This window comes from Salmo salar, chromosome 25 (genome assembly GCF_965601325.2).
Source record: "Salmo salar chromosome 25, fSalSal1, whole genome shotgun sequence".
Lineage (NCBI taxonomy): Eukaryota > Metazoa > Chordata > Actinopteri > Salmoniformes > Salmonidae > Salmo > Salmo salar.
The window spans coordinates 33,014,698-33,158,876 of record NC_138315.1 but is presented as its reverse complement, the minus strand read 5'-3'; the positions used below and the strand labels follow the sequence as shown (position 1 = coordinate 33,158,876).

Sequence of the window (144,179 nt, the reverse complement as noted above, 5' to 3'; positions counted from 1 at the left end):
CTATCAAGTTCATATTTATATCTAAAAACAGCATTTTACATCGGCGCGTGACGTTCAGAAAATGTATTTCCCCCAAAACTCCCGGTGAATCATCACTACAATTTACAAAAATACTCGCCATAAACGTTGATAAAATATTAAACTGTTATTCAAAGAATTATAGATTAACATCTCCTGAATGCAACCGCATTGACAGATTTCAAAATAACTTTGCAATAATCTGAGTACTGTGCTCAGAAAAATACACTACGCAATACAGATAGCCGCCATTTTGGAGTCATCTAAATGCATAAATAGCATTAGAAATATTTAGTTACCTTTAATAATCTTCATCAGAAGGCACTTCCAGGAATCCCAGGTCCACAACAAATGTTGTTTTGTTCGATAAAGTTCATAATTTATGTCCAAATAACTCCTTGTTGTTCGCGCGTTCAGTTCAGCTACTCCGAATGTAGGAAGCGCGCAGAAAATGTGACGACAAAACGTTTTTAAAAATCTATTTACGTTCGTTCAAACATGTCAAACGTTGTATAGCATCAATCTTTAGGGCCTTTAGAACGTGAAGATTCAGTAATATTTCAACCAGACGGTTCCTGTGTCTTGAAAAACGTTTTGGAACAGAGGTTCCTAATCGTGAATGCGCAACAATGAAGTGATGTCCTTCCATGGGTGACCAACTGCCCAGCCTTCTCATTCAGTCACTGTTTATCGTAAACGCCTCAAACAACTTTCTAAAGACTGTTGACATCTAGTGGAAGCCTTAGGAAGTGCAAAATGAATCCTTAGTCACTGTGTGTTCCATTGGCAATGACTTGAAAAAAGTACAGGCACAAGATTTTCATTTCCTGCTTGTATTTTTCCTCAGGTTTTTGCCTTATAATATCCAGTGGAACAACCACTTTACAATAGTGCATCTAAATCTTTTAAAGGGGGGTTAGAAGGATTACTTTATCCTATCCCAGGTATTCCTTAAAGAGGTGGGGTTTCAGGTGTCTCCGGAAGGTGGTGATTGACTCCGCTGTCCTGGCGTCGTGAGGGAGCTTGTTCAACCATTGGGGTGCCAGAGCAGCGAACAGTTTTGACTGGGCTGAGCGGGAACTGTGCTTCCTCAGAGGTAGGGAGGCGAGCAGGCCAGAGGTGGATGAACGCAGTGCCCTTGTTTGGGTGTAGGGCCTGATCAGAGCCTGAAGGTACGGCGGTGCCGTTCCCCTCACAGCTCCGTAGGCAAGCACCATGGTCTTGTAGCGGATGCGAGCTTCGACTGGAAGCCAGTGGAGAGAGCGGAGGAGCGGGGTGACGTGAGAGAACTTGGGAAGGTTGAACACCAGACGGGCTGCGGCGTTCTGGATGAGTTGTAGGGGTTTAATGGCACAGGCAGGGAGCCCAGCCAACAACGAGTTGCAGTAATCCAGACGGGAGATGACAAGTGCCTGGATTAGGACCTGCGCCGCTTCCTGTGTGAGGCAGGGTCGTACTCTGCGAATGTTGTAGAGCATGAACCTACAGGATCGGGTCACCGCCTTGATGTTAGTGGAGAACGACAGGGTGTTGTCCAGGGTCATGCCGAGGCTCTTAGCACTCTGGGAGGAGGACACAAGGGAGTTGTCAACCGTGATAGCGAGATCATGGAACGGGCAGTCCTTCCCCGGGAGGAAGAGCAGCTCCGTCTTGCCGAGGTTCAGCTTGAGGTGGTGATCCGTCATCCACACTGATATGTCTGCCAGACATGCAGAGATGCGATTCGCCACCTGGTTGTCAGAAGGGGGAAAGGAGAAGATTAATTGTGTGTCATCTGCATAGCAATGATATGAGAGACCATGTGAGGATATGACAGAGCCAAGTGACTTGGTGTATAGCGAGAATAGGAGTGGGCCTAGAACAGAGCCCTGGGGGACACCAGTGGTGAGAGCACGTGGTGCGGAGACCACCATTCAAACAGTTTTAGAAACTTCAGAGTGTTATCTATCCTAATCTACTAATAATATGAAGATTTTAGTTTCTGGGCCAGAGTAGTAACCTGTTCAAATTGGGTACGTTTTTCATCCGGCCGTGAAAATACTGCCCCCTAGCCCAGACAGGTTTTAAAGATATAATCATAGTTTGACTATTGACGATTGTTTCTGCCCAATTCACTTCACATTAGAATATAATCAGTTAGGTATGAAAACTGTACTAATTCCCCTCAGGTGACAAATCAAATAAGTACAGTCATAAAACATTTTCTGATTAAATATGTTTTTTTCTCCCTCACAGGTGCTCTGTGTCAGCAACTTGAGGCTCTCAGCCACATTTTTATTTCATCTTGATATAAGCAGGTAGGCTAGTTGAGAACAAGTTCTCATTTACAACTGCAACCTGGACAAGAATAAAGCAAAGCAGTTCGACACATACAATAACACAGAGTTACACATGGAATAAACAAAAATACAGTCAATAATACAGGGGAAAAAATATATATACAGTGTGTGCAAATGAGGTAAGAGAAGGGAGGTAAGGCAATAAATAGGCCATGGTGGCGAAGTAATTACAATATACCATTTTAACACTGGAGTCATTGATGTGCAGAAGATGAATGTGCAAGTAGAGATACTGGGGTGCAAAGGAGCAAGATAAATAAATACTGTATGGTGATGAGGTAGTTGGATGGGCTACATTACAGATGGGCTATGTACAGGTGCAGTGATCTGTGAGCTGCTCTGACAGCTGGTGCATAAAGCTAGGGAGGGAGATAAGAGTCTCCAGCATCAGTGATTTTTGCAGTTCGTTCCAGTCATTGGCAGCAGAGAACTGGAAGGAAAGGCGGCCAATAGAGGAATTGGCTTTGGGGGTGACTAGTGAGATATACCTGCTGGAGCGCGTGCTACGGGTAGGTGCTGCTATGGTGAGCTGAGCTGAGCTGAGATAAGGCGGGGCTTTACCTAGCAGAGACCTGTAGATGACCTGGAGCAAGTGGGTTTGGCGACGAGTATGAAGCGAGGGCCAGCCAACGAGAGCGTACAGGTCGCAATGGTAGGTAGTATATGGGGTGAAGGATGCTTTGTTGCGAAATAGGAAGCCGACTCTAGATTTAATTTTGGATTGGAGATGCTTAATGTGAGTCTGGAAGGAGAGTTTACAGTCTAACCAGACGCCTAGGTATTTGTAGTTGTCCACATATTCTAAGTCAGAACCGTCCAGAGTAGTGATGCTGGATGGGCGGGCAGGTGCGGGCAGCGATCGGTTGAAGAGCATGCATTTAGTTTTATTTGCATTTAAGAGCAGTTGGAGGCAACGGAAGGAGAGTTGTATAGCATTGAAGCTCGTCTGGAGGTTAGTTAACACAGTGTCCAAAGAAGGGCCAGAAGTATACAGAATGGTGTCGTCTGCGTAGAGGAGGATCAAAGAATCACCAAAAGCAAGAGCGACATCATTGATGTGTACAGAGAAGAGAGTCGGCCCGAGAATTGAACCCTGTGGCACCCCCATAGAGACTGCTAGATGTCCAGACAACAGGCCCTCCGATTTGACACACTGAACTCTATCAGAGAAGTAGTTGGTGAACCAGGCGAGGCAGTCATTTTAAAAACCAAGGCTGTTTAGTCTGCCGATAAGAATGTGGTGATTGACAGAGTCGAAAGCCTTGGCCAGGTCGATGAATACGGCTGCACAGCAATGTCTCTTATCGATGGCGGTTATGATATCATTTAGGACCTTGAGCATGGCTGAGGTTCACCTATGACTAGCTCTGAAACCAGATTGCATAGCGCAGAAGGCACGGTGGGATTCGAAATGGTCGGTAATCTGTTTGTTAACTTGGCTTTCGAAGACCTTAGAAAGGCAGGGTAGAATAGATTTAGGTCTGTAGCAGTTTGGGTGTCTCCTCCTTTGAAGAGGGGGATGATCACGGCAGCTTTCCAATCTTTGGGAATCTCAGACGATACGAATGAGTGGTTGAACAGGCTAGTAATAGGGGTTGCAACAATTTCAGCAGATCATTTTCAAAAGAGAGGGTCCAGATTGTCTAGCCCGGCTGATTTGTAGGGGTCCAGATTTTGCAGCTCTTTCAGAACATCAGCTATCTGGATTTGGATGAGGGAGAAGTGGGGGAGGATTGGGTGAGTTGCTGTGGGGGGTGTGGCCAGCCGTAGAAAAATGCTTATTGAAATTCTCAATTATTGTGGATTTGTCGGTGGTGACAGTGTTTCCTAGCCTCAGTGCAGTGGGCAGCTGGGAGGAGGTGCTCTTATTCTCCATGGACTTTACAGTGTCCCAGAACTTTTTTGAGTTTGTGCTACAGGATGAAAAGTTCTGTTTGAAAAAGCTAGCCTTAGCTTTCCTAGCTGCTTGTGTATTATTGGTTCCTAACTTCCCTGAAAAGTTGCATATCACAGGGGCTATTCGATGCTAATGCAGTATGCCACAGGAAGTTTTTGTGCTGGTCAAGGGCAGTCAGGTCTGGAGTGAACCAAGGGCTATATCTGTTCCTGGTTCTACATTTTTTGAATGGAGCATGCTTATTTAAGATGGTGACGAAGGCACTTTTAAAGAATAACCAGGCATCCTATACTGACGGGATGAGGTCAATATCATTCTAGGATACCCAGGTTGATTAGAAAGGCCGGCTCGCTGAAGTGTTTTAGGGAGTGTTTGAAAGTGATGAGGTGTGGTCGTTTGACCGCAGACCCATTACGGATGCAGGCAATGAGGCAGTGATCGCTGAGATCTTGGTTGAAAACAGCAGAGGTGTATTTGGAGCGCAGGTTGGTTAGGATGATATCTATGAGGGTGCCCATGTTTACGGATTTGGGGTTGTACCTGGGAGGTTCATTGATAATTTGTGTGAGATTGAGGGCATCAAGCTTAGATTGTAGGATGGCCGGGGTGTTAAGCATGTCCCAGTTTAGGTCACCTAGCAGCACGAGCTCTGAAGATAGATGGGAAATCAATTCACATATGGTGTCCAGGTTACAGCTGGGGGCAAAGGGTGGTCTATAGCAAGCGGCAACGGTAAGAGACTTGTTTCTGGAAAGGTCGAATTGTTTGGGTACAGACCTGGATAGTAAGACAGAACTCTGCAGGCTATCTCTGCAGTAGATTGCAACTCCGCCCCCTTTGGTTGTTCTATCTTGGCGGCAAATGTTATAGTTAGGGATGGAAATTTTTCTAAGCCAGGATTCAGACACGGCTAAGACATCTGGGTTGGCAGAGTGTTTTAAAGCAGTTAATAAAACAAACTTAGGGAGGAGGCTTCTAATGTTAACCTGCATGAAACCAAGGCTTTTACGGTTACACAAGTCAACAAATGAGAGCACCTAAGGAATAGGAATGGAACTAGGAGCTGCAGGTCCTGGATTAACTTCTACATCACCAGAGGAACAGAGGAGGAGTAGGTTAAGGGTACAGTTAAAGGCTATAAGAACTGGTTGTCTTGTACTTTTGGAACAGAGAGTAAAAGGAGCAGGTTTCTGGACGCGATAGAATAGATTCAAGGCATAATGTACTGACAAGTGGGCCGCGGCTAGCAGACTAGCAGATGGGCATTCAGGGGACGTTGCGACGGTTGCGACGGAGGGGCATGTTGGAGAAAAACCCTTGGGCAGATTACGTCGGTAATCCAGTCGTGATGGATAAGCAGGGCTTTGTGTAGTAAAAGGGGCCCACGCCGATTGGCAAAATAGGAATAGCGGCACGAGAAATTGGCCGATGGACCTATTAGCTAACAGTCCGATATGACAATTGCACTCCCCCACAAAACTTGAGACATCTGTGGCATTGTTTTGTGTGACAAAACCGCACATTTTAATGTGGCCTTTTATTGTTCCCGACACAAGGTGCACCGGTGTAATGATCATGATTTTTAATCAGCTTCTTGATATGCTACACCTCTCAGGTGGATGAATTAACTTGTAAAGGAGAAATGTTCACTAACAGGGATGTAAACAAATTTGTTTAATATCTGATCAATTAGTCTTCTATTAATTAATTATTCTTTACCGTACGTAAGTCTCATTTCAAACGTCGTAGAATTCTATGAATCATCCATACACCAATTGGCTTAATCATCAAATTCAAATCAAATTTATTTTTATATAGCCCTTCGTACATCAGCTGATATTCTCAAAGTGCTGTACAGAAACCCAGCCTAAAACCCCAAACAGCAAGCAAAGCATGTGAAAGAAGCACGGTGGCTAGGAAAAACTCCCTAGGAAAAACTCCCTAGAAAGGCCAAAAACCTAGGAAGAAACCTAGAGAGGAACCAGGCTATGAGGGGTGGCCAGTCCTCTTCTGGCTGTGCAGGGTGGATATTATAACAGAACATGGTCAAAATGTTAAAATGTTAAAATGTTCATAAATGACCAGCATGGTCAAATAATAATAATCATAGTAGTTGTCGAGGGTGCAACAAGCACGTCCGGTGAACAGGTCAGGGTTCCATAGCCGCAGGCAGAACAGTTGAAACTGGAGCAGCAGCACGGCCAGGTGGACTGGGGACAGCAAGGAGTCATCATACCAGGTAGTCCTGAGGCATGGTCCTAGGGCTCAGGTCCTCCGAGAGAAAGACAGAAAGAGAGAAAGAGAGAATTAGAGAGAGCATATTTAAATACACACAGGACACCGGATAAGACAAGAGAAATACTCCAGATGTAACAGACTGACCCTAGCCCCCCGACACATAAACTACTGCAGCATAAATACTGGAGGCTGAGACAGGAGGGATCAGAAGACACTGTGGCCCCATCCGATGATACCCCCGGACAGGGCCAAACAGGCAGGATATAACCCCACCCACTTTGCCAAAGCACAGCCCCCACACCACTAGAGGGATGTCTCCAACCACCAACTTACCGTCCTAAGACAAGGCCGAGTATAGCCCACAACGATCTCCGCCATGGCACAACCCAAGGAGGGGGGGGGGGCGCCAACCCAGACAGGAAGACCACGTCAGTGACTCAACCCACTCAAGTGACGCACCCCTCCCATGGACGGCATGGAAGAACACCAGTAGGCCAGTGACTCATCCTCTGTAAAAGGGTTAGAGGCAGAGAATCCCAGTGGAAAGAGGGGAACCGGCAAGGCAGAGACAGCAAGGGCGGTTCGTTGCTCCAGCCTTTCCGTTCACCTTCACACTCCTGGGCCAGACTATACTTAATCATAGGACCTACTGAAGAGATAAGTCTTCAGTAAAGACTTAAAGGTTGAGACTGAGTCTGCGTCTCTCACATTGGTAGGCAGACCATTCCATAAAAATGGAGCTCTATAGGAGAAAGCCCTACCTTCAGCCGTTTGCTTAGAAATTCTAGGGACAATTAGGAGGCCTGCGTCTTGTGACCGTAGCGTACGTGTAGGTATGTACGGCAGGACCAAATCGGAAAGATAGGTAGGAGCAAGCCCATGTAATGCTTTGTAGGTTAGCAGTAAAACCTTGAAATCAGCCCTTGCCTTAACAGGAAGCCAGTGTAGGGAGGCTAACACTGGAGTAATATGATCACATTTTTTGGTTCTAGTCAGGATTCTAGCAGCCGTATTTAGCACTAACTGAAGTTTATTTAGTGCTTTATCCGGGTAGCCGGAAAGTAGAGCATTGCAGTAGTCCAGCCTAGAAGTAACAAAAGCATGGATTAATTTTTCTGCGTCATTTTTGGACAGAAAATTTCTGATTTTTGCAATGTTACGTAGATGGAAAAAAGCTGTCCTTGAAACAGTCTTGATATGTTCTTCAAAAGAGAGATCAGGGTCCAGAGTAACGCCGAGGTCCTTCACAGTTTTATTTGAGACGACTGTACAACCATCCAGATTAATTGTCAGATTCAACAGAAGATCTCTTTGTTTCTTGGGACCTAGAACAAGCATCTCTGTTTTGTCCGAGTTTAAAAGTAGAAAGTTTGCAGCCATCCACTTCTTTATGTCTGAAACACAGGCTTCTAGCGAGGGCAATTTTGGGGCTTCACCATGTTTCATTGAAATGTACAGCTGTGTGTCGTCCGCATAGCAGTGAAATTTAACATTATGTTTTCGAATGACATCCCCAAGAGGTAAAATATATAGTGAAAACAATAGCGGTCCTAAAACGGAACCTTGAGGAACACCGAAATTTACAATTGACTTGTCAGAGGACAAACCATTCACAGAGACAAACTGATATCTTTCCGACAGATAAGATCTAAACCAGGCCAGAACTTGTCCATGTAGACCAATTTGGGTTTCCAATCTCTCCAAAAGAATGTGGTGATCGATGGTATCAAAAGCGGCACTAAGATCTAGGAGCACGAGGACAGATGCAGAGCCTCGGTCTGACGTCATTAAAAGGTCATTTACCACCTTCACAAGTGCAGTCTCAGTGCTATGATGGGGTCTAAAACCAGACTGAAGCGTTTCGTATACATTGTTTGTCTTCAGGAAGGCAGTCAGTTGCTGTGCAACAGCTTTTTCTAAAATTTTGGAGAGGAATGGAAGATTCGATATAGGCCGATAGTTTTTTATAATTTCTGGATCAAGATTCGGCTTTTTCAAGAGAGGCTTTATTACTGCCACTTTTAGTGAGCTTGGTACACATCCGGTGGATAGAGAGCCGTTTATTATGTTCAACATAGGAGGGCCAAGCACAGGAAGCAGCTCTTTCAGTAGTTTAGTTGGAATAGGGTCCAGTATGCAGCTTGAGGGTTTGGAGGCCATGATTATTTTCATCATTGCGTCAAGAGATATAGTACTAAAACACTTTAGTATCTCCCTTGATCCTAGGTCCTGGCAGAGTTGTGCAGACTCAGGACAATGGAGCTTTGGAGGAATACCCAGATTTAAAGAGGAGTCTGTAATTTGCTTTCTAATGATCATGATCTTTTCCTCAAAGAAGTTCATAAATTTATTACTGCTGAAGTGAAAGCCATCCTCCATTTGCGAAGGCTGCTTTTTAGTTAGCTTTGCGACAGTATCAAAAAGAAATTTCTGATTGTTCTTATTTTCCTCAATTAAGTTGGAAAAATAGGATGATCGAGCAGCAGTAAGGGCTCTTCGATACTGCACGGTACTGTCTTTCCAAGCTAGTCGGAAGACTTCCAGTTTGGTGTGGCGCCATTTCCGTTCCAATTTTCTGGAAGCTTGCTTCAGAGCTCGTGTATTTTCTGTATACCAGGGAGCTAGTTTCTTATGACAGATGTTTTTAGTTTTTAGGGGTGCAACTGCATCTAGGGTATTTCGCAAGGTTAAATTGAGTTCCTCGGTTAGGTGGTTAACTGATTTTTGTCCTCTGACGTCCTTGGGTAGGCAGAGGCAGTCTGGAAGGGCATCAAGGAATCTTTGGGTTGTCTGAGAATTTATAGCACGACTTTTAATGCTCCTTGGTTGGGGTCTGAGCAGATTATTTGTTGCAATTGCAAACGTAATAAAATGGTGGTCTGATAGTCCAGGATTATGAGGAAAAACATTTAGATCCACAACATTTATTCCATGGGACAAAACTAGGTCCAGAGTATGACTGTGGCAGTGAGTAGGTCCAGAGACATGTTGGACAAAACCCACTGAGTCGATGATGGCTCCGAAAGCCTTTTGGAGTGGGTCTGTGGACTTTTCCATGTGAATGTTAAAGTCACCAAAAATTAGAATATTATCTGCTATGACTACAAGATCCGATAGGAATTCAGGGAACTCAGTGAGGAACACTGCATATGGCCCAGGAGGCCTATAAACAGTAGCTATAAAAAGTGAGTGAGTAGGCTGCATAGATTTCATGACTAGAAGCTCAAAAGACGAAAACGTCATTGTTGTTTTTTTTTTTGTAAATTGAAATTTGCTATCGTAAATGTTAGCAACACCTCCGCCTTTGCCGGATGCACGGGGGGTATGGTCACTAATGTAACCTGGGGGTGAGGCCTCATTTAACACAGTAAATTCATCAGGCTTAAGCCATGTTTCAGTCAGGCCAATCACATCAAGATTATTATCAGTGATTAGTTCATTGACTATAACTGCCTTGGAAGTGAGGGATCTAACATTAAGTAACCCAATTTTGAGATGTGAGGTATCACAATCTCTTTCAATAATGGCAGGAATGGAGGAGGTCTTTATACTAGTGAGATTGCTAAAGCGAACACCGCCATTTTTAATTTTGCCCAACCTAGATCGAGGCACAGACACGGTCTCAATGGGGAAAGCTGAGCTGACTACGCTGACTGTGCTAGTGGCAGACTCCACTAAGCTGGCAGGCTGGCTAACAGCCTGCTGCCTGGCCTGCACCCTATTTCATTGTGGAGCTAGAGGAGTTAGAGCCCTGTCTATGTTCGTAGATAAGATGAGAGCACCCCTCCAGCTAGGATGGAGTCCGTCACTCCTCAACAGGCCAGGCTTGGTCCTGTTTGTGGGTGAGTCCCAGAAAGAGGGCCAATTATCTACAAATTCTATCTTTTGGGAGGGGCAGAAAACAGTTTTCAACCAGCGATTGAGTTGTGAGACTCTGCTGTAGAGCTCATCACTCCCCCTAACTGGGAGGGGGCCAGAGACAATTAATCGATGCCGACACATCTTTCTAGCTGATTTACACGCTGAAGCTATGTTGCGCTTGGTGACCTCTGACTGTTTCATCCTAACATCGTTGGTGCCGACGTGGATAACAATATCTCTATACTCTCTACACTCGCCAGTTTTAGCTTTAGCCAGCACCGTCTTTAGATTAGCCTTAACGTCGGTAGCCCTGCCCCCTGGTAAACAGTGTATGATCGCTGGATGATTAGTTTTAAGTCTAATACTGCGGGTAATGGAGTCGCCAATGACTAGGGTTTTCAATTTGTCAGAGCTAATGGTGGGAGCCGTCGGCGTCTCAGACCCCACAACGGGAGGAGTAGAGACCAGAGAAGTCTCGGCCTCCGACTCCGACTCGCTTAATGGGGAGAACCGGTTGAAAGTTTCTGTCGGCTGAATAAGCGACACCGGTTGAGCATTCCTACAGCGTTTCCCTCCAGAAGCCATGAGAAAGATGTCCGGCTGCGGGGACCGTGCGAGGGGGTTTATACTAACGTTACTATCTGTACTTACTGGTGGCACAGACGCTGTTTCATCCTTTCCTACACTGAAATTACCCTTGCCTAACGATCGCGTCTGAAGCTGGGCTTGCAGCACAGCTATCCTTGCCGTAAGGCGATCGTTCTCCTGTATATTATAAGTACAACGACTGCAATTAGAAGGCATCATGTTAATGTTACTTAGCTTCGGCTGTTTGAAGTCCTGACGAACCATGTCCAGATAAAACTCCAATAAAACAGATAAAAATCATGTATTTACTAACTAACTAAATAATCACAGAAATGCACAAACAAACAGTAGATATTAGTTACTAACAATGATAGGGAAGATCGCCTAGTGGACTAAATCGATATGACGGCTTGGTATACAAAGAAAAGGGGGTGTGGACTGATAAGGAGCGGGAAAGACAAAATGGATCACTACACACAGTGGATAATTATATTCATTGAAATGCTAATCCTTTGCACATGAACGCTCGCTCATTCAGGAATAATTGTAATCAATATATTTACGCTATATGTCATTGTTGTATTCTCTGTTGGAGTCGTAGGTCCGTCTGCGGGAGAGTCAGTTCATCAGAGAGTGGTTGTAGGTCTATCGGCAGCTATCGGTATTCGCATACCAGGTATACATACAGTTGAAGTCGGAAGTTTACATACACCTTAGCCAAATACATTTAAACTCAGTTTTCCACAATTCCTGACATTTAATCCTAGTAAAAAATCTCTGTTTTAGGTCAGTTAGGATCACCACTTTATTCTAAGAATGTGAAATGTCAGAATAATAGTAGAGAGAATTATTTATTTCAGCTTTTATTTCTTTCATCACATTCCCAGTTGGTCAGAAGTTTACATACACTCAATTAGTATTTGGTAGCATTGCTTTAAATTGTTTAACTTGGTCAAACATTTTGGGTAGCCTTCCACAAGCTTCCCATAATAAGTTGGGTGAATTTTGGCCCATTCCTCCTGACAGAGCTGGTGTAACCGAGTCAGGTTTGTAGGCCTCCTTGCTCGCACACACGTTTTCAGTTCTGCCCACAAATCTTCTATGGGATTGAGGCTTTGTGATGGCCACTCCAATACCTTGACTTTGTTGTCCTTAAGCCATTTTGCGACAACTTTGGAAGTATGCTTGGGGTCATTGTCCATTTGGAAGACCCATTTGCGACCAAGCTTTAACTTCATGACTGATGTCTTGAGATGTTGCTTCAATATATCCACATCATTTTCCTCCCTCATGATGCCAACTATATTGTGAAGTACACCAGTCCCTCCTGCAGCAAAGCACCCCTACACCATGATGCTGCCAAGTGCTTCAAGGTTGGGGTGGTGTTCTTCGGCTTGCAAGCCTCCCCCTTTTTCCTCCAAACATAACGATGGTCATTATGGCCAAACAGTTCTATTATTGTTTCATCAGACCAGAGGACATTTTTCCAAAAAGTACGATCTTTGTCCCCATATGCAGTTGCAAACCATAGTCTGTCTTTTTTATGGTGGTTTTGAAGCAATGGCTTCTTCCTTGCTGAATGGCCTTTCAGGTTATGTCGATATAGGACTCGTTTTACTGTGGATATAGATACTTTTGTGCCTGTTTCCTCCAGCATCTTCACAAAGTCTTTTGCTGTTGTTCTGGGATTGATTTGCACTTTTCGCACCAAAGTACGTTCATCTCTAGGAGACAGAACGCGTTTCCTTCCTGAGCGGTATGATGGCTGCGTGGTCCCATGGTGTTTATACTTGCGTACTGTTGTTTGTACAGATGAATGTGGTACCTTCAGGCATTTGGAAATTGCTCCCAAGGATGAACCAGACTTGTGGAGGTCTACAATTGTTTTGCTGAGGTCTTGGCTGATTTCTTTTGATTTCCCCATGATGTCAAACAAAGAGGCACTGAGTTTGAAGGTAGGTCTTGAAATACATCCACAGGTACACCTCCAGTTGTCAATTAGCCTATCAGAAGCTTCTAAAGCCATGACATAATTTTCTGGAATTTTCCAAGCTGTTTAAAGGCACAGTCAACTTAGTGTATGTAAACTTCTGACCAACTGGAATTGTGATACGATGAATTATAAGTTAAATAATCTGTCTGTCAACAATTTTGGGAAAAATTACTTCTGTCATGCACAAAGTAGATGTCCTTACCGACTTGCCAAAACTATAGTTTGTTAACAAGAAATTTGTGGAGTGGTTAAAAAACTAGTTTTAATGACTCCAACCTAAGTGTATGTAAACTTCTGACTTCAACTGTAATTTCTAGCTGCAGTCTAGTAATTAGTATCTAAGTCTAGTAATTCGTATCGATAGTCTCAGAGTTGAACCCTTTCCATTCATGTAGCCAATGCTCCACGTGCTATGGTTTTCTAGTCTTGGTACTCAAACCTGTGCCACCTCAGCTTACACCGAGATATGCGTGGTCTGAAAAGGATTTCCTCAGGGGGGGGGTTTTATTCATAACAATAGAAAAGGGCGGTTGTCACGATCGTCATATAAATAATTGGACCAAGGCGCAGCGTGAGTAGAGTTCCACATTTTAATAATAGTGAAACTTCTCAAAAACAACAAAGATATAACAATGTATATACGTAGGGCACATAAGCACACATACAAAACAATATCCCACATAGCAGGTGGGAAAAAGGACACACTAAGTATGATCCCCAATTAGAGGTAACGATTATCAGCTGCCTCTAATTGGGAACCATACACACACACCAACATAGAAATATAGTACCTAGAAACCCGCCTAGTCACGCCCTGACCTAAAACACCATAGAGAACCCCAAGGGCTCTCTATGGTCAGGGCGTGACAGTACCCCCCTCCCTCCCCCAAAAGGTCCGCAAAACCTGAAACTAGATGGGGAGGGTTAGGGTGGGCAACTAGTGTCGGTGGCGGCTCTGGTGCGGGACGTAGCACCCCCTCAGACCTCAGATCCGGCCATGGAGCCGGGCTGAACACCGTGCCCGGACTGGGCACCGGCACAGAGGAAGGCTCCGGTCATGGAGTGGGACTGGACGCCGTGCCTGGACTGGGCACCGGCGCAGAGGAAGGCTCCAGCCATGTCACCGGCGCAGGAAGCTCCGGACCGTGGACGGGTCACTGGAAGCTCCGGGCCGTGGACCGTCACTGGAGGCTCTGGACTGTGGACCATCGCTGGAGGCTCTGGACTGTGAACTGTTGCTGGAAGCTCTGGACCGTGAACCGTCACTGGAAGCTCTGGACAGTGAACTGCCGCTGGAGGTTCCGGGCTGTAAACCGTCGCTGGAGGTTCCGGGCTGTAGACCGTCGCTGGAGGTTCCGGGCTGTAGACCGTCGCTGGAGGTTCCGGGCTGTAGAACATCGCTGGAGGTTCCGGGCTGTAGACCGTCGCTGGAGGTTCAGGGCTGTAGACCGTCGCTAGAGACTCCGGGCTGTAGACCGTCGCTGGTGACTCCGGGCTGTAGACTGTTGCTGGAGACTCCGGACTGTACACACGCACTGGTGTGCGAGTGCGGGGTGTAGACGTGGCCCTTTCTGGGTGTAGATCGTAACTTCCCCCTCTCTCACTCTCTCTTACACCCAGGTTCTGTTATCTCAGGTCGTAAATTCCTGGCTGAGACTCTCTTGCCATTTTCATGCAGAGAGTGAGACCACAGAGTGAACAAAGGATTTCACGTGGCTGAACTCCTAAATCCCCAAAATGGGAAAATGAAACTCTATGCCCACTTGTGAGAATGTGGGAATGGTCCATGGACACTTAAGGGACAGTTATGTTGAGTGTGTTTCATTTGGTGACCTCACGAAGGACAGGAAACACACATATCTATATCTCTAAATGTGTACATTTCTCAATTATGGTATAAGCATCTAATTATTGTATAAAATGAATGAGTAAAGATTACATTTTTTGTGAAATGACGTAATGTGATGTTAACCTTTAATTTTGAGAGAAATGTATTCCTTGTAAAGTTTAACTAGTCAGCGGCCACGCCCCCGTGAGCACAGACATGATCTGGCGTCATGGAAAAGCTGTCACGCCCTGACCATAGAGAGCCCTCCAGGTTACTAGGGGGGATTCTAGGTATTATATTTCTATGTTGTGTGTGTGTATGGTTCCCAATTAGAGGCAGCTGATAATTGTTAACTCTAATTGGGATCATACTTAGTGTGTCCTTTTTCCCACCTGCTATGTGGGATATTGTTTTGTTTTGTATGTGTGCTTATGTGCGCTACGTATTTCACATCGTTATATCTTTGTTGTTTTGAGAAATGTGGAACTCTACTCACGCTGCGCCTTGGTCCAATTATTTATATGACAATCGCAACAGAATATCCCACCCAGTCAGGACCAAGCAGCGTGCCCAGGTGGTGAAGGAGAGTTGGTCATGGGAAGAGACACTAGGTGGATGTGCGAGCCTTCCTTGGCGGGAGTCACCGAGGAGTAAAGGAGGACAGCGACATCGCCGAGGTCCATGGCCACAAACAACCCAAGGGCAACCCCAAGTTTTTTTTTTGGGGGGGGGCACAAGGGGCGGTCGGCCGAGCCGAGGAGAGAGCCAGAGACCGTCTGGGAGTCGATGGAGCAGTTTGAGGAGGGATATTGGAGCGAGATGTCGGCTAGGAGTATGCTGCAGCGCAGGCGTTTTGAGGAGCGTGTCATCAGTCCGGTGCAACCTGTGCCGGCTCCACGCACCAGGCCTTCAGTGCGCCTTTCCAGCCTGGTACGTCCTGTGCCGGCTCCCCACACTCGCCCTGAGGAGCGTGTCATCAGTCCGGTGCAACCTGTGCTGGCTCCACGCACCAGGCCTCCAGTGCGCCTTTCCAGCCCGGTACGTCCTGTGCCGGCTCCCCACACTTAAAAATCCTTCTTTAACCTGTCGACCCCCTCTTCATCTACACTGATTGAATTGGATTTAATAAGTGACATCAATAAGGGATCAAAGCTTTCACCTGGTCAGTATATGTCATGTAAAGAGCAAGTGTTCTTAATGTTTAATACACTCAGTGACTCAGTGAAAGAACTAAAACATTACTTAGCACCAATCCTATGTAATTCATGTAAAATACTGCAAAACACAAACCCCACCTCCCCTCAATGAACGTAATTCAATCATTAATTCATCCATTTCATCTTTACAATATAATTGCAGTAGCATTGACTTTTTTACAGTATAATACAATACATTTTTACAGAAATGTACTGTGTGTCATTGGTCTGATGTACAGTAACTTACTAGCAGCCAGTTATTTACAGGAAGAGTATTATTCACCGTAAAATTACTACAGTAGCATTATTGGTATCGTAAATAAATTACAGTAACCATATTGGACACCAGGAATTATGCTATGGGAACATACTGTAACTCTTTCTAAGGTACCTTACAGGCAACTAGCTGCCAGTAAGTTACTGTAAAAACAACAGGACATTCTTACAGTGTACAGGAAATAGCTAGTAACATACAGTAAATAGCCAGTAAGTGAATGTCAAGTTTCCACCTAATTAAAAACAAAGACTTTAATTGTTAGTTGAATACATTGTTGGACAACTGACTAGGTATCCCCCTTTCCCCTTTCCCTTTGAAATGATCAAATAAAACAGTTTTCCAAATTATTAACATCACTGCATCCACTCTGTATTTTGTCTCCTACTGTCATTTTACCTTGTGTCATCCACGTTCAGGTAGGCCTAAACCATGATACAAATTTGACAAAACGTGTTTAGCCTCGGGAAGTAGGGGTGCTGAAGTTGCCGTCTATAGCACGGGCAGATCTCCCTCCCCCCACCTAACAAGATTCTCAGCACGCCCACTCCCGTGGCTTTGAAAATGTATCAAACTTTTCAGATTTATAATCTCTTGAAAACATTCTGGGCATTCTTCCTCTGTTCAGCATCTTTACACTGTTGCATTTTTCATTTGACAGACATCTTTCCCCCCTGAGAAATGTGTGTTATGTTGCCTCCACTTTCCCCTCAGTTCTAATTGAGACATAACTCACTGATGGATTGTGTGGAATCTGTTGAGGCGTGATTAGTGAGAGCAGGGGAAGAGAGGTGGCTTTTACACGCTCAGTCACTCATCTGAGACGTCTCACAGTGATGACATCTTTGTTCTGAGAGAGAGAGTTGCTGACAAACACCTCAATCAATCTTCACTCTGAAAGAGGGAGTGGAAAGAGGGGAGAAATGGGTGAGATGAGCAAAGGTATAGAAAATGAGGTTATGTGGAGAAGTTAAAAAGAGACGTGTGAGAGAGGGTTGACGAAAATAGAAACATGGAGAGGAAGAGAGAGGAGAGAGGTTAGGTAAAGAGGTGGTGAGGTCAAGGTAGGGGTGAGATGAGGGCTCACGGATAGGTACAAGTAGAAGGAGATATGGGTTTATTGTGAGAGTAAGAATAGAAGAGGGAAGATTGATTTATATATAGAAGATTGATTTGATGCTAAGGAGGGAAAGACGAGTTGTAGAAGAGACTTGTAAAGTACATCATTTTTTAATTTTTTATTTAACCTTTTTTAACTCGGCAAGTCAGTTAAGAACAAATTCTTATTTACAATGACGGCCTAGGAACAGTGGGTTAACTGCCTTGTTCAGGGGCAGAATGACAGATTTTTACCTTGTCAGCTCGGGGATTTGGTTACTGGCCCAACGCTCTAACCACTAGGCTAATAAAGAAATTTGGTTGCCAATCCGAGAACAGAATACTCCTTTACATCATTGATTGGTCTGTACAATGTAACAAACGACTCTGTTTAGTCACAACACTGTACTGTAGATCCCTGTACATCCCTCACCATCCTGAACTGAGGAATCCTGAGTGCAGATTCTTCTCTCAGTCAAAAGTAAAGGGTTATTAGAGGCAGAACTGTTATAATGATATTGCACTGTAGCTAAGTGGAGGCCTTGACACAGATGTACAGTTAGCACAGAACCTTGTGTAACTGAAGAGTTCCATCTGAGTTATGTGTCAAAGGTTATTATAATTATAGCCACCCACCGTCAGGTAATTAGAGGGTGCACACACTCCTGTGGAGTCTAGACACACTCTCACCTCCATCACATGTCTCACACACACACACACACACACACACACACACACACACACACACACACACACACACACACACACACACACACACACACACACACACACACACACACACACACACACACACACACACACACCACACACCACACACACACCCCTCTGTTCCTTCTCCACCCATCTCTCCCCATCCCTCCCTCGCACAACCCATTACCTGCATTTAGCGGTCACAGGGTTCACAGTTCTTGAAGTTGCATAAGTGTGCACATGTGCATGCGCACAAGTTTAGGTCGCAAGGGGGTCAGTGAGTAATTTGAATAACTGTCGATTCTGAGTTGTAAATCACACACACAGGCGATCACAGGATGAGGGTGGAGACAGTGTCAGGAGTTAGGGTCATCTTCTGCTTTTGGAACAGCTAACCGTAAATACAGTGTTACATCAGGAGTTAAACAGCACCTAAACCTTGGGGTCAGTGCAGGGGCTTTTTAGTGGAGAAACATGTGTTGGACAGTATCTCTATTAGAGACTTCTAATCTAGGAAGAAATGGGGTTTAGTCTTCACCAGCATAGATATAAGCGCACATGTATGGAAGCACGCCAGCACAGACACACACACACACACTATTGAGTGTGCTATAGGGACAGAGAGGAACATTTTGTTTTCCAAACATTTATAAGAATGACATTTGTAGCGCTGACTCATACTCATACGTGTCGTGTAAAAACAGAGGTATTTCTAGATGAAACGTCCAAAGCCCGGGGGATGTTGGGGGGTCAGATTACAACATGTGAGGTATGCTATGTGGCAGAGAAGTGGTGGTGGTGGTGGGTGGGAATATGCCATTGGATGAAGGTTAGCCTAATCCTTTTATTTTAATGCCAGCGAAGGTCAGTCCCCTGCCCTCCTCACCCCCTCTGACATGCACATGAAAGGGAGTAGGGACCCATGCACATGGGCCAGGAAAAAGGGCAGCTTTAAAGCCGGGGAATGCATCCGGAGGTTTCCGCACACTGATCCTCAAAGCATCCAGAGAATTCTTGATAAAAGAGAGACTGGTGGCTGATAAGGCAGAGTTGTGTGTGTGTGTGTGTGTGTGTTAGGACAGTCGGACAGGGACCAGAGGGGCAGGGGTATGCTGGGGGCGTTCGTTCATGTGAGGACACACGTCTTTGAAGATCAGACAGGGGTTTCCGGGGATCTGTTTAGATCACAGCGGAGGCCAGGTGCTTGGAATACACCACATTGAGTACAGAGACATCACTGTCATTGAGCATTCAAGCAACGTTGGATCAACATGAATTTCCATCACTGCTTGGCTGCTCTTCTGAGACCCTGTCTTCCTCTATCGCATTTTCTTTTCTTTCCCTTCCTATCCCTATCCCTCTACCTCTCTCTGACAGGTGTCTTCCACTCTCATCAGCCTGCATCCATCTTTCCCTCTCGAAGCCTAGTGTCCACCTCAGAATCAACTCCTCAACTCGACCAGTCTGATGTTATGTCTTACGCAAACTGGGCTGGGGATTTGGTGTCCAGACACATTTTTCCAAGGCCTGTAATTTTGCAGTATTTGGACTATTTGGAAATAAAGATCTCAAAACACCTTCAGTAAATTACATGTTTATCTCTTAAAGGAATAGTCCAATCAACATTGTTGAGGGGGTATTTCTTCATTAGTCCAGTGTTGATGGAGTCCCAAAATGTTTTTCATGTCAGTAATCAAGTTTTCAAGATATGACTTTCAAAAGGCAAATTGTCACTTGCCACATCGTCATTGTGATGCATTTTGCAACATATTAGCATCTTCATGATTATGTGCAAGTGACAATTAGCTTTTTGAAAGATAGCTTTTGAGTGGATATTTTTAATAATATAGTCCTTGAAAGGGTGTTAAACTGGCGGCAGAGAAGTCAGACGCAGGAGAGAAATAACTGTGTTTCCAATGGCACAGTTTGTTTACAAAAAAAACACTGGAAAACATAATAATAAAAATCAATGGGTAACATAACCCGACGCACACCAGTACAGACGTACACAAACACTTACAATAAACAATCACCGACAAGGACATGAGGGGAACAGAGGGTTAAATACACAACATGTAATTGATGGGATTGGAACCAGGTGTGAAGGAAGACAAGACAAAACCAATGGTAAATAAAAAATGGATCAGTGATGGCTAGAAGGTCGGTGACGTCGACCGCCGAACACCGCCCGAACAAGGAGAGGGACCGACTTCGGCGGAAGTCGTGACAGTCCTAAACTTTCATTTTAGGACCTGAAGTGTCCAGGCTTGTAAGAATTGCCTCTGTTGCTTTGAACTTTTCTGAAAACTATGAGAAATATTAGTTGTATCTCCTTATTTTGACAAAGGTATGATTGCCAGAGAGATAACTAATCCAGATTGTAATCAACATTTGCAATAATAAATATCATTAGTCTAACATATTTGTAATGACATAATATGACACATATTGTGATATTATTATCTCTGCCCTAAAGTAACATCATATGCTGGGTCCCACAGCACATTAGGTAGGGGGGGACTCACTCCTGCTTCTCATTGTAACAGTGTAACAACACCAGTATGTGTGTCAGACAAGCGATAGCTGGGAGATATATCAGGATTTCTATGTAGGGAGGTAACATGTTATATCACCCAGGTCAAGAGTGCAAAACCAGAAAAAAAATACAGTTAATGGCTGTTTTGACTGGGATTGGTAAGAGAGCCAGATATTATCAACTGTGACCTCATCAGAGAGGGCCTGCCAAACTATCTCACCCAGTACCCCCACCCCCCACCCTCTCAACTGGACCCAATCAAAACAAAAGCAAACGCACCATCGCCAAGGAAACCAGAGAGGACCCGGGCATGTTGGCTGCACCTGTGCTATGGGCAACGTGCCCCATTAGAAATAACAACCCCAGAGTGGAAAGAGTGTAGACAGGCAAGAGTGGCTGTCAAAATACAAGCGGACAGATGCTCAGTGTCTCAGTCTATCACTACACGGTCATGAGTTCTATAGGTGATTCTACTGCCTTGGAATTCAACAATGCTGCCAATCAGAGGATGTTCTAAATAAGTGTGTATGTTTGGATAGGGTAACCAATCTCGAATGACGAGAAACATTTCATTAGCTCCCCAGTCCCCAAGCTAATGCCTAGGCTTTAGCTTAGCTGGCAAATACAGTCTTATGACCTGCAAGAGACTGGGGTTGGGCCCAGGCGGTCACAAAAACCTGCACTGGGACCTTGTCAGAAGTCCTGTCATCTCTTGTACATTCTGTCCTCTCAAAGGGCTCAAAGTGTCAGGGACAGTAGATCAGTCATGTGTATTGCAGGTTGTTAGAGCCTAGGAATGCGCGCCTCTTCAAAAATGTGACTTCTGAGGCCAGTTTAACTTCACCGACTCCAAGGCATCCACAACATAGCAATTTCAAGAGTCGAACTTTAGAGTTTGCGTTTCAAAAAGAACACGCTGTTTTACAAGCAGTTCTAATACCCTGTTAAACCATATGTTTTACTACAGCCTCTGCTGTTTAGCCTATGTTGTTTTGCATTGCATAAATTAATTGTGTTGCTTTAATGCGCAAACTTCAGAGAAACAACATGTCAATCATTTAAGAGGCACAGTTGGTTTGAATTATTTAATGTGCTGTCCACTTAATTATTTGGACCTTTTGAATTGATGTAAACTAGAATGGCCTGATTTGGTTTAGTCAAATAGAAGTTTTTGGGCCAATCACGTCTACTCAGTGGTTTTGCGGTTGCACAGGACTTTTGTGAACAAAGACGGACACTACTTTATTGAAGTAAAAAATGTGACAGATGAAGAGATTACAAATTGCATTTAGCAAAGAGACTGTTGCTTCATTTTACTTACCTATTACAAGTCTAGAGAAAGTCTGGTTAAAGTGGCAGTGCTTCTACACCTGCATTGCTTGCTGTTTGGGGTTTTAGGCTGGGTTTCTGTACAGCACTTTGAGATATCAGCTGATGTAAGAAGGGCTATATAAATACATTTGATTTGATTTGATTTGATTTTCTAGTTTTCCAGCAGAAGAGAACCTCCTCCGACAGTTTTTTCTTCTTCTCGTCAAGACCAGTATGTAGGGGTTGTAGTTTCAGGCATTTATTTTACGCCTGCTACGTTAGGTTATGTGGGATGGAACAATTGTCCCACATAATTACGTCACAATTTGATCTGATTATAATAGACCAATGACTGTTCATCTGGGTAAGGGGGTGGGCTCTAGACCATCCTACAATCAGACTAAGCATTTCAAGGGTCAAAAGATTGTCATGTCCTGACCAGTAAAAGGGGTTATTTGTCATTGTAGTTTGGTCAGGGCGTGGCAGGGGGTGTTTGTTTTGTGTGGTTCGGTGTTTTTGGTTTATGTTCTATATTTTCTATTTCTATGTGTATATCGAGTTTTCTGTTTCTATGTTGGGTTTTTGGCAATGACCTCCAATTAGAGGCAGCTGGTTGTCGTTGTCTCTAATTGGAGGCCATATTTAGTTGGGTTTGTTTTCACTTGTGTTTTGTGGGTGGTTATTTTCCTGTATAGCCTGTGTTGCCTTACGGAACTGTTTTTGTCATTTGTTTATTTTGTTTAAGTGTTTTCTTTAAATAAATTAAGAAGATGAGTACTTTATCCGCTACGCCTTGGTCCAATCCTTACTACGTCTATGACAGAACAACCCACCAAACAAGGACCAAGCAGCGGGGATTGGAGCACCGAGGAGAAGGATGGACGTGGGAGGCAGAATAACGTTTCTGGGAGAGGAAACTAAGGGAGCTACATGAGGCCGAGAGGCATCCCCCCCCCAAAAAAATTGGGGGGGGGGCACACGGGGAGTTGGGCAGAGTCAGGATGGAGACCTGAGCCAACTCCCCGTGCTTCTTATGGGGAGCGACGGATCAAGCAAGTACCTTGTTATGGGGAGATACGCACTGTGTCGCACATCCGCGTGCACAGTCCGGTGCGGTCAATAAGGGCTCCGCAGCGTTGCCAGGCGAGAGTTGACTGGCAGCCAGGGAGAAGTGCGCTGGCACAGCGCATCTGGCCACCAGTGCATCTCCTTGGTCCAGTTTACCCTGTTCCTGCTCCTCGCACTAGCCCTGAGGTGCGTGTTACTAGACTGGCGCCTCCAAAGCCAGCCCCACCAATCAGGCCTCTAGTGCGCCTGCCCAGTCCAGTACGTCCTGTTCCTGCTCTCCGCACTAGCCCTGAGGTGCGTGTTACTAGTCTGGCACCTCCAAAGCCAGCCCCACGCATCAGGCCTCTAGTGCACCTGCCCAGTCCAGTACGTCCTGTTCCTGCTCCCCGCACTAACCCTGAGGTGCGTGTTACTAGTCTGGCGCCTCCAAAGCCAGCCCCACGCATCAGGCTTCCAGTGCGCCTGCCCAGTCCAGTACGTCCTGTTCCTGCTCCGCTCACTCACCCTCCAGTGCGCCTCCATAACCCAGTACAGCCAGTGCCTGATGTGAGCACTCTGCCATTAGTACGTCCTGTTCCTGTTCCCTACACTCATCCTCCAGTGCACCTCCATAACCCGGTACTGCCAGTGCCTGCTGTGAGCACTCGGCCTCCAGCGACGCTCTCCAGTCTGCAGCCTTCAGTGACGCTCTCTAGTCTGCAGCCTCCAGCGACGCTCTCCAGTCTGCAGCCTCCGGCGAGGCTCTCCAGTCTGCAGCCTCCAGTGACGCTCTCCAATCTGCAGCCTCCGGCGACGCTCTCCAGTCCGCAGCCTCCGGCGACGCTCTCCAGTCCGCAGCCTCCGGCGACGCTCCTCAGTCCGCAGCCTCCGGCGACGCTCCTCAGCCCGGAGTCTCCGACGACGCTCCTCAGCCCGGAGTCTCCGACGACGCTCCTCAGCCCGGAGTCTCCGGCGACGCTCCTCAGCCCGGAGTCTCCGGCGACGCTCCTCAGCCCGGAGTCTCCGGCGACGCTCCTCAGCCCGGAGCCTCCGGTGACTCTCCTCAGCCCGGAGCCTCCGGCAATGCTTCCCAGCCTAGGGTCTTCTGAACGGGAGCTATGCCCAGAGCCAGAGCCACCTCCGTAGTGGGAGGATTGGGAAGGGGGGGGGGGGGGGTGTAGCACAGGGACCGTTGTTGATGGTGGCCACCTTCCCTTCCCTCCCTTTAAGTTGTTTTTGTGGAGTTTTTTGTTTTTGAGGTGCCTTCGGGGTCTGCACCTTTGGGGGGGGGTACTGTCACGTCCTGACCAGTAAAAGGGGTTATTTCTCATTGTTGTTTGGTCAGGGCGTGGCAGGGGGTGTTTGTTTTGTGTGGTTCGGTGTTTTTGGTTTATGTTCTACATTTTCTATTTCTATGTTGGGTTTTTGGCAATGACCTCCAATTAGAGGCAGCTGGTTGTTGTTGTCTCTAATTGGAGGCCATATTTAGTTGGGTTTGTTTTCACTTGTGTTTTGTGGGTGGTTATTTTCCTGTATAGCCTGTGTTGCCTTACGGAACTCTTTTCATTGTTTGTTTATTTTGTTTAAGCTTAAACTGAGCAATTGGGGGAGGAAGGCCTTGGTCCAGGAGGTGATCAAGAACCCGATGGTCACTCTGACAGAGTTCCTCTGTGGAGATGGGAGAACCTTCCAGAAGGACAACCATCTCTGCAGCACTCCACCAATCAGGCCTGGACGGAGGCCACTCCTCAGTAAAAAGCACATGACAGCCCACTTGGAGTTTGCCAAAAGGCCCCTAAAGGACTCTGACCACGAGAAACAAGATTCTCTGGTCTGATGAAACCAAGATTGAACTCTTTGGCCTGAATTCCAAGCATCACGTCTGGAGAAAACCTGGCACCATCCCTATGGTGAAGCATGGTTGTGGCAGCAGGACTGAGGGAAAGATGAATGGAGAAAAGTAAAGATATCCTTGATGAAAACCTGCTCCAGAGCGCTCAGGACCTCAGACTGGGGCGATGGTTCACCTTCCAACTGGACAACAACCCTAAGCACACAGCCAAGACAACGCAGGAGTGGCTTCGGAAAAGTCTCTGAATGTCCTTGAGTGGCCCAGCCAGAACCCCTGACTTGAATCCGATCAAACATCTCTTGAGAGACCTGAAAATAGCTGTGCAGCGACGCTCCCCATCCAACCTGATAGAGCTTGAGAGGATCTACAGAGAAGAATTGTAGAAACTCCCCAAGCACAGGTGTGCCAAGCTTGTAGCATCATACCCAAGAAGACTCAAGACTGTAATCGCTGCCTAAGGTGCTTCAATAAAGTACTGAGTAAAGGATCTGAATACTTATGTAAATATGATATATCCGTTTTTTTTTAAATACTTTTGAAAAAAATTCTAAAAAACAGTTTTTGCTTTGTCATTATGGGGTATTGTGTGTACATTGATGTGGGGGGGGGGGGACCATTAAATTCATTTGAGAATAAGGCTGTAATGTAACAAAATGTGGAAAAAGTCAAGGGGTCTGTATTTGTGCTATTTGCTCCATGACTCCGTGCGCATTGTTGACTTTGAACTTGCTCGTTTACACGACCTTGGGACAGACAATGTTTGTTCCTACACTAGCGACTCTGACTCTCTATTGGTTACACTGTGTATAAAATATCACTTTTTCCAGAATGTTCTCCAATGAAATAAGAATAAATGCAGTATGACTCAATGAAATAACCACTCTTGGCCTCCCATCCTATTCTAACCCGCTCTCGTCGGCTTTGTATTAATGTTACCTGATGAAAATGCGGTACAATATGATCTTGTTGCCATCTGATGCACATTCAAATGTCATAACAAAACACACTGCAAAGCTCTCCCTGTCCTCTGCAGTGCCCTGATTGTATTACTGGCGATGATACTGTATCTGGAAATGTGAATGTACACCCTGGTCCGTCTATTGTTGCTAGCCCATATTCTGACTTGTGCTCTGATTTCTGCTTCACTGATTTCTGCTCTCGTGAATACCTGGGTTTTCTGAACATTAACCACAGAAGTTTATTACCTAAAGTTGATCAATTGAAAGTGTGGGTTCACAGATCCATTCCAGATTTGTTGGTCTTTACTGAGATATGGTTAAGAAAGAATGTTCTAAACACTGATGTTAACCTGTCTGGTTTAACCTTTTTCGGCAAGACATGTCTTTCAATTGTGGTGGGGTGGCAATCTTTACCAAGGAACACTTTTTGTCTACACCAACTCTGTCCCAAACAATTTGATTTGCTGGTTTTAAGCATTAAACTTTCAAATAGCTCTTTGTTGACTGTTGCTGGGTGTTATCGTCCATCATCAGCACCAGCCTGTATCCTACCTGCCCTAAACTCTCTCTTGGCCCCTTAGGTTACTTACATTGTGTAAGTAACCTAATTTATGTCTCTCTAACTGCCCTGAATGCTTCTGCTGATCCCACAGCTATTGTATCCAGTAACCATGTGCCTATGAACCAGAGTTATCTCTGAAACTCACTGAGATAATACCTTTGATGATACAGTGGTAGCAATGCATAGTTATAACATCTACAGAAAATACAGAAATGCCAATGGGGGCGGTGTTGCGGTCTATATTAAGAACTACATTCCTGTAAAGCTTAGAGAGGATCTCATGTTAAACATTGTTGAAGTATTATGGCTGCAGGTTCATCTGCCTCACCAAAAGCCCATTCTTGTGGGAAGCTGCTATAGACCACCACGTGCTAACAGTCAGTATCTGGATAATATGCGTGAAATGCTTGATAATGTATGTGATATCAACAGAGAGGTACATTTTCTGGGTGATTTCAATATTAACTGGCTTTCCTCAAGCTGCCCACTCAAGAAAAAGCGTCAAACTGTAGCCAGTGCCTGCAACTGGTTTCAGGTTATCAGTCAACCTAAAAGGGTAGTTATAAACAACACATGAATGAAATCATCAACATGTATTGATCACTTCTTTACTAATGCTGCAGATATTTACTTTAAAGCAATATCCAAATCCATTGGATGTGGTGATCGCAATATAGTAGCCATATCTACAAAAAACAAAGTTCCAAAGGCTGGGCCTAATGTAGTGTATAAGAGGTCATACAATAACTTTTGTAGTGATTCTTATGTTGAAGAGGTAAAGAATATTTGCTGGTCTGTGATGTGTAATGAGGAGCAACTAGACGCTGCACATTTATGAAATTGCTTATTTCAGTTACCAATAAGCATTCACCCATTAAGAAAATGACTGTAGAAACTGTTAAATCCCCTTGGATTGATGAGGAATTGAAAAATGGTATGGTTGAGAGGGATGAGGCAAAAGGTATGGCAAATCAGTCTGGCAGCACAACCGATTGGAAAATGTACTGCAAATTGAGAAATCATGTAACTAAACTGAATAAAAAGAAGAAGAAACTATACTATGAAACAAAGATAAATGATATAAAGAATGATAGTAAAAAGCTTTGAAGCACCTTAAATGAAATTTTGGGCAAAAAGGCCAACTCAGCTCCATCATTCATTGAATCGGATGGCTTTTTTGGTGGTACTTTCACCCCTTTTTCATGATATCCAATTGGTAGTTACAGTCTTGTCCCATCGCTGCAACTACTTTAAAGATTTTTTCATTGGCAAGATTAGCAAACTTAGGTATGACATGCCAGCAACAAACATTGACACTACACATCCAAGTATATCTGACCTAATTATGAAAGACAAGCATTGTAATTTTGAAATCAGTAAAGTGAGTGTGAAAGTTATCATTGTCTATCAACAATGACAAGTCTGACAACTTGGATGGAAAATTGCTGAGGAGAATAGCGGACGATATTGCCACTCCTATTTGCCGTATCTTTAATTTAAGCCTACTAGAAAGTGTGTGCCCTCAAGCCTGGAGGGAAGTAAAAGTAATTCCGCTACCTAAGAATAGCGTAGCTCAGTTGGTAGAGCATGGTGGCATGGCGCTTGCAATGCCAGCGTTGTGGGTTCGCTCTGTATAAGAGCATCTGATAAATGATTCAAATGTACTGGCTCAAATAGCCGACCAATCAGCCTATTACCAACTCTTAGTAACCTTTTGAAGAAAAAAAATTGTGTTTGACCAGATACAATGCTATTTTACAGTAAACAAATTGACAACAGACTTTCAACACGCTTATAGAGAAGGACGTTCAACAAGTACAGCACTTACAAAGATTTCTGATGATTGGCTGAGAGAAATGTATGATAAAACAATTGTAGGGACTGTTTTGTAAGACTTCGGTGTGGCTTTTGACATTATCGATCATAGTTTGCTGCTGGAAAAACATATGTGTTATGGCTTTACACCCCCTGCTATATTGTGGATAAAGAGTTACCTGTCTAACAGAACACAGAGGGTGTTCCTTAATGGAAGCCTCTCCAACATAATCCAGGTAGAATCAGGAATTCCCCAGGGTAGCTCTCTAGGGCCCTTACTTTTTTTCAATCTTTACTAACGACATGCCACTGAGTAAAGCCAGTGTGTCTATGTATGCGGATGACTCAACACTATACACGTCAGCTACTACAGCGACTGAAATGACTGTAACACTTAACAAAGAGCTGCAGTTAGTTTCAGAATGGGTGGCAAGGAAGAAGATATTACTAAATATTAAAAAAACTAAAAGCATTGTATTTGGGGCAAATCATTCAGTAAACCTCAACTAAATATTGTAATGAGTAATGTTGAAATTTATCAAGTTGAGGTGACTAAACTGCTTGGAGTAACCCTGTACTGTAAACTGTCATGGTCAAACATATTGATACAACAGTAGCTCAGATGGGGAGAAGTCTGTCCATAATAAAGCATTGCTCTGCCTTCTTACCAACACCATCAACAAGGCAGGTCCTACAGGCCCTATTTTTGTCGCACCTGGACTACTGTTCAGTCATGTGGTCAGATGCCACAAAGAGGGACTTAGGAAAATTACTATTGGCTAAGAACAGGGCAGCACGGCTGGCCCTTAAATGTACACAGGGAGCTAACATTAATTTGTGTTGACAAGCTGAATGCACCGAGCTGTTTGTTTAAACTGCTATCACACAGCTCGGACAACCATGCATACCTCACAAGACATGCCACCAGAGGTCTCTTCACGATCCCCAAGTCCAGAACAGACTATGGGAGGTGTACAGTACCAGATAGAGCCATGACATTACATTACATTACATTTAAGTCATTTAGCAGACGCTCTTATCCAGAGCGACTTACAAATTGGTGCATTCACCTTATGATATCCAGTGGAACAACCACTTTACAATAGTGCATCTAAATCTTTTAAGGGGGGGGGGTTAGAAGGATTACTTTATCCTATCCTAGGTATTCCTTAAAGAGGTGGGGTTTCAGGTGTCTCCGGAAGGTGGTGATTGACTCCGCTGTCCTGGCGTCGTGAGGGAGCTTGTTCCACCATTGGGGTGCCAGAGCAGCGAACAGTTTTGACTGGACTGAGCGGGAACTGTGCTTCCTCAGAGGTAGGGGGGCCAGCAGGCCAGAGGTGGATGAACGCAGTGCCCTTGTTTGGGTGTAGGGCCTGATCAGAGCCTGAAGGTATGGAGGTGCCGTTCCCTTCACAGCTCCGTAGGTAATCACCATGGTCTTGTAGCGGATGCGAGCTTCAACTGGAAGCCAGTGGAGAGAGCGGAGGAGCGGGGTGACGTGAGAGAACTTGGGAAGGTTGAACACCAGACGGGCTGCGGCGTTCTGGATGAGTTGTAGGGGTTTAATGGCACAGGCAGGGAGCCCAGCCAACAGCGAGTTGCAGTAATCTAGACGGGAGATGACAAGTGCCTGGATTAGGACCTGCGCCGCTTCCTGTGTGAGGCAGGGTCGTACTCTGCGAATGTTGTAGAGCATGAACCTACAGGATCGGGTCACCGCCTTGATGTTAGTGGAGAACGACAGGGTGTTGTCCAGGATCATGCCAAGGTTCTTAGCACTCTGGGAGGAGGACACAAGGGAGTTGTCAACCGTGATGGCGAGATCATGGAACGGGCAGTCCTTCCCCGGGAGGAAGAGCAGCTCCGTCTTGCCGAGGTTCAGCTTGAGGTGGTGATCCGTCATCCACACTGATATGTCTGACAGACATGCAGAGCTGCGATTCGCCGCCTGGTTATCAGAAGGGGGAAAGGAGAAGATTAATTGTGTGTCGTCTGCATAGCAATGATAGGAGAGACCATGTGAGGATATGACAGAGCCAAGTGACTTGGTGTATAGCGAGAATAGGAGAGGGCCTAGAACAGAGCCCCGGGGGACACCAGTGGTGAGAGCGCATGGTGCGGAGACAGATTCTCGCCACGCCACCTGACTTGACACCTGACACCTGATCATGACTACATGGAACTCTATTCCACATCAGGTAACTGTAAAATCAGCTAAAAAAACAGCTAAAAAAAACATCTTATGGAACAGCGCGGACTGTGAAGAGACACACAGGTACAGACACATACGCAAACGCACACACACACGATAGCACTCACACTCTAAACACACGTACAATGTAATATTGTTGTATAGTGGTATTATACATTTTGAATTGTAGATATGTAGTGGTGTAATAATGTCATATGTACTGTTTTATATTTTGTTTTATGTGTAATGTAAATGCCTTATTGTGTTTGGACACCAGGAAGAATAGCTGATGCCTTATTTGTATTTTATTTAACCTTTATTTAACTAGGCAAGCTAATGCAGCTAATGGGGATCCCTAATACATATAAATACAAATACACTAAGTCTGAATTTATCCTGCTAGGTGAACTAAACTCGGACATGCTTAAACCACCTGAACAAGTCTTAAAACAACGGGACTTCGTAAATCTCTCTCAGATTTTTACCAATCCCACAATGTATCACTCCAAACACACAGAAAAGGCTACTCTCCTTGATGAAATCTTCACAAATAATTCTGATAGGTATCAGTCTGGTGTTTTCTGTAATGCCCTTAGTGATCACTGTTTTACGGCCGTGTTCGTAATGGCTGCTCAAATTAAATGACCTGACAGCAAGCCTTCCTTCATGACCTGGCCTCTGTAAATTGGTAAAGAATCAACTTGATCCCCTTTGTCGAAGATGCTTGGACCCTCTTTTTGTATCGTTTCAGTGATATTGTTAACCTCACTAGGGTAGGGGCCACTATTTTCACCTCCGGATGAAAAGTGTGCCCAAAGTAAACTGCCTGTTACTCAGGCCCAGAAGCTAGGATATGCATATAATTGGTAGATTCGGATAGAAAACACTGTAACATTTCTAAAACTGTAAAAATAATGTCTGTGAGTATAACAGAACTGATATGGCAGGCGAAACCCCAAGGACAAACCATCCCCCCCCCCCAAAAAAAAAATTCAGCTTCCCACTATTTTCAATGGCTAGTATTTTAATAATAAGGCCGAGTCCTCCCAGATTGCAGTTCCTAGGGCGTGTGGAGGAAAGTGCGTTCTTTCTTATTTATCTCCGGTAATGAACATACTATTCTCCGTCTTAAATTGTATAGTTTATTTGCGTATTAGGATACGTAAGGTTTGATTATAAACGTTGTTTGACTTGTTTGGAAAAGTTTATTAGTAACGTTTGGGATTCATTTTGTATGCATTTTGATGGAGGGAAACTGAGTGGATTATTGACTGAAGCGCACCAGCTAAACTGAGTTTTTATGATATAAAGGACATTATCGAAAAAGGAACATTTGTGATGTAACTGAGACCTTTTGGAGTGCCAACAGAAGAAGATCATCAAAGGTAAGGCATTTTTTATATCGCTATTTCTGACTTTTGTGTTGCACCTGCCTGGTTGAAATATGATTTTCATGCTTTTGTATGCGGGGTGCTGTCCTCAGATAATCGCATGGTTTGCTTTCGCCGTAAAGTATATACTCAGGCTGATTGGCTGTAGTTCAAGCAAATGAGAAGTATGTGCACTCAGGCTATCCGGGAGGCCAAGTTAGTTACTTTAAGGAGCAGCTCTCTCTCTCTCTTTTGATGGAGGGAAACTGAGTGGATTATTGAAACTGAGTGGATTATTGACTGAAGCGCGCCAGCTAAACTGAGTTTTTATGATATAAAGGACATTATCGAAAAAAGGAACATTTGTGATGTAACTGAGACCTTTTGGAGTGCCAACAGAAGAAGATCATCAAAGGTAAGGCATTTTTTATATCGCTATTTCTGACTTTTGTGTTGCACCTGCCTGGTTGAAATATGATTTTCATGCTTTTGTATGCGGGGTGCTGTCCTCAGATAATCGCATGGTTTGCTTTCGCCGTAAAGTAAATACTCAGGCTGATTGGCTGTAGTTCAAGCAAATGAGAAGTATGTGCACTCAGGCTATCCGGGAGGCCAAGTTAGTTACTTTAAAGAGCAGCTCTCTCTCTCTCTGTGGTTCTAACCCCAAGAAGTTCTGGAAAATGGTGAAAGACCTAGAGAATAAATCCTCCTCTTCACAGCTGCCCATGTCCGTTAATGTTGATGATGTGGTTGTTACTGACAAGGAGCGTATCATTTAACTCTTTAATCTCCACTTCATTAAGTCAAGATTCCTATTTCACTCAAACAGGCCTCCGCCCATCCAACACTTCCTGATCTCCCAGACCTTCTAATGCAACTAACCCTGATGCTCCTCCCTCTTTTTCCCCTGCCCCACTACACAGCTTCTCCCTGCAGGCGGTGAAAGGAGCTCCTTAAACTTTACCCCCAAAAAACATCTGGGTAAGATGGTTTAGATCCTTTGTTTTTTAAGGTTGCAGCCCCTATCATCGCCAAGCCTATCTCCAACCTTTTTAACCTGTCTCTCCCCTCTGGAGAGGTTCCCAGTACTTGGAAGGCAGCCATGATGTGTCCTTTAATGAAAAGGGAAGATCAAACTGATCCTAACTGTTATAGGCCAATTTCTATTTTGCCCTGTTTATCAAACGTGTTGGAAAAACTTGTCAATAATCAACTGACTGGCTTTCTTGATGTCTATAGTATTCTCTCTGGTATGCAATCTGGTTTCCTCTCAGGTTATGGATGTGTCACTGCAACCTTAGAAGTCCTCAATGATGTCACCACTGCCCTTGATTCTAAGCAATGTTGTGCTGCTATTTTTGTTGACTTGGCCAAAGCTTTTGATACGGTAGACCATTCCATTATTGTGGGTCGGCTAAGGAGTATTGGTGTCTCTGAGGGGTCTTTGGCCTGGTTTGCTAACCAACTCTCTCAAAGAGTGAAGTGTGTAAAGTCAGAACACATACTGTCTCAGTCACGGTCTGTCACCAGGGGAGTACCCCAAAGCTCGATCCTAGGCCCCACGCTCTTCTCAATTTACATCAATAACATAGCTCAGGCAGTAGGAAGCTCTCTCATCCATTTATATGCAGATGATACAGTCTCATACTCAGCTGGCCCCTCCCTGGACTTTGTGTTAAATGCTCTACAACAAAGCTTTCTTAGGGCTTTCTCTGCCCTAAACCTTATTCTGAACACCTCCAAAACAAAGGTCATGTGGTTCGGTAAGAAGACTTGGTTTCCTCTATCGTAATCGCTCCTCTTTCTCCCCAGCTGCCAAAGTAACGCTGATTCAGATGACCATCCTACCCATGCTAGATTACGGAGACGTAATTTATAGACTGGCCAGTAAGAGTGCTCTCGAGCGGCTAGATGTTCTTTACCATTCGGCCATCAGATTTGCCACCAATGCTCCTTATAGGACACATCACTGCACTCTATACTCCACTGTAAACTGGCCATTTTTGTATTCCCGATGCAAGACCCACTGGTTGATGCTTATTTATAAAACCTTCTTAGGTCTCACTCCCCCTATCTGAGATATCTACTGCAACCCTTATCCTCCACATACAACACCCATTCTGCCAGTCTCATTCTGTTAAAGGTCCCCAATGCAAACACATTCCTGGGTCACTCTTCTTTTCAGTTCACTGCAGATAATGACTGGAAGGAGCTGCAAAAAACACTCAAACTGGACAGTTTTATCTCCATCTCTACATTCAAAGACTCAATCATGGACATTCTTACTGACACTTGTGACTGCTTCGCGTGACGAATTGTTGTCTCTACCTTCTTGCCCTTTGTGCTGTTGTCTATGCCTAACAATATTTGTACCATGTTTGTGCTGCTACCATGTTGTGCTGCTGCCATGTTGTGTTGCTACCGTGTTGTTGTCATGTTGTGTTGCTACCATGCTGTGTTTTCATGTGTTGCTGTCATGCTGTGTTGTTGTCTTAGGTCTCTCTTTATGTAGTGTTGTGGTGTTTCTTGTCGTGATGTGTGTTTTATCCTACATTTTAATTTTTTATTCCAGCCCCCGTCCCCACAGGAGGGCTTTTCCCTCTTGGTAGGCCGTCATTGTAAATAAGAATGTTCTTAATTGACTAGCCTAGTTAATTATAGGTTAAATATATGTACAGTACCAGTCAAAAGTTTGGACACACCTACTCATTCCAGGGTTTTTCTTTATTTTTACTATTTTCTACATTGTAGAATAATAGTGAAGACATCAAAACTATGAAATAACACATGTAGTAACCAAAAAAGTGTTAAACAAATCAAAATATATTTTATATTTGAGATTCTTCAAAGTAGCCACCCTTTGCCTTGATGACAGCTTTGCACACTCTAGGCATTCTCTAAACCAACTTTATGAGGTAGTCACCTGGAATGCATTTCAATGAACAGGTGTGCCTTGTTAAAAGTTCATTTGTGGAATGTATTTCCTTCTTAATGCGTTTGAGCCAATCAATTGTGTTTGACAAGGTAGGGGTGGTATACAGAAGATATCCATATTTGGTAAAAGACAAAGTCTGTATTATGGTAAGAACAGCTCAAATAAGCAAAGAGAATCGACAGTCCATCATTACTTTAAGACGTAAGGATCAGGCAGTCAAATTTCAAGAACTTTTAAAGTTTCTACTGCATGATTCCGTATGTGTTATTTCATAGTTTTGATGTATTTACTATATTTCTACAATGTAGAAAATATGAATGAGTAGGTGTGTCCAAACTTTTGACTTTACTATATATATATTATGTATTCCTTGGGTGGTTATTTCATTCAGTCATACTGCATTTATTCTTATTTCATTGGATAACATTCTGAAAAGGCAGTCTAAGCCTGTATACACTTAGTGTACAAAACATTAGGAACAACTTCCTAATATTGGGTTGCTCCCCCTTTTGCCCTCAGAACAGCATCAAGTCATCGGGGTATGGACTCGAAAGCATTCCACAGTTGTATCAGGTTGGCTGCATGTCCTTTGGGTGGTGGACCATTCTTGATACACACGAGAAACTGTTGAGTGTGAAAAGCCCAGCAGTGTTGCAGTTCTTGACACACTCAAACCTACTACCATACCCCGTTCAAAGGCACTGAAATATTTAGTCTTGCCCATTCACTCTCTGAATTGCACACATACACAAACCATGTCTCAATTGTCTCAACGCTTAAAAATCCTTCTTTAACCTGTCTCTTCCCTTTCATCTAGACTGATTGAAGTGGATCTAACAAGTGACATCAATAAGGGATCATAGCTTTCACCTGGATTCACCTGGTCAGTCTATCATGGAAAGGTGTTCCTAATGTCTTTTACACTCAGTGTCTATGTATTAGTAATATCTCTAGCCTCTTGTTTTTCCCCTCGCTTATCATACAAGTTCATTTACAGAGATGTCCTTTTCACCATTATTCCCATGGTGATTTTTCCAAGCCTTGTGGTGAGAAGGTTACACAGTGAATTCTAATGAAGCATGTTCTGTGAGGGCCAAGAGTCTTACCTGTCCACCCTAGTTATTATAACTACTAATGACTCCATCAAGCTCCCTCACTAAACCAACCATTCCTGCTTGTACTGCTTTCCCACTAAGCTTCCCACCTCTGTAGAGGTGCGACAAATAGACATAAACAGGCAGAATCACTTCAACATCCAGCTAGACCCCTGACCTTAGAACTCCACAGTGTGTGTTAACATGACCCATGTGGGCCAGCATATAGTACCTTTTAGACTAGAGACGTAACACTTACTACTGGTGGAGTCATGCTCCAGTGATTCAAGTACAACAGCATCCAGCCCTACACAACTTGAACACACATTTTGAGCAGATATACTTTGAGACAGGTCCAGGAAGGTGGGCCAAACTAGTGGGCTTCATGGCTCTGCTTCCATTACATAATTGGCTGTGCTCATGTCTCCCTGTCTGGCTGACTAACTCTAACAGACCTGTCAGTCTAAAAAGCAGCACCTCCGTGTGAGTGTGTGTGTGTGTGTGAGAGAGAGTGTGAGTGTGAGACTCTCTGGCTGACTCTACCACTTCCAGACCTGTCTATCCTCTTAGACCCAGACCTACATCACTCTGCCACCAGAGACCATACAGATGAATTATGTATATATATATATATATAACGTCAAAAAGAAGGCACAAAATAACAGAAGAACAATTTTTAAAATGTTGTCTTTTTAATAAAGAGAAATTAATACTCCCGTTGATACTTTCACAAGAGCAACGTTTTATTATAATAGTTATAATTAATTTTCATAAGCATTAGACATCAGATATACAAACGGTGTGTTCTGTAGCAAATATACTCTATAGGACAGCAGCAGGATTGGCATCATGTACAAAAATACACATATGATTTCTTACAGGTCGTACAACACTATAACAAAGCATCATATGAACATAAATATAGACCTCTACCTGTTGTTGAACGACAGACATGCGGAAACAGAGCTCAAGCACAACCAAACACCTACTATGACCAGGGGAAAATAACTGTACATATATGACAATATAAACACCAACAACAACACCTTATAAACATACAAACGATATGCTATAAACAACATTGACCAGCCATATAAAACAAACCCAGACACTCTTAAAATTCTCTTGAATGTATTAAACGTAGGACTCCTCAGCAAAGAACATTTGGTCAAAGTCGTCGACACACGGATCACTGCACTTCCTGCTCTGCCACTCCCTCTTCCCCTGGACGAGGGCCAGAGCCACCTCTTGACTCCTACCTAGGCATGCGTCTGAATCCACCCGCCCCTGCGAGGAAAAGTAGTCCCTCACTGCCCGCGTGGCGGAGGGTGATAGGCAGATCCCTGGCTCTGAGTTTGGGCCTGCTCCATTGCGCTGTGGCTCCACGTCAGAGACTCTAAGTCCGCTCTCAGGGAGCTGCTGATCTTGGACCCCATGGGTCCGGGACTTGACCCTGGGCCTCTCCAGGGTAAGGCTGGAGGCTGCATCTGTCACGCATGAGGGCTCGGAGGCTCTGCGAGGCATGGTGAAGACCTTGCGGCTGGCCTCCATGGCCGGGGTGAGGGAGTGAGACTTATGCCTCTGGAGGGTAAGTGTTGAGCTACTCTGTCCATAGAACACACCCTGGGGGGGCTGGATGTTCTCACTTCCTATTCCAGTGGGCTGCTGGGTGACGTCACTTCCTGTGGGGGGTCTGTGGGTGACTTTGCAGGACTGGTCGTGCAGCAGCCGTAGCTCCCTTACGGTGAGGGGTTTCTCTGTGCCTCTGTAGAAGGGAGACCTACTCCCCTGTAGCTGTAGGATAGCCTGCTGGTAAGATGGAGGGCTACTGGACCTCCTCTTGGTGGTCACCTCTACACCTTTAACCTCTGGGGATTTTGGGAGGCTAACTCCTTCCCCCTCCCCAACTTCCTCCTCCAAGTGTCCGTTGTCGGGTTGCCGAAGCGACAGCCGTCGGTCCCTCTTGAACCAAGTGTTGGGGTACAGGCCGTGGTGGGTGGACGGGGTCCGGGAGGAGTGGGGGGGGTGGCTTTGGCTCCAGTCCACTGTGTCTCTCTTGGGGGGTGAGCCCTGGGGGGAGCGGGGTAAGCGGGGTGAGAGGGGGAAGAGGTGTGAGAGGGGGAAGCGGGGTGAGAGTGGGGAGTGGGGGGAAGGCTCAGCCAAATGGAAGCCGGCGCTGGTGACATAGTCTGTGGAATACTGGGAGAAGGCGGAGTCTAGGGAGCTGAGGGAGGAGCCTGTGGGGGAGGTCGCCGGGGACGACAGGCTGGAGCAGCTTGCATCCAATCGTAAAGGAGGGGGCGGGGCGTGCTTCAGCTTCCTCCGCCCGAGAGTTCCAACCCCTCCTCTTTCTCCAACTGTGACTACAATGTCTTTCAGCTGCAGAGCCCTGAGCCCCTGCTTCAGAAACACTTCATCCTCCTCTTCCTCCTCCTCTTCTTCCTCTCCCTCCATCGCCGCATCGTAGCTCGCTTTACGTGATGCCAAACTGTGCTTATCTGATTGGACAATCAGAGCTCCGGGGGTGTGACCGAGGGCGGGCTCCGAGCTGCGTCGTAACCGCCGAGGGCCATGTGATTGGACAAAGGACTGACGTGGCTGTGGTTGGCGTACAGCGGAGGTGAACTTCCTGGGTTTGGGCAGTGGAGGGAGATGTAGGAGGTCATCCTCAGGGTCAGGGTCAGGGTCTGGGTCACAGTCACTCAGTGTGATGACAGAGTCTCTGCTGTGGCTGTCTGGCATGGCCTTGTCTCTCAGAGGGAGGGACTCCTGGAAGGGCGACTCTGGGTCTTCGTTTAACTCGTTCTCCAGGCTGTCGTAGGATGAGTCATTCATCTGGAAAGATGACACATCTATAGAGGGAGAGAGAGAGGGAAAGAGAGAAGGGGGAGTTTGAGTTTGAACAAACCTCCATTTCATTAGATAGACACAGGTTTTTCAAACTAAGCATAAAGTGCTGTAATGGTCCCTAGCATACAGCTGCCATTCAAAGAGGTTGGTTTAGGTGGTTTAGGGGAGAAGGAGGAAATTGGCTGGTGTGTTAATGAGTCACTGAGAGTGTACTAATCACTAAAGTGACTGAGGTCAACATACTGACCCAAATCAGCAAACCTCACCGAGACACAGGCTTATGGAGAGGCCACGTCTGAGAGAACACTCAACTCGGACACACACACACACTGCAGCTAGTCAGGGTTAATATGCTCTTTAACGATGATAAGGGCTCCAATACACAGAACTACTGTCTTGCTGTCGACACACATACACACACTCGTGACTTTTTTGACCCTTGTGAAGAGCTGTGTCAAATTAAACCACCTCTGTGTTGTTTCAGTTCTGCTTGGTTTGTGACCTCTCTTCCTCACTCCACCTCTAGGAGGCATCTCTTTTCTCCCTGTCTTTTCTGTTCCTATCCAACTTTATCTTATGAAGTTTTCTGCCACCAAAACTAACAGCATTTGTTTAGAGCACTGTACAACATAATTTGGATTTAGATGTTATTTCTTCAGTAAATAAATGGAGACTTTGTTTACCTGATCCGTGGTCGCTGCTGTTGCTCTTCTGAGGGAATGCACCAAACAGAGAGGTGACATCATCTCCCAGGACCTTCCTGCAGTTCTCAATCAGGAACCGTACCAGCTCACAGACCTGGGAACAGATCATAGACCTTGTTACACAGACACACAAGTCAATGACTGGTCCCAGATCAGGGCTCAGACTGCAATTTATACTGTAGGTTATTTCAAAGGTAGTTTCCCGGGTAGACTGTTTAAAAGCGGACTGTGTCATGGTTTTCACAATATGTCAGCCTGTGTTACACGCCTCTGTTCAGAGGGCTACGGGAGCATGGCTTTGAATTTCACAGGCTAGTCCAACACAATGGAACTCCAGCAAGGGAATAAGGTTAAACTGTCTTCTCTCTCGCTCTCCTTCTGTCCCTCCCTGTATTTAGCCTGGTTCTGTCTATCATGGGGGCTGCCAATCAAAATCACTGAGATAAGATCTAGAAACTCAATCATTAATCCAGAACCTGTTGTCATTGGTGAAGGTGTAGGGGGGCTTTTTCTGAGGTAAGGTACAATAGCATGCGTATTTATTGTGCAAACCTTTCTGACAAACATTTACTCAAGCCACTCAGAGACTAACATGTCTGTAGGAGCCACAAACATCTAAATGATAACCGTGGAGAGATGGAGAAGGGAGCGGAAGTAAAGTGGGGGAAAATCTGGGAGCGGAGGGGAGGGGAGTATTCCAGACTGCCCAGTGCCGTTAGAGACCAGACCCACGCCAGCCCACTTTGACTTGGCTCCTTGTGAGACCGCGACCGACCAGGGGAATGTCAAAATCTCACATTTCCCCCCTTCAGAGGCCTTGGAGCCAGTGGGCCACACATACAAACAAACAGAAAGAAGTGTGTGGTGTGTGTAAGAGAGAGTGTGTGCTAGAGAGAGCAAGAGTGTCTCCGTGTACGTGTGTTTGCTTGTGTGTTTGCGTGTGTGTGAGGGTGTGTATGTTTGCGTGTGTGTGTGTGTGTGTTTGCTTGAGTGTGTGTGTGTGTGTGTTTGCGTGTGTGTGTGTTTGCGTGTGTGTGTGTGTTTGCGTGTGCATGTGTGTGTGTGTGTGTGTGTCCGTGTGAGTTTGCGCCTGTGTGTAAAGACAGAGAGGAGTGTTTAAAGCGGTGGGTTTGTCAAAACACACTCATCCTCAGGAATCTGTAGGAAATGCTTTGGATTTTTTCCCCAGTGAACCTCAACAGGCCCAAGCCTCACCAGAAACAAACACACATCTGACACGGAGAGAGAAAGATCTGGAAACAACCTGATTGAGTGTGTTCCAACAACAATGTGTCCAAAATCGACTGTAATTCAGAGAGTATTAGACTTGACGACTTATTCTTGTTTATTATTAACTTAAAATACATCTGGGGCCACTCGTGGCAAATTGAATAATTTCAGGACTAGCATGTGTTGGACACAGTCTAGTGGTAGGGTTAGTACTGTCATGTGTTGGACACAGTCTAGTGGTAGGGTTAGTACTGTCATGTGTTGGACACAGTCTAGTGGTAGGGTTAGTACTGTCATGTGTTGGACAGTCTAGTGGTAGGGTTAGTACTGTCATGTGTGCTCCCTCTCCGGCCTCTAGGTCACCAGGCTGCTCGTTATGGTGCACACCTGTTTACCATCGTTACGTGCACCTGCGCGTCATTACTCACCTGGACTCCATCACTTCCCTGATTACCTACTCAGAATATGTCACTCCCATTGGTTCCTTCCCCAGGCGTCATTATTTCTGTTTCAGTTTCCTGTCTGTGTGTTGTTTGTGTTTCGTTCATTTGTTTATTCAATTATACACTCCCTGAACTTGCTTCCCAACTCCCAGCGCACTCGTTACAAGCACTGAACTTGTGTGTCAATTCTTACTCTGTGTGAGTAACTTAGCGTAAAATGTCAAGCTTTTCTGTCAGTGCATAGATTTCGCACTTGTTTTGTGTCACCGTGACTGCAAGGATAGAGATCTCAAACTTGTGTGCTTGTGTGTATCAGTACAGATATTGAAAACCGGTGACTAAATCAATGTAAAAGTAGGTCAGTCCAGGTTTAAAGAGATAACATACATAGTATAGCCCAGCCTGAGGCTCCTAGCAGGAGGTTGACACACTAACTCCACACTGCTGTTTGTTCTTCCATTGGACATCCTGCTTGGTCAGACAGCTACAGTAGTAGCAACAGTATAACTTTCCTTTACACCCTGTCCTGGCCCTTAGCCTCAGCCCTCCAAACCTTTAGGCGTACATTACACTACCGTTCAAAGGTTTGGGGTCACTTAGAAATGTCCTTGTTTTCCCTGAAAACATACATGAAATTAGTTGCAAAATGAATAGGAAATATAGTCAAGATGTTGACAAGGTTATAAGGTTATATAATGATTTTTCACTGAAACAATAATTGTGTACTTCAAACTTTGCTTCGTCAAAGAATCCTCCATTTGCAGCAGTTACAGCCCTGCAGACCTTTGGCATTGTAGTTGTCAATTTGTTGAGGTAATCTGAAGAGATTTCACCCCATGCTTCCTGAAGCACCTCCGACAAGTTGGATTGGCACTTCTTATGTACTATACGGTCAAGCTTCTCCCACAAGAGCTCAATAGGGTTGAGATCCGGTGACTGTGCTGGCCACTCCATTATAGACAGAATACCAGCTGACTGCTTCTTCTCTAAATAGTTATTGCATAGTTTGGAAGAAATTGGCTCTAACAGTGCTTGACAGATGGCGTCAAGCACTTCTACAGCATATTTTAATTTCTGTGTCTCACAAATGTTCTTTGTGATCCGAACACCTCAAACTTAGGTTTGTCTGTCCATAACACTTTTTTCCAATCTTCCTCTATCCAGTGTCTGTGTTCTTTTGCCCATCTTAATCTTTTATTGGCCAGTCTGAGATATGGCTTTTTCTTTGCGACTCTGCCTGGAAGGCCAGCATCCCGGAGTTGCCTCTTCACTGTTGACATTGAGACTGGTGTTTTGCGGGTACTATTTAATGAAGCTGCCAGTTGAGGACTTGTTTCTCAAACTAGACACTCTAATGTACTTGTCCTCTTGCTCAGTTGTGCACGGGGCCTCCCACTCCTCTTTCTGTTCTGGTTAGAGCCAGTTTGCACTGTTCTGTGAAGGGAGTAGTACACAGCGTTGTACGAGCTCTTCAGTTTCTTGGCAATTTCTCGCCTTCGTTTCTCAGATCAAGAATAGACTGACGAGTTTCAGAAGAAAGTTATTTGTTTCTGGCCATTTTGAGCCTGTAAATCGAACCTACAAATGCTGATGCTCCAGATACCCAACTAATCTAAAGGAGGCCAGTTTTATTGATTCTTTAATCAGCATAACAGTTTTCAGCTGTGCTAACATAATTGCAAAATAGTTTTCTAATGATCAATTAGCCTTTTAAAATTATAAACTTGGATTAGCTAGCACAACGTGCCATTGGAAAACAGGAGTGATGGTTGCTGATAATGGGCCTCTGTACGCCTATGTAGATATTCCATTAAAAAAAGCATCAGTTTCCAGCTACAATAGTCATTTACAATATTAACAATGTCTACACTGTATTTCGGATCAATTTGATGTTATTTTAATGGACAAAAAAAAATGCTTTTCTTTCAAAAACAAGAACATTTCTAAGTGACCCCAAAGTTTGAACGGTAGTGTGTATGTATGTATGTATGTATGTATGTATGTATGTATGTATGTATGTATGTATGTATGTATGTATGTATGTATGTATGTATGTATGTATGTATGTATGTATGTATGTATGTATGGACATATGTATGGGGCCCTTGTTCTTAACTGTAAATGTTGCTGGAAGCACACGTGAGCAACTCACTCTCACCCAAATTTCCCATTGACATTAATACTTAATATAGGCAAGAGTATGATGTAGTAACACACATTCACTGTGTGGTAGAATTATGTGATTGAAATAAGACATGAAAGTAAATTAAAGAAACAAAAAAGTTTGTTAGCAGAGAGGGAAATCTACAAAAAAAGTTTGAGGTTTGGGTCCATTCTCACCTTCTTGGTGGCCTCCCCCTCCCCCCGTGGGCTACAGGGGGCTGGAGTCCACAGCATGCTGGGAGCGATGCACACAGACAGATTGAAGGCATTCATCTGGTTGTCTTCTGCATTTCCTTGGATACAGTGGAGCACGGCAACCACGTGCCTGAGAAGCAACAGGTTTTCACTGGGCAGAAGATGGACTAACCTGAGGTGGGGGGGGACGACAAAATAATCAGTGATGAAAAAACAACATTGACAACATCTGGTAAGATTGGATGTGTCAGACAAAGATTTAAATAGTGGGCAGAGAATGATGAAGGTGATCTTTGTTTTTCCTATGTGTTTGTGAAGATGCATTATGGGGAGTGTCACTACCTATGGATGGCTTGCCATTTCTCCTCTTCCTCCTCTCGCTCCATCACTCCAACCCACTGCTCATACAGATCCACACAAAGCAGACTGCCTGGAACGTTCCGCAGGAAGTCCTGTTGGGGGACACAACCACAGGGACACAATTTAGGTTAGAACACCCCTTAACATCACCACATACAGTTGAAGTCGGAAGTTTACATACACCTTAGGCAAATACATTTAAACTCAGTTCTTCACAATTCCTGACATTTAATCCTAGTAAAAAGTCCCTGTCTTAGGTCAGTTAGGATCACCACTTTATTTTAAGAAATGTTAGAATAATAGTAGAGAGAATTATTTATTTCAGCTTTTGTTTCTTTCATCACATTCCCAGTGGGTCAGAAGTTTACATACACTCAATTAGGATTTGATAGCATTGCCTTTAAATTGTTTAACTTGGGTCAAACGTATCGGGTAGCCTTCCACAAGCTTCCCACAAAAAGTTGGGTGCATTTTGGCCCATTCCTCCTGACAGAGCTGGTGTAACTGAGTCAGGTTTGTAGGCCTCCTTGCTCGCACACACTTTTTCAGTTCTGCCCACAAATTTTCTATGGGATTGAGGTCAGGGCTTTGTGATGGTCCCTCCAATACCTTGACTTTGTTGTCCTTAAGCCATTTTGCCACAACTTTGGAAGTGTGCTTGGGGTCATTGTCCATTTGGAAGACCCATTTGCGACCAAGCTTTAACTTCCTGACTGATGTCTTGAGATGTTGCTTCAATATATCCACATAATTTTCTTCCCTCATGATGCCATCTATTTTGTGAAGTACACCAGTCCCTCCTGCAGCAAAGCACCCCCACAACATGATGCTGCCACCCCCGTGCTTCACGGTTGGGATGATGTTCTTCGGCTTGCAAGCGTCCCCCTTTTTCCTTCAAACATAACAATGGTCATTATGGCCAAACAGTTCTATTTTTGTTTCATCAGACCAGAGGACATTTCTCCAAAAAGTATGATCTTTGTCCCCATGTGCAGTTGCAAACCGTAGTCTGGCTATTTCATGGCAGTTTTGTGGGCAGAACTGAAAAAGTGTGTGCGAGCAAGGAGGCCTACAAACCTGACTCAGTTACACCAGCTCTGTCAGGAGGAATGGGCCAAAATTCACCCAACTTTTTGTGGGAAGCTTGTGGAAGGCTAACCGAAACATTTGACCCAAGTTAAACAATTTAAAGGCAATGCCAATCAAATACACTCAAATAGTATGTAAACTTCTGACCCACTGGGAATGTGATGAAAGAAATAAAAGCTGAAATAAATCATTCTCTACTGTTATTTTGACATTTCACATTCTTAAATGTGATCCTAACTGACCTAAGACAGGGAATTTTTACTTGGATTAAATGTCAGGAATTGTGAAGAACTGAGTTTAAATATATTTGCCTAAGGTGTATGTAAACTTCCACCTTCAACTGTATGCTTCTTTTCAGTAGAGATTATGTGAATCCTGAAAATATGGCATGTAAAGTAGAACAGAATGCTATGAAAGAGTCTGTGCAATTCAACTATTATGCAGTAATATTATAGAGTAGTTGAGAGATGGCACAGCCAGATGTGTTTTTACTGAAGCAATCTATCCTTTTACACTCAATGTTGTTTGTTTGTCAACTCAGTTGTTTTTAGTTTGTTGGCTAGGATTGGGTATAGTAATATAGTAATATGCCTAACTGAACAGCAGCATGTGTTTGTGTGTGTGTGTGTGTCCTGTTCGGTCTGATCTAATACAGCTACAGGTTTCCAGTAAAGCCTCCCAACATGTGCTTTGAATTGAGTGTGTTTTTCTACCTAAGCTTTGTCTTCCACTCCAATCACTTCACTACTTTGTCTGTCTGTCTAAGACTTTCTATGATTTCAAACACACACACACACACACACACACACACACACACACACACACACACACACACACACACACACACACACACACACACACTGGTGGGGAATATGTGTGTCTACAGCAGGATGAAACAGATCCTTCAAACCTCCCCTCTCTCATGTCCCATTTTATCTGATCTGACAAGCCTGGCTAAACCCTTTAAACTCTGATTAATACAAAAGGACCCTGGTGTGTGTGTGTGGTGTGTGTATGTGTGTGCGTGCTTGCTTGCGTTCTGTCCTACCTTGAAGACTGCGGCGGTGACGAACACAGACTCGTGTGTGAGTGTGTGTGTGTCCTCTGTCCCATTGTCCAGTCTGTCTCTCAGCTCTCTGCAGGCTTTGGCCCCTGCAGAGCGACGGAATATACCCCTGGTGTAGGGACCCTCCTGGTACAGAAACACCAGCATGTCCATGACAGGTTTGGGTAGGGTGTGGTCAGGGTGGCAGACGGAACTGAGAGACCGTCCGAACAGGCGTCCCGGGGTGGGGGACAGGGAGGTGGGGGACAGGGGGACACCATCCAGTTGGCTACTGGACCCCCTCCAGAAGGCCCAGTTTATCAACAACCTCTTCCTCTTAACAGACTTCTGACCTGGCTCTATGGAGAGAGAGAGGGGCGGTTTAGTCCAACATTAAAGACATTATTCTAATATGAAGTAGGGCCTACTGCTCAATAAAACACAATGAGGGGGAGAGAGATGAAGACTTAATGGTGTTTGGAGAGAGCAGAGGAAGGGAAAAAGACAGAAAATGGTAGTGTGAGAGAGAGAGAGAGAGAGAGAGAGAGAAAGAGGCATTGATTCAGAAAGAGACGTGACTAGAGAGGGGTCTGAGTCTAATGGGGTGGAGGTGGGGCAGTCTGTCTGGAGAGAGAGAGAGAGAGAGAGAGCTAGAGAGACAGAAAGAAAGAGTATTTGTGTGTGCTTAGTGAAACCATATTTCTGAGACTTGGTATATCATGTTAAGTAGCTGTGAGTCTGTTATGTGTTCGTACAGTGGCAAGAAAAAGTATGTGAACCCTTTGGATTTCTGCATAAATTGGTCATCAAATTTGATCTGATCTTCATCTAAGTCACAACAATAGACAAACAGTGTGCTTAAACTAATAACACAAATTAATATATTTCTCTTGTCTATATTGAATACATAACTTAAATATTCACAGTGTAGGTTGGAAAAAGTATGTGAACCCCTAGGCTAATGAATTGGAGTCAGGATTGGAGTCAGGTAACCTGGAGTCCAATCAATGAGACGAGATTGGAGGAATTGGTTAGAGCTGCCTTTCCCAAAAAACACTCACAAAATGTTAGTTTGCTATTCACAAGAAGCATTGCCTGATGTGATCCATGCCTTGAACAAAAGAGATCTCAGAAGACTTGCATAAAGCTAGAAAGGGTTACAAAAGTATCTCTAAAAGCCTTGATGTTCATCAGTCCATGGTAAGACAAATTGTCTAGAAATTGAGAAAGTTCAGCACTGTTGCTACTACAAAAATGGTGTTCATGGGATTACACCACAGAAGAAGCCACTGCTGTCCAAAAAAAACATTGCTGCACGTCTGAAGTTTGCAAAAGAGTACCTGGATGTTCCACAGTGCTACTGGCAAAATATTCTGTGGACAGATGAAACTCCAGTTGAGTTGTTTGGAAGGAACAATGTAGAAAAAAAGGCATAGCTGTAACGACTGTCGTTGCGAGGGGACCAAAGCGCAGTGTGTTGAGTGCTCATGATGAAATGTATTTTAACTCAAAAACACTAAAAACAAATAACAAAGAGAAAAACGAACACGCACCGTTCTGTCAGGTACATAGACTAAACAGAATACAACTACCCACAAACACAGGTGGAAAAAAACCCTACTTAAGTATGACCTCCAATTAGAGACGAGGACCAGCTGCCTCTAATTGGAGATCATCCCCCAAAGAAACATAGAAATAGAAAACTAGAACTAAACATAGATGTAGAAAACACAAAACACCCCCGTCACGCCCTGACCTACTCTACCATAGAAAATAACATCTTACTATGGTCAGGACGTGATAATAGCACACCAACATCAAAACCTCATCCCAACTGTAAAGTACGGTGGACGGAGCATCATGGTTTGGGGCGGCTTTGCTGCCTCAGGGCCTGGACAGCTTGCTATCTTCGACGGAAAAATAAATTCCCAAGTTTATCAAGACATTTTGCAGGAGAATGTTAGGCTATCTGTCCACCAATTAATGCTCAACAGAAGTTGGTTGATGCAACAGGACAACGGCCCAAAACCCAGAAGTAAATCAACAACAGAATGGCTTCAACAGAAGAAAATACACCTTCTGGAGTGGCCCAGTCAGAGTCCTGACCTCAACCCTATTGAGATGCTGTGGCATGACCTCAAGAGAACAGTTCACACCAGGCATCCCAAGAATATTGCTGAACTGAAACAGTTTTGTAAAGAGGAATGGTCCAAAATTCCTCCTGACCGTTGTGTAGGTCTGATCCGCAACTACAGAAAACGTTTGGTTGAGGTTATTGTTGCCAAAGGAGACACCAGTTATTAAATCCAAGGGTTCACATACTTTTTCCACACTGCACTGTGAATGTTTACACGGTGTGTTCAATAAAGACATGAAAATGTATAATTGTTTGTGTGTTACTAGTTTAAGCAGACTGTGTTTGTCTATTGTTGTGACCTAGATGAAAGTCATCAAATTTTATGACCAGTTTATGCAGAAATCCAGGTATTTCCAAAGGGTTCACATACTTTTTCTTGCCACTGTATGTGTCACATGGGTTGTCGAAAGGGGACCAAGGCGCAGCGTGTAATGTGCTCATATTTCCTTTATTAATGATAACACAAACCAAAATAACAAAAACGACAGCCAACAGTTCCGTAAGGTACACTGACAAAATGGAAAACAACTACCCACAAAACCCAAAGGAAAAACAGGCTGCCTAAGTATGGCTTCCAATCAGAGACAACGATAGACACCTGCCTCTGATTGAAAACCATACCCGGCCAAAACATAGAAAACAAAACATAGAAATAGACATCTAGAAAAAACCCACATATAAACAGAAAACCCAAAACCACCCAAAACAACCACCTGTCACGCCCTGACCACTCTACTATGGAAAATGACCTCTTACAAGGGTCAGGACGTGACAGTATGTTACATACCGTGTGTGTTTATGTACAGTACCAGTCAAAAGTTTGGACACACCTACTCATTCAAGGGTTTTTCTTTATTTTTACTATTTTCCACATTGTAGAGTAATATTGAAGTCATCAAAACTATGAAATAACATATGGAATCTTATAGTAACCAAAAAAGTGTTCAGCAAATCAAAATAATGTCCTTTGCTCGTGTTTCTTGGCCAAGCAAGTCTCTTCTTCGTATTGGTGTCCTTCAGTAGTGTTTTCTTTGCAGCAAATCGACCACGAAGGCCTGATTCACGCAGTCTCCTCTGAACAATTGATGTTGAGATGTGTCTATTACTTGAACTCTGTGAAGCATTTATTTGGACTGCAATTGCTGAGGCTGGTAACTCTAATGAACTTATCCTCATGTCTTAAAGTAATGATGGACTGTTGTTTCTCTTTGGTTATTTGAGCTGTTCTTGCCATAATATGGACTTGGTCTTTTACCAAATAGGGCTATCTTCTGTATACCACCCCTACCTTGTCACAACACAACTGATTGGCTCAACGCATTAAGAAGGAAAACAATTCCACAAATTAACAAGGCACACTTGTTCATTGAAATGCATTCCAGGTGACTACCTTATGAAGCTGGTTGAGAGAATGCCAAGAGCGTGCAAAGCTTCAAGGCAAAGGGTGGCTACTTTGAAGAATCTCAAATATAAAATATATTTTTATTTGTTGAACACTCTTTTGGTTACTACATGATTCCATATGTGTTATTTCATAGTTTTGATGTCTTCACTATTATTCTACAATGTAGAAAATAGTAAAAATAAAGAAAAACCCTTGAATGAGTAGGTGTGTCCAAACTTTTGACAGGTACTGTATGTCTGAGACTATGAGCTCTCTGTGTGTTTGTGTGTTTATTTGAGTTACGTTGCGCGTGTGGGTACCTGTTTGTCTGTCTACTTGGACTTTCTGGATAAAAACATTAAATGTGTGTGAAGCACAGTTTATACTGTGTTTATGAGGGTGGGGGGTGGGGGGGGGGGGACAATAAAAGGCCCTTCCACATTAGTGGCACAACACCGCTAGCTGCCCAGGACCCTGCACGTTCAAATCTGACTTTAACACTCCACTCCAGCTTTACACTCAGTTACATTTTGGAATCCAAATCAAAAACAACATTGTTATAGAGCTGCTCCAACATTCTTAAACGAGCCCAAGCATCGTTAAAAGTTTATAAAGTTGTAAATCACGCATCACTATACACCAGTGTGAGAAGTCCTGGAGAGGGGGAATATTTAAAAGAGAGGGAACGAGGGGAGAGAAAGAGAGAGAGGGCTGGTTGTATGGGCAATGTTTTGATCCTTTTATGGTTTTTAATGGATCCATTTGGGCTTGTTGCAAAACAAATGTCATACTTCTCTCCTAGCCAATAAAAACCTTTCATTTTCTGGATGGATTGGTAAAAATATTTGGTGTCATAGCAGAGTTGACACACAAATCCATCAGTGACACCCTTTGCCATGTTTGTAAAACACTTGTTAGATGGAAATAATTAGGCTGGTGTAGCGAATATGGGACGGTATGGTTAAATGGAGGCTTATGTAAGAACTTGACGTGGATAGAGAGGAATCTGAGGGGCTTGTGGGTGATTCAGTGGAGCGTCCTCAACGAGCATCCTGGAACACATTCTCACACACACTCTCTCTATGTTCTCTCTATGTACTTTCAGAGAGAAAGACGTATGAGGGAAAAGGAGGTATGAAGTAAACAAGTGCAAAAAAGGGAGGCAACACATTTTTGAAGGAAACGTAACCCTTTTTTTCTGTTGATCCGATCACTGTCGGTAAGGGGTCTCATACCTATGAGCGGAGCCTGTCTGAGGCCCACCCGGCTGGGCTTGAGGATGAACTGGCACTGGGTGTCTGGAGGGAGACACTGGTCCAGCAGCATCGCCCCCTGGTCCTCCGGAGGAGGAGGAATCGCATCCTTCCCTCCATCTCCTCCTGCTCCCACATTACGAATTTGACTCATCTTGATACTGAAGGGAAACTCGTGCCCTGAGGGGTAAGAGAGGAGAGGGTCAGGAGGTTAGACGTCAGGGGACGTGAGTCTGTCCTGAGATGTGACCAGACCAGGTTTACAGTATTCAGCTAGTCTTTTATCTACCTCGTCGTTAACAGGAGGAAAAATACCAAAGCAGAGCAACTTTTGACCACAGAGTTGGAGTAGGTAGAAGTTGCCCCTGACCACTGATTAAGGTCAACTGCTACCAAAAACTAAATGAGATGGATATGGCTGAGTTTATGCTGGGTGTAAAAGGGCTGAGTAGGGTTGGGTAATGGAGGTAAACTCACCAATCAGAGGATAGGGGGAGTCATCCTTACAGGAGCTCATCCACAACTGGTGGTCTTTCACACAGCCCTGGAGCGAGAGAGAGCGAGAGCGAGAGAGAGAGAGAGATTGAGAGAGAGAGAGAGAATGGCACCAAGGGACACACTTCCAAAACATACCCACTCACACACACAAGCACACACACTTACCGAAATGCCAAACAGCTGTAGTGCCATTCGGATTACATCAGTGGTGCTGTCAGAATTACTGACAGCTAGAGTCTTAGCCTGGGGAAAAGCACAAAAACAAGAAATACATTAACACAAGCACACACACAACCATGAAAGAACCCACACACACACACACAGACCTGCACCACTGCATTCGTAAACTTACATAAGCACAATTCCCAATGTCCTTTGCAAATATTTTCAAAGGAATGGTCTTGGGGTCATCCTTCTCTTTCTCTTCATTTATCCGACTGGAGGAATGAAGGAGGAAGGAAGTCAGAATTAGAAAATAACACTTTATGTCACACAAGCCATACTTGTCTATTCTATACTGAAGTCAAGCCATAGTTATGAACAATATCGTCTCCCGTCAATTTTGGTTACCTTTTGATGAGAGAAAGCCACTTCTCCTTGTGCTCCACAGAACTGCAGACAGAAGAGACCGAAAATAAGAAGCAGAAATGAAGTCGGATAACCATCTTATTTTTCTCATCTTCTCTTACATAATGTGTCCCTGTAAAACTGCATAGTTCCTATGAATTCCTGGTGTCAAGGCATATAGTGTGTGTGTGTGTGATATTTTACAATCCCTGGCTCTCTGTGGTCAGAGTAAGGGGGGTTACGATTAGGAATATGACCCAGGTTGTGGTGTGGTGGAAGGTTGAGAATTTACTGTTCTAGTGGTTGTTCCTTGTTCTGAGACACAGAATAACAAGTCCTGTACTGTACTGTGCTGTGCATACTCAATTAGGATTTATTCAAGGGACTTTCTCACTATAAGTACAGAGTATACAGTAATAATACACTAACCAGTCTGCTTTCAAACATAAGTATGTGTGTGTGTGTGTGTGTGTGTGTGTGTGTGTGTGTGTGTGTGTGTGTGTGTGTGTGTGTGTGTGTGTGTGTGTGTGTGTGTGTGTGTGTGTGTGTGTGTGTGTGTACCTGAATGTGGCGACACAGTTGAAAGTGGGCCAGCCCATGACGAAACTCCTTTCTGGACTGGTGGTGCCTTCACACACATCCTCCATACAGCCTGCTGTCCACATCTCACACATACGCACCTGAGCCTTCAGCTTGAAGTGTGTGGACGACCTGCAGGAAACACAAGAGGGTCACAAACAGTTTAACACACACACACACACACACACACACACACACACACACACACACACACACACACACACTGAATCACATATTTATTTCTAAGCACATACAGTACATGAATTAATATCCATGGTCGAATTCTCAACATTATATATATATATATATATATATATATATATATATATATGGCGCCCTGTGCTCTTCATATATATATATATACACACTGCTCAAAAAAATTAAGGGAACACTTAAACAACACAATGTAACTCCAAGTCAATCACACTTCTGTGAAATCAAACTGTCCACTTAGGAAGCAACACTGATTGACAATACATTTCACATGCTGTTGTGCAAATGGAATAGACAACAGGTGGAAATGATAGGCAATTAGCAAGACACCCCCAATAAAGGACTGGTTCTGAAGGTGGGGACCACAGACCACTTCTCAGTTCCTATGCTTCCTGGCTGATGTTTTGGTCACTTTTGAATGCTGGCGGTGCTTTCACTCTAGTGGTAGCATTAGACGGAGTCTACAACCCACACAAGTGGCTCAGGTAGTGCAGCTCATCCAGGATGGCACATCAATGCGAGCTGTGGCAAGAAGGTTTGCTGTGTCGGTCAGCGTAGTGTCCAGAGCATGGAGGCGCTACCAGGAGACAGGCCAGTACATCAAGAGATGTGGAGGAGGCCATAGGAGGGCAACAACCCAGCAGCAGGACCGCTACCTCCGCCTTTGTGCAAGGAGGAGCAGGAGGAGCACTGCCAGAGCCCTGCAAAATGACCTCCAGCAGGCCACAAATGTGCATGTGTCTGCTCAAATGGTCAGAAACAGACTCCATGAGGGTGGTATGAGGGCCCGACGTCCTCAGGTGAGGGTTGTGCTTACAGCCCAACACCGTGCATGACGTTTGGCATTTGCCAGAGAACACCAAGATTGGCAAATTCGCCACTGGCGCCCTGTGCTCTTCACAGATGAAAGCAGGTTCACACTGAGCACGTGACAGACGTGACAGAGTCTGGAGACGCCGTGGAGAACGTTCTGCTGCCTGCAACATCCTCCAGCATGACCGGTTTGGCGCTGGGTCAGTCATGGTGTGGGGGGGGGCATTTCTTTGGGGGGCCGCACAGCCCTCCATGTGCTCACCAGAGGTAGCCTGACTGCCATTAGGTACCGAGATGAGATCCTCAGACCCCTTGTGAGACCATATGCTGGTGCGGTTGGCCCTGGGTTCCTCCTAATGCAAGACAATGCTAGACCTCATGTGGCTGGAGTGTGTCAGCAGTTCCTGCAAGAGGAAGGCATTGATGCTATGGACTGGCCCGCCCGTTCCCCAGACCTGAATCCAATTGAGCACATCTGGGACATCATGTCTTGCTCCATCCACCAACGCCACGTTGCACCACAGACTGTCCAGGAGTTGGCGGATGCTTTAGTCCAGGTCTGGGAGGAGATCCCTCAGGAAACCATCCACCACCTCATCAGGAGCATGCCCAGGCATTGTAGGGAGGTCATACAGGCACGTGGAGGCCACACACACTACTGAGCCTCATTTTGACTTGTTTTAAGGACATTACATCAAAGTTGGATCAGCCTGTAGTGTGGTTTTCCACTTTAATTTTGAGTGTGACTCCAAATCCAGACCTCCATGGGTTGATAAATTGGATTTCCATTGATTCTTTTTGTGTGATTTTGTTGACAGCACATTCAACTATGTAAAGAAAAAAGTATTTAATAAGATTATTTATTTCATTCAGATCTAGGATGTGTTGTTTAAGTGTTCACTTTATTTTTTTGAGCAGTATATATATATATATATATATATATATATATATATATATATATATATATATATATATATATATATATTTTCAACATTGTTGAATAATGGTGAAGACATCAAAACTATGAAATAACACTTATGGAATCATGGAGTAACCCAAACATTTGAGATTCTTCAAAGTAGCCACCCTTTAACTTGACAGCTTTCCACTCTCTAATTGCCAGGGTTGAAAGGAGTTGATGCCATCAGCGTGCCCCGGAGACGGGACAGACCATGCAGTAAACCACGTCACATCCTGTTGGGCCCACAGCAAACCACCAGCACCCATGGTCCCGGTGAAAGTCAACAGTCAACAGTCATGACACCCACGCTCTGTTGGATTCCGGTAACGCTCGTACAAGCGCGCCTGCTGGCCCATCCGACCGACCTTGGTGAGGAGATGTCCACAGCAACACCAAGCGGTATTCGACCGGGCAGGCCACCATCGTGATGCCACAAGGGAGCTGCCAGATGGTGGTAGGTGCCGTACCTGTATTGTCCAGTACCCCTCCTTGTGAGACGAGATTGTCCAATGTTCATGGAACTGTGGAGGCACGAGCTTGGAAAAAGAGTACGAGCCGGCGACCGACGAGAGCGGGGTCGGACTGCCGCCTGTGAGACCCCGAAGCAAGTGGTTGCCAGCCGGGGATCCGAGGGGGCACCGGAACCAACCTCACCAGGTGAACAACCGGAGGAGGAACACATGCCCCCCCTCCTCAATTTCGAGGGACCCGCAGAGATACCTGCCCTGAGACCCCTGAGGGTTCAGTTTGGGACCACCCAGTGGGAGGATCCAAACGAGGCCCAGGTGATAGCGGTGGATGGCCAGCTGTTGTATCAGGTGTTGCACGAACAGGGGGAACTTCAAGAGGTGTTGTTGCTGCCCCGCCGGTACGTCGGAACTGTTCTTCAGCTGGCCCACACTTATTTGTTGGGGGCACATCTGGGAATGGAGAAAACCCGGGAACGGATCGCCGCCCGGTTCCACTGGCCGGGATTTTAAATGTATTTATTTAACCTTTATTTAACTAGGCAAGTCAGTGCAACCTCTTGGGGATAGAATCCCACTGACAGGATTGCTAGCATGGCGGGAAATTCAAAACAGCAAAAATCTAATAATTTCAATTTCTCAAACAATCAACTATTTTACACCATTTGAAAGATAAACATCTCCTTAATCGAACCACATTGTCCGATTTCAAAGAGGCTTTACGGTGAGAGCATAAAGTTAGATTATGTTAGGAGAGTACATAGCCAAAAAAGTACACACATCCATTTTCAATTCAAGGACAGGCGTCACCAAAAGCAGAAAACCAGCTAAAATTATGCACTAACCTTTGACAATCTTCATCAGATGACACTCCTAGGACATTATGTTAGACAATACATGCATTTTTTTGTTCTATCAAGTTCATATTTATATCCAAAAACAGCATTTTACATTGGCGCGTGTCGTTGAGAAAATGTGTCTCCCCCAAAACTGCCAGTGAATTTACAAAAATATACTCATTACAAAACGTGGTTAAAGTATTAAACTGTTATTCAAAAAATTATAGATTAACATCTCCTGAATGCAACCGCATTGACAGATTTCAAAATAACTTTACTGGGAAAGCACACTTTGCAATAATCTGAGTACTCTGCTCAGAAAAATACACTACGCAATACAGATAGCCGCCATGTTGGAATCATCTAAAATCATAAATAACATTAGAAATATTCCCTTACCTTTAATAATCTTCATCTGAAGGCACTTCCAGGAATCCCAGGTCCACAACAAATGTTGTTTTTTTCGATGAAGTTCATAATTTATGTCCAAATAACTCCATGTTGTTCCGTGTTGTTAGCGCGTTCGGTAGGCTACTCAAAATGTAGGGCGCGGGAGGGAAAAGTCACGACGAAAAGTCAGAAAAAAAATCTATTTACGTTCGTTCAAACATGTCAAACTTTGTTTAGCATCAATCTTTAGGGCCATTTTTAACGTAAAACATCAGTAATATTTCAACCGGACCTTTCCTGTGTCTTGAAAAACGTTTTGAAAAAGTCTCATCTCACATGAACGCGCATGAGCGCGCAATAATGAAGTGACGACATCCCAGGGACATCAACTTCCCTTCCTTCTCATCCGGTCTCTGTTCATCATAGACGCTTTAAATAACTTTATAAAGACTGTTGACATCTAGTGGAAGCCATAGGAAGTGCAAAATGAATCCTTTGTCACGGTGTGTTTTATTGGCAATGACTTGAAAATAGTACAGCCACAAGATTTTCATTTCCTGCTTGTATTTTTTCTCAGGTTTTTGCCTGCCATATGAGTCCTGTTATACTTAGAGACACCATTCAAACAGTTTTAGAAACTTCAGGGTGTTTTCTATCCAAATCTACTAATAATATGCATATTCTATTTTCTGGGCCGGAGTAGTAACCTGTTTAAATTGGGTACGTTTTTCATCCGGCCGTGAAAATACTGCCCCCTAGCCGCAACTGTAACGAAGGTCGTATAAAGGGTACCAAGGCGCGGCGTATAGAGTGCTCATATTTACTTTAATGATAACACTAGAACAAAAACAACAAAACGACAGCCAACAGTTCCGTCAGGTGATACTCACAAAACGGAAAACAACTACCCACAAAACCCAAAGGAAAAACAGGCAGCCTAAGTATGGTTCCTAATTAGAGACAACGATAGACAGCTGCCTCTGGTTAGGAACCATACTCGGCCCAACACAAAGAAATACAACACATAGAATGCCCAACGCACACCCTGACCTAACCACATAGAGAAACAAACCCTCTCTCTCAGGTCAGGGTGTGACAAGAACAAATTCTTATTTACAATGACGGCTTACCAAAAGGCAAAAGGCCTCCTGCGGAGACGGGGGCCTGGGATAAAAAATTTAAAATAAAACCAATATGAATATAGGACAAAACACACATCATGACAAGAGAGACAACACAACACTACATAAAGAGAAACCTAAGACAACAACATAGCAAGGAAGCAACACATGACAACACACCATGGTAGCAACACAACATAACATAACAACAACATGGTAGCAACACAACATGGTAGCAGCACAAAACCTGGTACAAACATTATTGGGCACAGACAACAGCACAAACGGCAAGGTAGAGACAACAATACATCACACAAAGCAGCCACAACTGTCAGTAAGAGTGTCCATGATTGCGCGTCTATGAATGAAGAGATTGAGATAAAACTATCCAGTTTGAGTGTTTCTTGCAGCTCGTTCCAGTCGCTAGTTACAGTGAACTGAAAAGAGGAGCGACCCAGGGATGTGTGTATGTTTTGGGGACCTTTAACAGAATGTGACTGGCAGAACGGGTGTTATATGTGGAGGATGAGGGTTGCAGTAGATATCTAAGATAGGGGGGGTGAGGCCTAGGAGGGATTTATAAATAAGCATCAACCAGTGGATCTTATGACAGGTATACAGAGATGACCAGTTTACAGAGGAGTACAGAGTGCAGTGATGTGTCCTATAAGGGGCATTGGTGGCAAATCTGATGGCCGAAAGGTAAAGAACATCTAGCCGCTCGAAAGCACCCTTACCTGCAGATCTATAAATTATGTCTCAATCTAGCATGGGTAGGATGGTCATCTGAATCAGGGTTAGTTTGGCAGCTGGGGTGAAAGAGGAGCGATTACGATAGAGGAAACCAAGTCCAGATTTAACTTTAGCCTGCAGCTTTGATATGTGCTGAGAGAAGGATGGTGCACCATCTAACCATACTTCCAAGTACTTGTATAAGCCTAAACCCTCAGAGGTAGTAATAACATTTGTGGGAAGAGGGGCATTGTTCTTACCAAACCACATGACCTTTGTTTTGGAGGTGTTCAGAACAAGGTTAAGGGTAGAGAAAGCTTGTTGGATACTAAGAAAGCTTTGTTGTAGAGCATTTAACACAAAATCCGGGGAGGGGCCAGCTGAGTATAAGACTGTATCATCTGCATATAAATGGATGAGAGAGCTTCCTACTGCCTGAGCTATGTTGTTGATGTAAATTGAGAAGAGCGTGGGGCCTAGGATTGAGCCTTGGGGTACTCCCTTAGTGACAGGCAGTGACTGAGACAGCAGATTTTCTGACTTTATACACTGAACTCTTTGAGAGAGGTAGTTACCAAACCAGGCCAAAGACCCCTCAGAGACACCAATACTCCCACAAGAATGGAATGGTCTACCGTACCAAAAGCTTTGGCCAAGTCAATAAAAATAGCAGCACCGTCTTGCTTAGAATCAAGGGCAATGGTGATATCATTGAGGACCTTTAAAGTTGCAGTGACACATCCATAACCTGAGCAGAAACCAGATTGCATACCAGAGAGAATACTATAGACATCAAGAAAGCCAGTCAATTGATTATTGACAGGTTTTTCCAACACTTTCGATAAACAGGGCAAAATAGAAATAGGCCTAAAACAGTTAGGATCAGTTTGATCTCCCCCTTTAAATAAAGGATGAACTGTGGCTGCCTTCCAAGCAATGGGAACCTCCCCAGACAGGAGAGACATGTTAAAAAGGTTGGAGATAGGCTTAGCGATGATAGGGGCAGCAACCTTAAAGAAGAAAGGGTCTAAACCATCTGACCCAGATGTTTTTTTGGGGTCAAGTTTAAAATGGTGTAAAATAGTCATATGTTTGAGAAATTGAAGTTATAGCATTTTTGAGGTATTTGTATTTTGCGCCACGCGATTCCACTGGCTGTTGACTAGGGTGGGACACAAGCATCCCACCTAGCCCAGGGAAGTTAAGGAGCTCGTTTAGCACCTCGGACTCAGTGACTGCCTGCAGGGAGAAACTTTGTAGATGGGCAGGGGAAAAAGAGGGAAAAGCATCAGGGATAGTTGCATTAGAAGGGGTGAGAGATGAGGAAATGTTGGACGGACAGGGAGGCATGACTGTGTCAAATAGGAATCCTGACTTTATGAAGTGGTGATTACAGAGCTCAGCTATGTGCTTCTTTCAGTAACAACCACATCATCAACATTAAGGGACATGGGCAGCTGTGAGGAGGAGGGTTTATTCTCCAGGTCTTTAACTTCTCTAGGGTAGGAGGCAGTATTTTGACGTCCGGATGAAAGGCGTGCCCGTAGTAAACTGCCTGCTACTCAGGCTCAGAAGGAAGGATATGCATATTATTAGATTTGGATAGAACACACTCTGAAGTTTCTAAAACTGTTTGAATGATGTCTGTGAGTATAACAGAACTCATATGGCAGGCAAAAACCTGAGAAGAATCCAACCAGGAAGTGTGGAAATCTGAGGTTTGTAGTTTTTCAAGTGATTGCCTATACAGTATACAGTGACTTAGGGTTCATTTAGCACTTCCTAAGGCTTCCACTAGATGTCAACAGTCTTTAGAACGTTGTTTCATGCTTCTACTATGAATAGGGAGAGAATAAGAGCTCCTGGAAGTAGATGAGTGAGAAAATGACATGAGCTCAGTGGCGTACGCTCACGTGAGAGTTAGCTGTGTTTCTTTTCTTTTTTGAAGACAAAGGTCTTGTCCGGTTGGAATATTATGGAAGATTTATGATAAAAACATCCTAAAGATTGATTCTATACATCGTTTGACATGTTTCTACGAACTGTAATATAACTTTTTTGACTTTTCGTCTGAACTTAATGTGCGAGCACAGCGCATTTGGAGTACTCGACTGTACGCACAAACAAAAAGGATGTATTTGGACATATATATGGACTTTACCGAAACAAATGAACATTTATTGGGGAACTGGGATTCCTGGGAGTGCATTCCGACGAAGATCATCAAAGGTAAGTGAATATTTATAATATTATTTCTGAGTTTTGTTGACTCCAAAAAATGGCAGGTTTGGTTTCGTGTCTGAACGCTGTACTCAGATTATTGCAAAGTGTGCTTTCGCTGTAAAGTTTTTTTTAAATCTGACACAGCGGTTGCATTAAGGAGAGGTGTATCTATAATTCTTTGAATTACAGATTAATATTTTATCAACGTTTATGATGAGTATTTCTGTAAATTTATGTGCTCATTCACTGGAAGTTTTGGGAGGCAAAACATTTCTGAACATTACACGCCAATGTAAAATGGGGTTTTTGGATATAAATATGAACTTTATCGAGCAAAACTTACATGTATTGTGTAACATGAAGTCCTATGAGTGCCATCTGATGAAGATCATCAAAGGTTAGTGATTCATTTTAGCTGTATTTCTCGTTTTTGTGACGCCTCTCCTTGCTTGGAAAATAGCTGTGTGGTTTTTCTTGTCTAGGTACTGTCCTAACATAATCTAATGCTATGCTTTCGCCGTAAAGCCTTTTTGAAATCAGACAATGTGGTTGGATTAACGAGAAGTTCATCTTTAAAATGGTGTAAAATAGTTGTATGTTTGAGAAATTTGAATTATGAGATTTTTGTTGTTTTGAATTTTCCGCCCTGCTATTTCACTGGCTGTTGGCAGTGTGTCCCGGACGCTAGCGTCCCACATACGCCAGACAGGTTAAGCGTTTTCCAGAACTTCTTGGGGTTAGACCCACAGAGAAGGAACTGCTCCTTAACCTGTTAGGGCTAGGGGGCAGCATTTGCACGTCTGGATAAAAAAAATGTACCCGATTTAATCTGGTTACTAATCCTACCCAGTAACTAGAATATGCATATACTTATTATATATGGATAGAAAACACTCTAAAGTTTCTAAAACTGTTTGAATGGTGTCTGTGAGTATAACAGAACTCATTTGGCAGGCAAAACCCTGAGACATTTTCTGACAGGAAGTGGATACCTGATGTGTTGTATTACCTTTAAACCTATCCCATTGAAAAACACAGGGGCTGAGGAATATTTTGGCACTTCCTATTGCTTCCACTAGATGTCAGCAGCCTTTACAAAGTGTTTTGAGTCTTCTGGAGGGAGATCTGACCGAACAAGAGCCATGGAACGATGATGTCCCATTAGACACCTGGCGCGCGAGTTCATGTTGGGTACCCTCGTTCCAATACGTTATAAAAGAGTATGCATTCGTCCAACTTGAATATTATTCATGTTCTGGTTAAAAAAGGCCCTAATGATTTATGCTATACAACGTTTGACATGTTTGAACGAACGTAAATATATTTTTTCCCCTCGTTCATGACGAGAAGTCCGGCTGGCTTAGATCATGTGCTAACAAGACGGAGATTTTTGGACATAAATGATGAGCTTTTTTGAACAAAACTACATTCGTTATGGACCTGTGATACCTGGAAGTGACATCTGATGAAGAGAATCAAAGGTAATGGATTATTTACATAGTATTTTCGATTTTAGATCTCCCCAACATGACGTCTAGTCTGTATCGCAACGCGTATTTTTCTGGGCGCAGTGCTCAGATTATTGCAAAGTGTGATTTCCCAGTAAGGTTATTTTTAAATCTGGCAAGTTGATTGCGTTCAAGAGATGTAAATCTATAATTCTTTAAATGACAATATAATATTTTACCAATGTTTTCTAATTTTAATTATTTAATTTGTGATGCTGACTTGACTGCCGGTTATTGGAAGGAAACGATTTCCTCAACATCAATGCCATAGTAAAACGCTGTTTTTGGATATAAATATGAACTTGATAGAACTAAAAATGCATGCATTGTCTAACATAATGTCCTAGGAGTGTCATCTGATGGAGATTGTAAAAGGTTAGTGCATCATTTTAGCTGGTTTTATGGTTTTGGTGACCCTGTCTTTGACTTGACAAAACATTACACACAACTCTTGTAAATGTACTGTCCTAACATAATCTAATGCTATGCTTTCGCCGTAAAGCCTTTTTGAAATCAGACAATGTGGTTGGATTAACGAGAAGTTCATCTTTAAAATGGTGTAAAATAGTTGTATGTTTGAGAAATTTGAATTATGAGATTTTTGTTGTTTTCGAATTTTCCGCCCTGCTATTTCACCTGGCTGTTGGCAGTGTGTGCCCGGACGCTAGCGTCCCACATACGCCAGACAGGTTAACCGTTTTCCAGAACTTCTTGGGGTTAGACCCACAGAGAAGGAACTGCTCCTTAAAGTAACTAACTTTGGTCTTCCGGATAGCCTGAGTGCACTTATTTCTCATTTTCCTGAACGATAGCCAGGGATGAGGTGGGCCGTGGAAGACTATTGCTGCAGCTGCCCGGAGTGTCAAATCACCACCCCAAAAGCACACTTCCGGAACCCGCTGGTTCCCCTACCGATCATCGGAGTGCCATTTGAAAGCATCGCCATGGACATAGTGGGCCCCTGTAAAAAATGGCTCGAGGACACCAGTTCATCCTGGTAATAGTAGATTATGCGACCTGATATCCCGAGGCCATTCCCCTACAGGCGACAGTCTCTAAGGGAATCGTCGGGAGCTGTTCTACCTCTTCAGCCGGGTGGGCATCCCGACCAAGATCCTGACTGACCAAGGTACCGAGTTCATGTCCCGACTAATGAAAGATTTCTGTGTTCTCTTATGGATAAAGCAGATCTGGACCTCTGTCTTTCATCCGGAGACGGATGGGCTCACCAAACGGTTAAATAAGACGCTGAAACAAATGTTGCGGAAGGTCATTGAGCAGGACAGGAAGAACTGGGACCAGCTACTACCCCGCCTAATGTTCTCGATCCGAGAAGTGCCCCAAGCCTCCACTGGGTTTTCCCCTTTTGAACTCCTCTATGGGAGGAGACCATGCAGCCTACTATATCTTGGCAAGGAGGTGTGGGAAGCCCAGCCAACCCCCTTATGCAGTGTGGTGGAACATGTACAGACGATGAGGGAGTGGATGGCAGCCATATGGCCATTGGTAAGGGAACATATGGAGAAGGCCCAGTATGCCCAAGCCGGGGTACCCAGCCCCGAGAGTTCCATGTGGGTGACAAGGTGCTAGTTTTAATCCCCATCACAGAAAGTAAGTTCCGGACAACACGGCACGGGACGTACGAGGTGAAAGAGAAGCTGGGACCCGTAAATTACTGCGAATGGCCGCCGGGGAGACGGAAACCCCAACAGATTTACCACGTGAATCAATTGAAGAGGTGGCACGTAAGGACAGCCTTGGCCGTGTTGTGGACAAAATCCGGGATATCAACTGGTCCCGAGTAATGAGGACCTCGGACTGGCCCAGAAGCAAGCGCTCCAGGAGCTCATCGATCGGAACACCGAGAAGCCGGGCTGAACGACCCTCATTCAACACCACGTCCTCACCCGGCCTGGAGAAACGGTACAAAAGAGGCCACACCGGATCCCAGAGGCACGAAGGAAGGCCGTAAAGCAGGAGGTGGAGGCTATGCTGAGGATGGGAGTCATCGAGGAGTCCCACAGTGCATGGTGCAGCCCCATCGTGTTGATGCTGAAACCGCAATAACTTCCAGGGGTGAACAACATCAGTTTGTTTGACGACTACCCTATGCCGAGGTTGGACAAGCTCATCAACCAGTTGGGAAAGGCCTTCAGCACCCTGGAGCTGACCAAGGGATATTGGCTGGTACCCTTGGCAACATCCTACCGGAAGAAGATGGCATTCTCGACACTGGACGGCTTATACCAATACCGGGTCCTCTCGTTCGGTTTCCATGGAGCCCCACCCACGTTCCAGCGCCTGATGGACAGAGACCTCCAACCCCACCAACAGTACGCAGCAGTCTATTTGGATGACATCATCATCCACAGCCAAGGCTGGGAAGAGCACCTGATGCGCCTCCAGGCGGTACTGGACACGCTCAGACAAGCCAAGTTGACAGCGAATCCCAAGAAATGCAAGCTGGCGTTCGAGGAGGTGGAGTACCTGGGGTATTTGATTGGATGTGGGAACATCAAGCTCCAGGAGAGGAAGGTCCAGGCGGTTTGTGACTAGCCCGTTCCCCGCACCAAGACACAGGTCAAGTCCTTCCTGGGGCTGGCGGGATACTATAGCCGGTTTATCCCCAACTTTGCGGCTATAGCCTCTCCCCTTACCGATCTGACCAGGGCCCGCCTCGCGAAAACAGTGACGTGGTCAGATGAGGCTAAAGCGGCGTTCAGGCGCTTGAAGGAAGCCCTGTGCTCCCATCCGATTCTCGTGAGGCCCGATTTCCAGGTACCGATGCTGGTGCAGACGGATGCCTGCGACACAGGACAAGCCACCAGGGGGAGACTCATCGAGGTCTGGTGACAGATGGAGTCTACATCACGGGGCGGTGGCTCCCTCTGCTGGACGTGTCAGGTCTCGACCGGTCCTTTTCTTTATTGGTTTAAATAAACACCCTTGAAACTGAGGTATAACACTAGTCCGTGTCTGATTTGTGTAAACGTCTAGATCAAACCCCCTGGTCTGCCACAATACATACACATAAATAAACCTATATACTGTACACATGTCCCTGGCTGTGCACACGTGCACACCTCCGATACACACACTTACTCCTTCCTAACTTCCTAGCCTACTATTTTTCACCCATAATGTAATTATAGCCTTCTCCACTGTATGGGTCAGCTCCACCCAGGGGCACGTGATGTTGAATTTAGGTTGGAGAGAGAGGCCCAGTTCTGCTGCCACAACATTTCAGCAACGTTGGCTCAACACCCTGATTGTTGCCTGAAGGTTGTGTTGTGGGTGGGGAGCCCCTCGGGTGCTGATGAGTGGTCTTTGATCTGGGATGGACCAGATGGATTTGATTGGCTGAGAGGTAATTATAGGCTGGATAGGAGCAATGGAGGGATGGAGTAGAGGGAGGGAGAGAAGATGGGATAAGAGAGGAATATGTCTCACAGACCTAGAACGGGTGTTTTTAGACTTGCTGGGGGGAAAAGAGATAAAAACAGCATTCTATCTCCCCCCTCTCTCTCGCGCACACACACACACACACACACACACAGACAGAGAGAGACTCACTTGGCCTTGGCGATAAGGAGTGTGTCAGTGAAGAGGAAGAGGTGTCTCTCCTGCGTCTGTAAACCGGTCTGCAGCTGGGTGTGGGCGTGGGCCAGGAACACCCTCCATGGAGAGAGGAACGCCTGCACCAGGGGACACTTCTCTGGGCTGACTGGGGACAGGCAGTTCTCCCTGTCAACACACACACAGATCACACACTGTTAGAATAACCAGGTCAACACACAGTAGAGGGGTCATTTCACATTGGCTCCCAATGGGCCAATGGGTCAGGAGGATAACTGTTTGGGATCAGAATGAGAGGAGGTGTGGGTCCCCTGGGTTGTGTTTGTGGATGAACCCTGTGCTCCCAATTCTGGTCATACAATCACACATGCAAAGACACACAGAAGCACACAGATATAACCTCTGTATCAGGTTCAAGGGAAAGATACGTCTTTCTGAATGATGTCAATATCTGCCATGGGCAAGTACAGCAGATGGAACAAGTTGGCCTTTTTCCAGGAACAACGGAAATAGTTGCAGGGCTCTGTCCTTTCCTGTTTACAGCAGGCAGTAAGATCGGATTCTCAGCTCCTATTCGAGAGAATGGCCCTGTACACACACGGGCGCACACACACCCATCATCCTAACCTCCAACCCCAGAGAACTCCCTTCAAACAGTTTCTTCCTAACACTGGCAAGAACCAAAAGCTTGGCATCAAATATCCCTCCACACCCATATTACAGATCTCTTTTGTCATTGACTTGTGTAATTAATCAGTTACGTATTGTAATTGACTAATGGAAGACAGAGTGACTCCGATATGCCTTGGTCTTTATGTGTTTTTAAAATTCTTCCTATTCCAAAAAGAGCAAGTGAACGAGAACCACAGACTAAGGTCTTCAGTTTCCTATTGATTCATTGCTTCTGGATGAGTATTAAAGGCCGAAACCATGATTCAAAACTAGGGTGGAATTTGGAGGAGGGAAAATTGGGAGAGGTTCATACCCCTGGACCCCTGCAAATCCTGAAATATGACCCTAACTAACACCATAACAGAAGACCACTTAGAACAAGCTTCAACGGCTCTCAGGGAGATTATAAAACCATATCACCCCTTCCTTCTCTAACCGCTTTTCTTAATACATAATATATCAAGGAAGTGCCTAAGTCATAGAGTCCACACACACACAGAACAGATTCACATAATATCTCTCTCTCCTTCTATACAGACACCAAACTTCCATATTCAACCCACATCCCTTCCCCTGAACGGTTTACTGGCAGCTGAGCTCCTGTTCCATTGAAGCTGATGGATGACTGGCTAACAACCCCATTGTGTGTCATATAATGTTGATAAATTGGACATAGAGGTAATTTGCATACACACCACATACACGGCCATCTTTGTTGGGGAACAGTCCTGTGGAGCGAGATGTTGACTTTTCAGACACAATGCTGGTTGTTTATTCTCGGGGGGCTCCTGTGGGGTAAGGCCTCTAAGCCCAACCCTGTGAGACAACAGTACAACACAGCATACTAATGTCCCAGCATACCTTTAGGGAGAGAATTGTGAATATTGATGAGCCTGCCATCACTATATCAGACCTAGTAGCCAATCAGAATGCCTAACAAATGGCACCACCCTCTTATCCTGATTATGGTCACACTGGCTTTCCTTGATGTACCCCGCACCTAGAGTCTCTCTCTCTCTCTCTCTCTCTCTGTCCCTCTATCTATCTCTCTCTCTGTACCTCTCTTTATCTATCTCTCTCCCTATCTCTCTCCCTATCTATCTCTCTCTCTCCCTCTCTCGCTCTCTCTGACACACACAAGGAGGTGGGGTGTGTCAAGGTTACCGGGGGCTGCATCCAGGAGATGAGGTCACCCTGGTCCAGATGTGTGTGTTGTAACAACCCCCCCCCTGCCCTCGCCCCCCTGCAGTGTGGATGAGAACATCTGTAAGAAGAGACAACCCAGAGGACAGCAGCTGGATGAACAGCTGTCCCTCAGATGCCACACACACACACGAACCCTACCTCATCTCCACACTACGTATGTTCTCTAAGCCCTGTGACCCTCCTGCTCTGTATCCCCAGACAGACACATTACACATCCTTATAGGACACTGTCCCTTTGCTTTGCTCTGGTTAAATTCTGTGTGTGGGTGTTTTCTCTACCATATACACTCCAACAATGAATGGCCAACAGCTCTACTGAGAACTTGAGCTAATTTATTGTCGAGGCCCAGCGTCCAATATCTTTTAATTTATTATCAATTTGTCTGCACCTGTCTAGACCTAAGTAGTGCACTTGACTTCTCTGAGGTGCACAAAAGGTTTAGCAGTTTATGATGACAATCTGAGGAAAAAGTAAATCAATTGTGGCTTAACAAGACCCCTTGGTAAGACACAGGGAGGGAGAACTTTATGTAAATCTCATTGGCTTATGTAACTTTTGAACTTTGACCGGTTTGTCAAACAGTGTGTTTGGACCTAGCAGTGTGTGTGTGTGTGTGTGTGTGTGTGTGTGTGTGTGTGTGTGTGTGTGTGTGTGTGTGTGTGTGTGGGGGGGGGGGCAAAAAGGGTCAGCATTAGCTTGACGTCTCCTCCAGACAAACACTGTCCAGGCCAACACCACTGACACTCTGTGAAGTGCTGTGATTAACGGTGCAGTGTGTTTATACATGCGTGTGTGTGTGTGTGTGTGTGTTAGCCATCTTGTCAACCATGGTGAGAGACCTAAGCCAAAGTGCACACTGTACCAATACACTGCTGCCAATATCCATGGTTACGTCTGAATGGAGACGTCACAACTGACAATTGGATTTAAAATCCAAACTTTAGCTGACCAAGAGGACTACACTCTCTTTCTCTTTTCCCATCCACCCAACCTTTCTCAAACATACACACTCACACACACACCTGCACACCTCTTCTATTCACAATCTGTTTCCTTATCTAACATGAGTCATCAAGTGTATCCAGTGAGATGGAGTGGACCCCTGTAGCAGGGGAGATGGAGTGGACCCCTGTAGTAGGGGAGATGGAGTGGACCCCTGTAGCTGGCGAGATGCAGTGGACCCCTGTAGCAGACGAGATGCAGTGGACCCCTGTAGCAGACGAGATGCAGTGGACCGCTGTAGCAGACGAGATGCAGTGGACCGCTGTAGCAGACGAGATGCAGTGGACCGCTGTAGCAGACGAGATGCAGTGCACCCCTGTAGCAGACGAGATGCAGTGCACCCCTGTAGCTGGCGAGATGCAGTGGACCGCTGTAGCAGACGAGATGCAGTGCACCCCTGTAGCTGGCGAGATGCAGTGGACCGCTGTAGCAGACGAGATGCAGTGGACCCCTGTAGCTGGCGAGATGCAGTGGACCCCTGTATCAGGCGAGATGGAGTGGACCCCTGTATCAGGCGAGATGGAGTGGACCCCTGTTGCAGGGGAGATGGAGTGGACCCCTGTAGCAGACGAGATGCAGTGGACCCCTGTAGCAGACGAGATGCAGTGGACCCCTGTATCAGGCGAGATGGAGTGGACCCCTGTATCAGGCGAGATGGAGTGGACCCCTGTTGCAGGGGAGATGGAGTGGACCCCTGTAGCAGACGAGATGCAGTGGACCCCTGTAGCAGACGAGATGCAGTGGACCGCTGTAGCAGACGAGATGGAGTGGACAACTGTATCAGACGAGATGCAGTGGACCCCTGTAGCAGACGAGATGCAGTGGACCCCTGTAGCAGACGAGATGCAGTGGACCCCTGTAGCAGACGAGATGCAGTGGACCCCTGTAGCAGACGAGATGCAGTGGACCGCTGTAGCAGGGGAGATGGAGTGGACGAATGTAGCAGGGGAGATGGAGTGGACCCCTGTAGCAGGGGAGATGGAGTGGACCCCTGTAGTAGGGAGATGGAGTGGACCCCTGTAGTAGGGAGATGAGTGGACCCCTGTAGCAGGGGAGGTGGAGTGGACCAATGTAGCTGGCGAGATGGAGTGGACCCCTGTCAGCTGGGGAGATGGAGTGGACCCCTGTCACAGGGGAGATAGAGTGGACCCCTGTAGCTGGCGAGATGGAGTGGACCCCTGTAGCTGGCGAGATGGAGTGGACCCTTGTAGCAGGGGAGATAGAGTGGCATCCTGTAGCAGGGGAGATGGAGTGGCACCCCTGTAGCAGGGGAGATGGAGTGGACCCCTGTAGCAGGGGAGATGGAGTGGACCCCTGTAGCAGGGGAGATGGAGTGGACCCCTGTAGCAGGGGAGATGGAGTGGACCCCTGTAGCAGGGGAGGTGGAGTGGACCCCTGTAGCAGGGGAGGTGGAGTGGACCCCTGTAGCAGGGGAGGTGGAGTGGACCACTGCAGCAGGGGAGGTGGAGTGGACCCCTGTAGCTGGGGAGGTGGAGTGGACCCCTGCAGCTAGGCGAGATGGAGTGGACCCCTGTAGCAGGGGAGATGGAGTGGCACCCTGTAGCTGGCGAGATGGAGTGGCACCCTTGTAGCAGGGGAGATGGAGTGGCATCCTGTAGCAGGGGAGATGGAGTGGACCCCTGTAGCAGGGGAGATGGAGTGGACCCCTGTAGCAGGGGAGATGGAGTGGACCCCTGTAGCAGGGGAGATGGAGTGGACCCCTGTAGCAGGGGAGATGGAGTGGACCCCTGTAGCTGGAGAGATGGAGTGGACCCCTGTAGCAGGGGAGATGGAGTGGACCCCTGTAGTAGGGGAGGTGGAGTGGACCAATGTAGCAGGGGAGAAGGAGTGGACCCCTGTAGCTGGCGAGATGGAGTGGACCCCTGTAGCAGGGGAGATGGAGTGGACGAATGTAGCAGGGGAAATGGAGTGGACCAATGTAGCAGGGGAGATGGAGTGGACCCCTGTAGCTGGCGAGATGGAGTGGACCCCTGTAGCTGGCGAGATGGAGTGGACCCCTGTAGCAGGGGAGATGGAGTGGACCCCTGTAGCAGGGGAGATGGAGTGGACCCCTGTAGCAGGGGAGATGGAGTGGACCCCTGTAGCAGGGGAGATGGAGTGGACCCCTGCAGTAGGGGAGATGGAGTGGACCCCTGTAGCTGGCGAGATGGAGTGGACCCCTGTAGCAGGGGAGATGGAGTGGACCCCTGTAGCAGGGGAGATGGAGTGGACCCCTGTAGCAGGGGAGATGGAGTGGACCCCTGTAGCAGGGGAGATGGAGTGGACCCCTGCAGTAGGGGAGATGGAGTGGACCCCTGTAGCTGGCAAGATGGAGTGGACCCTTGTAGCAGGGGAGATAGAGTGGCATCCTGTAGCAGGGGAGATGGAGTGGACCCCTGTAGCAGGGGAGATGGAGTGGCATCCTGTAGCAGGGGAGATGGAGTGGAACCCTGTAACTGACGAGATGGAGTGGACCCTTGTAGCAGGGGAGACGGAGTAGACCCTTGTAGCAGGGGAGACGGAGTAGACCCTTGTAGCAGGGGAGACGGAGTAGACCCTTGTAGCCGGGGAGACGGAGTGGACCCCTGTAGCAGGGGAGATGGAGTGGACCAATGTAGCAGGGGAGATGGAGTGGACCCCTGTAGCTGGGGAGATGGAGTGGACCCCTGTAGCAGACGAGATGGAGTGGACCCCTGTAGCTGGGGAGATGGAGTGGACCCCTGTCGCAGGGGAGAGGGAGTGGACCCCTGTAGCAGGGGAGATGGAGTGGACCCCTTTAGCAGATGAGATGCATGGACCCCTTTAGTAGATGAGATGGATGGACCCCTGTAGCTGGGGAGATGGAGTGGACCCCTGTAGCTGGAGAGATGGAGTGGACCCCTGTAGCAGGGGAGATGAAGTGGACCAATGTAGCTGGGGAGATGGAGTGGACCCCTGTAGCTGGAGAGATGGAGTGGACCCCTGTAGCTGGGGAGATGAAGTGGACCAATGTAGCAGGGGAGATGGAGTGGACCAATGTAGCTGGAGAGATGGAGTGGACCCCTGTAGCAGGGGAGATGGAGTGGACCCCTGTAGCAGGGGAGATGGAGTGGACCCCTGTAGCAGGGGAGATGGAGTGGACCCCTGTAGCAGGGGAGATGGAGTGGACCCCTGCAGTAGGGGAGATGGAGTGGACCCCTGTAGCTGGCGAGATGGAGTGGACCCTTGTAGCAGGGGAGATAGAGTGGCATCCTGTAGCAGGGGAGATGGAGTGGACCCCTGTAGCAGGGGAGATGGAGTGGCATCCTGTAGCAGGGGAGATGGAGTGGACCCCTGTAACTGACGAGATGGAGTGGACCCTTGTAGCAGGGGAGACGGAGTACACCCTTGTAGCAGGGGAGACGGAGTAGACCCTTGTAGCAGGGGAGACGGAGTAGACCCTTGTAGCAGGGGAGACGGAGTAGACCCTTGTAGCAGGGGAGACGGAGTGGACCCCTGTAGCAGGGGAGATGGAGTGGACCAATGTAGCAGGGGAGATGGAGTGGACCCCTGTAGCTGGGGAGATGGAGTGGACCCCTGTAGCTGGGGAGATGGAGTGGACCCCTGTAGCTGGGGAGATGGAGTGGACCCCTGTAGCAGGGGAGATGAAGTGGACCAATGTAGCTGGGGAGATGAAGTGGACCAATGTAGCTGGAGAGATGGAGTGGACCCCTGTAGCTGGGGAGATGAAGTGGACCAATGTAGCAGGGGAGATGGAGTGGACCAATGTAGCTGGAGAGATGGAGTGGACCCCTGTAGCAGGGGAGATGGAGTGGACCCCTGTAGCAGGGGAGATGGAGTGGACCCCTGTAGCAGGGGAGATGGAGTGGACCCCTGTAGCAGGGGAGATGGAGTGGACCCCTTTAGCTGGAGAGATGGAGTGGACCCCTGTAGCAGGGGAGATGGAGTGGACCCCTGTAGCAGGGGAGATGAAGTGGACCAATGTTGCTGGGGAGATGGAGTGGACCCCTGTAGCAGGAGAGATGGAGTGGACCCCTGTAGCAGGGGAGATGAAGTGGACCAATGTAGCAGGGGAGATGGAGTGGACCCCTGTAGCAGGGGAGATGGAGTGGACCCCTGTAGCAGGGGAGATGGAGTGGACCCCTGTAGCAGGGGAGATGGAGTGGACCCCTGTTGCAGGGGAGATGGAGTGGACCCCTGTTGCAGGGGGAGATGGAGTGGACCCCTGTTGCAGGGGAGATGGGGGGTCTTATAACAATACCACCAGTGTGTTCTTTCCAAAACTCACTTCATGGTTCTTGGAAAGCAATGCCAACACACTTTGTCTTTCATAAAAGGGTAGAAGGAGTGCTGGAGGGTGCCATGGTTGTTGAGAGTAATGTGGTAGCATAGGGAAGGACAAGAAGCCATGTTCTGTACCTGCATATGTTCTAGTGTGGACAATGACCATAGTCAATGTACCGTATATAGCTGTCATATAACGCCAGTGGTAGAAGGTAGTAGAGAGGACTCCAGGCTATTAGAAATAATAAGAGAAGTGAAGCTCTGTGTTATAAAACTTTCCATAACAGGAAATCTCCTGCATGACACATGGTGCCTGGTGGCCATGGAAAACGGGGCATTGAATATTGCTAAAACTACGTTTCTAATATCCCCCTCCTCCCATATCTATTTCACTGCTGCAGGCCGGGGTGCTCTATGGAAGTGTGTCCTGTATTATATTGTTCCTCAGTGGGGAATAACCTTAGCCCTGGAGTCGTAAAGCTGGAGCAGGATGAGGAGACTTCTAGATGAGGTGATGGGGGAGGGGGTGACATAAGGGTCTAAGCGAAAGGAAAGAGCGAAAGGCCACACAGCAACTCTGGGCACACACACACATGCTAACACACACTCATTCACACACACACACAGACACACACATACACACACTCTATGGCAGACACAAAGTACCTCCAGCCATGAGGGCAATGACCCATTAAAGCGTCGAAAGTGTTCAGCTCAACACTCCTAAGTGGTCCAGTTTCACACTTAATATGCTCCAACTCAGCCTAAAATCACTGGGTAAGCAGTCAGCACTAGAACACACATAAACATGTCAAACAACAGCAGAACAGGACAAGGTTTCTCTAGCTTCTCTAACACTGGAGAAATGTGTTTGTTTAACGTGTAAACATTTTCCTAGCAGTGCTGTAATTATAATTCAAGTCTCCTGGGGAACTAAATGATTTGTGGGGTGTTCAGCGTGACACATGCTGTTCTCTATTGAAAAATCTAATTTATGAACACAGAGACGCACACGTGAGCACACACACCTCAATCTAAAGACATTAAAAACACGTGAGCACACACACCTCAATCTAAAGACATTAAAAACACATGAGCACACACACCTCAATCTAAAGACATTAAAAACACGTGAGCACACACACCTCAATCTAAAGACATTAAAAACACGTGAGCACACACACCTCAATCTAAAGACATTAAAAACATGTGAGCACACACACCTCAATCTAAAGACATTAAAAACACGTGAGCACACACACCTCAATCTAAAGACATTAAAAACATGTGAGCACACACACCTCAATCTAAAGACATTAAAAACCTTTTGATGGCTGTACTTTAGAATCCCCTTGTCAGAACTAACAATGATGGATAGTGAAAAAGAGGCAATTCTCCCTCTGCATTGGCCTGCAGGGAATGTGCTTTCTCATAAGTCAGGCCAGTGCTGAAAGATGGGAACGATATCACTATGCCCTAGAAAGAGAATAAATCCCCTAGAGTGGATACCAGACCTACTTTCCCTTTCTAAGTCAAAAGTTGAGAGCAAACAATATAGCTGCATCTGGAACAGTGCTTTTTGTTCCTGACCATTCGGTCTGACTCCTGACCCTATGTATGGGCACTGTCTATAGAGACTACACGTAGTGATAGGTAGTAGTTAGTTGAATAGAGGTATCTGACAAGCTGTTACTGTACCTGGACATGCTTCGTGATTTGGTAAGAGCTTTGCTGATGACCAGGGAGGGGGCGGACTGTCGTCGATGGGCCAGGGTCTTCATCTGCTACGGAGAGAAAAGAGGGAGGGAGAGAATACTGTGTTCACTCCAGAATAGGCTATAGTACACATAGTTAGTGAGTCCAGAATAGGCTATAGTTCATATAGTTAGTGAGTCCAGAATAGGCTATATTTCACATAGTTAGGGAGTCATTATTCATATAGTCCACTGTAAGTTCTGCCCCTGAGCAAGGCAGTTAACCCACTGTTCCCTGGGCGCCGAAGACATGGATGTCGATTAAGGCAGCCCGCCGCACCTCTCTGATTCAGAGGGGTTGGGTTAAATGCAGAAGACACATTTCAGTTGAAAGCATTCAGTTGTACAACTGACTAGGTATCCCCCTTGCCCTAATTTACTGTAGTCATACTTACAGAGGTCATACCGGAACACACCCTGCTAGTCATAAACCACATCTCTGTCTAGCGGGGGATAAGGAGGGGTGGGGAAAGAAAGAAAGAAAGAAAGAAAGAAAGAAAGAAAGAAAGAAAAAGAAAGAAAGAAAGAAAGAAAGAAAGAAAGAAAGAAAGAAAGAAAGAAAGAAAGAAAGAAAGAAAGAAAGAAAGAAAGAAAGAAAGAAAGAAAGAAAGAAAGAAAGAAAGAAAGAAAGAAAGGAAGTAGGAAGTAGGAAGTAGGAAGTAGGAAGTGGTTCGTTGCACAATGTTTGCCATCTCTCTCTGTACTGTTGATGTTTCTAGATGAATCATCATCTCTCTCACAAAATCAGGAATTGAGTAGGCCACCACAGAAATGTATGTGAAAAAAAAAACATGTGAATCGTGAAGCAGTCTCTGCCAGTGTCTTGGGTAACATACACTACAAAAGTATGTGGACACCTGCCCATTGAACATCTCATTCCAAAATCATGGGCATTAATATGGAGTTGGTCCCCCATTTGCTGCTAAAACAGCCTCCACTCTTCTGGGAAGGCTTTCCACTAGATGTTGGAACATTGCTGTGGGGACATGCTTCCATTTAGCCACAGGAGCATTAGTGAGGTCGAGCAATGACGTTGGGTGATTAGGCCTGGCTCGCAGTCGGTGTTCAAATTCATCCCAAACGTGTTCAATGGGGTTGAGGTCAGGGCTCTGTGCAGGCCAGACAAGTTCTTCCACACCGATCTCGGCAAACCATTTCTATGTACCTCGCTTTTTGCACTGGGCATTGTCATGCTGAAACAAGAAAGGGCCTTCCCCAAACTTTTGCCACAAAGTTGGAAGCACAGAATCGTCTAGAATGTAATTGAATGCTGTAGAGTTAAGATTTCCCATCACTGGAACTAAAGGGACCCAGATCATTATTCCTCCTCCACAAAACGGTACAGTTGGCACTAAATATTCGGGCAGGTAGCGTTCTCCTGGCATCCGCCAAACCCAGATCTGTCCGTTGGACTGCCAGATGGTGATGCATGATTCATCACTCCACGTTTTTCCACTGCTCCAGAGTCCAATGGCGGTGAGCTTTACACCACTCCAGCTGACGCTTGGCATTGCGCATGGTGATCTTAGACTTGTGCGTGGCTGCTCGGCCATGGAAACCCATTTCATGAAGCTCCCGACGAACAGTTCTTGTGCTGACGTTGCTTCCAGAGGCAGTTTGGAACTCGGTAGTGAGTGTTGCAACCAAGGATAGACAATTTTTACTCCTTCCTAATATTGAGTTGCACCCACTTTTGCCCTGAGAACAGCCTCAGTTCGTTGGAGCATGGACTTTCCAAGGAATCGAAAGCGTTCCACAGGGACGCTGGCCCATGTTGACTCCAAGGCTTCCCACCGTTGTTTCAAGCTGGCTGGATGTCCTTTAGGTGGTGGACCATTCCTGATACACACGGGAAACTGTTAGCGTTTGGAGTGGACCCCTGTGCGTGAAAAACCCAGTAGTGTTGCAGTTCTTGACAGAAACCGGTGCGCCTGGCACCTAATACCATATCCCGTTCAAAGGCACTTAAATCTTTTGTCTTGTCCATTCACCCTGTGAATGGCACACATACACAATCCATATCTCAATTGTCTCAAGGCTTAAAAATCTTTCTTTAAACTGTCTCCTCACCTTCATTGAAGTGGATTTAACAAGTAATATAAATAAGGCATCATAGCTTTCATCTTGAGTCACCTGGTCAGTATGTCATGAAAGAAGGTGTTCTTAATCTTTTGTACACGAAGGTTGGCTTAACAACCTCTTTTCAACGTGCCCTTGAAGTCCGCAAATTCCCTGTTTTACCCTATGATTTCTCACCACATCATTTCATATTGTAAACCTAATCACTATGGAACAAGGTTTAACCCTCAAAGTAGCTCGGTCAGGCTGGCAACCATATTATAACATTGCACAACATGTTACATGATGCTACATGAAGAGCTGCAATTTAGCGGTTGGTTTTACAATTCTTAGACGATGCCATTGCAATGCAGTGGCTAAGCTCAATGAATCGATATCAATAAAGCTATCAGCATTCGTGGATCATAATATTAGATTGATTCACCAAGTGAACTCAATCATGAGGACAAGCTGTATGGAACTTTCCAAAGGATCCTTTTTTCATTGGTTGCACGCATTTAGAGGGCATTGGGGATAAACTGAGAACTTCCTTCATAAAAATATTTGTTATCAGAGAACAGTTTGGCTTGATTCTTCCTACTACAGATGTCGGATCTTAATTCGAGCCAGTTTGCCACAGCAGTAAAATACTCCTGCAGCAACAGGAAATGTGAATTATTATGTGGATTATAATTAATGGCGATTTTTGTTGGGGTTGATACATTTTTTCCAAGTGGAAATCAAGTGGAAATGACCAACTTCAGAAGCCTTTTTAAACCTCAAATATACTACAAATTTAACATGTCCTGTACTGGAGCAGGGTTCCCCAACTAGTGGCCCGAGTACCAAATGTGGTCATTTATGTTCCGGCCCCCGAACTAGAGGTTGATATTTGTATATGACAGAAAATGCATATTGAGTGTGTCAATCATCCCACTGGGCACACACTGTTTGAATCAACATTGTTTCCAAGTAATTTCAATGATATTGAACCAACGTGGAATAGACGTTGAATTGACTTCTGTGCCCAGTGAGATGTGACTTTCAAAGACCACTTCCAATTAGCTCAACGACTTGCTTCTTTGCACTCCAGTAAAACTATTGTAAAGGCAAGCTTTCCACTGACCTCATACCTTCAAAGTGCAGTTACATATTCCAAACAGGAGTAGAATGGAGGCGCTGTTTACTAGAACTTAATTTCATTGATTAATTGTTCTGGGCTCAGAATGTATTATCAGCAATAGTAAGGCAACGCGTTTATTGACATAGCATACTATACTACAGATATGTGTTAGGATTGTAGGGAAATAAGTGTACATACAACGCCGCAGAGTAGCTGTGTTGAAGGCAACATCGTGATATTTGCACTGAAACTGAAGCTATGTTGCAAGTCTAAAGCAATATTTATTTCATGAATTATGTGAATAATTTATGCAAATGAACATTAACAAAACTAAATGGGATTGTATGCTGAGTGGGGCGACGGATGGGCCAGACAGTAGGTAAATCCATTGACTCTGCTCCCAGTGCGCACGTACTGTAGCCGCTCAAGCACAGCGTGACTTGTCTGTCCGGTGACAATTCTTCCCTATTGACTTGTGATCTGAGAGCAGATTATCAGCATGTTGCATAGCTCATTTGCTTCCATATTTTAAACATTACCAATCTGTATCTCATCAAACCTTGAGAAGGAGACACAACTGTCACAGAGGAAATCGAATATAGATGAAAATAAATCGATGTGAAACATTTTGCCGAATATGCTATCTTTATATATTTTATCTAGGTATATGCAGCAGGTGGCAAGGCATAATTTTACACATGGATTTCCACAAACTGAATAACATTTAACCGAATCAATTTTAAATATGCCTGCATTAACTTTTTTTTCTTAGAACGCATTAGTAACCATAATATAATTATCCAGCAGCTGTCTAATATTATGAAATACACAAAAAAGAAACACTAGTAAGTATGAAATAATATTAAAGGTTAAAGCGCAGGAATCCATCCCTGAAATCAAGTGGCACAAAGAGAAGACCCAGATTGAACAAGCTGGAAATGTAGACGATTACATACTGGTCATATTTGAAGCTGAGGGTAACGCTCAATAGCATCTGTGAATAATGCACACAACCTAAATTAGGCTGGAAGCCAAATTATCATATCAATTCCCATTTAGCCTATACTTCGCCAACAATACAACATGCATGGCATGCTACCTGGCGATAGACGATATAGAGCAAGTAGAAAACCCAATGACAAACCCAAAAGAAGACCAATACTATCCCCCTCACTACATAATGGCACAATAATACGTTATAATGCTAATAAAAAATCCACAATTCTCTAGTTACCTTTTTGCTGTCTGGTAGCGCGCAGAACTTGCTGTTCCCTGTCAAAGAGCCAGACCTATTCTGTCCGATAGTTCCCTGCTGGGGAGACATGGTTTCCATCAAGGCTACTACAGTAGATCGACACCGAGACTGCTGCCTGCTGCCTCAGACCACAGCGCACGTATTCCTATTCCCATTGCATCCAAAATTATCCAGCGACAGGACCAAACGAAGAAAGAGACAAACCGGTGGGAAATCCCCCATTCACGCCAATAGAATGGATAAAAAGGAAACAAAACGCGTTAAATAAACCTGGACTGAGTTCTTTACTGACAGCTCACAGAACGCACTAATAGACAATCCTCTCTCGTCCCTGTCAACATTCGGTCTGAAGCGCAGCAGTAGTTTCGGCTCAAATCCAGGGGTGCATTCATTTCGTCAATTCAGTTTCAAAACGTTTTGCAACAGAAACAGTTTACTCCAAACGGAAACCGTTTTGAAACTAAAACGAGAGTTTCTATTGGACAAATGCAGATACATCCCTTAGGCTCTTTCGTTCGTAATGAATACACCCCATGTTTAAATGTGCCTCTACAGCCTGAACTGAAGGAGGTCCTAGCGCCGCTGGGTTCCTAACCTGAAAATTAGCACTAATTGAGGTGGTAACAGCTCTAGCTCAGGAATTACATGAAAACAGTTTGCAGACTGGGTGAAGGAATGTTCTCTGCATGCCAAAAATAACATGAATAATGTTTAAAAAAATCCAAGGCATGATTTTTCTCCATAGCCATGAAACAGTCCACCCCACTGTATGCACACCCAACGGAGTGTGTGAATATACACTACCGTTCAAAAGTTTGTGGTCACTTAGAAATGTCAGTGTTTTTGAAAGAAAAACATTTTTTTTTTGTCCATTAAAATAACATAAAATTGATCAGAAATACAGTGTAGACATGGTTAATGTTGTAAATGACTATTGTAGCCCTCTTCACCCACCCCCTTACTATCAAGTTGATGGTATAGAATTGGGGCATAACTTTGACCCTAGACCTGATGACACACACACACACACACACACACACACACACACACACACACACACACACACACACACACACACACACACACACACACACACACACACACACACACACACACACACACACACACACACACACACACACACACACACACACACACACTTCTCAGAGAGGGGAGAAAGGAAAGGAGAGGAGGGGTGAGGTTGGCCTTGCTGATAGACTGGAGGTGACTAAAGGTTTAGAGGTGGTGGTTGAGGGTTTGGGCAGAGAGGAGACACTGGGATCCGACAGACAGGCAGCATCCACTTTGGGAATTTGAATCCTCCACTCTGGGAATGGGAATCCTCCACTCTGGGAAGCTCTGACTCCCTGTCTCAGTCCCAAAAATAAGGAAATGTTTCCCTTAAGGATTCCTAGTCTAAATCCCCAGTGACAAACACCGGGAAGAAAATGAAAGGCGGAAATTTCAACATTACTCTGCCACAGTCGCTACGCCTCTCTTGGTCTCTTTAGGTTTCTCAAAACATTAGTCATGGGAGATTTGGAAGAGAGAGTTGTAGAGACAGACAGAGGGTGAAATTGAGAAATGAAAGAGAGGGTTCATGATTGAAGTGACCATAGAGGTGGCAGAGATACACAAAAGAAACAACTATGGGTTACCATGGGTTAGCCTCTTATAGACAGGCATATATAGAGAGAGAGACCTACAGAGAGACGGACAGATAGAGGGACACGGGGAGGCAGTCTGACCGACAGTATTAGACAGAGACACAGAGGGACAGACAGTCAGAAACCCAGGGACAGTCAGACGGTCTTAGCCTGTCTGCCTTTCACATCTGCTCTCCTATGGACACACACACACGCCCCTCCCCCAGCTAATCTGAGGAACTAAATTACCCAGAGAGCTGACTACCCTAACAGCTGACTTGTTGGTAGAGAGCATCGATGTATGTGTGTGTGTGTGTGTGTACGTGCGTGACCAGAGAGGACCGGTTTAAGTTGTCCCCTAGGGGTGGAATGGTTTTGGTTTCACAGAGGGCTCAAACTGGTGTTAGAGAGGAGATGGATAAGCTGAACAGGGGATATGTTCATAAGACCCAGGACCCATTGTGCATGTGATGATTTAGTTGACTAAATGTGAGCCAGGGGGTCGTATGTTTACTATAAGAGAGTAGCCTCTGAGCCACAGAGTGGAATTAACCAATTAATGAGGTAATGGAATAATTGGTTTTGGGACATGTATAGGCTTGAGCAGGGTAGGAAGTAAATGGGCTGGGATGCACTGGAAAGTTCAGGAAATGCCCTCTAAATTGCTATTGCTACACAAAACAAAGCTGTCGCCCTACATATCTGTTCTGGCATGTCACTGACAGCAGAGCAACCACAAAGGTTTTCATCCAGCCAGTTATGCATGACCACACTTGTTCTCTGTTAGGACAGTCCAGACAAGTAGCCAACAAAGGCAGGCTAATGTTGACCATTTAAAAGAAGGAGGATAGTGGAGGAAAGTGTTTATGTGTGGCAGGCTGGTTTATCACTGGCAGTGGCTTTGTTAGTCAGCGCTAATGTTTACACTGTGAGAGCCGCGCTGTGTATGTGTGTGTTTGAGCTGCTATCAGTGCCAGGGACCTCTTATCGTCCTCTCAGGGGTTAAGGGTCAAGGGTCAAGCCCTGCATTCCAGAAAGGGTCAGAATCATTAGATGAAGGTCACCACTGACTTCACCCAGAGGACAGACGGTGGAAGGTTTGGTGAGGTGGTCATTAGGCTGAGTGGTTGGCTGAATGCATCCATAATTTTTGGTAAAAGAACGCCAGGGTTAGTTAACTAACAAACTTTATTCTAACTGAATGAGTGAAGACCATGACTAGTTAAATAGTTGAATCAGTTGTGTTATAGCTGGGCTGGAACAAAAGCCTGCACATACTATGGATACAGTATATCAAAGTGAATGTTACATATAGCTACATATCACACTGCCTTGGTTGCCCCACGGTGATTACCAAGTCCACAACCTCCTCCATAGGTTGAAAGGTCACCAGAGGTCAGATTAGCATCCAGCAAGTACAGGGTTGTGTTCAGTACAACAGAACTTGGTGCAACGTTGAATTGAATGGAAACGGTAGTATACTGAATGACCAGTTGAAAAACGTGATTTTGGTGGCCCAAATGCAGTTACCATATGGTGGGCAGCATGACTTTTTCGATTTCCAATGGTCACGCCCATCTTGATCAGGCTACATACACCTCACCACACCCACCAAACGGGATTAAACACAGCTCAAAGGCTGTTAAAGAACAGTGCGCACCATTCGTTCAGTACAAACCGTCACCCGACATAGCAAACGTTGAAGCGAACTGAACGCACCCCAGGACACAGAAGTCATGTGACCTGTTAGAGGAATGTTCAGAGGGGTCAACAATCCTGTCGCAAATGGTTGAGGTTGTGTTACAAAATGACCTCATCTCAGCATGTGAACTTGTGTGAGAGTTATGTGAACGGAACTGACTTATATGTACAGAAACAACATCCCTCAAAAACATATATTTAGGACATGTTTTGGCACGGTGCATAACTCTGCTGTGAAATCACTGGTAGAGGAATACATACAGCAGGACACATGGTGCTATGTACAGGACAGGAGCAGAAAGAATCACGTTCAATTGTGAGGGAGCGGTTCTGAAGGTTTGTAATTTTACGGGATTCTGTTCCGTTGTGGGTTTGTTAACCAGCGAGAGGAGAGGGAAGGCGTGGTTTGGTTGATATTAAAAGGCATGGTGTGTATGTGTTTTAATGAGAGTGCACAGCAAGCCTTGCCCATTCACTGTGCAGGGACAGAAATAAACTTGGATGTAGAATTACAGTGTTGAAGCTTTTCCATTTTCAATCCCAGAACCAACCCTCTCCAATGTAATTACGCATGCACGCACAAAACAAACGCATGCACGTACACACGCACACATACAGTACATACACACACACCTGGACAGAGGATCCTCTCAGCTCCTCAGCAATATTTGTAGACTGTTTATAACTTACAGAACTGAATATGTCTAAATTTGCTTATCCTCTAATTATAGAGACACTGCCCAATTAACCCTTTACTAAGCCCTGCCCCCCTTGGTTACTGTTGCAACATTGGACAACATTTTCCCAGGGAGACCAATTCCCCATTCAACCACTGGCGAAATGCCCTCAAAATGATCTCAAACTGTGTTTATAATACAAAATGAAATTAAACACAGACTACCCCTTGATAATCAGGAAACTCTTGGGTATGTTGTGGGGGACTGTCATTACAATTGCATCCCTGGAACCTGGTAAACTGATGTTTGTAGTGTAGCTAAACATTGAATGGCTCTGAATTCACTGTCAGCATGCAGTCTACGCTATAACAACTTTTGGAGCTAACTAGTATCCTGATGTTGACAGCAGATGGGAGTTGTATTCATAACATTGCTAAATTAAATAGCTAACATTCATTTTCAGAAAACAAGTTATATTAAGTGGGCAGCTAGCTAGCCTTAGCAATGTTTGGTGGTCAAATGAGACGGAGCTAGCTAACCAGCTGAGCTAGCAAACATATCATTTTGGATTACAAAATTACTCCACGAATTAAGGAATCGCAGAAGCAAGTACTCAAGTACTTTTTTAAAAGAAAACTCTGTTTGTATGCCACCTGTAAATAACAATAAAATTGTTAAATTACGAGCCTAGTTGGTTTAGCCACATACAAAGACAGGAACCTTCCCACTATCCATGATTGGCTGAGATAATGGATGGGCTGGACATCCCGAGAGATGAGTTCGGATTGGTCTGCCATGTACCACGCTTCTGTCTATTGTCACGCCCTGGCCATAGAGAGGGTTTTATTGTCTATTTTGGTTAGGCCAGGGTGTGACTGGGGTGGGCATTCTATGTCCTTTTTTCTATATTTTGTATTTCTTTGTTTTGGCCGGGTATGGTTCTCAATCAGGAACAGCTGTATATAATTGTCTCTGATTGGGAGCCATACTTAGGCAGCCTGTTTTCCTTTGGGTTTTGTGGGTGGTTAATTTCTGTTTAGTGTTGCTTACCTGACAGAACTGTTCGGCTGTCGGTTTTTGTTTGTTTGTTTATGTGTTCTCAGTACAATAAATACATGATGAGCACTCAACATGCTGCGCCTTGGTCTACTCCCTGCAACAGCCGTTACATCTATAACATCTATAACATGGAAAGGAAATCCTTTCTAACGTGGCTATTTTGAAAGATATCACAAAGAACTACACAAGTGTTGTTAATGCTCTCCACTTTCTGGAGGACTGAGTTTTGATATCAGTGGAATGCCCGGAGGAAGCAGAGTATGATAGCAAAGGAGATGGAGAAAATTCTAGCATTTGATTGCAAATCATTCAGAGGGAGTCAAAAAAAGAACACATAGAAGAAGGCTGTTGTATAAAACACCTGTCTCTGTAAGGAGAGACGCCGGGGACAAGAAGCAGGTACAGGGAGTGAACATTTAATGAATAACGGACATGAAACAGAACAGAAACAGAATACGGATAGCGTCTGGACAGGGGAAACGGAAACGACAACAATGCTGATACAGGGAACACACAGGGAAGCAGACAGAAATAGGGAAGGCAATCAACAAATTAAAGGAGTCCAGGTGAGTCCAATGAAGTGCTGCTGCGCGTGATGGTGACCGGTGAGGAAGCGCAGGTGCGCGTAACAATGGTGACAGGTGTGCGTAATGAAGGCAGTCTGGTACCCTCGAGTACACCCCCTCTAGGGGCACCACCTGGCGTCCCACCTGTGCAAGCATGACGGGCCGGCCGAGACATGGGCGCTGGACAAACCGGCTGGGGCGTAGAAGCCCGACGAATTGGCAGAGGCGTGGGAGCCTGGCGAGCAGGCTGAGGCGTGGGAGCCCGACGATCCGGCTGAGGCGTGAGAGTCTGATGGCCGGCTGAAGCATGACGTGGGGTGGGCGCCTGCCGAGCCCACCGAGGCAAGAAGACCTCCCGAGCCAGCTAAGGTGTGGAAGTCCGACGAGCTGGCTGAGGCATCCCGGTTCCCTCGGCGATGGCACCCGGGCTAATAAAGAATACTAGTAAATAACAAGATGGCCCGGACACTCTTTAATAAGCTCCCAATTCACCTCTTTATTGAGAACGTTTTGATTCGAAAGGGATCTTCGTCAGGTCACCTGGCGAAAATCAGTTTGGGATCGAAACGTAGTCAATAAAGCGGTGAATTGGAAGTTTAAAGAGTGTGCGGGCCGTCTTTGTTCATTACTAGCTATATGATATGGACATTATTTGAACTAGCTAGCAAGCTAACAAGCTAGAAAATAACAAAACATTGTTTAGAAAGTTGCTTTTAGTTGCCTGGTTTGCTAGATTGACATATACTAAATTCATTTTTAAACGGATGGGTTTATTGGTGTTAAAATACACCAGTTGCACTATTTTAGACCACCAGGCTGCTGATGTCATGCAGCCTGTTGTTTTTGTGTTTATACTGTTTCATAACGACAACGACAAGTTTGATGTCGGATGACAATAGAATGTTCATGATGTCACTGCGACAACTGTCTACAGACATGTCGATAGACGTAGTATAAACTAGCCTTTAGTCTTGAAATCTTTGGTTGTTTAGTACACTACCTCTCACTCTGTATAGCAAATGGCCTCACGTGTGAATCCTTAAAGAGATGGGTGGGGCTAAGGCTTAAGAGGGGGTGAAGGATTCTGAATGAGTATAGCCAAAGAAGAGGTCTCCAGTAGGTGTACCAAAATATTCAAGGAACATTTTCCCAAAAGTGGGGTTACAAGTGAATCAATTTTCAAAGCAGAATTACTTTCCCATTGTTCCTCAATTGTAGGGTATGATATCCAATGTAAAAACACAATTTCAAATTTTGCTACATAAGACCGAATCAAGCCGATCGGACACAAATTAACAGTAGGCTGAGAATAGTAAGTGGGTCAATGCATTTACAAAGTCCATGAGTTTACAAAGAGAGAACAGAGGTTCAAAAACGTGATGTACTTGAGTGTTTGAAACAGACAAGAGTGTGTGGAGGGAGAAGAGTGGGTGACCGGCTTATGTGAGTCAGGCTTTTCAGGAAGAGGAGATGACTCATGGTTTTCTTTCTCAAGTACTGTGGTGGCACGCTGCATGGTGACAGTCGAAACATTACATCTTTGTGATTCGCACTTCAACAGTGTTTTGATTTAGAAAAAAATCTAAAGACTTGCGTTATTTTCCAAACTTCTCAACTCACCCTAGCACTGTGCCCTAGCGGCAAGCTCTGTAATCAGTGAGTATCAGTAGGGTCAAAGGTTAGTAATGCTCTTGAATGATGGATTGAAGGTTTGGCTCCAGAAAAGGAGCTTCTGCTACATCTACTGGGCAGACAGTGTGTCCACTCACTTGGAATGGAGAGGAGAAGAACTTATGAGGTGGTGGTATCCTTTGTTTATCAGTTAAAAAAATATAGAGTGGGAATTTGAGATGGATTCACTCAGAGCACCTTTTTCTTTGTGTTTACAATGTGTGAGTGTGTGCCCTTTTGGTGCTGCAGATTCATTTTAGGGAGGTGTGAGCAGAGGGACTCTGATGATGGTCACACAAGGGACTAATGGACAGTTCTATTTCTTAGTTATTATTGAATTGCACTCCCTTTCGCCCTCAGAGCAGCCTCAATTCAACTCTACAAGGTGTCGAAAGTGTTCCACAGGAATGCTGGCCCATGTTGACTCCAATGCTTCCCACAATTGTGTCAAGTTGGCTGGATGTCCTTTGGGTGGTAGACCAATCTTCATACACACAGGAAACTGTTGAGCGTGAAAAACCCAGCAGCGTTGCAGTTCTTGACACACTCAAACCGGTGCGCCTGGCACCTACAACATACCCTGTTCAAAGGCACTTAAATCTTTTGTCTTTCCCATTCACCCTCTGAATGGTACACATTCACAATCCATGTCTCAATTGTCTCAAGGCTTAAAAATCCTTCTTTAACCTGTCTCCTCCCCTTCATCTACACTGATTGAAGTGGATTTAAGAAGTTACATCAATAAGGGATCATAGCTTTCACCTGTATTCACCTGGTCAATCTATGTCATGGAAAGAGCAGGTGTTCCTAATGTTTTGTACACTCAGTGTATTTCTTAGTGGGCCTCATGCCAAAAACACACCAATACTTGTGCTTGTGCTTGTGCTTGTGCACACACACACACACACACACACACACACACACACACACACACACACACACACACACACACACACACACACACACACACACACACACACACACACACACACACACACACACACACACACACAGAAGTTCTAACATCAGCATTTAATGAAATATTTTGTTGCCATAGAGGGAAACTGGTCCTGAAGAGAAATAATGGAATCACATAACTAACCTTCACCTGCTAAAAATCTCTCTAATAATCAGGCGAATGCCACTCTGTATTCTCTCTATATTCTCTTCCCTCCCTCCCTCATTCATCTCTCTCTGCCTCCCTATCAACAGATGAGCCAGACTTGTGGAAAGCCGCTATCTTGCTCTCTGTTCTCATGTATTGATGATAAAGTGAAAATGCAGCCGGTAGATAAACTTCACTGTGCTCAAATTCCTATCAGATCAAAGTGAACATATAGGAGACAAGAGACACAAACCTCATTGCAGAGGAGGGAATTGATTAAATTATTTATACCACCTACCTCTCACAACATTCAGTAGACATTAAAAGACAGAAGAGAGAGGGAGATGAGAGAGGAGAAATGAACCAAAGAAATGCCATTCTCTCTCTCTTTGGTGTGTGTTATCTTGTGTCTGACGGATGAAGGACGAGGGTTTGCTTTTTGCCCTAGTTCTCCCCAGAGACAGACACTGACTATGCCTCTGCCCTGACAATATATGATATCTGTACATTTTCAATCTGCCTGTCAGTGCAAGGATTGGCCACAGGATTTATCTGCAGTGTCAATCAGACGAGTAACAAGAAATCGAAAACCAAAAGATATTAAACCATAGCACGGTACAGGGGTTATCTGTCAAATCAAAACACCATGTTCTGTAACCGATGTAGGATCTTAATTTGATCACGCTTTTGCAGGAGAAACCTTGTAGTGTATTTGAGCATTAAAAAGGCTTCAGAAATGTGTAACTTCCACATTGAAATTTCAGACTTGATTTTCCCTTACAAAAATGTGCATTAATTATAATGCACATAATAATTAACTTATCTTGTACCTGCAGGATTATTTTCCTGCTGTAGAAACATTTGCTAAAATTAAGATCCTATATCTGTTCGCTTTCAGAGATTAAACTGACACCATGACAAAACACATGTTGATACAACGCACACTGCATGTACATATTCATTACTGTACAGTATTTCATTTTGTCTCGCAAGCAAGCAAACATAAGACTATCAGCAGTATGGTTCAAATTCATTCATCATTAAACCGTTGAAGGAATTTGAAACCCCTAGTGTTGCTCTCTTCTCTCTGGCTGGCTGCAGACTCTCTCTGGCTGGCTCCCTCCCTCCCGGAAAATGTCCCTGTGTTCAATAAAATCTCTCTCTATTTTCTCCTTCCAGCTGTCCTGTCGGTCATCCATCATCTGCCACATCCCAGAATAGAACACTATAGCCCACTGGATGAATCAGATGCTCCATTGCTTTGTTGGGTGCTTGAAGGAAAACTTTATTTCTCTATTCTCTGCTCTATCGCTCTGAATTCTGCAAAAGTCCACATGAAAGTCAATTATCCTGTTTATATTTTTTTCAGGCACTGTGAATGGACAGCCTTCTATGCCTCCAAGGAAGTTTCACACAGTGAGATTGGGTGAAGGCTTCAAACGGAATAAGATGAAAAAATAAAACATTGTGTTTTTACTACATTACTCCCAGCCAGGATTCCCTGGTGCAGAAACCACCGTGGCCCAACCAACCTAATGACCTAATTGCTTCACGGATGGCTTGGGAGGCAGAGCAACCCAGAGAGCCCAACTCAAACCAGCCAATCTAATTGGCCATCTTGAAGCAGCTTGGCTCACAACATTCCAACTACAATGTGGAAATAATCCCACCAACATCGGCCGCAGAATAGTACTTCCAGAGAAACAGATATAGTAGACAGAACTGTGCGAGTTCTGGAAATCAAACCACTGAGACAAACATCCTACCTCTCTTCCTCATACTTCAGTGTCTAATTGTTCAATCTGATCTCTAGATCATGAATTTACTAGATAGTGAATGACGGCCTGGAGCATTCTAGTTCTTTCTCCATTTCTCTAGTGGCTTGTGTGTTAAAAGGTAGCCATGTTGACTCATGTTGTCTTTGACCAAAACAAACCCTGTTAACCCCTACCAACCCCCTTTACCCCCTACAAACCCCCCACCCTCTTTAATCCTCCCTGTCCCAGGCGCTCATTCTGGGGGGTCGGCTAATTCTCCTTCATCTAATTGGGGGGGAGGGGGTTGTTTGCACCAAAGGCGAACAGTAGAGGGAGCTCCTCCCCTTTCTCGCCCTTCTCTCCCTCTCCGGCTTCTTGCCCTTCTCTCCCTCTACTCCCTCTCCCCAGAGTCCTCAAAGCTGTTGTCCAAAAGTTGTCAAAAGGGCGCCTAGGGCTGTCAGAGCCCATCTCATTATAAACTCTATTATCCCTCCATTCCTCCATCGTTCCCCTCCTCCCTAACCTGAAAACATGGGGTCATTGAGACATAATCTTTGTTATTTGGTCTAATACCTTGCACCGCCAGCCCAACGTCTAAGATCCGACCGCCTCAGCTTTCAGAGACAGATCAATTTGCGGGTTGTTATTAGCATCTACAGAACAGTACTTCCGTAAGTACATTTCTGGGAATAGGTGTGATTCTGAGAAAAGGTGTGCTGCGTTTAGATACAAAATGACCATACATGAACAAATATTTGTTACAGTAGACTTATCAGTGTTAGCCACCTGTTGATTAGGCAACAAATGGACCCTCTTCTCCATACACTCTGCTTGCAGTATGTGTGTGCACACATGTGTGTGTGAGCTAATAGGGATGTGGTGGGGACACAAACCTGATCACATCACTCCCTCTATGTACACAAAAACTACCCACATTCCCCCTCACCAACCTACCTAGCTCATGCTATAGAGTCAAGGCCCGAGGGAGTTATCCAAATCGCCCCTCCATCACGACGTAACCTGAACGCCCATCTGCGGCCCGCTAATCGTTAGCTGTCTTATCAGCTGCTATTTGAATAGGTCTGTCGGACAATTTTCTTGGGCCACTATAACTATAACTATTTTGCCAATTGGATTGGTCCCCTCTACCACACGGAACCCCACTAATCTACCGACGGAAACGCACGAGGTGGCTAAAAACAGACCATCTTCTGCAAGCTTGCTACCCATGGCCGGGCTAGCTGTCTGAATCGCCGTGACCCCAACCAACGTCACTACTCACTGGACCCTTATGATCACTCGGCTAAGCATGCCTCTCCTTAATGTCAATATGCCTTGTCCATTGCTGTTCTGGTTAGTGTTTATTATCTTATTTCACTGTAGAGCCTCTAGCCCTGCTCATTATACCTTATCCAACCTTTCAACTCCACCACCCACACATGCAATGACATCACCTGGTTTCAATGATGTTTCTAGAGACAATATCTCTCTCATCATTACTCAATGGCTACGTTTACCTCCACTGTAATCACATCCTACCATACCTTTGTCTGTACATTATACCTTGAAGCTATTTTATCGCCCCCAGAAACCTGCTCCTTTTACTCTCTGTTCCGTATGTCCTAGACGACCAATTCTCATAGCTTTTAGCCGTACCCTTATCCTACTCCTCCTCTGTTCCTCTGGCAATGTAGAGGTGAATCCAGGCCCTGCAGTGCCTAGCTCCACTCCTATTCCCGAGGCGCTCTCTTTTAATGACTTCTGTAACCGTAATAGCCTTGGTTTCACGCATGTTAACATTAGAAGCCTCCTCCCTAAGTTTGTTTTATTCACTGCTTTAGCACACTCTGCCAACCCGGATGTCCTAGCCGTGTCTGAATCCTGGCTTAGAAAGACCACCAAAAACTCTGAAATCTCCATCCCTAACTACAACATTTTCAGACAAGATAGAACGGCCAAAGGGGGCGGTGTTGCAATCTACTGCAGAGATAGCCTGCAGAGTTCTGTCCTACTATTCAGGTCTGTACCCAAACAATTTGAACTTCTACTTTTAAAAATCTCTCTAAAAACAAGTCTCTCACCGTTGCCGCCTGCTATAGACCACCCTCAGCCCCCAGCTGTGCTCTGGACACCATATGTGAACTGATTGCCCCCCATCTATCTTCAGAGCTCGTGCTGCTAGGTGACCTAAACTGGGACATGCTTAACACCCCAGCCATCCTATAATCTAAGCTTGATGCCCTCAATCTCACACAAATGATCAATGAACCTACCAGGTACAACCCCAAAGCCGTAGACACGGGCAGCCTCATAGATATCATCCTAACCAAGTTTCCCTCTAAATACACCTCTGCTGTTTTCAACCAAGATCTCAGCGATCACTGCCTCATTGCCTGAATCCGTAATGGGTCAGCGGTCAAACGACCTCCACTCATCACTGTCAAACGCTCCCTGAAACACTTCAGCGAGCAGGCCTTTCTAATCAACCTGGCCCGGGTATCCTGGAAGGATATTGACCTCATCCCGTCAGTAGAGGACGCCTGGTTATTTTTTTAAATGCCTTCCTCACCATCTTAAATAAGCATGCCCATTCAAGAAATTTAGAACCAGGAACAGATATAGCCCTTGGTTCTCTCCAGACCTGACTGCCCTTAACCAACTCAAAAACATCCTGTGGCGTTCTGCATTAGCATCGAACAGCCCCCGTGATATGCAACTTTTCAGGGAAGTTTGAAACCAATATACACAGGCAGTTAGAAAAGCCAAGGCTAGCTTTTTCAAGCAGAAATTTGCTTCCTGCAACACAAACTCCAAAAAGTTCTGGGACACTGTAAAGTCCATGGAGGATAAGAGCACCTCCTCCCAGCTGCCCACTGCACTGAGGATAGGAAACTCTGTCACCACCGATAAATCCACTATAATTGAGAATTTCAATAAGCATTTTTCTACGGCTGGCCATGCTTTCCACCTGGCTAGCCCTACCCCGGTCAACAGCACTGCACCCCCCACAGCAACTTGCCCAAGCCTTCCCCATTTCTCCTTCTTCCAAATCCAGTCAGCTGATGCTCTGAAAGAGCTGCAAAATCTGGACCCCTACAAATCAGCCGGGCTAGACAATCTGGACCCTTTCTTTCTAAAATTATCTGCCGAAATTGTTGTAACCCCTATTACTAGCCTGTTCAACCTTTCTTTCGTGTCGTCTGAGATTCCCAAATATCGGAAAGCAGCTGCGGTCACTCTTGACCCAAACTGCTACAGACCTATATCTATCCTACCCTGCCTTTCTAAGGTCTTCGAAAGCCAAGTCAACAAACAGATTACCGACCATTTCGAATCCCACCGCACCTTCTCCGCTATGCAATCTGGTTTCAGAGCAGGTCATGGGTGCACCTCAGCCACGCTCAAGGTCCTAAACGATATCTTAACTGCCATCGATAAGAAACAATACTGTGCAGCCGTCTTCATTGACCTGGCCAAGGCTTTTGACTCTGTCAATCACCACATCCTTATCGGCAGACTCAATAGTCTTTGTTTCTCAAATGATTGCCTCGCCTGGTTCACCAACTACTTCTCTGATAGAGTTCAGTGTGTCAAATCAGAGGGCCTGTTGTCCAGACCTCTGGCAGTCTCTATGGGGGTGCCACAGGGTTCAATTCTTGGGCTGACTGTCACGTTCTGACCCTAGTAAGATGTCATTTTCTATAGTAGAGTAGGGCAGGGCGTGACAGGGGGTGTTTTGGGTTCTATTTCTATGTTTAAGTTCTAGTTTGTCTATTTCTATGTTGGGATTGTTTGGGGTTGATCTCTACTTGGAGGTAACTGATCCTCATTGCCTCTGATTAGAGATCATATTTAAGTAGGAGTTTTTCTCTTCCTGTTTGTGGATTATTATTTTTTGAGTAATGTGTTTTCCTCTCTGCGTCACGGTTTGTTGTTTTTTCAAGTATTTCAGTGTATTGCATTCAGTTTCACTTTTAATAATTATGTGGAACTACGAACACGCTGCATTTTTGTCCGATCCTTCGAACAGCCGTGACACCGACTCTCTTCTCTGTATACATCAATGTCACTCTTGCTGCTGGTGAGTCTCTGATCCACCTCTACGCAGACGATACCATTCTGTATACTTCTGACCCATTTTTGGACACTGTGTTAACAACCCTCATGGTGGACCTGAGGGTTGCACATGTGACGGACACACGCGCACACACACGCACATGCACACACACACTCCTAACTTTCTTCTACCATGCTCACACGAAGGCACCTTATGCTCTACTGTAACCCTGTGAACTATCTTCAGAAAGACAGTCACAGTCATGGGACTCTGGGGAAATGTCTGTACTGGTGCCAGATCGGTCACATAGGTCGCATAAATATAGTCATATACACTGAGTGTACAAAACATTAGGCACACCTGCTCTTTCCATGACATTGACCAGGTGAATCCAGGTGAAAGCTATGACTCCTTATTGATATCAACCGTTAAATCCACTTCAATCAGTGTAGATAAAGGGGAGGAGACAGGTTAAAGAAGAGTTTTCGAGCCTTGAGACATGGATTGTGTATGTGTGCCATTCAGAGGGTGGTGAATGGGCAAGACAATTATATTTAAGTGCCTTTGAATGGGGTATGGTTTGAGTGTGTCAAGAATTGCAATGCTGCGGGGTTTTTCATGCTTAACAGTTTCCTGTATCAAGAATGGTCCACCACCCAAAGGACATCTAGCCAACTTGACACAACTGTGGGAAGCATTGACGTCAACATTACAAGGTCACGTATTATCACAAGGAACACCAACCCACATATTACAGCATATGGCAAAGTGATATGTCTGAATATTCATCGAGACTGACATGATGTCATGAATGATCAAGTCTCTATATTGAATTTTATTTGTTTGGATTATTTGACCACTTTAGAGATTTCAGTTGAGAATCTTTAGATGTAGAAGATAGCCAAAGTTGTCTATCCGAAATGTACAATGTACTTCACACGATAACTATATTAACCCAAAAGGAAAACTACAAATTCCACAGCCAGTGAGCAAGACTGGATCAACAGGTGTCGCTCACTCACAGGGGCAGACTGGGACCAGAAATCAGGTCTGGTATTTCTAACACGCAGACACATTTTTTCCTTGAGACCTCCATTATTAACCTAATAATGCTAATTTAGTGCACATTTTTTTTGTTAGACAGGCCCACTAAGCGAAAAAATGGACCAGCCCATCTGGCATTTGCCTGAAATGCCAGATGGCCAGTCTGCCCCTGCTCACACTTAATCTAAAAACAAACAAATGCCTGAGCCCACATTGCCAAGGCCCCTGCCACCAGTGTAGAATTATATCCTAGTACAAAACATGAATAAGTGTGCCATGTGGGTAGAAAAGACAAAACATTAGTAAGGTAAGATAAGGTAGTGTGGTTTTCACTCACTTTCACCTGGTAGAACTCTACATAGCTCCCAGACCTGTCCCTCTTCAAGATTGCCGTCTCCAACTAAGAGCTCCGGGTCTAACTTCTTCAGTACATCTCCTCTCGGCTTATCTCTGAGTGTCTGTGTGTGTAGACACAGGTTCAGTCACAGGTAAGTTGAGATACAGCAAGTTTGAGATTTAGTCGGTCTAACTTGATTTCTGTATTCCTTCCTCCTCTCTTCTTCTTCTTCTTCTCTTTTTCACCTATCACCTCTCTCCCTCCCTCTCTCTCAGGCGTGGACTACCCACACATTCACATCAACAAGTGTCTAGGTGTGTGTGCTGCCTCAGGTCCTGGTAGCAAGCAGATAGAGAGGATATCTGAAGCTGAGCCCTATTACTTAGAGTCCTCCATTAGTAGATGGAGAGAGTATGGCTACTCTAACCAATGCTCCACTCTTTGGCCTGCCTGGCTGTCTCCAGGCTGCTCCATGCACGTTATCCCGTATAGAGTAGCCCCACCGTGGGAGGGTGAGTCAGGCAGTGTGCTGCCCTGTCCAGGCTAGCTCTGTCTGTCCCTCTCAGCTCAGCATTCTGTCAGGTAGAAGATCTGCTCACACAGGTCGGGGGAGGGGATAGGGGAGGGGCTCAGGTGATAAGGGGTGGGGTTTGCGGTGCCCTCCAGGCATATTTAAAAAAGGAGGGAAGCAGCGAGCAAATTATTGCAAATCCCCAACACCCCCCTCTCTCTGCCACCCCTGCCTTTAGTTCACTCTTAACAGATTACCCTCTATCTCCAAATTCTACACGTTACTCTTCTCCACCTCTGGGCCATTTCTCATACAACTCCTCTATAGCCAGTCAACTCTTCAATCACTCATCTCGCCTCTCCGTGTCCTCTATTCCTTTATCTCAACCTCCTCCCGTTTATGCCTGGAGGTGAGAGAGATCAGGGAGAGGAGAGGAGAGGGGAGGAGATGGAGAGGTAGAAGAGATGGGAGGGGAGATAAACTGACGGCTAAAGCCTGAGATCAGAATAACAAACGGTGCCTTGTCTGTCAGTGTCACTCTGAGCTGCTCCCTGTTGTTGGGCTCTTTCACACCCAGCACTGATTCAATGCCCATTCAAATTCAAATAAATACATGTCATTGTTTTGTCCCAAGAAGCACAAAACACCAATGAAAGTGAAGACAGGCAGTATTTGTCTTCTGCATTGGCACTGTCCACTCTTTTATGCAAGTCACACGTGTCTGACTGAGAGTATGTGCTTGTGTCTGTTTATTTGTCTGTCAGGCATTATGTTTATGTGTATTTATGTGTGTGTGTGTGTGTGTGTCTCCATGTACTGTATGTGCATTATGTGTGTGTTTACATACATGTTCAGTACTATACAATTCAGAATGGTGCAATGTCTCATAGAACAGGTGCCAGGTTGGACAGCCAGTCTGCTGGCACAGAAACAGGGTAATAAAACACATCCTGTGTCTGGAAACCTGTCTGTCAGCAGGGAAGATTAGGGGATCCCACCGGTGCCTGCCTGCCACCAACACAATGTCAGACTGACAGCCATGGTTACGGAGGTTTAGTTTGGAAACCAAAACACACAGAGGTGCATCCCTGTAGAGTGCAGACTCTCTCTCCCTCCTTAACCTCTCTCCCACCATATCCACTCTCTCTCTCCTTACCCCATCTTTCCCTCCTTTGCTCTGCACCCACCTGTGCGTGCCTCCAGTAAGAGGCGTGTGGAGACGTTTCAGTGAAAGATAGAGGATTAGCTACCACCACTCAGCCAGAGACATTTAGAATGGCTTCAGTCTCACTCACAGGACAGAGCAAATAATCCTGGAGAAACTAAACTAAACAAAACCAAAACAGTGAAAGAATAATCCTGGAGGGCTAATAAGGAGGGCTAATAAGGACTAAGCTGGAAGAAGAAAACGTGCACATTTTATAAACCTGAGTGTGAGATGTGTTGAGAGAAGGAGGCTGGCTCTATATATAATTCTGTCACACAATAGAGATATTTATGATAGCAGACTTTTGTTAGTGTGTTGTCATGATGCAAACATACACACTGACATTACTTTATACGGTAATGAAGCCAAGGATTCTAACCCTAGAGCCAAGGTCCCCCTGACAACATTGCACAATGAACATGGGCGGAAGGTTTGCCAAGACCACCTGAGTATCTGATATTCACTGTTCATAACGTTTCTCAATACGGAATCGTACATTTGAATTTAACTGAAAGTAAACTAGTCAAAAATAACAGATCACTTGGTCACAAACCAGTCGGTGTTTCTAGGAGTAAACCTATTTCTGAGAGAGCTGCAAGAGAAAAGATCTGTGCTGGTAAAGGCGGCCATATTTTGATGACATTTGACTGTTCTGTGTTTACTGTGTTGATTAAGTAATGTACCATTAGTATAAACAAACTCTTATCACAACAAGCATATGTTTATGTTCTCCGATTTCAATGGTTCATGAAAGCAATGTGAGTGTATATGTAAGAATTACAGTCCTATCAGCACGCTAAGAGGCAGATGTAACTGTTTATATAGTATAGTCATTTATTATGATGGGGATTTTGGACAGAGTTTCACTACATGCATGAAATGATGCCTAAAAACTATCCTTACACACACAAAAACATGCATCTTTTCTCTCTCATATGCATTGCACACGCATTGGTGCATTTACCAACCCAGTATCACAGATTATTGTGAAATAGACATAAATTGCTTATTGGAAATTTGTGACAGGCACACGAAAAAGTATATTTTTTCGTGTGCAGTACACAATTTTGTAAACAGTGCATTTCAATCACAAATAAAGACTGTAGGTTAAGACAGAAACGATAGGAGGGAGGTTGGGTGGGTATGTAATGCGATAGGAGGGAGGTTGGGTGGGCATGTAATGCGATAGGAGGGAGGTTGGGTGGGCATATAACTCGAAAGTCTAGCAACCTAAAAGTTGTGTTTGAATCTCATCATGGGTAACTTTAGCATTGTCGCTAATTAGCTACTTTGCAACTACTTACTACTTTTGAGCTAACCCTGACCTTAACCATTTAACCTGTGCCTGTCACAAATTTCAAATAAGAAATTTGTGTCTATTTCACAATAAGCTGTGATACTGTGTTGGCATTTACACAACATGCTGATGTGGAGATTTACTTCCATCTAAACAGTCTTCTGCAGCAGCAGCAGCATTCTCTCACATCACATTTAAACAACCACCTTTGCTCCTGTTTTTTTTCGCTAATGGGATCATGGCCCATTGAAGCTTTATTAATCCCTAGCAGCCACCTGACAAGTCGTGCTAACAATGAGTTTAAAAGGAGTGGGAAAGAATACATCCAATTAGGCATCTGTCTGTCTAGGCCACCCATGGCCCACGGTCACCCCACCACACCGTGTTTTCATTTAAAACTCTTCATGATATTCTCATTATTTTCCCGCAGGAGAGCTAGGCCATTAGATAGAGCATGTTCTCAGACCACTGGGTGGTTGTTAGTGTAGCACTAGGCCAGCCGACCTGATTAGCACACCAGGAGACAAGCAGGCAGGGTTCCAAAGGGTCATCCAGTAAGGTATGCGTTCAATCAGTTGGCTATGCTATAGAACTGTAGTGGGGTTATGACATGTTTATGTAGCTACAGGAGGAACTGTGTTTCTAGAGATTGATTAAAGAACAAGTCCACTGAACAGTTGTCTATATGCAGAGATGGGTTGACAATGCCGTATGATTCAGTGCTTTAGTCTGTAAAAAAGATAGACACAGCTTTTGGTAAAGCTAGTGACTTACAAAAAATAACAAAACATAATTCTTAAAGGAGAAGTTTACCCAAAATCCAGAAACTCCCAAGTGATTACATACATTGGAGAGAGCCTGGCATTACATTGAAACTAGTTCAGTGCAGTTCGCCCTCTATCCCGGGATTGCAGAACTGAGACAGCTGCAAAAACGGGTCATGTGACCTGTTACGTTTCTGGATGCAAGCCTCACTCTGCTCCATTGTCAGTGAATGCATGATTTACAAATCCACGAACTGTGGACAAATTCATTGAATTATTGAAAGCGTACAGCCAAATTAGCTATTTTTGTCAAAATTACCATCAGTTTTGAGTCAGGAGGTGTGTACTTTTCAATCAAAAACATTGCTTTATATCATTATTTTATGTAGCTGACTGCCACAGCAGTGGAGATGAGTAACAACTGTGCATGTGCGCCGTTGTGGGGGAAGCCTGCTCACAATATGCCCTTATGTCACAGCTTTATTTGGTGGGAGAAGGAGCTGGTGCAAAAGTTAATCAAGTTAGGCCTATCGCAGGTAAAGTTAGTGACACAAAATGGAAAAGAAATGGTAGCAAGAGCAGGCTGGTGTTCGGTCCCTGACTGCACTTTATACTTTATACATTGCTTACCGCCCCAATAGGTCCACAGACAACACAATCGCAATCACACTGCACACTGCCCTAACCCATCTGGACAAGAGGAATACCTATGTAAGAATGCTGTTCATCGACTACAGCTCAGCATTAAACACCATAGTACCCTCCAAACTCGTCATTAAGCTTGAGACCCTGGGTCTCGACCCCGCCCTGTGCAACTGGATCCTGGACTTTCTGACGAGCTGCCCTCAGGTGGTGAGGGTAGGAAACAACATCTCCACCCCGCTGATCCTCAACACTGGGGCCCCACAAGGGTGCGTTCTCAGCCCTCTCCTGTACTCCCTGCTCACCCATGACTGTGTGGCCATGCACGCCTCCAACTCAATCATCAAGTTTTCAGACGACACTACAGTGGTAGGCTTGATTACCAACAACGACGAGACGATCTACAGGGAGGAGGTGAGGGCCCTCGGAGTGTGGTGTCAGGAAAATAACCTCACACTCAACGTCAAAAAAACAAAGGAGATGATCATGGACTTCAGGAAACAGCAGAGGGAGCACCCCCCTATTGACATTGAAGGGACAGTAGTGGAGAAGGTGGTAAGTTTTAAGTTCCTCGGCGTACACATCACAGACAAACTGAAATGGTCCACCCACACAGACAGTGTGGTGAAGAAGGCGCAACAGCACCTCTTCAACCTTAGGAGGCTGAAGAAATTTGTCTTGTCACCGAAAACACTCAAACTTTTACAGATGCACAATCGAGAGCATCCTGACGGGCTGTATCACCGCCTGGTACGGCAACTGCTCCGCCCACAACCCTAAGCATTTCGCAAGCATTTCGCTACACTCGCATTAACATCTGCTAACCATGTGTATGTGACCAATAAAATTTGATTTGATTACATGAAATCAAGGGTGGAAGGCACCAAATTTCACAGTTTTCCAGTAAAGGTTACATAGAGATGCAGAAAATAGTAAGCAGCAATTATAAATTCGATTCCCTGATCTGTTTCACTTGTCCCTGTGATTGCCTCCACCCCCTCCAGGTGTCGCTTATTTTCCCCAGTGTATTTATCCCTGTTTCCTGTCTCTCTGTGCCAGTTCCTCTTGTATGTTTTTCCCATTCTCCTGCTTTTTGCTATTCTCCTTTTTCTAGTCCTCCCGGTTTTGACCCTTGCCTGTTTCTGGACTCTGTAACCACCTGCCTGACCATTCTCCTGCCTTGACCACGAGCCTGTCTGCCACTCTTTACCTCCTGGACTCTGATCTGGTTTTGACCTTTTTGCCTGTCCATGACCATTCTCTTTTTTTAACTGTATTTATTTATTCTTTATTTAACTAGGCAAGCCTGTTAAGAACAAATTCTTATTTTCAATGATGGCCTAAGAACAGTGGGTTAACTGCCTTGTTCAGGGGCAGAACAACAGATTTTTACCTTGTCAGTTCAGGGATTTGATCTTGAAACCTTTCGGTTACTAGACGAACGCTCTAACCACTAGGCTACCTGGTAACCTGCCACACGATCCTCTAGGCTACCTGCCGCCCGATCCTCTTGCCTACTCCTTTTAGATGAATAAACATTGTAAGACTCCAACCATCTGCCTCCTGTGTCTGTATCTGGGTCTCGCCTTGTGTCATGATAATCCCTGCATGCGTGAGTGAGTAAAGCACTTCAGCAACGATGCATATGAACGAGAAATGCAATCTGAAATTATGGGGACAGAAAACCGAAGGATACTTAAACAATAAGGCCCGCCGTGTTGCGTTGTGCCTAAGAACAGCCCGTCGCCGTGGTACAGTATATTGCCCATATACGACAAACACCCTAGGTGCCGTATTGCTATTATAAACTGGATACCAACTTAGAGCTGTAAAAATAAATGTTTTATCATACCCATGGTATACGGTCTGATATACCACGGCTTTCAGCCAATCAACATTCAGGGCTCGAACCACTCAGTTTATAATAAAAGATACAGCTGTTACTATTGTATTTCCATGGACTAGATCTGGTGCAGTGCCAAAATACAAAGGTGTGTTTGAGAAGAGAAAATGACAAAGCAAGGGTGCAGAGGTATGTAGCCTGATCCTTGAAGTTTGAGGCATTCTTATTGTGTTATTACCACTGCACCATCATGTAGACATATAGGCCTAGGTGCTCTACAGGTTGGCATATCGTCGCTGTCTGATGATAACCTAGTAACTAAGTTTCGCCTTTAAAAAGAATATGTTTTTATTGAAAGCAGTAACTTCCTTCAATGTACTCTGAACATTTCATGACTCATCCCCAAGGAAATGTATTCAAAATAGCTTCTGTAGTTTCATAATTGTATGTTTGTTAATGGGAAAATATGGTCATTTAGTTGGAGATAAGAGGTTTTCATCAGACAGCAACGATATGTGCCCTATGCATTTATGACAGGGGGTTGAGGAGACAATTATCAGGTTTGAAGGTAAGACCCAGATGCAGACTGTGTCTAAGTAATAATGTTTATTACAGCAACAGGGGCAGGTAAACGACAGGTCAAGGCAGGCAGGGGTTGATAATCCCGAGTAGTGGTGCAAAGTTACAGGACGGCAGGCAGGCTCAGGGGCAGGCAGAGTGGTCAGGCAGGCGGGCTCAGAGACAGGACAGGCAAGGGTCAAAACCAGGAGGGCGAGAAAAAGAGAGACTGGGGAAAAGCAGGAGCTGAGACAAAACGCTGGTTGACTTGACAAACAAGACAAACTGGCAATAGACAAACAGAGAACACAGGTATAAATACACAGGGGATAATGGGGAAGATGGGCGACACCAGAGGGGGGTGGAGACAATCACAAAGACAGGTGAAACAGATCAGGGTGTGATAACAATATACATTGTGTCACCTTACATTGCAGAATAGAATATCCCAAAAACATTGTGATGAATAAACATAGGCTATATAGTGGTTTGGGATAATGTGAAAACATAAACCCACTAACGGTCCCGCTCATAGAGGTTTATGATAAGCGATTATTCAATGAAGTAAAGTTTAGCTTCTTACTCGTTAGATAACTGCTCATTTGGCACAGCTGGAACAGGGTTGTGCCTCCAATTCCATTTAGGAATATGGAAAATTAGTTTTTGTGGGCAGCAAAATGTATGTGGTTGCAAAAGCAGACTAACTACTCGTCAGCATCGATAAGTTCCTCCATGTCTGTAAGAATTGTAGTCACATATTCAAATTCTCTGCTGCACAAACATTCCTCATTTGTCAGCATTGGAGTGCAATTGCCAGAACTGCACCACCAGTCTGTGTTGATCCTGGGGATGGGTTGGGGTTCTGGTCCAGCTGTTGCTGCGGCCTCTGTATCTAAAACGGTGGCTGCCATCTGAAGTTCAATTCCCCTCAATTCTTCGTCAGAATAAATAAATAAGGTTTGACAACATCAACGCCCCTCCAGTAGGCTACTCTTCCTCCTCACTCGCGACTCTTTTGTCGTTAGACATGTTCTTGGTTGTTTTTTTGCAAGAGAACTGTACTGTCTTTAGTATCCTCACTACTTCAACCCCCCAAAATAACTGTAATCTATGACATCAAGCTCCATATAAGGGCATATCCTGACGTTTCAACGTAGCAAGGTTTCCAATACGAGGGCACTCATGCGCAGTTGTTACCCATCTCCGCTGCTGTGGCAGTCGGCTACATAAAATAATGACATAAAATAATGTTTTAGGTGCGAAAGTACACATTTCCTGACTCAAAGCTGCCAGTACTTTTGACAAAAATAGCTAATTATTCCGTACGCTTTCAATAAAACAATGAATTTGTCCACAGTTCGCAGATTTGTGGATCATGCATTCACTGACAAAGGAGCAGGCCTGCATCCAGCAACGTCACGTGTCAGGTGACCAGTTTTTGCAGCTGTCTCAGTTCTGCACTCCAAAGAGAGAAAGATGGGAAGAGGGAAAACTCGACTGAACTACAGTAGTTTGAATGTATGGAATGACTTCGGAGATTTTGGATTTGGGTAAACTTCTTTAATCTCTAAATCATGGCCAAACTGGCACCCAGAGCACATTAAAACCACAGCACACAAAAACAATAGTTGCGGTCTATCAGTGTTGCAATTCCCATCTCAGTGATTAGGCAGGCCAGGGGTATCAATCCTTCACTCACATGACCATGTTGACATAGTGATGACTGTAAGAGACAGGCGTGATCCTGAGCATGTTGAGAAAATACCACACATGCCTTATCACCCCAGATCCAATGGCAGAAAAACGACAAGTGAAAGGTTAATGTTATTCTTGGAGATGAGTGGTTTTAGCGAAGGCTTGGCAGGTGACCTGACCTCACCTGGGCCGGTCGTCATCAACAACGCTCCAGGAAAACATTCCTGAGTCATGATTGGGAGGAGAGAAGGAGGGGGGAGGGAGTCAAGGGGTGCAGTCATCCAGTAAGAGACCACACACAAAGCACTGAATGTCTGCCGTTCACCTGCCGTTCCCCTGCCGTTCGTCCGTTTGTTCACGGCATGGTATGTTTTTGGGACCAACACCAATGGCGTTTGACTGCCATCTAATTTTGCCTGTTTCTACATGTAGAATCGCCTTGCCCGTCGATACAGACATTTTACTCTGCACCAATCAGAAAAGAAGATTAAAAAATAGGGTACTTTTCCCAACACTTTTCCCATCCCCTTGCAGCTTGCTAAATGAGCCAGTCACACTTCATATGCAATGAATGGGATGATGCTAGCTAAGTGCACAGACACAATGCACACAACACTAAATCCTCATCTAAGATAGCTATCTGGCCACTGTAACTAGTAACATTATAAGTCAATCACAATGGATTAGTTTCATGAAGCAGCTACCTGTTAGCTGCTGATCGAGTCAGTGGAGTGTCTTTAGCTAGCTAGCTATGTTGTGCTACCTAGCGAATTACATGCTAACCATTTAGCTAACATTAGCTAGCTAGAAATGTGCCTAGTTGGGCTAGCACTGGCAGTATGGGATTATGGAGAGTGGATTACATTATTTCTTCATCATCTTGCTAGCTAGCTATCTAGCTGTGGCCATCTGGCTAGTATCAACAAGGGCTTTCTAACACAAGCAGCTAAGTGGTTAGCTGACATTGGCTACCAACAACTAGCAACAATGGGACATGCCAAACAAAGTTTATGAAAGTAATGCTACTGGCAATTTCTGGTTGGGAGTATTTTAACAAAGCTGACGGATGATGATCTGTGCGGATCTGTGCTATGTAAAAACCAAAAAGATTGCCGACATTCTGTTCAGAGGTGCTAAGTAGTCCTACTCTCGGCAGGCAGACGCTCAACAATCCTACCAGTCTGAGCCCTAAGGTATGCAATCAATCAGTTGGCTATGCTATGGAACTGTAATGGGGTTATGGCATATTTATGGAGCTACAGGCCAGTGGTAGTATGTCTCTGTAGATTTATTAAAGAACAAATCCACTGAAAAGTTGTCTATATGTTGTCTATATGCAAGATGGTTTGACAATACCATTAGTCTATAAAAAGTTAGACAGTTTTGGTAAAGCTAGTGACCCCCAAAAAATTATGAAACAAAACAATCCTTAATCTCTCAATTGTGGTCAAACTGGCCCCCAGAGAACATTAAAACCACAGGACACAAAAACAATAGTTGCGGTCTGTCAGTGTTGAAATCTGTGCCTCAGTGATTAGGAAGGCCAGGGGTACGTATCAATCCTACACTCACATGACCGTGTTGACATGGTGATGACTGAAGGAGATAGGTGTGATCCTGGGCATGTTGAATAAATATCACACATGCCTTATCGGCCCAGATTCAATGTCAGAAAAGCAAAACGCGAAAGGTTAATATTATTCTTGGAGATAGGCCTAAGTGGTTTAGCGAGGGCTAGGCTTAGCACATGTTTAGGGATATCTCTATGTCATCTCTTCTGACCTAATCTCCACACATCTGCTCTCATATGGAGTGGAGGACAAACACATGAAGTGGAGTGCATACACTGCTCTCACATGGAGTGGAGGGCAAACACTCTCTGAGGAATCCATGTGTGCACCCCCCTTCATCCCCTTCCACTCACAAACCTCTTTCTCTCATTCACCAGGCATGAGCTAGGGCTGAAGTCACACGGGACTGCTTAAAACCTTATTTCATTTAACCATTCTTCAACCAGGCAAGTGTCCTGAGGGAACCTTGAAAAACAACAGGTGAGTAGAGAAAAGAGAGCGAGAAAGAAAGTGTGCATAATATACCCATCCATTAGTCTTTTGATTCATCTTGAGTTGTATTCTACATACGAACAAAAGCCGCCGTGACTCGTGACTGTTGTGCCTATTGTTGGTACAGGACACGCAGCAGGCTGGCACTGCCAGTAATCATACTGGTTGCTTCAGTTTCCAGCACCAGCACTGTCTGTCTGTCTGTCTGTCTGTCTGTCTGTCTGTCTGTCTGTCTGTCTGTCTGTCTGTCTGTCTGTCTGTCTGTCTGTCTGTCTGTCTGTCTGTCTGTCTCTCTCTCTCTCTCTCTCTCTCTCTCTCTCTCTCTCTCTCTCTCTCTCTCTCTCTCTCTCTCTCTCTCTCTCATGATGTACTCTAGGAAGAGTACCTGCTGCTTTGTGTTAAATTATCACTGCTCATGCTGCATTACGAACACCACTGATCCAGCACATAAAATTACAATTAGAACACATTTAATTTTCCACGATCTAGCATGCAATGTACTACCAAATATCTGAGGGTGACTATAAACCCTAGCGCCTGATGTCGCCAGTAGCCAATAATTCCAATCACCCATGGCCTCTGGAAGCTGACTCCCTGCTTCTGCTCTGACTTCAGTTTCCATTGACGCATATTGTGTTTTATATACAGGCTAATGTCATCACCATCAGTTTCTCCCTTAGCTTCATGCTGCTAGCGTGTTGCTGACCTAATTCTGAGGCCGTAGACTCATTCCTGTTGGGTTCAACCCTCCCTAGCGCCCAGCACTCCTTCTTTGTCAACTACAATCCTCCTCTCATCCTGCACTCCCTGCCAGCACATCACATGGCCTCTCACTCTGCATCTCTGGCTCAATACTCTGGAAATACCGCTTTAGCTGTGCTGTGGCCTATTTCAAAACAACACGGTCAGCAATTCCCCCCTATACAGCAGTACTCACTCAGGCTGACTAAAGTAAACTTGGCCATGAAGACCAAATAAACTGTTGTTTACAGTTTTGAGATGATTGTACTAAAAATCACAAAATGTGTTTCTATTGGTAGTGTGGCAGCACATTCATTACTTTGGATACATTGTGCTGTTTGTTAGCCTCTGGCTGGGTCCTGCCCCATATCCAGCTAGATGCCTCAAACTGAATTAATGGATAGGATAAGATGGGCAACGTATAAATGGGTGACGTTAGGCGCTGCCTATCTTGCTCATTCGTTTAGGAGGCATAGCTACAAGTACAGCATGGATCTGCACAACAAATGGCATTGGCCGTGGGCTCATCTTAACATTAAACCACTTTTGGGTTTGGAACCAAATGAAAAACATAAAGTTTTGACTGAGCTATCACTTTAAATCTAGTTGACATCTAGATGGATACTTCAAAGCATATGAACTTTTCACTCATGAAGAAAAGCATGTGCAACACACTTACTGATACAGTAGTAGGCCTACATATCAAGTATATGTTCAAGCGTATGTTTAGGAGAATATTAGACAGCCAGCACATATTAGACAGTCAACACACTAACCATAACAGTAAATCTCCCTGACATCACATCATATTTACCGTACCTTGATGCACGGTAGAAATGCAGGCCATACAGATGGTGTAGGATCTTAATTTGATCATGCAATGCAGGAAATGTAAAACTTGTAGTGTAGTATGTAATTTCAACTTTGAAGTTACATACACGATTTTCCCTTATGAAAAATGTATCAACCCCCCCCCCCAAAAAAAATCTATTATAATCCACACGATAATTCACATTTCCTGTTGGTGCAGGATTATGCTCCTGCTGCAGCAAACTGGCTCGAATTAAGATCCTAAAATGAAGATCCTACATCTCTAGCTAAAAGTAATATGATAACGATTCTGTAATGTTTTACTTCAACACTGTCTGTTCTGTATGACAGATGTACTGACCTTTATAGAGACATGAGAATAATGGGATTTATTTGCATGTTTTTTCAAAAGTTTCTTTGATGATTTTGATGTGGACAAGGGGGCACACTCACGCTCCTACTCAAAGATACTTCATTCAAAATAAATTATAATGTTTTAGGCATACATGAACTTTTCACAAATAAAGGACCATGCAACATTTTGAATAATTGTCATAAATCTATTCTAAGCTACTGCCCAGAACCCTCTTTCCACACCTCTTGGTCTCTCTCTGGTCTCCTCTAAACCAAGTTGACTGTGGATGACCCCCCCATACTCCATTAACAGGAGAGCCTCTTGAGACTCTGAGAGAGCAGATCAGGCAGGATTTCTTCACCTTATCCTGCTGGTAGCCAAACCCCACACACAGGCAATCAAAACCATAGCTACACAATCTGGAGGTCATTAGAAGGAATGAATGACAAACCTCACTGGCAACAATGGGCTGGCACATTGGGCAATGACCAGGAATGCCTCTGGGACTTGTAGCGAACCCACCACTAAGCTATGTGTGGGACCAGGCCCTTGCTCAAATCAAATCAAATTTTATTGGTCACATACACATGGTTAGCAGATGTTATTGTGAGTGCAGCAAAATGCTTGTGCTTTTAGTTCCGACAGTGTAGCAATATCTAACATGTAATCTAACAATTCCACAACAACTACCTAATACACACAAATCTAAGTAAGGGAATGGAATAAGAATATATACATATAAATATATGGATGAGCAATGACAGAGCGGCATAGGCAAGATGCAATAGATGGTATAAAATACAGTATATACATATGAGATGAGTAATGCAAGATATGTAAACATTATTAAAGTGACTTGTGATCCATTTATTAAAGTGGCCAATGATTTAAAGTCTGTATGTAGGCAGCAGCCTCTCTGTGTTAGTGATGGCTTTTTAACAGTCTGATGACCTTGAGATAGAAGCTGTTTTTCAGTCTCTCGGTCTCAGCTTTGATGCACCTGTACTGACCTCGCCTTCTGGATGGTAGCGGGGTGAACAGGCTTGGGTGGTTGTTGTCCTTGATTATCTTTTTGGCCTTCTTGTGACATCGGGTGCTGTAAGTGTCCTGGAGGGCAGGTAGTTTGCCCCCGGGGATGCGTTGTGCAGACCGCACCACCTTCTGGAGAGCCTTGCGGTTGTGGACGGTATAGTTGCCGTACCAGGCGGTAATGCTGCTCTCAATTGTGCACCTGTAAAAGTTTGTGAGGGTTTTAGGTGACAAGACACATTTCTTCAGCCTCCTGAAGTTGAAGAGGCGCTGTTGCGCCTTCTTCACCACTGTCTGTGTGGGTGGACCATTTCAGTTTGTCTGTGATGTGTATGCCGAGGAACTGCTGACCCGTCGATGTGGATAGGGGGGTGCTCCCTCTGCTGTTTCCTGAAGTCCACAATCAGCTCCTTTGTTTTGTTAACGTTGAGTGAGAGGTTGTTTTGCTGACAAAAGTGCCCTCACCCCCTCCCTGTAGGCCGTCTCTTCGTTGTTGGTAATCAAGCCTACTACTGTAGTGTCGTCTGCAAACTTGATGATTGAGTTGGAGGTGTGCATGGCCACGCAGTCATGGGTGAACATGGAGTACAGGAGGGGGCTGAGCACACAACCTTGTGGGGCCCCAGTGTTGAGGATCAGCGAAGTGGAGATGTTGTTTCCAACCTTCACCACCTGGGGGTGGCCCGTCAGGAAGTCCAGGACCCAATTGCACAGGGCGTGGTTGAGACCCAGGGCCTCAAGCTTAATGATGAGCTTGGAGGGTACTGTGGTGTTGAATGCTGAGCTATAGTCAATGGACAGCATTCTTACATAGGCATTCCTCTTGTCCAGATGAGATAGGGCAGAGTGCGGTGTTATGGCGATTGCATCGTCTGTGGACCTGTTGGGGAAGTAAGCAATTTGAAGTGGGTCTAGGGTGACAGGTAAGGTGGAGGTGATATGATCCTTGACTAGCCTCTCAAAGCATGTCATGATGACAGAAGTGAGTGCTACGGGGCGATAGTCAATTAGGTTAGTTACCTTTGCCTTCTTGAGTACAGGAACAATGGCGGCCATCTTGAAGCATGTGGAGACAGTAGACTGGGATAGGGAGAGATTAAATAGGTCCGTAAACACACCAGCCAGCTGGTCTGCGCATGCTCTGAGGACAAGACTAGGGATGGCGGTGTTAAGACGTTTAAATGTCTTACTCACGTCGGCCACAGAAGGAGAGCCAACAGTCCTTGGTAGCGGGCCGCGTTGGTGGCACTGTATTATCCTAAAAGCGGGCAAAGAAGGTGTTTAGTTTGTCTGGAAGCAAGATGTCAGTGTCGTTTCTGAGCCATTGAATTGCGACTCCACTTTGTCTCTATACTGACATTTCGCTTGTTTGATTGCCTAAATACACTGTTTGCATTCGGCCATAATCCCAGTCACTTTTACATGGTTAAATGCGGTGGTTCGCGCTTTCAGTTTTGCGCGAACCACTGCCATCTATCCACGGTTTCTGATTAGTGTAGGCTTTAATAGTCACAGTGGGTACAACATCTCCTATGCACTTCCTTATAAACTCACTCACAGAATCAGCATATACATTGATATTATTCTCTGAGGCTACCCGGAACATGTCCCGGGCCACGTGATTAAAACAATCTTGAAGCGTGGATTCCGATTGGTCAGACCAGGGTTGAATAGTTCTTAACACAGGTACATCCTGTTTGAGTTTCTGCCTATAGGAAGGGAAGAGAAGAATGGAGTCGTGGTCAGATTTGCCAAAAGGTGGGGGCCGTGGAGGGCCTTGTATGGATCATGGAAGTTAGAGTAGCAGTGATTTTGCCAGCACGAGTACTACAGTCAATATACTGATATAATTTAGGTAGCCTTGTTCTCAAATTTGCTTTGTTAAAATCCCAAGCTACAATAAATGCAGCCTCAGGATATATGGTTTCCAGTTTGCATGAAGTCCAGTGAAGTTCCTTGAGGGCTGTCATGGTATCGGCTTGAGAGGGGGGAAATACACAGCTGTGACAATACCCAAGGAGAATTGTCTTGGGAGATAATACGGTCGGCATTTGATTGTGAGGAATTGTAGGTCAGGTGAACAAAAGGACTTGAGTTCCTGTATGTTGTTACAATTACACTATGAGTCGTTGATCATGAAACATGCACCCCCGCCATTCTTCTTCAAAGAGATGTTTATCCCTGTCGGCGTGGCGTACAAAGAATCCAGGTCGACTCTGACAGCATATCCCGAGAGAGCCATGTTTCCGGAGTATGTTACAATCCTTGATGTCTCTCTGGAAAGCAACCCTTGCCCTAATTTCATCTACCCTGTTAACTAAAGACCGGACATTAGCGAGTAATATACTCGGAAGCGGTGGGTGGTGTGCGCGCCTCCGAAGTCTGACCAGAAGACTGCTCTGTCTACCACTTCTCTGGTGGCGTTGTTTTGGGTCAGCCTCTGGAATCAGCTCAAATGCCCTGGGTAGTTCGGACAAAGGATCCGCTTCAGGAAAGTCGTATTCCTGGTCATGGTGCTGGTAAGTTATAGCTGCTCTAGTATCTAATAGTTGTTCCCGGCTGTATGTAATAACACTTAAGATGTTCTGGGCTAACAATGTAAGAAATAATACATAAAAAAACTAAATACTGCAAAGTTTCCTAAGGACTAGAAGCCTTCTCCGTCGGTGCCATTTTAAATTGCTTTATCTAACTCTAAAAACACCCATATTCAGTGCATTGGGAAAGTATTCAGACACCTTGACTTTTTCCACATTTTTTTACGTTACAGCCTTATTCTAAAATTGATTCAATAGTTTTTTTCCCTCATCAACCTAGCAAAAACAGGTTTTTATAAATGTTAGCAAATTTATAAAAAATAAACAACTTAAATATCACATTTACATAAGTATTCAGACCCTTTACTCAGTATCTTGTTGAAGCACCGTTGGCAGTGATTACAGCCTTGTGTCTTCTTGGGTATGATGCTACAAATTGGCACACCTGTATTTCGGGAGTTTCTCCCATTCTTCTCTGCAGATCCTCTCAAGCTCTGTCAGGTTGTATTTTTCTTTATTATGGATCCCCATTTGGTTGGATGGGGAGCGTCACTTCATAGTTATTTTCAGGTCTCTCCAGATATCTTCGATCGGGTTCAAGTCCAGGCTCTGGCTGGGCCACTCAAGGACCTTCAGAGACTTGTCACTCCTGCGTTGTCTTGGCTGTGTGCTTAGGGTAGTTGTCCTGTTGGAAGGTGAACCTTCACCCCAGTCTGATGTCCTGAGAGCTCTGGAGCAGGTACTTTGCTCAATTCATCTTTCCGTCGATCCTGACTAGTCTCCCAGTCCCTGCCGCTGAAAAACATCCCCACAGCCTGATGCTGCATCCACCATGCTTCACCGTAGGGATGGTGCCAGGTTTCCTCCAGACATGACGCTTGGCATTCAGGCCAAAGAGTTCAATCTTGGTTTCATCAGACCAGAAAATCTTGTTTCTCATGGTCTGAGAGTCTTTTAGGTGAATGTTGGCAAACTCCAAGTGGGCTGTCACGTGCCTTTTACTGAGGAGTGGCTTCCGTCTGGCCACTCTTCCATAAAGGCTTGATTGGTAGAGTGCTGCAGAGATGGTTGTCCTTCTGGAAGGTTCTCCCATCTCCACAGAGGAACTCTGGAGTTCTGTCAGAGTGATCATCGGGTTCTTGGTCACCTCCCTGCCAAGGCCCTCCTCCCCTGATTGCTCAGTTTGCCCGGACGGCCAGCTCTAATAAGAGTCTTGGTGGTTCCAAACTTCTTCCATTTAAGAATGATGGAGGCCACTGTGTTCTTGGGGACCTTCAATGCTGCAGAAATGTTTTGGTACCCTTCCCCAGATCTGTGCCTTGACACAATCCTGTCTCTGAGCTCTACGGACAATTCCTTTGACCTCATGGCTTGGTTTTTGCTCTGACATACACTGTCAACTGTGGGACCTTATATAGATTTACATTTACATTTAAGTCATTTAGCAGACGCTCTTATCCAGAGCGACTTATATAGGTGTGTGCCTCTCCAAATCATGTCCAATCAATTGAATTTACCACAGATGGACTCCAATCAAGATGTAGAAACATCTTAAGGATGATCAATGGAAACAGGATGCACCCAAACTCAATTTCAAGTCTCATCGCAAAGGGTCTGAATATTCGTGTAAATAAGGTATTTCAGTTTTTTTATTCATTATAAATGAGCAATAAAGTAAAAAAAATAGTTTTCCCTTCGTCATTATGGGGTGTTGTGTGTAGATTGATGAGGGGAAAAAATCTGTTGAATTTCATCCATTTTAAAATAAGATGTAGAAAAATCAAGGGTCTGAATACTTTCCAAATGCACTGTATGTCTGTAGTGCTTGAACATATTTTATTATTAGATTTTTTTTTTAACCTTTATTTAACTAGGCAAGTCAGTTAAGAACAAATTCTTATTTACAATGACGGCCTACCCCGGCCAAACCCTCCCCAAACCCGGATGGCGCTGGACCAATTGTACGCCGCCCTATGGGACTCCCGTTCACGGCTAGTTGTGATACAGCCCAGGATCAAACCAGGGTCTGTAGTGATGCCTCTTGCACTTAGATACAGTGCCTTAGACCTCTGCGCCACTCTGGAACCCTACATTGAACATATATCGAGTTGATTTCTGTCGGTCACTCTGTAGAATGATGTCCTTGAACATGCCACTAGAATAAGTATACTAGGAGTATTGGGATTCCCTGGTGGAAACAGTGCTCTACTACTATACAATGTTTTGTCCAGCAAAGCCCAGACGAGCCAGGCCTAGCCCAGGCTGAATACCGGAAATTCCCCTTAGCCCAGTACAATGGATTCCAGATGGGGAAGCCCTGAGCATGAGAGTGGGGTAGTGAGGTCTGGAGACCTGTGTGTATCATGGTGAAATAGAGCAGATCTAATTCATGCAGGGGGAGGGAGGGATGGGAGAATGGAGGAATGGAAGGAGCATAGGAGAAAGAGAGATAGATACTCAGCCCCATGTTGTTGATGTTGTTTATGGTGGCTGATGACGTCTCAAGACAGAGTCTCTGTGTCCATGGTTATGTATAGCTGCTCTCTCTCTCTCTCTCTCTCTCTCTCTCTCTCCCTCTCTCTCTCTCTCTCTCTCTCTCTCTCTCTCTCTCTCTCTCCATATCACCCTTCCTCTCGCTCTCCTCTGCTAACCCCACACTCCCTGGATAGTTTATTAAATACTATGTCTCCACCTGCGTATGAGCTCTCTATCATAGCAAGTATGTTACTATTCCTGTACTGTACAATACTGTTTTATTGGAATTCAATTGTACATAGAAGGCAGTACTTATTAGCCAAAATAAAATGAGACTTTTTAAACTACCACGTACATACACCACCGTTCAAAAGTTTGGGGTCACTTAGAAATGTCCTTGTTTTTGAAAGAAAAGCAAATTTTTTGTCCATTAAAATAACATCAAATTGATCAGAAATACAGTGTAGACATTGTTAATGTAAATGACTATTGTAGCTGGAAATGGCAGATTTTTTATGGAATATCAACATTGGCGTACAGAGGCCCATTATCAGCAACGATCACTCCTGTGTTCCAATGGCACGTTGTGTTAGCTAATCCAAGTTGATCATTTTACAAGGCTAATTGATCATTAGAAAACCCTTTTGCAATTATGTTAGCACAGCTGAAAACTGTTGGCCAGCATCTCGGAGTCACCTCTTCACTGTTGACGTTGAGACTGGTGTTTTGCAGGTACTATTTAATGAAGCTGCCAGTTGAGGACTTGTGAGGCATCTGTTTCTCAAACTAGACACTCTAATGTACTTGTCCCCTTGCTCAGTTATGCACCGGGGCCTCCCACTCCTCTTTCTATTCTGGTTAGAGGCAGTTTGCACTGTTCTGTGAAGGGAGTAGTCCACAGCATTGTACGAGATCTTTAGTTTCTTGGCATTTTCTCACATGGAATAGCCTTCATTTCTCAGAACAAGAATAGACTGACGAGTTTCAGAAGAAAGTTATTTGTTTCTGGCCATTTTGAGCCTGTAATCGAACCCACAAATGCCGATGCTCCAGATACTCAACCAGTCTAAAGAAGGCCAGTTTTATTGCTTCTTTAATCAGGACAACAGTTTTCAGCTGTGCTAACATAATAGCAAAAGGGTTTTCTAATGATCAATTAGCCTTTTAAAATGATAAACTTGGATTAGCTAACACAACGTGTCTTTGGAACACAGGAGTGATCGTTGCTGATAATGGGCCTCTGTATGCGTATGTAGATATTCCATAAAAATCTGCCGTTTCCAGCTACAATAGTCATTTATAACATTAACAATGTCTACACTGTATTTCTGATCAATTTGATGTTATTTTAATGGACAAAAAATGTGCTTTTCTTTCAAAAACAAGGGCATTTCTAAGTGACCCCAAACGTTTGAACGATAGTGAATGTGTAAATCAAGGTTCTTTTTTTGAAGCAATTTCCTCTGGGTATGATGGGATTCAGAAGTATTTGTGGTATTTTGGGTTCTCTCTGGTTCTTTTCAGTGTTTGTGGCGGGGCTGTATTTTGGGTATATTCAATCATCAGGCACTCATCAAGTTAGCCACAATCCCAGACTCCTCTAGGAAGCCCCAACATGTGGCCGCTCCAAAAACCAGCCAATTGATTGGCTAAGAGGGTAGCTAAAAATAGCCCACTGATTGGCTAAGAGGAAAACAGGAAAAATAATGGAAGGTGGGGACAAAAATCTTATATGTTAGGAGAAATGATGATGGAGACCAAACCCAATCTTAACTATGGTTTCAAGCAAAACATTGCCTGCATGAAGGAAGACATGTTCTGTTATGTAATATCCAAGTCACATTCAACAACATCACAAACATTGATGCTTTCTCCTCATGGAGTAATGGCCTCAGCCATCTGATTGTATTGTTTTACAGAATGGGTTGTGGAGACACCATGAGGGGCAAATACCAACATACATGAATACTAAAAGGGACACAGTGTGAGTCAAACCTCTGAGTCTATATGACAGCAACGGAGGATGATGACATATCTGACTAGCCTAATATAGCAAGACACCTGAGCGGAGATCCCACTTCCGTTTTTCAGGGAAATAGAAGTTAGCTTAAAAATACTGTATCCCCGAAAAGCAGAAACTTCTGCTTTATGCCAACACCGCTAAGGGTGTACTCTGACAAACAACCACATATTTCAAACGTGGTATGACTGACTCCAATATCGGTGTGCCATCATAATGATGATTGCACAACCCCATGCTAACATGTTCATGATGAATGCTCATGTTTTGAAAATAAAAGTGTTATTCACTGCTTCTAAAGGTTTAGGGGTGCTCAGTGCTTATGACAGTGTCGCTCATTTCTTACGAAGGTGCATTGTCTTAGGTCAGATAGCGCGGAGAATCATCTGCACTGATGGGTTGAGGGACGAACATTATGTAGGTGTGATGCTACCTTTCAGAAAAACAATGATGCTTATGGTGTTATGTTGTTTATCTGGTTTTAAATCAAACCATTCTGTGTCATTTACATTACAAGAGCTATGCCCTAACTACTTGTTTCAGATGCTGTATATGTCTTCCTGTGTACTAAGTAAATATGGCAGAAGCTCTATGACGTAAACAGCATTCCTGCCTCCATATTATTAGCAGTGTTTGTGTGTGAACTGTACTGTGGGTCAACAGGAAGTGGCACTAAGGGATGGACAGCGGGCGCTGAAACATGCTGTTATTTTCCCATCATCCCCCAGCCTGAGTATAAAAACATGTGGCTATCTAACCCCCCTATGGTGTATCTCCTTGGCACGACTATAAGGACACTAGGTAAATCTATTTAGTTTGGTTTCTGTGTGTGTGTGTGTGTGTGTGTGTGTGTGTGTGTGTGTGTGTGTGTGTGTGTGTGTGTGTGTGTGTGTGTGTGTGTGTGTGTGTGTGTGTGTGTGTGTGTGTGTGTGTGTGTGTGTGTGTGTTCGTGTATTGGGAGAAGGGGCCAACCCCACTTTTCAATTGACCCTATTTGGAAATCTTGCCTGAATCTTGCCTCTCCCTATTTTCTCCCAGTATTTTTATTTTATTTTATTTTATTGAACCTTTATTTAACTAGGCACGTCAGTTCAGGACAAATTCTTATTTACAATGATGGCCTACCAAATGGCAAAAGGCCTTCTGCGGGGACGGGGGCTGGGATTAAAAATGTCAAATTAAATAAAAATATAGAACAAAAGAACACATAACGACAAGAAAGTATCAGTAGCCTACACAACAAAGGGCCAGTGCACCTTCCTTTGCCCTCTCTCCCTGCTGTTACATAAACCTCCCCTTCAAAACCTAACACATAGCTAACTAAGTGGGAAATACAATCAGCGGTATGTCCTCCCACTACACAACCAGTACAGGTTGTCACTGGAGAGAGAGAGAGAGAGAGAGAGAGAGGCAGAGAGGGAGAGGGTTGGAGAGAGAGAGAGAGAGAGAGAGAGAGAGGCAGAGAGGGAGAGGGTTGGAGAGAGAGAGAGAGAGAGAGAGAGAGAGATTGAATTGAATTGAATTGAGAAAGAGAGAGAAAGGCAGAAAGGAGATCAGCTGGGATGCTTCCTTCCTCAACTAAATTAATTTTAAATGCTGAGGCTCTGTGGCTGAAGCTAGCCTGTGGGTAGGAGTTAGCGTGGCTTAGCGTAACTAAGAGCTATAACCTCCACCAGTCTCCTCTTCCCTCTCCACAACATCCCCTCAGGGACTCTGGCTGCTGCCACTACATGAAAGCAACCTCTGGTCAAGCATAAATGTCAGAGGAACATTGTGGAAAATGTGTTACAGGGGTGGAAAGGTGGAGTTCTGTGGTTTTAAATGTTGAGAAATTTTGTTTGTTTCTGAATGACATTTACCCAAGAGGGAACATGTGCTGCATGAAGTACTGTAAGACTGTTGTTTGTAGATACGTGGTAGATACACATTGATCAGGGCTAGAATAATTTAACGAACAGCAGATTGTCTTTGAATAGCCTTTGTCAAAAGGTGAGAAGCCCAGGGATGGCATTTTAAAATGTAGTCATTTAGCAGACGCTCTTATTCAGAGCGACTAGGGTGAAGTGCCTTGCTCAAGGGCACAGACTAATTGTATTTTCTTACCTAGTCAGCTCTTGGATTTGAACCAGCAACCTTTTGGTTACTGGCCCAATGCTCTTAGCCGCTAGGCTACTTGCCACCCAATTCTAGGGTAAAATATTGTAGTAATCTCCTACCCTCAGCCAGGTTGATTGTTTCTCAAAACTCTATTGCATTCACAAGACTAGGTCATAAAAAGAAGGATTAGGTTAGAAAATACTGAATTACATCACATACCACATGGACTGACATATTTTCATAAAAGAGGAGTTTGCCTTGCATCCTGGGAAACAAGAGGATTAAGTTCTACTATAATACAGGCCTTTGATTGTTTTGTTGCTTCCATTATGTAACCTTGTTTCAATTGATTTGTTTCTTCCATCATGTAACATAGTTTCATGGGCCTTCGGATGACAAAGAAGGTACATTATTGGACTACAGAGGCTGCTGGAGAACATTGTGGAGAGACGGTGCAGTACAGTTTTTGTAACGGGCGTCGTATAGAGGGGACCAAGGTGCGGCGTGTTGAGTGCTCATGATTATTCTTTAATGAAAACTAAACACTTTTACCAAAGAAACAAAACGACAGCAAACAGTTCCGTCAGGCAACAGACAACAAAACGGAAAACAACTACCCACAAAACACAATAGAAAAAACCCCAACTTAAATATGATCTCCAATTAGAGACAACACGAACCAGCTGCCTCTAATTGGAGATCATCCCAAAACTCCAACATAGAAATAGAAAAACAAGAACTAAACATAGAAACAAAAAACATAGAATGCCCACCCATATCACACCCTGACCTAACTAAACAGAGAAAAAACAGCTCTCTTAGGTCAGAGCATGACAGTTTTACACAATATAGCCTATAGTGTTCCTGAGACTTTGTTTGAAACAACCATACAGTATACTATATGTCAGATCAGAGTAGATACAACACTGTTTACACACCAACACAGTTCTGTTTTTTTTGACAGAGACGATGTATGGTGGTGACTAAAGCTATGTATGGTAGCTGAAGGCTTCCCACTGGGTACATACAGTGGGGGGAAAAAGTATTTGATCCTCTGCTGATTTTGTAAGTTTGCCCACTTACAAAGAAATTATCAGTCTTTAATTTTAATGGTAGGTCTATCTGAACAGTGAGAGACAGAATAACAACAAAAAAATCCAGAAAAACGCATGTCAAAAATGTTATAAAATGATTTGCATTTTAATGAGGGAAATAAGTATTTGACCCCTCTGCAAAACATGACTTAGTACTTGGTGGCAAAACCCTTGTTGGCAATCACAGAGGTCAGACGTTTCTTGTAGTTGGCCACCAGGTTTGCACACATCTCAGGAGGGATTTTGTCCCACTCCTCTTTGCAGATCTTCTCCAAGTCATTAAGGTTTCGAGGCTGACGTTTGGCAACTCGAACCTTCACCTCCCTCCACAGATTTTCTATGGGATTAACGTCTGGAGACTGGCTAGGCCACTCCAGGGCCTTAATGTGCTTATTCTTGAGCCACTCCTTTGTTGCCTTGGCCGTGTGTTTTGGGTCATTGTCATGCTGGAATACCCATCCACGACCCATTTTCAATGCCCTGGCTGAGGGAAGGATGTTCTCACCCAAGATTTGACGGTACATGGCCCCGTCCATCGTCCCTTTGATGCGGTGAAGTTGTCCTGTCCCTTTAGCAGAAAAACACCCCTAAAGCATAATGTTTACACCTCCATGTTTGACGGTGGAGATGGTGTTCTTGGGGTCATAGGCAGCATTCTTCCTCCTCCAAATACGGCGAGTTGAGTTGATGCCAAATAGCTCCATTTTGGTCTCATCTGACCACAACACTTTCACCAGTTGTCCTCTGAATCATTCAGATGTTCATTGGCAAACTTCAGACAGGCATGTATATGTATTCTTGAGCAGGGGGACCTTGCGGGCGCTGCAGGATTTCAGTCCTTCACGGCGTAGTGTGTTACCAATTGTTTTCTTGGTGACTATGGTCCCAGCTGCCTTGAGATCACTGACAAGATCCTCCCGTGTAGTTCTGGGCTGATTCCTCACCGTTCTCATGATCATTGCAACCCCACGAAGTGAGATCTTGCATGGAGCCCCAGGCCGAGGGATATTGACAGTTCTTTTGTGTTTCTTCCATTTGCAAATAATAGCACCAAATGTTGTCACCTTCTCACCAAGCTGCTTGGCGATGGTCTTGTAGCCCATTCCAGCCTAGTGTAGGTCCACAATCTTGTCCCTGACATCCTTGGAGAGCTCTTTGGTCTTGGCCATGGTGGAGAGTTTGGAATCTGATTGATTGATTGCTTCTGTGGACAGGTGTCTTTTTTACAGGTAACAAGCTGCGGTTAGGAGCACTCCCTTTAAGAGTGTGCTCCTAATCTCAGCTCGTAACCTTTATAAAAGACACCTGGGAGCCAGAAATGTTTCTGATTGAGAGGGGGTCAAATACTTATTTCCCTCGTTAAAATGCAAATCAATTTATAACATTTTTGACATGCGTTTTTCTGGATATTTTTGTTGTTATTCTGTCTCTGTCTCTCACTGTACGTCAATTCAACATCTATTCCACGTTAGTTCAACATTAATTTCATTGAAATGACCTGGAAACAACGTTGATTCAACCAGTGTGTGCCCAGTGGGTTGTCGTCATTCTCAGTCGTTGCACTTGGTAAACAACAAGATTTAGTAAATGACAAACAGAAAAAGTCATTTCCAACTTAGAGCAGGCAAACAGCTGGACATGATCTGACCGAAACTGGTATCAAACATCCATCCCCCCAAGCACACACACACACACACACACACACACACACACACACACACACACACACACACACACACACACACACACACACACACACACACACACACACACACACACACACACACACACACACACACACACACACACTTCTCTGTCAGTGAAGAGATGTGGTTTGAGTTCTTTCTGAGTTTTGTTTGTCACTTCCAGATGGCAGATGAGGCAACTATTTGGGTCAGTGATGTTTCACATTTGCTTTAATCCGAAAAAGGCAAATTACATCAACACTTGTGGGAGCTCTGAAGGAAGGGGAGGTCTTACAGTGAACTGAATCACACAAGCAAACTCTCACAATCACTTTTAACACACTTTCAACATAATATATTTTCACAAAAGGTGCTCCTGGAATGGGCCTAGTCACTTAACTAAAGTTTTGACTGTATATCTGTGAAACTGTGTACGAAATAGATGAGGGATTTTTAGCAGGCGCTACATTTTGCTACATCTTTTCTTTAAATCAAGCAACATGTTATATACTGTAAGATTATATTTAATCTCCCTCCTTCAATTTAAATTATATTTAAAAGTCTTTGTCGGCATAAAGTTACTGTTTACCAGTACAATCCCTGGACACTACTTTACTGAGGGGCGGAGGTCAGCAGCTGTGTACACAATGACAGCACTGGTCACGTCTTATAACAATTAAGGAAATGGCTGTTGTTATGAATTAACCATTATCATCAGGGTATGGCTATCCTCTTCTTTATAGTTTATTTACTATTGACAGAGCTTGGCTTTTCTATTTACAGCAATGTGCAACTTTATTGTGCATTTGTATTTGTATTTATTATGGATACCCATTAGCACTCTTCCTGGGGTTAAGGCAGCTATACAATTTTAAAAACATTACAATACATTCATAATAGATTTCACAACACATTAAGTGTGTGCCCTCAGGCCCCTACCACACAAAAGCCATGTGCATGTGTGTTACATTCACATTTTAGTCATTTAGCAGACGCTCTTATCCAGAGCGACTTACAGTAGTGAATGCATACATTTCATACATTTTTTTCTGTGCTGGCCCCCAGTGGGAATCGAACCCACAACCCTGGCGTTGCAAACACCATGCTCTACCAACTGAGCTACAGGGAAGGCTATCATGTGTGTGAAGTTATCATGTGTGTGTACGCATGTGTCTGTGCCTATGTTTGTGTTGCTTCACAGTTCCGCTGTTCCATCTGTTTTTTAAATCTGATTCTACTGCTTGCATCACTTACCTGATGTGGAATAGAGTTCCATGTAGTCATGACTTTATGTAGTACTGTGAGCCTCCCTTAGTCTGTTCTGGACTTAGGGACTGTGAAGAGACCTCTGGTAGCATGTCTTGTGTGGTATGCATGGGTGTTTGATCTGTGTGCTAGTCATTTAAACGGACAGCTTTCAACATGTCAAAACCTCTCAAAAATACAAGTAGTGATGAAGTCAATCTCTCCTCCACATTGAGCCAGGAAAGATTGACATGCATATTATTAATGTTAGCTCTCTGTGTACATCCAAGGGCCAGCCGTGCTGCCCTGTTCTGAGCCAATTGCAATTTTCCTAAGTACCTCTTTGTGGCACCTGACCTCACGACTGAACAATAGTCCAGGTGCGACAAAACTAGAGCCTGTGGGACCTGTCTCGTTGATAGTGCTGTTAAGAAGGTAGAGCAGCGCTTTATTATGGACATACTTCTCCCCATCTTAGCTACAGTTGTATCAATATGTTTGACCATGACAGTTTACAATCCAGGGATGCTCCAAGCAGTTTAGTCACCTCAACTTGCTCAATTTCCACATTATTTATTACAAGATTTAGTTGAGGTTTAGGGTTTAGTGAATGATTTGTCTCAAATACAATGCTTTTAGTTTTTGAAATATATAGTACTAATTTATTCTTTGCCACCCATTCTGAAACTAACTGCAGCTCTTTGTTAAGTGTTGCAGTCATTTACGTTACTGTAGTAGCTGACGTGTATAGTGTTGAGTCATCCGCATACATATACACACTGGCTTGACTCATGTCATTAGTAAAGATTGAAAAAAGTAAGGGGCCTAGAGAGCTGCCCTGGGGAATTCCTGATTCTACCTGGATTAGGTTGGAGAGGCTTCCATTAAAGAACACCCTCTGTGTTCTGCTATACAGGTAACTCTTCATCTACAATATAGCATAATAAATGTTTTTCCAGCAGCAGACTATGATCGACAATGTCAAAAGCTGCACTGAAGTCTAACAAAACAGCACCCACAATATTTTTATCATCAATTTCTCTCAGCCAATCATCAGTCATTTGTATAAGTGCTGTGCTTGTTGAATGTCGTGCTGAAAGCATGCTGTTGAATAAGCGTGCTGAAAGTCTGTTGTCAATTTGTTTACTGTAAAATAGCATTGTATTTAGTCAAACACAATTTTTTCCAAAACTTTGCTAAGGGTTTGTAACAGGCTGATTGGTCAGCTACTTGAGCCAGTAAAGGGGGCTTCACTATTCTTAGGTAGCGGAATTACTTTTGCTTCCCTCCAGGCCTGAGGGCACACACTTTCTAGAAGGCTTAAATTGAAGATATGGCAAATATTGATAACCCATTTAGCTGAATGCGTGGGGTCAAAATAAAAGCCCACCTAGCTTAGACTGCAAGAGAACACCTTTGAATTCCTGAAGTTATGTAGACAAGGTTGAACTGGTTCAAACAGAAAGTGTGTGTGTGTGTATGTGTTTGTGTGTGTGTGTGCGTGCGTGTATGTGTGTGTGAGTGTGGGTGTGTGGTCAGCGCTCTATGTAGTTCCTACAACAAACGGTCTCCCCTGCCTCCTCTAACCTTAGCACAAAGTGTCATGCAATGGTCTGACACCCATCTAAGGTGTAACTTATGCAAGGAATTATGTAAGGTAAATCTATAGCAAACCCTAAACGCCTAGCACAGTCCATAGCACATCTTATCTCTCTAACTAGCTGACACACACACAAACACACACACACACACACACACACACACACACACACACACACACACACACACACAGAGGTCTAGTTCAGGTTCAACACAGTGTGACGTACACACTGATGAACGTATAGCCCTGTACACATAATTTCTAGATTAACTTCAAAACATGAGCTCCATCTCCCCCCTCTCTCCCCCCCCCACTCTCTCCCTTTCTTCTTCCCTTTTCTCTCTCTCTCCCCTTCTCTCCCGATTCAACCTGCACTAATTTCACACTCCTACTTCTTCTCATACGTCTCCCCTCATACAGCTCATTTTTAAAGTTCATCTAGAAATGATGTGCACAGGGATATCGAGTGTGTCATGTTTACTGCACTCTGGGTTGAACCTAAACTAAACTGGACTTTGTGTGTGTGCTTTTGTGTGTGTGCTTTTGTGTGTGTGTGTGTGTGTGTGTGTGTGTGTGTGTGTGTGTGTGTGTGTGTGTGTGTGTGTGTGTGTGTGTGTGTGTGTGTGTGTGTGTGTGTGTGTGTGTGTGTGTGTGTGTGTGTGTGTGTGTGTGTGTGTGTGAGGGAATGCACGATGGCTCTCCTTAAGCGATTGAGTAATCCTGTATGGCACACACACGTTGCTGCAGGGCTGAGGAGGCTCCATATGTCTTTATTAAGGCTGCTTCACAGGCTGTCAGTGTTCATTAACACACACACTCACACACGTCCAGTCTTTCTCAAACACCACCAATGCTGCTTTCCAACCTGTGTGTCTTCTTCCCTCTTATTTCCGCTTTATTCACATTTTACACTTCTCCCACCTCTGTCAACCTGACATGTCATCCCTCTTTCACCTCTCCTCTATTCCCTCTTTCATCACACCTATTTTCAGGCTTTAGTCTTTCACTCCACAGTTGCAATGCTTGATCATGTTTTTAAGTGCCCTTAGTCAATAGTGTCAGTTCATCTGTTTAAAGACAAAGTTAATGCAACTGTGGCCATTGGTTTTCAGGGACCTGTCACCAACAAGCACACTTCAGCAACAGGCTTGCATGGCTTATGTGTTTTGGCATCACAAATGTAGACAGACCAGTACAGAATTTTCTTCTTTAGTAAACACCAATGGAACATATTTTTTAGGACAACAGGAGTCTTATGTGCTACTTCGGCAGACCTGGTTGAAACCGTAACCATACTGCAACTTTGCTAAACCAAAAACAATTGTGTGGTCAAAAAAGCAAGCAAAATCCAAACTGATAAATTGAGTCCCGTTATGAAGGAGTAGGCCAACTGTACATGTGTCCTCCCCGTTGGTCTGGGAAAGCTTGGAGCATCGATGCTGCATTGGCAGAGCACTGCGCTGAGGGGGAGGATGACAAAACATTCTGGAGACGGAATGGTTTAAGATCCCTCCCAATGTGTTCTACAATCTCATAAAACATTTTAGAAAAATGCTCAGTGTCGTTATTCTCCGGGGGGATAATTGTATTAGTATAAAATAATATAATTTCCCCATCTGTTTAGCATACAATATGGCTCAGTACTGGTGTTTTTAGTTCATCTTTATCAAGGGTGACAATAATGTTGGACCTGGCTATAACTGCTTTCTGTTATACATATAAAAAAATGACCATCTCTACATAACAGGCATGGAATGCACGTGTGTCACACAACTGTAATGATGAGCTTTGACCAGGTATCTTCTTCACATAGTATTTGAACAATTTGAAAAATAATTCAAATTCCCTGTGTGGAATAGTAATTAACTGAATTCTCAACTGTAGTACTACTGTCACGGTTGTCGTCTGGAATGGAGGACCAAAACGCAGCAGGAATGTGGATGCTCATCTTGATATTTATTGAAACCAAGAAAACACCAAAATAACAAATGACGAAGAACTCACGAACAACCAAACAGTCTTGTCAGGCTCACACACGCAAAACAAGAGACAATCTCCCACAAACACTAAACCAAACACATACCCAAATATAGGACTCTCAATCAGAGGCAACGAGAAAACACCTGCCTCCCATTGAGAGTCCAACCCCCCATTAACCTAAACATAGAAATACAACTCACTAGACTAAACATAGAAATACATTAACAAGGAACAGTGCCCAAAAACCCCGGAATACCTAAATCAAATACCCTTCTACAAAAAACACCACCCCGAACCACATAAAACAAATACCCTCTGCCACGTCCTGACCAAACTACAATAACAAATAGCCCTTATACTGGTCAGGACGTGACAACTACACTGAACACCCACTATCCAGAGTATGACAGACATCTTTATGTATGCATCATCACTATGCGTCCGTGGCACATTCACCATAATTATATATTTTTTAAAGTGGGTTGCCATTCCTCCTCATATTTCCAATGCATGATGTTAATATTTTCACCATCCTGTATAAAGCTCTGGAAACGGTCAAGCTAGGTCAACAGCGTTTCTGTGTGAGGGTTTTTCTCCTCAGCACATTCAGAGGGAATTTCCACAGAGACTGATAAAAAATTATTTTGGAAATGGTACCATGTGAGAAGCCTGTTACAGGGAGACAGACCACCATGGCATTGTCCGTTTTAGTTAAAGATTGAAGTCTACTCTTACACAATCTTAATCAGTTAATGCCTCATTGTTCCTGACATTGACTGGGCTGTTCAGCTCTGAGGGAGGTTGATGTTTTGGATGTGGTCCTGGTTCCAGCACCAGTCATCCTGGTTAATCAAATCAAAGTTTATTTGTCACGTGTGCCGAATACAACAGGTGTAGACCTTACAGTGAAATGCTTACTTACAGGCTCTAGCCAATAGTGTAAAAAAGGTATTAGGTGAACAATAGGTAAGTAAAGAAATAAAACAACAGTAAAAAGACAGGCTATATACAGTAGCGAGGCTATAGAAGTAGCGAGGCTACATACAGACACCGTTTAGTCAGGCTGATTGAGGTAGTATGTACATGTAGATATGGTTAAAGTGACTATGCATATATGATGAACAGAGAGTAGCAGTAGCGTAAAAGAGGGGTTGGCAGGTGGTGGTTGGCGGGACACAATGCGGATAGCCCGGCTAGCCAATGTGCGGGAGCACTGGTTGGTTGGCCCAATTGGGGTAGTATGTACATGAATGTATAGTTAAAGTGACTATGCATATATGATAAACAGAGAGTAGCATCAGCGTAAAAGAGGGGTTGGGGGGGCACACAATGCAAATAGTCCGGGTAGCCATTTGATTACCTGTTCAGGAGTCTTATGTTTTGGGGGTAAAAACTGTTGAGAAGCCTTTTTGTCCTAGACTTGGCACTCTGGTACCGCTTGCCATGCGGTAGTAGAGAGAACAGTCTATGATAGGGTGGATGGGGTCTTTGACAATTGTTAGGGCCTTCCTCTGACACCGCCTGGTGTAGAGGTCCTGGATGGCAGGAAGCTTGGCCCCAGTGATGTACTGGGCCAAACGCACTACCCTCTGTAATGCCTTGCGGTCAGAGGCCGAGGAATTGTCGTACCAGGCAGTGATGCAACCAGTCAGGATGCTCTCGATGTTGCAGCTGTAGAACCTTTTGAGGATCTCAGGACCCATGCCAAATCTTTTTAGTTTCCTGAGGAGGAATAGGCTTTGTTGTGCCCTCTTCACAACTGTCTTGGTGTGTTTGGACCATCCTAGTTTGTTGTTGAACTTGAAGCTCTCAACAAATTGGAGTGGGTCTAGGGTTTCTGGGATAATGGTGTTAATGTGAGCCATTACCAACCTTTCAAAGCACTTCATGGCTACGGACGTGAGTGCTACAGGTCTGTAGTCATTTAGGCAGGTTGCCTTTGTGTTCTTGGGCACAGGGACCATGGTGGTCTGCTTGAAACATGTTGGTATTACGACTCAATCAGGGACATGTTGAAAATATCAGTGAAGACACCTGCCAGTTGGTCAGCACATGCCCGGAGCACACGTCCTGGTAATCCGTCTGGCCCCGCATCCTTGTGAATGTTGACCTGTTTAAAGGTCTTACTCACGTCAACTATGGAGACCGTGATCACACAGTCGTCTGGAACAGCTGATGCTCTCATGCATGCCTCAGTGTTGCTTGCCTCGAAGCGAGCATAGAAGTGATTTAGCTTGTCTTGTAGGCTCATGTCACTGGGCAGCTCGCGGCTGTGCTTCCCTTTGTAGTCTGTAATAGTTTGCAAGCCCTGCCACATAAGATGAGCGTCAGAGCCGGTGTAGTATGATTCAATCTTACCCATGTATTGACGCTTTGCCTGTTTGATGGTTTGTCGCAGGGCATAGCAGGATTTCTTGTAAGCGTCTGAGTTAGAGTCCCGCACCTTGGTCCACTAACCAGGCCCGAACATGAGGCCTGAATCAGGAATATCAGCTTCACAGACATCCATGTCAAATTCGGTTCCCCTTCGTTAATTCTGTTAAAGTTTCTCCACCATCTGCACGTGATGCCGCGGAGCTGAGCAGACGTTGACAAACCAAGCTCTTCAAAGTTATTCTATTATTACCTAAATAATAACGTTGAAACAATATTCTAACATCGGCTGATAAATTGTCAAGTACTTACCTTCCTAAAGCGCCATGGACCTCCGACCAAGAGGCAAGAAGGATGACCAAAACGTCGTTGATTCCCAAGATAACGATAACGCCACAGCTAGCAAGATTAGCATTAGCCCTCATAACTCAGATGACAGTTCCAGACTTTTGCTCTCGGCAGCCTCGCATGCTGGCTACTCTCCTCCGGGAAATTCAGGATGGTAACAAAGGTCTTTCTATGAAAATTGACAAGAAATCGGCTAAACTCCATTCTTCCATTGATGACCTGAAATCCTCCTTGAATGATCTCCTTTTGAGAACGACTGAGGCCGAGTTGCGCATTAGCACAGTTGAAGATACCACCGCTCGACATGACCAGGTTCTGATACAACTGCAGAAGGACAACTCCTACCTCAAAAACAAAGTAGACCAGATGGAGAACCAGAGCAGACGTAGTAATATCCGTGTGGTGGGATTGAAAGAGGACAGCGAGGGCCGTGACCCGGTCCGTTTCTTCACTCAATGGATCCCGGATGTCCTAGGCATAATCAACTTCACCAAGGCGCTGGAAATCGAACGCACCCACAGAACATCAGCGCCGAAACCCCGGCCAGATGAGCCCCCACGGGCCGTCCTGGTCAGGTTCCTCTGTTTCCAAGACAGAGAGAAGATACTGCAACTCGCAAGAGCCAAAGGGGACATCACCATCGATGGCAAGAGGGTCAGCCTTTTCCCGGATATGAGTGCCGATCTCGCCAGACGTCGCAAGCAGTTCAGACTTGCCGCCAAAGCACTGAAGGAGAAAAACAGCACCGGCTACCTCATCCACCCAGCGCGGATGAAAGTTCAGTACAAAGGCCGAAGCCATATCTTCAACACACCTGGAGAAGTGTTCACTTTTCTCAAAGAACTGAACCGCGTCTGAAAAATGGTCTCTCTGGGGGATAAGATCCAGTTTGTTTGTTTTCTCTTATCTGGACTGAACTGCTGATATCTTCTTGGAATTTGGATCCGTTTACCCCGCTATCCAGTCGCTATTATTGATTTGTACATTTTCAACTAACCGTTTTTTCCCCGGGGTGAGTTCTATTACATTTACAGGAGAGTATATTTTGGTTAAGTCAATATCCACTGGGTGAGGCAAATAAGTGGGCTTAGGCCCACTGCTTTCCCCCCATTTATGTTTCTCCTCTCCAGTAAAGAGACTCAAGCAGCCCTTACCGTGAGCAGTAAATATTCAGCCATAAATGTCTATTCACAACGTTTGTTTTCAATTTAGAGAGCTCGCAGGTTTTAGTTTACGCCAAGGTTTAGCTAGTAAGAGCAAGATGGAAAGCGAGCAGCAACGTATCTCTACAAGTGGATTCATGTTTGATTGTTGGGATTGTTGTTTTAGTCTGACAATCGGGGTGGGTGGGATTTTTTTTCCTTTTTTTCCCATGTTTATTGTTGTTTCCTTCCTAAAGAGACACACAGGTCACTTCTGCCTTCAAACCAAAGTTGAAACATTTCCTTACTATTTACATATGAGAGATTTCCATTCGGTTACATATTTGAAACCCAACCTATGCTCAATCCACTAAAATATGTCACATTCAACGTAAAAGGTCTTAACAGCCCAATTAAAAGGAAAAGAGTCTATACATACCTTAAGAAATTAAAGGCTGACATTGTGTTTCTACAAGAAACACATCTTACTGCCAGCGAACACAAGAAATTGAAGAGGGAATGGGTAGGACAAGTTTTTGCGTCCTCTTTTAACTCCAAAGCAAGAGGAACTGCAATTTTGATAAGTAGACACATCCCCTTCTGCGTCAACAACACCATCTCTGATCCCTCGGGCAGGTTTGTTTTGGTGCAGGGGCATATGTTTTCAGAGTCTTGGACCCTGTTGAATATTTATGCTCCTAACTTCGATGACCATATGTTTATATAGAATGTTTTCCTTCAGGTCGCTCAGGCACCACCAGGATGCTACTGGTTGGAGGAGATTTAAATTTTTGTTTAGATACAGTTCTTGATAGGTCCTCTGATAAACCTTCACTTCTTACCAAAGCCGGCAAGCTCACCATGTCATTCATGAAAGAGCTTAACTTACTAGACATCTGGAGACAGTTGCACCCACAGGATAGGGACTACTCTTTTTATTCACATCCACACAAGACACATACATGCATAGATAACTTTTTACTATCGACCCAACTGTTTCATAGAGTGTTAGATATCGAGTATCTCCCCAGATTGCTTAGTGACCATTCTCCTCTGGTATTATCAATCTCCATTCCTACCAAGGTTAATGGAGCATATAGATGGAGACTAAATTCTACACTCCTAAAGCAACCTGAATTTTGTGCATTTATCAAAGAGCAGATCAATATTTTTACTTTGACAAACAAACCCTCCGCTCCTGACAGTTTCATTCTTTGAGATACATTGAAAGCCTATCTGAGGGGACAGATCATTTCCTATACTAAAAGGTTGAAGAGAAAACACTGTGCGGAACTGAATGTCCTTGAATCTGAAATCTCTGAGCTAGAGAAAACCTACCAAAGAGGCCTGACTAAAGATCTATACAGGCTTTTGGTAAATAAAAAACTGAAATATAATATTCTGAACACATATCAAGCTGAGAGGGCCATCACGAAATCAAAACAGCGTTATTACGAGCTTGGAGAGAAAGCTCACAAAGTATTGGCATGGCAACTGAAAGCAGAGGAAAGTAAGACGGAACCTACACTGTTACATTGATGCTGTTGACCCGGATCATTGGTTGCTGCGGAAAAGGAGGTCAAAAGGGGGGTGAGTGTAACCGATGTGAAATGGCTAGTTAGTTAGCGGTGGTGCGCGCTAATAGGGTTTCAATCGGTGACGTCACTTGCTCTGAGACTTGAAGTAGGGTTTTCTCTTGCGTTGCAAGGGCCGCGGCTTTTGTGGCGTGATGGGTAACGATGCTTCCGTGGGTGTCAGTTGTTGATGTGTGCAAGGGTCCCTGGTTCGAGCCCGGGTTGGGGCGAAGAGAGGGACGGAACCTACACTGTTACACATACATGGCTTTGAGGTGGGCCCCCAGACCCATAAGTTATCACTCTTTGCCGATGACCTTAACGTATTTCAAAAAACCCAGAACACTCCCTCTCTCACTTGCAGATCCTACTACAGTGTTATAGTTCTTTCTCTGGATATAAGGTTAATTTTGATAAAAGCGAAATCTTACCGTTGTCTGTCTGACCATCATACCATCAAGCACAAGTTTCCTTTTAGATGGTCGCCTCTGGGCTTCACATATTTGGGCATAATGGTGGATGGTAACCTGAACAACCTCTATAAACTCAATCTGGCCAGCTTGTTGCAAAAGGTGGAGGGTGACCTGTGTAAGTGGATGGACTTGCCCCTCACTCTACTGGGTAGAATCAATGTGATTAAAATGAATGCCCTGCCCAGGTTTCTATATTTGTTTCAATCTTTCCCTATCCCTGTGCCCGCAGCATTCTTTTCCTCTCTCGACAAGCTGACCAGACGGTTTATCTGGCATGGCAAAACCCAGAGGGTTAGCCTGGACAAACTGACCCTTGATTACGGTCAAGGGGGCTTAAACCTCCCCAATTTTACAATGTACTACTGGGCTGCACAGTCTAGGTGTCTGGCTCAGAGGTTTGACAATGGTCCCTCTCCCTCATGGTTGAACATTGAAAAGCTTGAGGTAAATGATGACACGGGGGCAGAATTGTTTTACAAATGGGACAGAAAATCTATAAAAACCATCACAGACAACCCTTTAATCATACATTCTGTCCTGGCATGGTGCAAACTGCATGAGCTGTTCAGACGTCAGACGAGATTTTACAGAATTTGGCAACCTTTTATTGATTATATGGAGAATCTCTCCCCACATCACATTGATTGAATCTCTAGATAATTCTTATATAATGTTTCACACGTAATGTATAATATGTAGCTTACGGCAGCTTACGATCCAATGTCTCATTATTATTATTTTTATTTTACTCTTTATTATGACTTTTATGTATTATGTATGGTTGTATATATAATTATAAAAAATAAAAAAATTGTTACGCTCGTCTGTTACTGTCACTTTGTCCTATTGTTGTCTAATATCTTTTCACTTTTGTTTTGAATGTGCTTAATTGGAAAATGCAAAAATAAAATATATATAACAAAAAAAAAACGTTTCTCCACCATCAATTGACCTCATCACCTTAACAAGCTCTTATCTAACTTCAAACGTATCTAACTCCCTCCCTCTTACAGTACACATACTGTACTTCTAACATCCCTTTATTTTCATTTAGAGCTAAAGTTAACCAGGAAGAGGAAAACATCAGCTTGACGTTGAAACGTCAGTCACCTGTTCTCATCCTGTACAATGGATTAAAGTGAGCTAAAATAAATAAATCTATGCCTTTTTTGTTGAGTACTCCAACCCTTCTCTAGTTCTTTTGGAAGTTTTTCTTGGTAAACCCTTCTCATGATTTTTCTCATTGTTGTTGAGCACCCCTCCTTTCCTTTGAACCCTTTAACCATTAAACACCCATTTGAGCCATGGTAAGAAGATTAGTGCCTATTGTGTGTGTGCCGATCGGGTATGTCGTACTTCCCAGCTATCAACAGTCAGGGCTATACTTCTGACAGTGTATATATATATTTTTTTTTATTGGGGGGGTTGATCATCTTTCCATCAATCCTGACAAGTCTCCCTGCCACTGAATAACATCCTCACAATATGATGCTGCCACCACCATGCCTCCTCATAGGGGTGGTGCCAGGTTTCCTCCAGATGTGACACTTGGCATTCAGGCCAAAGAGTTCAATATTCTTTCTCATGGTCTTTAGATGCCTTTTGGAAAAATCCAAGCGGGCTGTCATGTGCCTTTTACTGAGGAGTGGCTTCCCGAGCTCTGTCAGAGAGACCATCAGGTTCTTGGTCACCTTCCTGACCAAGGCCCTTCTTCCCCGATTGCTCAGTTTGGCCAGGCGGACAGCTCTAGGAAGAGTCTTGGTGGTTCCAAACTTCTTCCATTTAAGAATGATGGAGGCCACTATGTTCTTGGGGACCTTGAATGCTGTAGAAATGTTTTGGTACCCTTTCCCAGATCTGTGCCTCGACACGATCCTGTCTCGGAGCTCTACGCACAATTCCTTTGACCTAATGCCTTGTTTTTTGCTCTGACACGCACTGTTAACTGTGGGACCTTTTATAGACAGGTGTGTGCTTTTCCAAATCATGTCCAATCAATTGAATACCACAGGTGGACCCCAATCTAGTTGTAGAAACATCTCAACGATGATCAATGGAAACAGGATGCACCTGAGCTCAATTTCAAGTCTCATAGCAAATGGTCTGAACACTTATGTAAATAAGGTATTTCAGAAAAAAATGGATAAAACCTGTTTTCGCTTTGTCATTATGTGTAGATTGCTGATGAATTTGTTTTATTTAATCCATTCTAGAATAAGGCTGTAACGTAACAAAATGTGGAAAAAGTCAAGAGGTCTGAATACTTTACGAAGGTACTGTATATATGGTTTTAAATATATATATATCTTTTTTAAATTTTCCTTCTTAATTATTTTCCCCTAAACCTACCACCCCTCCCCTAATTGGAGTAAACAAATTAAATATATTTCCTTCTTTATTATTTTCCCCTAACCCTACCACCCCTCCCCTAATTGCAGTAAACTAACGGACAACAAAACTCTACAAGAGTGTGCAAAGCTGTCATCAAGGCAAAGGGTGGCTACCTTGAAGAATCTCAAATATAAAATATTTTTGATTTGTTTAACAATTTTTTGGTTACTACATGATTCCATATGTGTTATTTCATAGTTTTGAAGTCTTCACTATTATTCTACAATGTAGAAAATAGTAAAAATAAAGAAAAATCCTTGAATGACTAGGTGTGTCCAAACTTTTGACTGGTACTGTACATTTAAAAACTCTTGCATATCTTAATTCTTTCCCACAATTGCCGAATAATACGCATAATAATATAAGCACCTCTAGGAAGGATTGTTACCCATAACAACGGCCAGTAGTAGGAATTCTACATTTTTGTCAACAGATGTGGGATGCATACACTCACTCACCCCACCCACCTCTGCCCATCTCTCCCCTTCATGTATTGTCCAATCTTTTATCGATTTATAAATACTATACATAAAAAATAGAATACAAATTATTTTTCAACATTCCCTAACTACAGGACCTAATAAACTGGTCCCGTATAGTGTATTTATAGTTTCTTTATTAATGGTTGTATTTCATTATTTCTGTAACGATTGTCGTACGGAGTAGACCAAGGCGCAGCAGGTTGAGTGCTCATTTTAACTTTTATTGAACACTTGCCGGTCCGGTCCGCCTTGGCTGCCTCTATCTCCTCCGGTGGGCGACGGTATTCACCAGCCTGGTGCCATGGTCCAGCCCCGTCCAGAATTTTCTCCCATGTCCATGATTCCTTGTAGTCCACATAGTTCCTCTGCTGCGCCTTCCCCCGCTGCTTGGTCTGTTGTTGGTGGGAAGTTCTGTAACGAGTGTCGTACGGAGTAGACCAAGGCGCAGTGGGTTGCGTGCTCATTTGAACTTTTATTGAACACTTAACAAAACAAGAAAACGAACAAACGCACAGTATTGCAGGCTACACACACAGCTATGCAAAAACAACTTCCCACAAACGACAGGTGAAAAAGGGCTACCTAAGTATGACTCCCAATCAGCAACAACGATGTACAGCTGTTCCTGATTGAGAGCCATACCAGGCCAACACAAAGAAATATACAACATAGAAAAACCATAGAAATACAAAACATAGAACAAAACCCCAAAACCCAGACCACACAAAACAAACACACCCCTGCCACGCCCTGACCAAACTACAATGACAAATAACCCCTTATACTGGTCAGGACGTGACAGTACCCCCCCCCCCCCCCCCAAAGGTACAGACCCCGGATGCACCTGAAACAAAACCCAACAAAACAAATACCCACAACAACAAAAAATCCCAAAACTACATGGGAGGGAAGGGAGGGTGGCCACCGTCACCGATGGTGCTTCTGCAACACCCCCCCTTCCCAATACTCCCCCCTACGGAGGTGGCTCAGGAGCGGGACGCAGACCCCGCTCCACCCCTGGCTCACCCCACTTACATGACGTCTCTAGAGCGAGGTCCCTCTCAGTCGACCCCGGACTGGGGACCCTCGCAACGGGCGATTCTGACTGCGTCGTACTGGAGGGCGACTCTGGCTGCGTCGGCTCCAGACTGGAGGGCGACTCTGGCTGCGCCGGTTCCGGACTGTAGGGCAACTCTGGCTGCGCCGGTTCCGGACTGGAGGGCGCCGGTTCCGGACTGGAGGGCGACTCTGGCTGCGCCGGTTCCGGACTGGAGGGCGACTCTGGCTGCGCCGGCTCCGGACTGGAGGGCGACTCTGGCTGCGCCGGCTCCGGACTGGAGGGCGACTCTGGCTGCGCCGGCTCCGGACTGGAGGGCGACTCTGGCTGCGCCGGTTCCGGACTGGAGGGCGACTCTGGCTGCGCCGATTCCGGACTGTAGGGCGACTCTGGCTCAGGGCTGAGGAGTGTCTCGGCAGGCTCCGGAATGTGGGCCGTCTCTGCAGGCTCCGGACTGTGGGCCGTCTCTGCAGGCTCCAAACTGTGGGCCATCTTTAGACGGGGCACTGTTGCCGGACACTCTGGACGGGGAACTGTTGCCGGACACTCTGGACGGGGCACTGTTGCCGGACACTCTGGACGGGGCACTGTTGCCGGACACTCTGGACGGGGCACTGTTGCCGGACACTCTGGACGGGGCACTGTTGCCGGACACTCTGGACTGGGCACTGTTGCCGGACACTCTGGACGGGGCACTGTTGCCGGACACTCTGGACGGGGCACTGTTGCCGGACACTCTGGACGGGGAACTGTTTCCGGAAGCTCTGGACCGGGCACTGTTGCCGGAAGCTCTGGACGGGGCACTGTTGCCGGAAGCTCTGGACGGGGCACTGTTGCCGGAAGCTCTGAACGGGGTACTGTCATCGGAAGCTCTGGACGGGAACTGCGCACTGAAAGCCTGATGCGTGGGGCTGGCTTAGGAGGCGCCAGCCTAAGGGCACGCACCCCAAGGCTAGTGCGAGGAGCAGGAACAGGATGAGTTGGACTGGGCTGATGCACTGGAGGCCTGGTGCGTGGGGCTGGTAGTGGAGGTACCAGACTGGAGACACGCACCCCAAGGCTAGTGCGAGGAGCGGGAACAGGATACACTGGGCCGTGGAGACGCACTGGCGGTCTCGAGCGCAGGACTGGCACCACCTGTACTGGCTGGGTGCCCGCTTCCCTCTGGCAAATGCGGGACACTGGCACCGAGCACACCGGCCTGGGAGTGCTCGACCTCGACGCCGTGCGCATCACCCCATAGCACGGGGCCTGACCAGTATCATGCAGCCTTCGGTAAGCACGGGGAGTTGGCTTGGGGCTCAACCATGGCCCAGCCAAACTACCCGTGTGCCCCCCCAAAACATTTCTTGGGGCTGCCTCTCACACTGTCCAATCGGCACGTAAAATGTCTCATAACATTGCCGTTCCGCCTTGGCTGCCTCTATCTCCTCCGGTGGGCGACGGTATTCACCAGCCTGGTGCCATGGTCCAGCCCCGTCCAGAATTTTCTCCCATGTCCATGATTCCTTGTAGTCCACATAGTTCCTCTGCTGCGCCTTCCCCCGCTGCTTGGTCTGTTGTTGGTGGGAAGTTCTGTAACGAGTGTCGTACGGAGTAGACCAAGGCGCAGTGGGTTGCGTGCTCATTTGAACTTTTATTGAACACTTAACAAAACAAGAAAACGAACAAACGCACAGTATTGCAGGCTACACACACAGCTATGCAAAAACAACTTCCCACAAACGACAGGTGAAAAAGGGCTACCTAAGTATGACTCCCAATCAGCAACAACGATGTACAGCTGTTCCTGATTGAGAGCCATACCAGGCCAACACAAAGAAATATACAACATAGAAATACAAAACATAGAACAAAACCCCAAAACCCCGACAACACAAAACAAACACACCCCTGCCACGCCCTGACCAAACTATAATGACAAATAACCCCATATACTGGTCAGGACGTGACAATTTCTGTTTATTTTATTGTTTTACTACAATCCCTACCATTAATAGTGTTGGATGTTCCATTTTATTTAGAATAGCCATGGAGTGGTCTTGGTGTCTCAGAAACAGTTGGTTATCAATGTATAGCTTGTCGACTACGAGAGCACTGAGAGCACTGTATATTCTTAACCAAAGACCAAAAGCTACAGCCAACTCCTCTGTGTGTCAATATCCTCAAAGGCTAAATAAACTGGTCCTGATTTCTTCATTGCTGAAGCATACAGTACTGTAAATACATACCTCTAGACAAAGACCATGAGTACAATGGAGGATTTAAGTCAATGGGGCGAAAAATCACGTTGCCACTTCCTCTTTTGTTGAAAGCACATTCCACATATTTCTGGGCATGCTACCTGAATTTACAGATAGTTTTATTCCAATCTTGAAGTTGAAATGAGGGGATTAAGAAAACTTGAGCATTGGAATGTGGTCGTACAGGAATCAAGTGAATGGGGCAATATGTTGACATTATGTTCGGTCTGAAAATGTGTTCTGCTCAACCTTCAGTCCTATTGACCTATTTTCACAGAGGAGAGACCGACAGTGCTGGGGCCAGGCTAATGAGGTATGGCTGGATTCCCATTTGGCCCTCACTCCACCCACACTGTAAAACAAAGCAAAGAAACACAAAAATGCACAACGCTCAAATATTTAGAGTCTCACTCAAGCTTAAGAGCTGTGACTGCAAATTTTCTGATTGGACTGTTTTTTTCCTCCACTGTTTTTACTGTGTAAATCTGATCCACTTGTGCAACATTGTCTGTTTGACAGGTAGAGCATATAGAACACAAACATATTCATTCCTCTCATCTCTCACTCTGAGCCGACTATGGCTCTTGTGCAAGATCTTAAAACAGCCCGAAAACCCAGTTCACAGTTATGTTGTTGTGCGTAGACCCAAACGTCAATGAAAACCTGTCTTGTTATTATCCTAAATATTGTGTAGACTCTGCCTCAGCATGAGAACCATTACATTAAAGTCTTAATGGATGTCACAGATTGAGCCGCTGCACAACACCAATTAAATAAAATTATATTTCCAGATTACATTCAGAAAGTGTTAATCAAATCCTGTTCCCCAATAAACTGTGAATACCTCAACATAATATATCGCCATGGTAACCCATTGTTTTACAAGATGGTGGCAGTATCCAACGGGCGAGGTCTTCGGTGTGGGCAGATTAGTTCCACATGTAAATGACTCAAACCCAGTTGGATGGAGAGACATCATCAGTCCTATATCACATAAACAAAGGGGCGTAGTCCCAGGCTGATGGTCTATGCTTGCATCTGGCTAATATAGTGCAGTAAAATCCCAAGCACATGACATCAGGGTGCAGGGGTATAGGGAGACATTACAATAGGCAAAAAGTGGCCTAACAGCCTCACTTAGAGGTATTGTCATCATGACCACCCCTCAAGAGAACACCTGGTTTGACAAGCACTTCATCAGTCAGTACACACAGAGAACTGTGTCTAGCTACCAAAGTGTGTTAGTGTTGATCTTTTCATTACAGTGACATACATCCCAGAGTCCGTACTAGTGTGCTTGTGTGTGTGTGTTCATTCGCGCATGCCTGTGTGTGTGTCTCCCTGTTAGGTTGAGTGCTAATGCAGCGCTGCATCACCTAGAGCAGTGTCTTCTCTCATTAAGAAGTAGTGTGGAGCCTAGAGCTGAGTGATGGGAGCTAACTCTCAGTGGATTAACATGAGGGGACGTCCACGGTCATGAGAGTGTTAGCTAGGTTAGTGGTTATGCTAATGCCAGGAAGCCAAAGGGCCATTTAAGGCACCATATGAAATGTGACTAGGGATGAGCGAACGACGACAGTGAAGAGAGAGACAGAAGGCAAGATAGGGACAGAGAGAGCAAGCCTGGAGAGAGAAGAGAAGAGGGACGGAAAAGGGAGGGAGGAGAGATAGAACATCAAAGACTAGAGGGAGTGCCTGCGGAGGGCATCGGAAACCCCGGCAGAGTGAGGGGGTGACACAATGGGCAAAGGAGTGAGTGTGTTTGTTTGTTTTTGTGTGTGTCCATACGTGCACCTAAAGATATCTGCCAGTCAAACCATCGCTTGGTTGAACCCATGACCTCAATTAGATACGTCTACCAAACATTGTCATTCATTAGAAAATCCACAAACAAACACAAGACTACCAAGCATCCAAACTGTTAGGCTACAAGTGCTGTGCCTTGTGCTCTCCATGCATTTGAGAACAGCACATGTACAGTATATGTACATACTACCTCAATCAGCCTGACTAACCGGTGTCTGTATGTAGCCTCGCTACTTTATATAGCCTGTCTTTTTACTGTTGTTTTTATTTCTTTACTTACCTATTGTTCACCTAATACCTTTTTTGCACTATTGGTTAGAGCCTGTAAGTAAGCATTTCACTGTAAAGTCTACACCTGTTGTATTCGGCGTACGTGACAAATAAACTTTGATTTGATTTGAGGCCCGTGGCAAAATGAACGGAGCGCTGGTCATGTGAGAATACACATCCACTACAGTTTTGAGTTTTGATAAAGAACTTAAATTTGTCTTAATTGTCATGGAGTCCCCCGGTACTGTTGCTCATTCCAAGCACCAGTTTCGGAGGTCTACGTCACCGGCCTGAACTGTGTCATTATGCACACCTGGTCCCCATATTCTCCCCTGATTAGTAATTGTATAAATGTGCCCTTTGGTTCCCATTGAGTTTTCGATTATTGTTTCAATGTCCGTTGTGCCTGTGAGTACCTGTGCTGTGTTGTTTTGGCTTTTGTACCATTTGGATGTGCATATATGATTACGGGTCTCGTCCCGTGGTGTATCATTGTGCGCTTGTGTTTTCGGGTCTCGTCCTGTGTATGTATTCGAGGTACTCCTCGCTCTTTTGTTTGGGTTCAACTCTGTGTTTTGTATATGTGTTTGTTCGGTCTTTGTCCCCATGCCTTTACATGGCACGCTGTAATTTGGGTGGACATTTTAAAAAACAATTACGCATTCCTGCGCCTGTCTCCCGATCCTTCACACAACGTGACATTAATAAAAAGTATGTTATCTTATATCTATTTCCACAGAATTCCTCATGGTTGGTTTTATATACAAACATGGCATGCCTTTGTAGCTTAAGACCAGGTGTAAGATTTCTCTTAAACTGGAGACAAAGATTCTCCCTAACTAGAGCTGAAGTGACTTACAGCATATCTCAGGAAGCTCTTCATTAGAGAGGGCATGGAACCTCTTCCCTGTAGATAAGATTTCTCTCTATCCTGAAACAGACTCGAGAGAGTAGGCCAGAGCTCTACCTTCAAATGTCCAATCAGAATGACTATGATGATGGAGAAATGTATGGAACCAATAGAACCAATGCCTTCCTTGAATTTGATATGCTTCAAGAACTGAGCCCTGGGGGACACCAGTGGTGAGAGCACGTGGTGCGGAGACGGATTCTCGCCACGCCACCTGGTAGGAGCGACCTGTCAGGTAGGACGCAATCCAAGAGTGTGCACCGGAGATGCCCAACTCGGAGAGGGTGGAGAGGAGGATCTGATGGTTCACAGTATCAAAGGCAGCAGATAGGTCTAGAAGGATGAGAGCAGAGGAGAGAGAGTTAGCTTTAGCAGTGCGGAGAGCCTCCGTGACACAGAGAAGAGCAGTCTCAGTTGAATGACCAGTCTTGAAACCTGACTGATTTGGATCAAGAAGGTCATTCTGAGAGAGATAGCAAGAGAGCTGGCCAAGGACGGCACGCTCAAGGGTTTTGGAGAGAAAAGAAAGAAGGGATACTGGTCTGTAGGTGTTGACATCGGAGGGATCGAGTGTAGGTTTTTTGAGAAGGGGTGCAACTCTCGCTCTCTTGAAGACGGAAGAGACGTAGCCAGCGGTCAAGGATGAGTTGATGAGCGAGGCCAGCCGTCACAAGACGCAAGATTTCATCTGGAGAGAGAGGGGAGAAAAAGGTCAAAGCATAGGGTAGGGCAATGTGAGCAGGACCAGCGGTGTTGTTTGACTTAACAAACGAGGATCGGATGTCGTCAACCTTCTTTTCAAAATGGTTGACGAAGTCATCCGCAGAGAGGGAGGAGGGGGGGAGGGGGATTCAGGAGGGAGGAGAAGGTGGCAAAGAGCTTCCTAGGGTTAGAGGCAGATGCTTGGAAGTTAGAGTGGTAGAAAGTGGCTTTAGCAGCAGAAACAGAGGAGGAAAATGTAGAGAGGAGGGAGTGAAAAGATACCAGGTCCGCAAGGAGGCTAGTTTTCCTCCACTTCCGCTCGGCTGCCCGGAGCCCTGTTCTGTGAGCTCGCAATGAGTCGTCAAGCCACGGAGCAGGAGGGGAGGACCGAGCCGGTCGGGAGGATAGGGGACATAAAGAGTCAAAGGATGCAGAAAGGGAGGAGAGGAGGGTTGAGGAGGCAGAATCAGGAGATTGGTTGGAGAAGGTTTGAGCAGAGGGAAGAGATGATAGGATGGAAGAGGAGAGAGTAGCAGGAGAGAGAGAGCGAAGGTTGCGACAGCGCAATACCATCTGAGTAGGGGCAGAGTGAGTAGTGTTGGAGGAGAGCGAGAGGGAAAAGGATACAAGGTAGTGATCGGAGACTTGGAGGGGAGTTGCAGTGAGATTAGTAGAAGAACAGCATCTAGTAAAGATGAGGTCAAGCGTATTGCCTGCCTTGTGAGTAGGGGGGGACGGTGAGAGGGTGAGGTCAAAAGAGGAGAGGAGTGGAAAGAAGGAGGCAGAGAGAAATGAGTCAAAGGTAGACATAGGGAGGTTAAAGTCACCCAGAACTGTGAGGGGTGAGCCATCCTCAGGAAAGGAACTTATCAAGGCGTCAAGCTCATTGATGAACTCTCCAAGGGAACCTGGAGGGCGATAAATGGTAAGGATGTTATGCTTGAATGGGCTAGTGATTGTGACAGCATGGAATTCAAAGGAGGAGATAGACAGATGGGTCACGGGAGAAAGAGAGAATGTCCACTTGGGAGAGATGAGGATTCCAGTGCCACCACCCCGCTGACCAGATGCTCTCGGGGTGTGCGAGAACACGTGGGCAGACGAGGAGAGAGCAGTAGGAGTAGCAGTGTTTTCTGTGGTAATCCATGTTTCCGTCAGCGCCAAGAAGTCGAGGGACTGGAGGGTAGCATAGGCTGAGATGAACTCTGCCTTGTTGGCCGCAGACCGGCAGTTCCAGAGGCTGCCGGAGACCTGGAACTCCACGTGGGTCGTGCACGCTGGGACCACCAGGTTTAGCAGATGCTATTGTGGGTGTAGTGAAATGCTTGTGTTTTTACCTCTGACAGTGCAGTAATATATATCAAGTAATATCTAACAATTTCATAACATATACCCAATACACACAAATCAAAGTAAAGGAATGGAATGAAGAATATATAAATACATGGATGAGCAATGTCAAAGCGGCACAGACTAAGATACTGTAGAATAGAATACAGTATATACTGTACATGTGAGATGAGTAATGCAAAATATGTAAATATTATTAAAGTGACTAGTGTTCCATTTATTAAAGTGGCCAGTGATTTCAAGTCTATGTATATAGGCAGCAGCATCTAATGTGCTAGTGATGGTTATTTAAGTCTGATGGCCTTGAGATAGAAGCTGTTTTCAGTCTCTCGGTCCCAGCTTTGATGCACCTGTACTGACCTCGCCTACTGGATGGTAGCGGGGTGAACAGGCAGTGGCTCGGGTTGTTGTTGTCGTCCTTGATTATATTTTTGGCCTTCCTGTGACATCGGGGCTGTAGGTGTCCTGGAGGGCAGGTAGTTTGCCCCCGGTGATGCATTGGGCAGACCACACCACCCTCTGGAGAGCCCTGCATTTGTGGGCAGTGCAGTTGCCATACCAGGCGGTGATACAGCCCAACAAGATGCTCTCAATTGTGCATCTGTAAAAGTTTGTGAGGGTTTTAGATGACAAGCCACATTTCTTCAGCCTCCTGCGCCTTCCACTGTGGGTGGATGATTTCAGTTTGTCAGTGATGTGTTTGTCGAGGAACTTAAAAGCTTTCCACCTTCTCCACTACGGTCCCATCAATGTGGACAGGGGGGTGCTCCCTCTGCTGTTTCCTGAAGTCCATGATCATCTCCTTTATTTTGTTGACGTTGAGTGAGATGTTATTTTCCTGGCACCACACTCCCAGAGCCCTACCCTCCTCCCTGTAGGCGGTCTCGTCATTGTTGGTAATCAAGCCTACTACTGTTGTGTCATATGCAAACTTGATGATTGAGTTGGAGGCGTGCTTGGCCACGCAGTCCTGGGTGAACAGGGAGTACAGGAGGGGGCTGAGCACGCACCCTTGTGGTGCCCCACTGTTGAGGATCAGCGAAGTGGAGGTGTTGTTTCCTACCTTCATCACCTGGGTGCGGCCCGTCAGGAAGTCCAGGACCCAGTTGCAGAGGGAGGTGTTTAGTTCCAGGATCCTTAGTGTGTGTGTGTGTGTGTGTGTGTGTGTATGTGTGTGTGTGGCCTTCTTCCTAGAGACACTGACAACATCTGTTGCATCATTTCTCAAAAGCGTACAGACATCCCATCTCTCTTCATTCAATGACAGAGATACAGTGTACAGTAAGGTCTAACCATTCACGCTATTTTTTTTGTATTTTTTATTTCACCTTTATTTAACCAGGTGGGCCAGTTGAGAACAAGTTCTCATTTACAACTGCGACCTGGCCAAGATAAAGCAAAGCAGTGCGACAAAAACAACAACACAGAGTTACACATGGGATAAACAAACGTACAGTCAATAACACAATAGAAAAATCTGTATACAGTGTATCCAAATGAAGTAAGGAGGTCAGGCATAGTGGTGAACTAATTACAATTTAGCAATTAACACTGGAGTGATAGATGTGCAGATGAGGATGTGCACATAGAAATACTGGTGTGCAAAAGAGCAGAAAAACAAAAACAAATATGGGGATTGGCTAGGTAGTTGGTTGGATGGGCTATTTACAGATGGGCTGTGTACAGCTGCAGCGATCGATAAGCTGCTATGACAGCTGATGCTTAAAGTTAGTGAGGGAGATATAAGTCTCCAACTTCAGTGATTTTTGCAGTTCGTTCCAGTCATTGGCAGCAGAGAACTGGAAGGAAAGGCGGCCAAAGGAGTAGGGACACTATGATGTCCAGGGACACTATTCATATTCAGCGGATTTTCCATTCATTTGTCTCATCTAGTTTGGTTGGGTCTCCACCAGACCAGGTGTAAGCCTGAGTCACAAGGCACAAGACAGCACACTACACCCCTCTATGAAGAGTCATAATAAACAGTGGTCTAAGTTATATGGACTTCAATCCACTTTGGTTTATACTAGAGCAAAGCTGGGAGCTTTAGTAGACAGTAGGAGAACGTTTAAGTATAGATTAAAGTGCCAATCTGCGATTGCTATATTAATTTTTTTATTATTTACACTCCCCTGCATATGTATTTGGACAGTGAAGCTATTAGGCGACAGTACAGAATGTCATCTTTTATTTGAGGGTATTTTCATACATATCTGTTTTACTGTTATGTATCTAGTCCCCCCATTTGAAGGTGTCATAAGTATTTGAACAAATTCACTTATATTGTATTTAAGTAGTCTAAAGTTTAGTATTTGGTCCCATATTTTTTGCACACAATGACTACATCAAGCTTGTGACTCTACAAATGTATTGGATAAATCTCGGTTTGTTTTAGTCGTGTTTCAGATTATGTTTTGCCCAATCCTGAACTGAATGGTGAATGATGACTGGAGTCATTTTATTTCTAAGTGAGTGGATATAAGATGTTTCTGAACCCTTATAAATGAATCCTGATAATGCCATGATTAAGAGAAATCATGAATGAATCATGAATAATGATAAGTGAGATGTTGTGGGATGGAGTTAACTTTCCAGATGTTTATGGAGTAAATGGAGTGGTATCAAACCTGGTTTCCATGTGTTTGATACCATTCCATTCACTCTATTCCAGCAATTATTATGTGGAGGAGAGACATGTAGGCCAAATGTTCAAGTAGTGAGTCATCATCAATAACACACTGTGGTGTGAAAACCAAATCATGTTTTGTGTCAAACTATATTTATGGACAACAATTACTGGTAC

General features: G+C 44.8%; 1 protein-coding gene across 3 annotated transcripts; it reads right to left on the bottom strand.

The window, feature by feature from the left end:
* Positions 1–36,386: 36,386 nt before the first annotated feature.
* On the bottom strand, positions 36,387–94,586 carry LOC106586612 (rho GTPase-activating protein 20). 3 transcript variants are annotated; one of them, XM_014174089.3, is made up of 14 exons: positions 94,008–94,586; positions 73,896–73,981; positions 65,051–65,221; positions 52,193–52,342; positions 51,635–51,676; positions 51,417–51,501; positions 51,230–51,307; positions 51,044–51,110; positions 50,549–50,746; positions 45,796–46,151; positions 43,641–43,750; positions 43,281–43,470; positions 39,247–39,361; positions 36,387–38,565 (listed from the first exon to the last, which is right to left on the bottom strand). In XM_014174089.3, exons 2-14 carry the CDS (start codon positions 73,976–73,978, stop codon positions 36,848–36,850), a joined length of 3,363 nt encoding a protein of 1,120 aa, XP_014029564.3. In that variant the 5' UTR covers positions 73,979–73,981; positions 94,008–94,586; the 3' UTR covers positions 36,387–36,847. The 3 variants fall into 3 exon arrangements, with proteins under 3 accessions (XP_014029564.3, XP_014029563.3, XP_014029562.3); XM_014174088.3 differs by lacking the exon at positions 94,008–94,586 and adding an exon at positions 78,367–78,752 and having other exon boundaries at positions 73,896–73,978; XM_014174087.3 differs by lacking the exon at positions 94,008–94,586 and adding an exon at positions 78,367–78,751.
* Between the last annotated feature and the right edge of the window lie 49,593 nt (positions 94,587–144,179).

Bases quoted from the DNA above. Each gene is read 5' to 3' on its own strand.
- LOC106586612 (XM_014174087.3), bottom strand. From the start codon at position 78,465: ATGGAAACCATGTCTCCCCAGCAGGGAACTATCGGACAGAATAGGTCT. The intron at 50,747-51,043 runs GTGAGTTTACCT...CTTACCCCTCAG, and splicing joins CTCCCCCTATCCTCTGATTG to GGCACGAGTTTCCCTTCAGT. The intron at 43,471-43,640 runs GTAGTGACACTC...CCCCCACCTCAG, and splicing joins AAATGGCAAGCCATCCATAG to GTTAGTCCATCTTCTGCCCA.